The 118,730-nt window shown below is 34.0% G+C and overlaps 12 protein-coding genes and 5 pseudogenes across 19 annotated transcripts; 12 read left to right on the top strand and 5 right to left on the bottom strand.

Annotated features, from left to right (window-relative positions):
• Positions 1 to 3,071: 3,071 nt before the first annotated feature.
• Positions 3,072 to 5,556, top strand: LOC120205186 (pyridoxal phosphate homeostasis protein-like). Of its 3 annotated transcripts, none has more exons than XM_039205105.1 (7): positions 3,072 to 3,332; positions 3,426 to 3,492; positions 4,088 to 4,134; positions 4,313 to 4,400; positions 4,668 to 4,801; positions 4,988 to 5,086; positions 5,388 to 5,551. In XM_039205105.1, the coding sequence occupies exons 1-7, from the start codon at positions 3,111 to 3,113 to the stop codon at positions 5,457 to 5,459; spliced, it is 729 nt and encodes a 242-aa protein (XP_039061036.1). In that variant the 5' UTR covers positions 3,072 to 3,110; the 3' UTR covers positions 5,460 to 5,551. The 3 variants fall into 3 exon arrangements, with proteins under 3 accessions (XP_039061036.1, XP_039061037.1, XP_039061035.1); XM_039205106.1 differs by having other exon boundaries at positions 4,988 to 5,091; positions 5,380 to 5,510; XM_039205104.1 differs by having other exon boundaries at positions 3,072 to 3,492; positions 5,388 to 5,556.
• Positions 5,557 to 6,226: 670 nt separating this feature from the next.
• LOC120205187 (ribonuclease 3-like protein 2) lies at positions 6,227 to 8,493 on the top strand. The gene is made up of 4 exons (XM_039205107.1): positions 6,227 to 6,686; positions 6,799 to 6,951; positions 7,078 to 7,442; positions 8,219 to 8,493. The coding sequence occupies exons 1-4, from the start codon at positions 6,330 to 6,332 to the stop codon at positions 8,424 to 8,426; spliced, it is 1,083 nt and encodes a 360-aa protein (XP_039061038.1). The 5' UTR covers positions 6,227 to 6,329; the 3' UTR covers positions 8,427 to 8,493.
• A 4,542-nt stretch (positions 8,494 to 13,035) lies between these two features.
• LOC120205265 (GDP-L-galactose phosphorylase 2-like) lies at positions 13,036 to 16,279 on the top strand. Its single transcript, XM_039205176.1, has 7 exons — positions 13,036 to 13,823; positions 13,914 to 14,035; positions 14,147 to 14,206; positions 14,341 to 14,583; positions 15,018 to 15,203; positions 15,290 to 15,535; positions 15,614 to 16,279. Exons 1-7 carry the CDS (start codon positions 13,700 to 13,702, stop codon positions 15,965 to 15,967), a joined length of 1,335 nt encoding a protein of 444 aa, XP_039061107.1. The 5' UTR covers positions 13,036 to 13,699; the 3' UTR covers positions 15,968 to 16,279.
• A 9,112-nt stretch (positions 16,280 to 25,391) lies between these two features.
• On the top strand, positions 25,392 to 40,423 carry LOC120205267 (grpE protein homolog 2, mitochondrial-like). Its single transcript, XM_039205178.1, has 7 exons — positions 25,392 to 25,412; positions 38,043 to 38,184; positions 38,692 to 38,890; positions 38,969 to 39,168; positions 39,251 to 39,418; positions 39,940 to 40,068; positions 40,220 to 40,423. The coding sequence occupies exons 2-7, from the start codon at positions 38,050 to 38,052 to the stop codon at positions 40,331 to 40,333; spliced, it is 945 nt and encodes a 314-aa protein (XP_039061109.1). The 5' UTR covers positions 25,392 to 25,412; positions 38,043 to 38,049; the 3' UTR covers positions 40,334 to 40,423.
• Positions 32,621 to 34,194, top strand: LOC120205266 (glucan endo-1,3-beta-glucosidase 12-like). The gene is made up of 2 exons (XM_039205177.1): positions 32,621 to 32,742; positions 32,839 to 34,194. The coding sequence occupies exons 1-2, from the start codon at positions 32,676 to 32,678 to the stop codon at positions 34,185 to 34,187; spliced, it is 1,416 nt and encodes a 471-aa protein (XP_039061108.1). The 5' UTR covers positions 32,621 to 32,675; the 3' UTR covers positions 34,188 to 34,194.
• Positions 40,424 to 43,188: 2,765 nt separating the features above from the next.
• LOC120205269 lies at positions 43,189 to 46,994 on the top strand (annotated as a pseudogene).
• A 1,480-nt stretch (positions 46,995 to 48,474) lies between these two features.
• LOC120205270 lies at positions 48,475 to 51,519 on the top strand (annotated as a pseudogene).
• A 1,344-nt stretch (positions 51,520 to 52,863) lies between these two features.
• On the top strand, positions 52,864 to 54,261 carry LOC120205188 (V-type proton ATPase subunit e1-like). Its single transcript, XM_039205108.1, has 4 exons — positions 52,864 to 52,950; positions 53,049 to 53,173; positions 53,657 to 53,704; positions 54,101 to 54,261. Exons 2-4 carry the CDS (start codon positions 53,076 to 53,078, stop codon positions 54,165 to 54,167), a joined length of 213 nt encoding a protein of 70 aa, XP_039061039.1. The 5' UTR covers positions 52,864 to 52,950; positions 53,049 to 53,075; the 3' UTR covers positions 54,168 to 54,261.
• Positions 54,262 to 55,304: 1,043 nt separating this feature from the next.
• On the bottom strand, positions 55,305 to 58,161 carry LOC120205341 (annotated as a pseudogene).
• Positions 58,162 to 65,718: 7,557 nt separating this feature from the next.
• Positions 65,719 to 67,142, bottom strand: LOC120205342 (annotated as a pseudogene).
• A 1,108-nt stretch (positions 67,143 to 68,250) lies between these two features.
• On the bottom strand, positions 68,251 to 74,183 carry LOC120205271 (DNA topoisomerase 1 beta-like). Of its 5 annotated transcripts, none has more exons than XR_005524021.1 (16): positions 73,589 to 73,607; positions 72,006 to 73,234; positions 71,585 to 71,779; positions 71,347 to 71,427; positions 71,060 to 71,119; positions 70,850 to 70,944; positions 70,585 to 70,741; positions 70,381 to 70,506; positions 70,174 to 70,254; positions 69,850 to 69,940; positions 69,635 to 69,768; positions 69,323 to 69,391; positions 69,144 to 69,233; positions 68,884 to 68,956; positions 68,599 to 68,767; positions 68,251 to 68,510 (listed from the first exon to the last, which is right to left on the bottom strand). XR_005524021.1 is itself a non-coding variant. In XM_039205181.1 (16 exons), exons 2-16 carry the CDS (start codon positions 73,188 to 73,190, stop codon positions 68,442 to 68,444), a joined length of 2,706 nt encoding a protein of 901 aa, XP_039061112.1. In that variant the 5' UTR covers positions 73,191 to 73,204; positions 74,057 to 74,183; the 3' UTR covers positions 68,251 to 68,441. The 5 variants fall into 5 exon arrangements, 4 of the variants coding, with proteins under 4 accessions (XP_039061112.1, XP_039061111.1, XP_039061110.1 ...); XM_039205181.1 differs by lacking the exon at positions 73,589 to 73,607 and adding an exon at positions 74,057 to 74,183 and having other exon boundaries at positions 68,853 to 68,956; positions 72,006 to 73,204; XM_039205180.1 differs by lacking the exon at positions 73,589 to 73,607 and adding an exon at positions 74,057 to 74,182 and having other exon boundaries at positions 68,853 to 68,956.
• Positions 74,184 to 81,623: 7,440 nt separating this feature from the next.
• Positions 81,624 to 86,929, top strand: LOC120205273 (glycerophosphodiester phosphodiesterase GDPDL3-like). The gene is made up of 9 exons (XM_039205183.1): positions 81,624 to 81,848; positions 82,795 to 83,088; positions 83,520 to 83,635; positions 83,767 to 84,274; positions 84,676 to 84,714; positions 84,862 to 85,146; positions 85,391 to 85,533; positions 85,987 to 86,467; positions 86,604 to 86,929. Exons 1-9 carry the CDS (start codon positions 81,731 to 81,733, stop codon positions 86,900 to 86,902), a joined length of 2,283 nt encoding a protein of 760 aa, XP_039061114.1. The 5' UTR covers positions 81,624 to 81,730; the 3' UTR covers positions 86,903 to 86,929.
• A 2,659-nt stretch (positions 86,930 to 89,588) lies between these two features.
• Positions 89,589 to 91,661, top strand: LOC120205274 (beta-1,2-xylosyltransferase-like). The gene is given in 3 exon segments (XM_039205184.1): positions 89,589 to 90,269; positions 90,473 to 90,622; positions 90,723 to 91,661. Coding segments are annotated over 3 exon segments (1,554 nt in total). The 3' UTR covers positions 91,446 to 91,661.
• A 1,002-nt stretch (positions 91,662 to 92,663) lies between these two features.
• On the top strand, positions 92,664 to 94,423 carry LOC120205275 (annotated as a pseudogene).
• Positions 94,424 to 97,563: 3,140 nt separating this feature from the next.
• LOC120205279 (40S ribosomal protein S8) lies at positions 97,564 to 100,307 on the bottom strand. The gene is made up of 5 exons (XM_039205188.1): positions 100,203 to 100,307; positions 100,018 to 100,090; positions 99,270 to 99,606; positions 97,976 to 98,145; positions 97,564 to 97,763 (listed from the first exon to the last, which is right to left on the bottom strand). Exons 1-5 carry the CDS (start codon positions 100,204 to 100,206, stop codon positions 97,688 to 97,690), a joined length of 660 nt encoding a protein of 219 aa, XP_039061119.1. The 5' UTR covers positions 100,207 to 100,307; the 3' UTR covers positions 97,564 to 97,687.
• A 9,820-nt stretch (positions 100,308 to 110,127) lies between these two features.
• On the top strand, positions 110,128 to 111,578 carry LOC120205278. Its single transcript, XM_039205187.1, has one exon. The coding sequence runs from the start codon at positions 110,218 to 110,220 to the stop codon at positions 111,430 to 111,432; it is 1,215 nt and encodes a 404-aa protein (XP_039061118.1). The 5' UTR covers positions 110,128 to 110,217; the 3' UTR covers positions 111,433 to 111,578.
• A 1,633-nt stretch (positions 111,579 to 113,211) lies between these two features.
• On the bottom strand, positions 113,212 to 116,658 carry LOC120205276 (heterogeneous nuclear ribonucleoprotein 1-like). 2 transcript variants are annotated; one of them, XM_039205186.1, is made up of 5 exons: positions 116,449 to 116,658; positions 116,201 to 116,316; positions 115,680 to 115,906; positions 114,282 to 115,461; positions 113,212 to 114,142 (listed from the first exon to the last, which is right to left on the bottom strand). In XM_039205186.1, exons 3-5 carry the CDS (start codon positions 115,899 to 115,901, stop codon positions 114,114 to 114,116), a joined length of 1,431 nt encoding a protein of 476 aa, XP_039061117.1. In that variant the 5' UTR covers positions 115,902 to 115,906; positions 116,201 to 116,316; positions 116,449 to 116,658; the 3' UTR covers positions 113,212 to 114,113. The 2 variants fall into 2 exon arrangements, with proteins under 2 accessions (XP_039061117.1, XP_039061116.1); XM_039205185.1 differs by having other exon boundaries at positions 113,212 to 113,759; positions 115,680 to 115,988; positions 116,449 to 116,657.
• Positions 116,659 to 118,730: the final 2,072 nt, after the last annotated feature.

The raw sequence follows: 118,730 nt of genomic DNA on the forward strand, positions 1-118,730 counted from the left end.
TCCTTATAGTATTGATACTCTACCTACAGAAATCATAAAACATTTTTTAAAGTCTTATGTGTTTACAAGAAGCATAAGTAAGGTTTTATATCATGCTTATAACAAACAACACATAATCTATCATTAACATTGCTCAAAAGCTTTACTCTAACTTTTTATACAATTTAACTCATCAAGTAACACACTAAGAAGTATGAGAGAGTTGTCAATGTGGATACCTTGTTTTCTTGACTAAATGCAAAGCCTCAATCACTCAAGAGGAGTTTTCTCTTTTCTTTTTGTCTTTGAACCTTCACCCACTTCTTTCACTAGTCAATGATAAGTAAAAGAGTTTATAAATTAACTATAGAAGGAAAATAAAGACTAAAACACTTCATGAAATCTAAATCCTACAAGAACAACCTAAAGTCCATAAGTTTTATTTAACTTCCCAAAAACTCATTTTTGGAAACTATGATAAAATCTTACAAAATGGGTTTTAAATTAAAGCTTAGAGGACAAGGATTAATAATCTTACCTTAGCTTAACAAATCTAGGAAGGAAATGTTTGAACTTGGCTCTTAAAAAGAAGGAAATAGAAAATACTAAAAGGGAGAATGAGAAGAGTGGATGAGCATTTTATGGGTATTTGGATCACGTGAGATTATATAAAAAGGGGGGGGGGAGATTTTCAACTTCAACTGAATGGGTAAATTGCACTTAAGATCCCTACACTTTGAAGCCTAATAATATTCATCACCTTTCATAAGTCTTTTAGGCCAAACTCAGTCCAATTCTCATTAATCTAGTCCAAACCATTTTAATAAATCTTTTGCGCTCTAAAATGTGTCTCGGGTTAACTCAAACTATTGACCCGGGTTTTAGGGTATTACAAAATCTAACCAAGAAACTCGAACAAAAATATATACAAACAGATATGAGCGTATCGACAAATGAACCACAAAATGATCTATTATTGAGAGAAAAACGAAAAAGAAAATAGATGAACGACAGAAAACTAGGTTTTTAGGGTTTTTTATTGAAAGTATATATTATCTAGATCAATAAAAGAATATAATTATAATTATTTATTCATAATTATAAGATCATACTTTGATTTTTGTCTTCAGAATATAATATCTATAAAAAATATTTGTATTGTTCATTTTTGAAATTAAAAGAGACAAATAATTTATCCAATTTTAAAATTTAAAATAGAAGTGAGTAAAACTTAATTTAATTTGATTCTTCTGCAACTCTTTTTTATAATTTAATTTTATATTTTATTGTAATTTTTTTATCATTTAATTTTTTAGGTTAGTGTTTTATTCAATTTATTTTTTATTATAAATCTTTACAAATTCTTTTTATCATTTATTGATTCTTTTGCACTCTCATAAATTTTATCATCAAAATTCATTTCTCAAAAACTTACACTATCACTATATATAAACTTTGAGATGCTATTTTATTTAATAAATAATATTATAAGGGTTTGTTTGTTTCATATAAAACATTTTTTAGAAAAATTTTTTCTTATTTTTCAGTGTTTAGATGGAGGAAAACTAGCTTGTCAATGTAAAACATTTTCCTGATCAACAAAATTTCCTTTGCATTTTCTAGAAAAAAATGACTTACGATTTAATTTTTTGTAAGTCATTTTCTGAACTTTTTCACATTAAAGAATAAATACTCAAATAATTTTATTTTATGTATTTAATATTAATATAATATTTTATTATTTTAATCAAAATATTAATTATTATAATATTTAAAATATATTATATTTATAATAATATAATATTATTATATTTTTAATATTATAATATACTGAACCCTATGTCGATGATCAAAAGTGATCAAGTTATTGAAAGGCCACAGACAAATAAAAAATCATACTTGAGCGATGTGAGAAGCTATCTACGAACGCAAATCGGGTATCCAAATTCAATCCGAGGGTCCAATGCAGGAAAGATTACAAGACATTAAATAAACGTCATCTTGATCAGTCGTGACGATGTCAAATCAACCCTTAGAAAAAGATAAATGAAAAAACGACCAAAGAACCAAAAACATGTTAAAAACATAAGAAAACATGTCATAAAGGCATATGAAAACGTGCAACACATGCAGACTTATATAAAATCAAAAAGCAAAGTAAATAAAATACGATATAGAAATGAAAAATACAATAAAAATACAGACGATCAGTAACCAACATTAAAGTTGGTGCCGCCGCCAATTAACAAAGTCAAAAAAAAAAAAAGAGATGAGTGGTACACAAATAAAAGGAAACTAAGTTTTTAGGATTTTTTACTAAAAATATATATTATTGAGATCAATAAAAGAATATAGTTATAATTATTTATTCATAATTATGAGGTCAAACTTTGATTTTTGTATTGAGAATATAATATCTCTCTACTTGACCATTAAAAATATATATAAAAATGTATATAAATAATTATATATAGTGAGAAAAAGTAAAAAAAAAATTATTGGTACCATAGCATAATAAATAATTAAATTAAATTTAAATAAATATATTTAATTTAACTCTATTTATTTTCTATAAACTTAAATATTACATTTAAGTTCAGTCATGGATGTATTCATTGTATCACTAAAAAAGTAACACACAATTTCTATAATAATTGATCAGCCAATATTTCAAAAAAAAAATTAATATTTTATTAAATGTTTATTTTTTAAAATATTATAATCTTCAATATTTTATTTTAAGATAAAAAAGTTTTTATTTAAATAGAAACTAACAATTAACGTTCGAAAATATAAATCTTTTTATTCTAATAAAATATTGAGAGTTAAAATATTTTAAAAAATAATAAAATAATAATTTTATCAAAAAGTAAAGATTTTTTATTTTAAAATAAAAGATTAAACATAAAAATTAAAATACTTTAAAATATATAGAAATTAAAATGATTATTTTAAAAAACTTTGAAAAGTTAATTTTGATATTCTGCCAAAGCCATAGAAAAAGAAAAATTCACATCTCTAATTTTCCTTATCCAAATTAAAACCATAGAAAAGAGGAAAATATTCAGATTTATTTTCAGAATTTGCGCCACTTAAAAATAACAACAAAATTAGAAAGTAGAAAATAAAAAATGGTGGCTCCGGCAGCGGAGGGAGTAGCCGTCACGGCTCTCCGATCTGTTATACTCCGAGTACGGAAGGCAGCAGAACGGGCGGGGACTCAACCCGAACGTGTCCGTGTTGTGGCGGTTTCGAAGACTAAACCCGAGTCACTTATCCGGCAAGTGTACGACGCCGGTCACCGCTGTTTCGGCGAGAATTACGTCCAAGAATTTGTTCAAAAAGCCCCTCAGGTGTTCTATGGGAAAAATAAAATTCATCTGTTTTTCAACAAGAAAAAATTCCTTCCCGTTTTTCTTTTTAATCAATTTTGTTGTTTTTGGCAGCTGCCTGAGGATATTGAGTGGCATTTTATTGGACATTTACAGAGTAACAAGGTTAAGACGCTTCTCGGTATGGTAATTTTTCTCGTTTGGATTAAATATAGTATTTATTATTTCAATCTTTTTTTAAACAAATCGATGTATTGATTCAAAATCTGTTCTCAAAGTTATAAAATAACATTGTGAAACATTTTACTGATAATTCTTCGGTTGCTTTTGTTTTTCCTGCAAAAATAAGCTTCAGATTGCGAGTAAATTTAATATATTAACTTTAATAAATTCTAACAAAATGATTAAATAAATGTTAATTGATGCCAAAATGCAGCTTGATGAAGTTCTTATTTGCTATGCTGATGCCAATATGTATTGGATATGATATAATCAACTTTTTATTAGTTTTTCCTTGTAATTGAATGGTCATATCCTCAAATTCACATCCAGATATTGTAGCGTTGTATCTTGTTATAAAGATTATGGTCATTTCTGCATAGTAGAACAGACCGGAGTAGCCGTGACAGTCCACCGGTCTGTTCTAATCAGTATACTTCAATAAAAAAATGAAGAGTCGAAGCAACCTGTATTGTAGTATTATACCTTGTTATAAAGAGATTATGGTCGTTTCTGTATTTCTTTTCCCTTTAAGTTTGTTTTCCCCTTAAATGCAGGTGGAGTGCCAAATCTAGCCTTTTTTGAGGGTGTTGATAATGAGAAGGTGACGATTTGGTCCTCTCTGTTCTAATTTTTTTGTGTATAAAGGAAAGTTAGGTATTTGGTTATCGTCCAGGCTGCGTTTTGAAATACAGAACATCTCATGTTTGCCTACGATATGTAGCAAAATACCTTCATTTAGACAAAATAAACAATGCCTTGCTTGCATTTGTAATTTGTAGATCGCAAACCATCTTGATCGTGGAGTTTCAAGCCTCGGGAGAAACCCTTTGAAGGTTTTTGTACAAGTAAATACAAGCGGAGAAGCTTGTGAGTCCTTGCTTTAAGATTTAGATCTTCAGTTCATTTTGTCCGACCCTTACAAGCATGCCATTTAACATTGTGTATTTGACCATTTTCGTGAACTTTTCTAGATTATATCTAGATGAAATATTGGTTATTCGGCCGCTTATTATGAATAACAGATATGGAGCAAATTCATCATGTTTTTTGGTTGCCATGCTTATGTTTTCTGTATGTAAAGCCTTGTCTAAAATCCAGTAGACTGATCAATTGATTATCTTTGATGTTGTTTAGCAAAAGCCGGGATAGATCCGTCAGGTTGTGTTCGGCTTGCAGAACATGTTAAATTACGCTGTCCACATTTGGAGTTTTCTGGCTTAATGACTATAGGGATGCCGGACTACACCTCAACACCTGAGAATTTCAGGGTAATGGATTCACTAAGAAACGACTCTCTCCCTAGCATGCACTAGTCTATTTGTCTTTATTTTCTGTGGTAGGTTATTTTTGGTACTTCCAAACCCGAATTAGGCTTTCTTCTGTTCACTCTTTTCGTATATTTCATTTTCGGATAGCATTCTTCGGCATTATTTTACGTCTTGTGTGATGAACAGACACTATCAAACTGTAGAGCTAAGGTTTGCAAGGCACTTGGAATGGAAGAAGATCAATGTGAGCTATCAATGGGCATGTCCGGTGACTTCGAACAAGCGGTAAGAGGAATTTGCAAGGCACTGAACAAACTTTGGTTTGAAAAATTGAATGCATTCACTGCAAATCCTTCCATGGAAGTCGAAACTGGTTTGATTCGGGTTTCTGGGGGCACATACGAATCTTCTGAAACTTTCTTCGAGACTTAACATCGATGGAGAACTCTTTAGCAAATCTAGATATATACCCCTCGTCCGTTTTGTTGTTGTTGTTGTTGTCGTCGATTAGTACATTTCCGTATTTGATTAAAGATCAATCTGCAGATTGCACCACTGATGAATGTCACTTGCTGAACTTTTGCAGATTGAAATGGGCAGTACAAATGTGAGGATTGGCTCCACCATTTTTGGACCAAGGGACTACTCAAAGAAGTAACTAAATTTATGTCTTTAGATTGTGTTGGATGAGTATTATCCAATTCCGATCTATGATCTTTTGTGTCGCTTATTGACAAAAATTTACCAAATCTATGTATTTTTTTTTAACTTGTATCGAACTTCATCTTAAACTTCACTTAAAATACTCCGACCCAAAAATTGTTATATATCCAAATAGGGAATAAACGAGCATAACATTCAATAAAATGTTTGTGAATCGTTCTTATAACGTTCTTTTGTTAAGTTAAATAAAGGCAGAAGTGTAATTTTTATTCCTGTAATAGATGCAATCTATCACTTTCGTCATTATCACATTATAACATTAATTTAATTTTTAAAATTGTTCGATTGCATCATTCTATACACTAATTCTAACTTAAATCCCTAAATTATAAACACTAATCCTTAAAACATAACACACAACATCTAAATCATAAATCATAAACCTTAAACCTTGAATTTAACTTAAGACTTATAATTTAGGGGTAAGATATAAAATGGTGCAGTAGAGCAAATTCGAAAATTAAATTGATGCGAAAATATAATAGAATAAAAAGTGATAAATTATATCTTATAAGGACAAAAGTATACTAATATGATTTTCATAAAATAATTAGAATGATTTGTTTTCATCTTCATCGTTAAGTAATCTTCATCGTTAGTCAAATCAAATAATGTGACTAAAATTTCTTTTACTTTTTTATTTGTTTTTTTTTCTATAAAAAAGTTCTCTTTTATAAACCCAAGCCGCGTTTGCTACTCATCACCTCTCTCGACTCTCGTCTGTGTTCATTTCTCTCGCATCAGTACGGTATACTGTAGCCTTGGTGTTCGACTCCGCCCCCCTTGCTTATCCGATAAGGCAAAGATGGCCGTGCTCCTCTGGTCCCCTTCCGATTCGCCCCCTTCCGACATGGAAGCTTCTATAGCCGCCGTCGAGAGGATCCTCAACTACCGTTTTCGGGATAAACATCATTTAGAGGATGCTTTGACGCATTCTTCGTACTCAGATTCACCTTCATACGAGCGTCTCGAGTTCGTCGGTGATGCAGCTCTGGGCCTTGCTTTTACTAATTACGTTTACCTGACTTACCCCAAGCTTGATCAGGGGCTGCTTTCGCTGATCAGATCGGCTAACATAAGCACGGAAAAACTAGCCCGTGTCGCCGTTAAACACCGTCTTTTTCAGTTCGTTCGACACAATGCTGCTGACCTTGCGCTAATGGTAATTTCGTCGTCGTTTATGGTCTTTTTGAAGGTTTTGAAGTTGGATCAAACATGTAGTTAGAAACTATTTTAATGTGGTTTTGATTATTTGTTTTATAATATTATTATAGGTTAAGGAATTTACTGAAATTGTTAATGAGGAAGATGGTCCAGTGGCTTACGGTGGATCAATGAAAGCACCTAAGATTTTAGCTGATATTGTAGAATCTGTCGCAGCTGCCATTTATATCGATGCCGATTATAATCTGGAAACACTTTGGAAGGTATGTTCTAAAGTTGTTTACCATTTTTTGAATTATAATTCTTCGATGCTTGTATTTATTAAAAGCTATATTTTGTTACTGTCTTTGAGGTTGGTGCTAAATGAATAGTTGTGGTATATATTGCAGATATTTAGAGGTCTGTTGGAGCCTATTGTTACCTTGGAAGATTTGCAGCAACAGCCTCAACCCGTGACATTATTGTTTGATATATGTCAAAAGCAACGAAAGCAGGTTGACATAATACATTCGAAAAATGGAGAAAAAACCATTGCTGAAGTATATGTCGATGGAGAGTTCATTGCATCGGATTCCTCGTATCAAAAGGATATTGCGAAGCTTACTGCGGTAAAGAAAGCTTTGCTTAAGTTATCAAAGTCCATGGCTGTTGACGTTGATTCATTTGGAATTGATGAGTCTTTTAAGATTGAAGGAGCAAAACAAAAGTTGCACGAGCTCTCCACAAAGAAGAAATGGTCCAAGCCTATCTACGAGTAAGGCTTTTATACTTGTAAACCTATGAGATGTGGTTTTAAGCATAAAGATGCGCTATCTCTTGCATTATATGCTTTACTCTGCAGTTTGCACTTATCACTTATAATGATCTACATTTAGGAAGATAAGTGCATGTGACAAAGTTTTATGTTTGACTAATCATTTCTGATATTGCAACTTGATCTTTAGAACGGTCTTAAAAGCAATATAGAAATCAACGTTCCATGTTGGAATCGTCTTTTGTCCATTGATGACCACTATAGAACTTCATCTCATGAGCAATACTTATCACAATGGAGAAATTGGTTACATTCCCTTCACTTTAGTAGAATTATGCCATCATTGATTTGGCTCCTATAAGAATATCTGTTTCATATCCTAATCCCGAAATGAAAATATTTTACACTTTGTTAATTAGAGGACAATCTTGTATTGTTGTCTTTGATGCAAATTTGAAGGACGATGCCATTTCATGTTTTGTCTATGTTATCTTGAATTGTTATCGTCATGATGCAATTTCGATGGGGAAATCCGGGTTCCAAGTTCAGACGAGTTTGATGCATATGTTCACTTGATGTTTTGCTTATCTTGTACTGTGATTAATCATGCAACAATTTTAACAGACAATTCAGGGTTCCAAATTCACCTACTGTTCGATACATATATGTTCTTTCCTCTCTCTCTTTCGCATTGGTTAAAATATTCTCTGTTGTTGAATGTGTTTTCCGTTTCCTAAAGCTTCTGATCCTTTACCCTTCATTGCTTCAACTCTCAGGCTTGAGAAAGATGAAGGTCCTCCGCATGAGAAGAAATTCGTATCTGCAGTTAAAATTCCGACGAAAGGTGGTATTTTATGCATCAGTGGGGAGGAAAAAACCAGAGTAAAAGAAGCAGAAAACTCTGCAGCTTTTAATATGCTTCGATCCCTCCAAGAATATGGATACATGGAATTTGGCCAACAATTTGTGTCATGTTTATACTAACCGTTAAGATCTCTGAGATTGTGTGCCGGAATATAAGATTATCAGTGAGAATAAAAGATTAATAGGGAATAAGATTACTGAGAATGTTATATTTTGTGTTTGGTTGATTTAACAGTAATGTAAGATTATCGTGTTTAATTAAAAGAATAAAAGATTATTAGAATGTATATTTGATCAAATTGTCATTATTATATATTTGCTTTTTTAACAAGTTAAAAAATATTTATATATATTTTTAAAAAAAAATTAAATTCATAAAATTTATATGAATTTTTTTAAAAATTAAAAATATAAAAAGATTTAATGAAAGGGTAAAATTTTATTTTAACCCTGAATTTCATATAAAATTTTAATTATAAATAATTTTTTGTAAATCTAAAATAATTTAAGAATAAATTTGTAATTTAAGGATAAATTTATAATTTAATTTTTGTAGGATTTTTATTATTCAATAAAAGAAAATGATATTTTTTGGGGGAAAATAAGGGTGTTTTTTTTCAAAACGTCGGTAATCCAACAATACCTAAGGAAAGGGAGGTAATAACATTCCTGATAATATATTCTAAAAAATTTACTATTGATAATAAAACATTATCGAGAATGACATTCCCGGCCAATCAAACGGGGAATGTGAATTTCATTCTCATCTGAATTTCATATTCCGCGTACCAAACAACCCCTAAGAGGTAATCACCAAAATCTAAAATGCTTTTGTAATGGAGAGATAATTTAGTTATTAGTTTAAATTTGAGTAAAAGAAAAAATATAATTGAAAATTGATTTTAAACATATAGAGATTAAGGATTATAATCTGTTTGTGGAATGATTTACTTTTTTATAAAAAAATGGGTTACCGATAAATTTACATGCAATTCTGATTTTTTTCTGATTTTTTTTAAGAAAAAAAAATCATATCATCGATTTAATAGTAATAGCAATAATATTTAATATTATTAAAAATAAATTATATCAAAATTAAATCTGATTAAATTCAATTTCTTTTTCTTTTATGTATTTTTTATATAACCATCATAAATTAGGGCAAAGTACAAAAATGGTCCTCCAACTATAGGGTACTATTGTATTAAGTATCTCGACTATTAAAAGTTATAAAATAATCATCTGATTATTCATTAGGTTATAAATTCGTCTATTTTTGTTAAAAAAATTAACGATTATTTAAACTAAATATTAACATGATGTCTGCGATATGATAATCGTTTGAGATTCTGGAATCAAATTTTATCACATCATAGCCAGTAGGTTAACGTTCGGCTTAGAATGTTGTTAATTTTTAACATAAAATGACGAGTTTATAATATAATAAATAGTCGGGTGACCATTATGTAACTTTTAATAGTCGATGGACTTAATAAAATAATATCATGTAACTAGGGGACCATTTGTGTACTTTACCCTATAAATTAAAACTGGTTGATTTAGTCACTGATTCGATTTTCACACCCCATTAATAAAAAGGAATATGAATTTTCTTTTATGGAAAAAGGGAAAAAGAGATTCAATATTGATCCCAAAAAATAGGAATAATCGAAAGGATTTGATTAATATTCTAACACATGTGGGCCCCACTACTGAGGCCTCTGTTCGTCTTTTGTAGTATCGTTTCCCCCACTTAAACGTGGGGCTGCTCAGCTTTTGTAGTATTGTTTTGTGGTTCTTAATTGCATTTGTGAGAGCTTAGAAAATCTCCAAACTTGTGGTTTTAAAAAAAAAAATTCCTTTCACATCATGTTAATGTGAGGAAATAATTAGTGATGTTCAATAAGGGTGTTATATTTTTTAAGGGTAAATTATATCGTTATTCACTTAATTATACTCTCTTTCTTATTTTCTTCTTTCAACTTTTAATTTGCTAATTGGACTTTATAAATTGAATCATTTTACTCACTCTATCGTTAAATATTTAACGATGTTATGACATGGCATAAGCATCAAAATGACATCGTTTTGAAAAACTAAAATATACACCAAAACGACGTCTTTTAGAATCCTATAAGGAAAGTACAGTGACTAAAATATGAGAGAAAAGTTCAGGGAGGAATGGTGTAATTTACCCTTTTTCCTTCTCTATTTCATTTTCTTTCCGCCGACCACTAGGGTGTTTAAAAATACACGACACGGTTGACCCTGTCCGTTGACCATCCGATCCGAATAAAAACCGAGTAATTATCTAAAAAAAATATACGACCGGGATGGGTACCCAACCCGACATTTCCCTCCGGGGCCCAGGTCACAAAATTACATTTTTTTCGAGTACCACATTACCAGAATCCCCAGTTATTTTTATTTTTTATATATAATAATATTATATATTTAATTATTAATAATTTTATATATTAAATTAAACTAATAAAATTAAAAAAAACCTCACCCAGCTGGTAAATGTATATTTAATAATTACTATAATATTTTGTTTAATAGTATAAGTTGTATTATTTTTTTTCAAAAAATTAATAATTTAAAAACAATAAAAAATCAGGTACCCGAAAACATCCGGGTTTGGACATTGGTCGACCAATCAATTACCCGAAGATCTGAGTACCCGGATTTGAACACTCTTACCGACCACCACGTCATTTTTATTCCGTCCATCGTCCACCATCGTTAACGGTGGTGGTTTGGTCTCAAATTTAATGGGTCAATTCATCTCGACCCACTGAGTCCGATTCTAGTGGTTGTTTCACCAGAAAATGTTTCAAAATCCGTGGATCTCGACTGGAATGTTTCGGCTTTCTCATTTTTAATCTCAAATTCGTGGACTTCGAATCAACTTTCGACAGAATAGAGGTTGGATTCGGACTCACGATGTCGAGACAAAGCGACCCATGAAATAAGAAACCGAACGACCATCATCTACGGCGGTCGACGGTAGCCGACAGTGACATATGATCACCTTATGTTTTTATCTGATATTTTTAATTATTTTATATTAAAAATAATTTTAAAAAATACAACATCATCCAAACGTTAGAGAGAAAATGAGGAAGCGAGCAAAATGATTCAATATGTAAGTTCAATTAGCAAATTGAGCAAATTGAAAGTTTGGTGATGAAAATAGGAAAGAGGGTATAGTTTAGTGAGGAACAGTGTAATTTACTTTATTTTTTATAATATATGATGATTATAAGTGGTAGTATTTGTTCTAAATATTCGTAATGATTTGATAACAAATGTTCGAATATCATATAATAGTTGGTGTCCGAACCCAAAATCTCTAGGAATAAAAATCATCCATTGAACCACTGAAGTCGTTTGGTTCGTGCAGGGGTGTTAACATGTTTTATTCGTTTCCACTCTCTCTTTTTTGTTTGCCCTCCAATTACAAGGTTTAGTCATGATTAATATGAACTAATCCGGGTCACACACACGTTAACTTTGGTGGTTGAATATCTTAACGGAAATTTTGTTGCATACACAATGACTCGAACCTGAGATATTGCTTAAGCGATATTAAGATGCTTACTACTTAAATCAATCTTGTTGGTGTTTCCACTCTTACATTGGTTGACAATTAAACAATATACAAATATAATATATAAAAATTATTTTCTTGCATTAGTGTGAAATTATTATTATTTTGTTAAATTTGACAGGTGACTATTTTTGCTCAATTACTAACATTTATAAGCATTTAATTTTTAATTTCATAAACAAAATTGAAGGATTGCCAGGCATCTTATTTTTACAAAATTATACTTCTAGCTTGGTTCCTTCATTTGACATAATTATTATATTTTTCTTTAATCTATTTTGTTGGAAATGGATTATGTTTTAAAGGTCAAATCTTGGGTTTCATTATTTAACCTTCTGCACTTTATTTAGGTTAATCATTATTTTTTATAAAGCCATTAATCAATTTAAATATATGGTTTATATTTAGGGTTTTAATATTAGTTGGTGGTGTTCTAAAAATCATCGAATGATTCAAACGTTTTTTCAAAAATCATTTTATGATTTAGATGATTTTCAAGGAATATTATAAAAAAAAACATCCTAATTCAAAAAAAAAAAATCTCATGTGTGCCCAATTTTTAACACATTATAATTTGGTGGTTGGGTTAGTTTTGTCTACTATTTGTCTATGTAGTAGGTTAATTTACCATTTTTATATTTATCGTATTTTTTTATTAATTTAATCTTTGAATCTGTTCAATTGTATCAATGTTTTAAATATTTAGTATTGTTTAGGATTTTAAGATAAGATTTAGTGGTTAGGGTTTAGGGTTTAGGGTTTAGGGATTATAGTTTAAGATTTAAAATTTAGTGTTTAAAGTTAATGATAAGATATAGAATGATGAAATTAAATAAATTTAACGGTTATATCGATATAAAAGTATCGAATGGACGAAAGCGATAAAATTTTAAAAATGACAATAAAGAGAAAAGAAAAGAAAAAATACCTCAACCTAAAAAAATTGTGTGGTTAAGCAAGAGGACACCATCACCGTCTCTTCGGCAAAGGGTATGCGCTTGAGATTTGTGGTTAATAGCTAGAGCGACTGTCGTTTTCCCAGAAAAATGGGGCTCTTTTATTCACCGAACAAGTAATTAGATTTCACACCGTAAATAGATTTTTCGTCTCTTTTTCAAGTTAATTGAACGATTCACCAGGGCCACTAGCTTTGTTTTCTCGCCTTGTCGCAGCTATAATAGCCACAATCCCCTCCCAAATTCAAACGCCACACCGTTTCCCTTCGCCTTCACTCCTCTCTTATCTATATATATATATCCCTTCTTCTTCAATTTTCCTATAACCCCACCTACCAGAAAAAGAGTTGAATTCTCCATTTTCTTACTTTTTTTTAATGCACTCCAGGTGTTCGATAAAAGTCCCGTATTGGTATTTTTTAAGCTGAGGGGGTTGGGTGTTTGGTTAAATTGGTTTTGAAGGGGTAATACCCAGGGTCAGACAAATTGTGGGCATCACGGCTATACACGGAGTTTCTCGGCCTGCTGGTCATGTCCTTGCTGTACGACGTAAGGGTTGTGTGATCGAGAGCAACCCTTCGCCGCACGGTGGGCGTGGAGCTTTGCCTTCCGAAGGCGGTAGTCCTTCTGATCTACTCTTCCTTGCTGGTGGTGGTCTTGTCGTTTAGGTTTTCGGTAATATATATAGATAACTTTTAGTCTATATAAAAGAAAATCCGTTGAAGCTTGTTGAGATCGCTCGTAAGAAGAAGAAGAAGAAAAGGCTGTTGTTTTCCTTTGTTTGATATTTATTGGATAAAGAAAGAAGATAAGTAGTAGCAAAGATGATGCTCAGGATTAAGAGGGTTCCCACTGTTGTTTCGAATTACCAAAAGGATGAGGCGGAGGATGCTGGTCGTCGTAGCGGTGGATGTGGAAAGAATTGCCTTAGAAGCTGTTGCGTTCCAGGTATTTTTTAATTTTCCTTTGAAAACCTTGCTTGGTTTGATACGTTTTAATTGAAATGAGGTTTAACTGGATCTGGGCTTTTGTATATAGGAGCAAAGCTTCCTTTATATGCTTTCAAGAAGGTGAACAATATGGAGCTTGAAGAAGACGTGCTTAAAATTGAGAACAAAGAACCCCCAGTTGCTTTTCTTGACTCACTCGTTCTTGGAGAGGTAAATTTTGATATTAAGATCTTGGTGAATGGAATCAGAGATGGTTGTTATGATTAGTAATTTTTATATTACAAATTGTGAGGTTAAAATATAATTTTTGTTTTATGTTAGTGGGAGGATCGGATGCAAAGAGGACTCTTTCGCTATGATGTCACTGCCTGTGAAACCAAGGTCTTATTTTAGACTCCATTTTTTATTTCTTTGCTTTATTTGTTTATCTGCCTATGTTTAAACTAGAAAATTTCTGGTTAATTGAGTTGTTGGTTGTGGTACCATGAAAATTTTCCATTGTTACCATTGTTTAGGTGATTCCCGGTGAATACGGCTTTATTGCCCAGCTGAATGAGGGCCGCCATCTTAAGAAGAGGCCAACCGAGTTCCGTGTTGATACGGTACTTCAGCCATTTGATGGCAACAAATTCAACTTCACCAAAGTTGGGCAAGAAGAGGTACTCTTCCAGTTTGAAGCAAGTGAAGATGGTGAAGTTCAGTTCTTTCCAAATGCTCCCATCGATGTTGAGAATTCTCCAAGTGTCGTTGCCATTAATGTAAGTTAGTTTTACTTGTTCAGTGTTAGAGAACAAGTCACTCCCTTTCACCATTGCTCATTAAAAGTACTTTTGGGGCCAAAAACACTTTTGGAACCATAAGCAATGTTAAACAGATCATTTTGGAGAAAAAAATGCATTTGAATAGTGGTTTTCTATCCAAATGTAAATGCTGAAAATTTTAGTTTTTATACGTGGAAAAGTGCTTACGGGGTCGAATTAAAGTTTTAACTTTCCTTTGCTATCCTTTAGTATATTTATTTCACAAGTTATAAATTGATATTTTTTTATCAATACATTATTAATAAATTATTTATGGGTTTTAAATTTTTAAATGTAATTATACCAATTTTTTAGATAAAAATATTTTATATTTTATATATTTTCATGGAACTGTTAATCATTACAGATTATTTTTGTATACATTTCAACAGGTTAGTCCCATTGAATATGGACATGTGCTGTTGATCCCTCGGATTTTTGAATGCTTTCCTCAGAGGATTGATCAGGAGAGCTTCATGCTTGCACTTTATATGGCAGCTGAAGCCGGGAATCCGTACTTCAGGTTTGGTTACAACAGTTTGGGCGCATTTGCTACAATCAATCATCTTCATTTCCAGGTATATGATTTCCTTATCTGGTGCTTTAAGATATAGTTTTATACCAGTTAGAAAGGAAAAGGTTTTAACTATTTGAATCGGTCCAGGCTTACTATTTGGCTATGCCCTTTCCCATCGAGAAAGCTCCAACAAAGAAGTTAACTTTGACCGGTGGAGTGGTGGTCTCGGAGCTCTTAAAGTATCCAGTGAGAGGTCTCGTGTTCGAGGGTGGTAAAACTCTCCGGGACTTGTCTGAGATTGCATCTGACGCCTGCATTTGCCTCCAAGAAAACAACATACCATACAATGTCCTCATCTCTGATTGTGGAAAGCGGATCTTTCTCCTCCCACAGGTAATAAACTAGAACTGTACCAATGCAATTTTACCATCCACGAGAAATTGCTAGTTCTTATAATTAACTTTGCAACAGTGTTATGCCGAGAAACAAGCGCTTGGGGAAGTGAGTCCGGAGCTTTTAGACACGCAGGTGAACCCAGCCGTGTGGGAAATTAGTGGTCATATGGTGTTAAAAAGGAGGAAGGATTATGATGAAGCATCTGAAGAAAATGCTTGGAGGCTACTTGCCGAGGTTTCTCTCTCTGAAGAGAGGTTTTGCGAAGTCAATGCACTTATTTTTGAAGCCATCGCAGGCAGTGAAAATGTTATTGGAAATGGCACTGAAACTTTACTCAAGGCTCCTCCTCTCGAAAAAGACGATGTCATTGCCGAAAGCTCCCACCGCGGTATGGTGTCTGGCGCTCAAGAGTGCCTTGTTTTGGAGTAACAAGCAGAATTTGTACTAGAGCACTGCCCCTTTGAGTCTGGGGTTCAGAATTTTGGTGTCTTCTGTCCAGGACGACAATTGTTTTTAGAACCTATGTTACTCGGATTCAAATGGGAGTGTTCGATTCCGAGTTGTATCCGACACAGGTATTGTTTAGAAATTTCCCAGTTTTTCCATGTTTGGAGGATTCTTGGAGTTCAAATCCTCGTGTCCGTTTGTGAACTTTATGCTTATTTGCTCCATTACCATGATGAAGTCTATAAGATCATGTGAAAATGCAATGTAATGTCTGCTCTTGTGCTGAGCTCTAAACACGTGATTGTGCTTATAATTTGAACAGGAACAACAGAACCATTGAACATAAGCAATATCATGAATCTATAACTTATAGGTATACCTGTCTATTCATGTTGATAAGCTCCACAACATCATGATCGACCATTCCCAATCGACCTATAATCAAACAAAACTAAAAGATTACAAACCCCTTTTCAATCACGATGTCAGAAGAACCAATGAAATATTGGGAATGCCTTGAAAATGCTGCATCGTATGCTTACCAACACCACAACCTGCAAGATATAAGAGAGCCGCTGTACCCAAACCTCCGGCTCCAACAACTAGTATTGAAGACTTCAAGAGATTCGATTGCGCTATAAACAATACCAAGGAACTAAATTACTAAAAGATAAAAAAATATGATTCCAATTGCACGTCACTAAAGTTAATTCTTTCAAACAAGCATTTTCTACTACCGCTAGCATTAAACCTTCAATTCAAGAAATTTATCATTTGAATTCTGGAAAAAAAGCTTTTAGTTCAATTTAATCACGTAAAATCCAAGAAACGAAAATATTTCCTTTTTTTTCGTTTTACCTTGGACTCCAAAAGAAGGGAGCAAGAGATGACGGCTGTAATAATGGGGATGCACTTGACCCCTATTGGAACTTAGTGCATCCGCCTCTCGGTAGGAAAAAAATGGGTTTGCCACAAAATTCTAGGGTTAATGATTTCTTTACGAGTATCCGGTCGAGAAGGTAGCAAAGAAATCACTCCACTAGAATTGCTATAACACTTAAAAACCCATGAAGACTGAATCCTCGGTGAAGGCGCCAGGTCGTACGATTTAGTATGCCACATCAGCATTATGTTATTCCCATTACCGACTGTTGACGATGAGTCGCCGGTTTATTATAAAGAGAAAATCGCCTCAGTGACCAAAAAAAAGTTATAATATACGATTTTAACCAACTTTTTTTGGATTTGCCAAAATGACCAACAAAATCGCAACGCGAAATAAAAATCGCAACGCGATCCCCAGAATCGCAAATCAGTTTCCAAAATCGCAACGCGATTCTTGAAAATCGCGATGCGATAGTACAAATTCGCATTGCGATTTTCAATAATCGCAACGCGAATATGAAAATCGCAACGCGAACACATAAATCGCAACGCGTATCCGTAAATCGCAACGTGTATCCGTAAATCGCAACGCGTATGGGTAAATCGCAATGCGTATCCGTATATCGCAACGCGTATCCGTAAATCGCAACGATAATACATAAAATCGCAACGCGTATCCGTAAATCGCAACGCGATATTTAAAGCGCCATTATAATCGCTACGCGTATTTTATTTTCAAATTACAAAAAGAATATTAAGACAAAATCCCGTAATCGCAACTCATAACCTAAAACCTAAAATCACAACTCAGTCCCATCTCCATCTCTCACTCTCTACGGCGAAGAAATCCGTCCCCATCTCCGAAGATTTCCGTCCCCATCTCCGGCGAAATCCCTCACAACCATTCACGGTCAGAAATCCCTCACAATATTCAGAAATGGAAAATCAACCTCCGAGGGTTAGTTTTTTTAATTATTTTTATTTGAAATGTTTGCATTATTGTAGGTTTTTCATATTGAAACTGATGATAAGTTTACTGGTCATTTCAATAATAGATTAACCATTTCACTTAGATTTCATTTCGCGTTACGATTCTGTCGTTGCGATTTTCATTTCGCGTTGCTATTCTCTCGTTGCGATTTTCAAGTTAGTATTTGTCTTTGTCTTTGTTCTGTCTTTTGGTTGAAGTAATGCAATCCATTCAAGTTTCAATTTGCAGAAGAGTCGCAACGAGATAAATGAAAATCGCAACGAGAGAATGACTGTCGCAACGAGAGAATCGCAACGCGAAATGAAAATCGCAACGAGAGAATCGCAACGCGAAACCAAAATCGCATTGCGATTTTCATTTCGCGTTGCGATTCTCTCGTTGCGATTTTCATTTCGCGTTGCGATTCTCTCGTTGCGGTTGTCATCTCGCGTTGCGATTCTCTCGTTGCGATTTTCATTTCAACCAAAAGACAAAACAGTGTTGCAAATTTTAGTTTCAAGAATAAACTACTACTTTTTATGTTTATTGTTTTTGGTATATCTTCACAGTGTAGTTTTTGGTATATCTAACTTGGTATGTTTATTGTTTTTGTAGAAATTTTTTTCGGCTCAATTGACCTTGAGAAATAAAGTCAGCCTGGCCACTACAATTGCAAAGAAGCTTTCACCTGCTCAAAGACAATTGTTTGAGGAAACCTGCTTCGGGCCATGGCTGAGAGTACAGCATCCGGGTGGAGATGCTAATTTGACCCATTTGTGGCTTCAGACCATGACATCAAATCTACCCGACAGTATACAACGTGGTGAGGAAGAGATATGGTTTCATTTTCCACCAGCGTATACTTGCTTTGGGCGGAAGGAGTTCTGCTTAATCACTGGTCTACGATTCGGACACGATGATGTAGGCCGGTACACTCGTCATATCGCCCGCCCATCATGGTTATCCCGGGTTTTTCCGGATGAGTCAATGGAGAAGCCGAACCTACATGTCGACGACCTGAAGAAATTATTTAATAAGAAAGCTGGTTTCACTCGGATGGAAGACGTCGATGTTGTCCGAGTATGCCTTCTACTACTTGTGTATGCCGGCTTTTTAGGCAGAGAGGCCAGACAACCTATTCATCGGGAGCTAATAATATTGGTAGAGGACCTGAATGCATGGAATCTGTTTCCGTGGGGTTCGTATATATGGAAAGCTACCTGGACTAAGTTGTCGTCTGCCTTTGATGACCGCAAAAGTTTGCGGGGCGATGGGTCCAAATACACTTTGTCAGGCTTTGTTTGGGCCTTTAAGGTAAGAATTTCTATATAATGTTTCTAAAATTATAATTAATTATTTAACAATTACTAATTTTGTTATTATATTGTTTGTAGATTTGGATATTCGAGGCTTTCCCCAGCATGCGTACATATGCAATAAAAACGTCAAATGATATTCCCAGGGCTATTTCCTGGAAGAGGAAAACTCTGTTGGATTGGGAAGACTTAATACCATATGCCACAATAAATAATGTAAGTTAACACAAATACTTTCATATAATATATAAACAAGTTATTAATAGTAGACGTTTAACTTTGTTTGAGTTTTTATATTTTAGGAGGCCAACATTCCATTACAAAGACTGTCACCCACGGAGGAAGAGCTTGCCACTGATTGGTGGCAAGCTAGTCAGAGTTTTTTTGATGGCACGGATGATGAGCAGCATCCACTTCCTCCAATTCGAGAGCCATCACCTCACCTAGAGCCATCACCCGATCGTGACGACTATACACCTCTAGAACGAGAGCCATCACCTATCCCGTCACATCATCGAGCCTCTTCTCCACCATCACCTCATGATAGGCGACCGGCAAAGATGCCACGACTCCTATCTCCCTGTTCTCCACCTCCACCTCAACGGGATGAGTCAAGGGAGTTACGTGATGAGGTCAATGCCTTGCGTGAGGAGATCGGTACTCTACGCGATAACGATGGTGCATGGCGTGTGGAGGTGTCAACTTTACGTGGTGAGGTTGCCGCTCTACGTGAGATGATAGTATCGTTGCAGAATGAGGTTATTACTCTACGCAACGAGGTAAGTTTAAGATTTTCCATGTTTAACTTAATGATAAATTTACTCGTAATTTCACTTAGATTAGCCATTTCACTTAGATTGCTTAGTAAATTTATTCGGTTGCTGCCAATTCTGCTAAACTGTGTATTCTTTAACACTGTGAAATAGTATTTGTCTTTGTTTTGTCTTTTGGTTGAAAGTAAATTTGTTCGGTTGCTGCCAATTCTGCTAAACTGTGTATTCTTTAACACTGTGAAATATATTTGTCTTTGTTTTGTCTTTTGGTTGAAAGTAAATTTGTTCGGTTGCTGCCAATTCTGCTAAACTGTGTATTCTTTAACACTGTGAAATATATTTGTCTTTGTTTTGTCTTTTGGTTGAAAGTAAATTTGTTCGGTTGCTGCCAATTCTGCTAAACTGTGTATTCTTTAACACTGTGAAATAGTATTTGTCTTTGTTTTGTCTTTTGGTTGAAAGTAAATTTATCCATTCAAGTTTCAATTTGCAGAAGAAGAAATAGTTTACTTTCGCAACACGAAACTTAAAATCGCAACGCGAAACCAAAATCGCAACGCGAAATGAAAATCGCAACGACAGAATCGCAACGCGAAACCAAAATCGCAACGACAAGATCGCAACGCGAAACCAAAATCGCATTGCGATTTTCATTTCGCGTTGCGATTCTTTCGTTGCGATTTTCATTTCGCATTGCGATTCTGTCGTTGCGATTTTCATTTCGCGTTGCGATTTTGGTTTCGCGTTGCGATTTTAAGTTTCGTGTTGCGAAAGTAAACTATTTCTTCTTCTGCAAATTGAAACTTGAATGGATAAATTTACTTCAACCAATAGACAAAACAAATACTAACTTCAGGGTATTAGTTTGAAACATATTTTTCTTTGTTATCTGATGCATTTTGTGAACTATGATAGAATAATGACTTGGGTGAATACAATGCAAGTTTGAAACATATTTGTCTTTGTTTTCACTGTTTAAATATCATGTCTGTTTATTTACTGATTTTTGTATTTAATTATTTAGCGGCCCGATAGAGTGGATGCTTTACGTCGGGTTATGCTTGCACGACGGAGTTCACGCATCAGACAGCGTGCACGTGCTATTAAGTCTCCGTACACCCCAATAGTGCGAAGACACCGCAAGAAGAAGCCCGACTCGCCTGTCATCCCTCAAGAGTCCACTCCTATCGTTGAAGAGGCCCCCCATATCATTCCTCGAGAGTCCCCTCCCACCGTTCAAGAGGCCACTGTCATCATTGAAGAGGTCCCTCCCACCATTCAAGAGCCCGATTCACATGGCGTCATATGTAGGCTTCTTGAGAAACCCTCTGTCGTGCCGGACATGATGGATTCAAGTTGGCTCTCGTATGAGTTACCGGCCAGTACCATACCGGTATCTGAAGAGGAGAGGGAACAACTACCGGACACAATTTTGGATAACACCCTTTGGGCTAAGACCGCAGTTGATTTTTATCTACATGAGCGGAGCAAGGGGTGTTTCACTGACATATGCAAGCTCACCGATGATATCTTTTTGTTGCTTGAACGGCCTTGGTGGGGCGTATTATTAGGGGTCGAAGACAATGGCTATTTCGATGGGGGGGTAAGTCTTATATTTTTCTTATATTTCAATTTGATTAATTTTTTTTTTAAATTTATGTAAGTCACTAATATATGTCTTTTTTTGTAAAACAGCATATCGATGCGTGGGTGACACGTCTTCTAATAATAAGAAAACTTAAGAAAAATAAAAATATACGATATACAATAATGCCGACGTCTTTTCACGCCGTTCACTTGAAGAATGCACGAGATGAATCATTTGATTTGGGCAATGGACAAGCTAAACTTTATCCTGCATGGTGGGAGGTCGATAAGGTTAGTATTTATTTTAGATTGAGTTTAAAGGTTTTATGAAATAAGTGCGCAAATGAATGAATTATTACTTATGATTGCAGGTGTTTATCCCTGTTTTGGAACGTAAACATTGGATTCTCGTCGAGCTTCAGCTCCCATCCCTTAAGACAATAGTGTATGACAGCATGATAAATTACATATCATTGGCTGATTTAAGAGATGTTATTAAGGGATGGAGCTCTCATTTGGCTAAATTCTTGGATGCGATCAATTATTGGACTCGTTCTGGAAACAAGAAGCCAAAGAAGCTCAATATTACAGTTATTAGAGACGAGACCGCGCCACAACAAACGAGCGGAGCCAGAGGAGATTGTGGTCCTCTCGTATGCTTGGCGTTGGAGCGTTTGACGACGGGAAGCATCAAGTATCTACCTCCCACCGATAGAGATAAAGCTGCAGTAGGCTTGTGGTTTCGGCATTATATGGCTAAATCGATATATACGAGACGCTGCCTACCTGCATCCGCGTTATAAAAATGTCCATAAACAATTGGTAAGTTTATATACTTTTGGTTTGAAAATGTTTGGTTAAGTAACTAGAATTCAATAATTGTAGAAAGTGTTGTCTGAACAAATGTTTGGTTTCTGCAGGTTAATCTCAGAAGTGAACTGCGTGAAAATGATGTCGAGCTGCAAAAGTTGATTCAATAGTTTAATTGATTGTTTTTTGATTGTTTAATTGATTTGTAAAAGTTGATTCAATAGTAGATGATCGGAAATAAGAATTATTGCTTATTTTTTGATTGTTTAATTGATTTGTAAAAGATGATTTGTAAAAGTTGATTTGTGTAATTGATGCGAACATAATTCTTATTTGTGCTTGTTTAATTGATTGAAATGTAATGGTTGATTTTGTTGATTTCAATCTGCATTATGTTGAAGGCAAAAATGACTATCGCAATGCGAAATGAAAATCGCAACGAGAGAATCGCAATGCGAAATGAAAATCGCAATGCGGAAATGAAAATCGCAATGCGTTTATAATTTCGCATTGCGATTATCTCGTTGCGATTTCATTTCGCATTGCGATTTTCATTTCGCATTGCGATTCTTTCGTTGCGATTTTCATTTCGCATTGCGATTTTCATTTCGCATTGCGATTTCCATTTCGCATTGCGATTTTCATTTCGCATTGCGATTTTCATTTCGCATTGCGATTCTCTCGTTGCGATTTTCATTTCGCATTGCGATTCTCTCGTTGCGATTTTCATTTCCGCATTGCGATTTTCATGTTGGGATTTTCATTTCGCGTTGCGATTGTATTTTCCGTGTTGCGATAGTCAAATGCATGCCTAATAGTGATAACAACTGAATAACAAGAGTTGGTTAAGTCAAAATGGTTGGCCTGAGTCATTAATTCAACTGAAAATGTTAAAAGTTCACACATAAAATCCACATAATACAACGTTTGCATTTAAAAATCACCTAAGTTAACAGTCTCAAAAGGTGAAGCCAATCGTGATTGGGATTTTAAAGATGATTGCCTTTTGCTTGACACCATATGAGCTTTGGATTTTGATGAGGATCCATATTTTGGTAGAGGAAAAGATGATTTTGATGGCACTGGTGATCCACATGTCAACCTTGTATGACCACTTTCCTTGCACCGACTACATGTCGATCTCTTCTTCTCTTCACCCTTAGACGGTATACGATCGTGACTTTTTGGTCGGCCAGGTAGCCTTCTGTCCATGGCTGGTGGCAAAACTGTTTGTAAGTCATCTGGTATGTCCCACTCAGAAGGATGTGGAATAGGGTAGACAATCTCGGCATAAGTCTGTCGATAAACTTCTGTAGTGTAGCAATCCATAGCGTATGCGCTTGAATCATCTTGGTTTAAATGAAGAGCAACTTTTATAACATGGCCACACGGATAACCAGATGTTTGCCATTTCATACAACTACACGTCTTTGCATTTAGATCGACTAGCCCATTTAAGTTATTATCCAGTACTTGAAACAAAGTGTTTGAACATGGTTCAACTCTCCATGACGTTGACTTCACAACACGTTTCGTTATCTTTTTTCAGTCCATGGTGTAACACGATGTTCCAATGTTCCTGTAAATTTAAATAAACAATACTTAGTAAAATATATAAATATGATAAGTTACGAATTCAAAGAAATAATACCTGCATGGTTTCTTTTCTTGTAGTACCACTGTTGAATAGAGGCTCGAAAAAACTCCATTAACATAGTAATGGGTAATTTCCGGGAATGACGACTTAGAGCGTTGATTGATTCTGCACTATTAGACGTCATGAAACCATATCTTGCTCCAAGTTGATGTACTCTTGACCATCTTTCAAACCCGACATCTTCTAGTGTTTGAGCACACTGAGGCAAAACACGTCTTAAACAATTTATATGCTTATTGAAATCCACTTCCCGATAAGCTTTTACAGCCTTCCAGTATGTCCATTTGTGCTTTTTTATACCAGCAGACCTTGATTTAGATTTCTATACAAATGAACACCACAAAGTCCATGAAAAGCATCTGGGAAACACCTTCTAACAGCGTTGTCAATTGAGTTTGCCCTATCGGATATGATTGTCAGATTGCTAATAGGACCTATGCAATCCCTAAGATGCCCCATAAACCATGTCCATGAATCAGAGGTTTCAGATTTGCCAACCCCGTAAGCTATTGGCAATATCCCATTGTTAGCATCCATGGCTACTGCTAATAAGTTTACTCCAAGGTATCGACCTTTCAAATGTGCTCCGTCAACTATAATAACTGGGCGCATGCAAGTAATAAACGAACGAATCTACAAAATAATATACACAAGAAATATAATCATTTAAATGTGAAATGCATGTAACTAACAAAAATGAGCTAACAAAATTATATTGATTTACTAACCGTAGCACCAATGGCGATAAACAGCAACTCAAAGCGTCCATCTCTATCTGTTTTGATATGAGTTACCGACCCAGGATTTTTCAGCTTTAAATTGTGACAATAAGCCGGCAGTTGGGCAAACGATGCTTCTGGCGACCCCCTCAACAATTCCAAGGCATAACATTTGGCTCTCCAAGCTTGAGAATATGATATACTAATCTTGAACCGAGCATTCATGTCAGTCATAATTTCATGTCCCCGATATACCCTGCCATTCAAAAACATTAACTCAGCCAGAAAACCACCCAACACCTTTTTGTTTGCCTGTCTATGGTGAGGAAAAACGAGGGTTCTTGAACATGTATGTTTATCAATAAAAGTCCTAACTTGAAACATTTTGCAATCTTTTATTCTCTTTGCAATCATACGCCACGTACAGTTTTTGTCAATCATACACCTTGTTTCGAAACGATCTTTGCTTGATTTGTTAACTTTTAGTTGATAGCCATCTTCCACACATTTTGTATACAAAGCTATCTTCAAGTCTTCCTTTGTATCAAAACAATCATCTTTCTTGACACGAATAACTTTTGTGTAACAATCAACTGCTTTCTTTGCCAACTCTTCTTCCGGTAACTGAAGTAATTCTGGCATATTCCAGTTATACTCCCGTGGCATTTTCTTTTCTTCGGGGACTTTTTCTTCTTCTTTTTCTTCTTCAGGATTATATGAATTACAGAATGGATGTTCAACATGTTCATTCACAGTCGTAACTTCCTCCTCATTATCATCAACAACATCTTCCTCGGCAACGGGTGTTTCATCATCAAAATTCGGGTATTGACCAATATTAAAATCATTACACACATGGTCTGTTTCTTCTTCTGAAACATCATCAAAATCCGTGTATTGACCAATATCAAAGTCCGGATATTGACCAAGACCAAATTTCGAATACTGACTAGTACTCACAATTTTTTCTGTTGGCTCATCATCGTCTAACTGGTCAATACGAAAACCGGAATTTGGTGCTGAAAGTTGATTGGGATTTGGATTAGAGAAAGGTTGTGGGTTTTGAGAAAAACTTAGTTGATTACTACCCGCTACTGACCCAACAATACTACTTCTAGGTTCAACAACATACAATGTAACATCATCTTGTGAAACACTAATGTAAGCAATGAATCGTTCAACATCTTCATTGTCGGTTAACAAATAAACTTTACCATTTCTCTGATAAGATAGCCTAAATCCACTTAGGGGCTCTAAATTCAATTTATTTGAAACACGTAGCATTAGAGTTTCATAAGTTAACTTTTGTAAAGACAATTTTAGTTGAAGATTCATGGGTAAAGGCATATATTGTAAAACACCATGAACATTATCCCATGACCCTCCAAAACACAAATCTATCCAAACATGATCAGATGATTTCATGGTTGTAAATTAATTTACTAAACAGACGAGCTGCGAAACTAAAACCTGTTGCCGGATTGGGAAGGATGTCGTTGGATATAGGAACGGATGTCGCCGGAGAGAGTGATAGATGGAGATGGAATGAGTTGCGATTTAGGGATTTAGTTTATGATTTCAGTGTTATATACCCAAAATTTCAGTGTTGTGATTTACAGATTCTCGTTGCGATTTACGGATTATCGTTGCGATTTACAGATTCTCGTTGCGATTTACGGATTATCGTTGCGATTTACGGATACGCGTTGCGATTTACGGATTATCGTTGCGATTTACGGATACGCGTTGCGATTTACGGATACGCATTGCGATTTACGGATACGCGTTGCGATTTACGGATACACGTTGCGATTTACGGATACGCGTTGCGATTTTATGTATTATCGTTGCGATTTACGGATACGCGTTGCGATATACGGATACGCATTGCGATTTACCCATACGCGTTGCGATTTACGGATACACGTTGCGATTTACGGATACGCGTTGCGATTTATGTGTTCGCGTTGCGATTTTCATATTCGCGTTGCGATTATTGAAAATCGCAATGCGAATTTGTACTATCGCATCGCGATTTTCAAGAATCGCGTTGCGATTTTGGAAACTGATTTGCGATTCTGGGGATCGCGTTGCGATTTTTATTTCGCGTTGCGATTTTGTTGGTCATTTTGGCAAATCCAAAAAAAGTTGGTTAAAATCGTATATTATAACTTTTTTTTGGTCACTGAGGCGATTTTCTCTATTATAAATTAATAATGCTAGTGAGTAATTCATTAGTTTTAAAAATCAATGAGAAAAACCAAAAACTATTTAAATATTAATGATTATTTATGTAGTTTACCCATCTAAATATGAAGATTTAATACGAAGAGGTCCAAATGTTAAATATGAATATTAAAAGAAACAAGTGGGGAACCCTCTAAACGCAGTCTTGGTGAACAAGAATTGTGCATTTGGACATTGAAGTTATCATAATTGAAGGACCCCAGGGCTCACCTGCCCTAATTCCTACGCCAATGTCTTCCAACTAACAGTAATATAAAATTACTTCTTTATTTTGTTAATCCAAAAGAAATTGACACCAATTTCAAAGGGGTTAGTAAGACATAGGGATGGCAACTCAACCCGAATCCGACGGGTTCCGATCCGATCCGACCCGATCGGGTCGGATTTTTTTTTAAAAAAAATTAGGTTCGGGTCGGGTCGGGTTTTTTTTTAAATGTACTGTTTGGGTCGGGTCGGGTCGGGTCGGGTTTAGGGTGAAAAAAATCCGACCCGACCCTACCCGAAAAATATATATAATTTTATCCTATATATTTAGGGATAATTACAATAATGTCCCTCCATATATAATTTTTTTCAATTAAGTCACTGTTTTCATTGAATAAATTTTTTTTTTTATTTCGGGTCGGGTCGAGTCGGGTCGGATGAAACCTTAATTTCGTCGGGTCGGGTCACGGGTGAAGACCCCTTTCTTCTCGGGTCGGGTCGGGTGGCCCAAAAACCCGACCCGACCCGACCCGACCCATTGCCATCCCTAGTAAGACATGGGTCTCATGGACCAAATGTAAACGACAAGTGTGAAACAACATGTGAAATAGCACCAATGTCTATCCTTCTCATTCCTACCAAACCAAAATCTCAATCTTTGTCCACATTCATCATCCATGCTAAGTCTTTTTAACGTGTTTGGTATTATTTCAACATTCTTTTTTATTTTCTTTTTGGAAATTGAAAAATATATTTACTAAATAAAAACATATATTCAATATTTAAAATTTTAAAACATACTTGGTTATACGTTTTCTTATAATTGAAATATAATAAATAAAATAAAATAATGTATTTAAATAAATTCGAACCAAGTCATAGGTTTAATACATAAAATTATTAATAAAAGGATTTTTTTTACATTTACATGAATTAAAGCTCTTTTTAATTTCACCAAACAACTTAACCATTGCTCCCAACTCCTAAGCAACTTCTAATTAAGTCTATCAAAATTTCAAAAATTTCAGTTAGACCTTAATTCTTTTAGAAAAAAAGTGTGAACTAAAATCTTCAAAAAAAAATTAATTTAAACCTCTAAAATTTTCAAAATTTTACGTTCGCGCCCGAAACTTTATCACTAAGTTTCACCACTGATTATCCTGCCTACGTAACTAATGCATTGATGGTGGAATTATTTTCTTCATAAAGGATTGTAGTCCTAAAGTCATATAAAAAAGCTTAATATAAAAGAAAGTGTTCGAATTATATTTAAAATTAATTTTTGATGTTTAAATAATTTTTTCGTTAAAAATAGATGTTTATTTTTTTTATGTTACAATTTTAGATGTTTACCGTTAAAAAAATTTGTTAAGTCACACATATCATGTTTATTTATATTTTTAAGAAATAAAATATTTATAAAAAAAATCTAAACATAGCATGTGTCATCTAATATATTTTAACGATAAAAACATAAAAATATAATGAATAAAACATTAAACACTTATTTTTAACGATTTTTTTAAATACCAAAATCAATTTTGAGTATAATTTGAACACTTAATTTTATATTAAACCTAAAAAAAACAACCCAACGGCATTAAATAATAATCCTTATTATTATAACATCCACGCTTGTCTAATCTTTGTATTCTTTCTACGTTTCTTATCCAACCCAAGTCTTTATCAACACTTTCACATTCGGAATTCTAATCGGTATTGCAACCACATCATATGTTTTTTTAATAAATAATATTTTTTTAATATTTAAAATGGTAAATTATACCGTTCCTCACTGAACTGTACACCCTCCCCTGTTTTCCTCACCTAACTTTCAATTTACTTAATTTGCTCATTGAACTTTACAAATTGAATCATTTTGCTCGCACTATTGTTAACTATTTAACAGCGATATGATGTGGCACAAGCATCAAAACGACGTCATTTTGAAAAACTAATATATTCAACAAAACGACATTGTTTTGAATCTTATATTGAAAGTGTTGTGAGTAAAATAGAAGAGAGAGTAAAATTTAGGGAGGAATGGTGTAATTTACCCTTTTTCATTCTCTTTTTCATTTTCTCTCTGTCGGTCATCATGTCATTTTCATTTCGGCCACCGTCCACCGTCGTTGACGATGGCTGTTTGGTCCCAAATTTCATAGGTTGGACCCCCTGAGTCTGAATCTGGTGGTTGTTTCACCAGAAAATGTCCCAAAACATATGAATCTCGACTGAAATGTTTTGACTTCCTCACTTTCAACCTTAAATTTGGGGACTTCAGAGCAACTTCCGATAAAATGGAGGTCGAATTTGGACTCATGATGTCAAGGTGAAGCGACCCATGAAATTTGGAACCAAACGATCACCATATACGATGGTCGATGATGTCTAACGATGGCATCCAACCACCTTCTGTTCTTATTTAATATTTGTAATCATTTTATATTAAAAAATGCCACGTCATCCAGACGTTAGAGGGAAAACGAGAGAATGAGCAAAATGATTATAGAGAGCAAATTGAAATCTAGGTGAGTAAAATAGGAGAGATAATATAGTTCAGTGAATAACGGTGTAATTTACCCTATTTAAAGCCTAGAGAAAAACATACAAATGATCGTTTGGCAATAGGACATTGTTTTTTTTAATCCACTTACAATTAAAAGTTATAAAATGGTCCATCAACTATAGGGTCTTTCTTTGTTAAGTCCCTCGCCTATTAAAAGTTATAAAACGGTCACTCGACTGTTATATGTTTCATACTCTTTCTTTTTTCGTTAAAAAATTGGGGTTGCCTGAGCTGAACCGCCTGAACGTCAATCTATTGACTATGATATGATAAAATATGATCTCAAAACAGTTTTAAGTTGTATTTTGTGGATCAACTCTCCATTTACATTAAATCATTGAGTTAATACTTGAAACATTATGTCGTCGAACTAATACTTGAAAACAACGACGATACTAATAGACATCATTAAAATATAATTTCATTTCTATTTGTTTTCATTTTATTTCAATTGGGGTTTAAAAAGTATAAGATAGGGATACTTATGGAACATGAAATAGTTATTCTATTAATAATAGATGAACATGAAAATTTATGGGAGTGGTTTGAACACATGAATACATGATGTTAAAAAGAGTTTTATGAAGAAAAATATCTAGATTCTTTTAAGGTGTTAAATTATTTGAATATATAATAATAATAATAATAATAATAATAATAATAATATTATTATTATTATTATTATTATTATTATTATTATTATTATGGGAGCGGTTTCACTAAAAAATAAATAAAAAGTTAACATGAATCAAACTATTTCATAGGTCTCAAATTTGATCACTAACATATATAAAAAGTACTTGAATGTTCATTATTAAATAGTTTAAATTTTTTTAAATAAATAAAAATCATTAGACTCACAATAAACAATATAAATTATTAAGTTAATATAGAAACAGAATTTCTCAAAAAAGGTTATATTTCAATTTTTATTTCTAAAATATTTCTCACCAAAAATTAATTCATTTAAGAATGAAACAGACTGTACCTTTTGTTATACATAAAATTGTCAATTGTGAACAAATAAAATATTTAATTTCCCAAAAGAATAATAATCTAAATTAAGCATTTAAGAATGTTTCGGAATCATTTATCAAAAATTGATCCAATAATAAAACAAAAACAACGATCAACTGTGAATGCAACGTTCGAATTGGGGGGCGGGGGGAATGTCACTTTCAACGACAACATTATAATAGGTTGCTGCAAAATGTTAATGTATTATCGATCCACATAAAGACAAAAAGTACATCTACCAATAACCGTTGGATTGGCCGAATCAATGTTAAAAACCACGTGTGTGGACAGATGTACTATCCAGATCTAAATCTATAGGATAAACCATGCGGATAGTTCTTTATGTTTTCGGTTCGACCGATTTTGATCAATAATTTAAAAATTCAGGAAAAAAAAATTCTTAAGATTATTGATTTGTTCGATTTTAATCTCTCTCCCGTTAATTTTTTAACCCTTTCTATTAACCAAATTAAAAAAGAAAGTTAATTACACCATTTGTCCTTAAACTATGACCCTCATTTCAAGCTGGCCCTTAAACATTTAACCATTCCAATTCCATCCTAAAAGTATGACTCTCATTCTAAATTAATCCTTAAACTTATGAATATTCTAATTTTATTCCAAAACTACGAATCTCATTCTAAATTGGTCCCTAATCATTTAGATCTTCCAATTTCATCCCCAAATTCATCCAAATATATAATCCATTTCAACCATAGTTTAACCTAATTTTTTCCAAACATATAACAGTATAAATTGACCTAATGATATTATTAACTTGAGATGTTATTAATAGGTGTATTTTCCGAAAAATCACCAGTGACAGGTATATTTACCGATCTAACACTGGTCAGATTATATTTCCCGATCTAACACCCGTAGCAGTAAAGCGCGTGCTCTGCCCCGTGCTATATGCTGATTTGGCGCCACATGGGGTATAGCGCGCCCCCTGTATCGCGCTATATGCTGACATGACTTACACGTGGGTATAGTACGCCCCCCTGATCCGCGCTATACGCACGTAAGGGTATAGCGCCGCCCCTGCTCAGCGCTATACCTGGGTATCTGACATAATTATATTTAGCGCGGACTACCTTTTATCTGAATAATTACATATAGCGCGGTGCAGGTACCGCGCCTTATATGGTTATAAATACCCTTCACTCCCGGTTAAGTTTCTCACATCTCTCCTCTCAACTTATAAATTAATACAACAATTCCGTCAACGAGTAATAATTCTGGTAATTTTCTCATATTTGATTTAGAAGTTCGTGCGATTTTCGTTATAAATTTTGTTATAAATTTGAGAGAATTAGAGAGAGAATTTAAGAGAATATAGTGTGATGAAAGTAATAGAATATGAGGGTATTTATAGGGAGGATTGGAGGGTAATTAAAGGTATAGCGCGTCCCTTATACCGCGCTATACCCCACGTGTCAGATAAACAGTTATAGCGCGGATCAGGGGGCGCGCTATACCCACGTGTAAGCCATGTCAGCGTATAGCTCGGTACATAGGGCGCGTTATACCCCACGTGGCGCCAAATCAGCATATAGCGCGGGGCAGGGAGCGTGCTTTACAACTACGAGTGTTAGATCGAGAAATATAATCTGACCGATGTTAGATCGATAAATATATCGGTCACTAATAATTTTTCGAAAAAAAATACCTTATTAATATATACATATAATTTAAAATAAAATTAAAATATTTAAAAAGTTTAAGGATTAATTTACGTATGACTCTTAAAAAACATTGCCTGTCAGAAAAAACGGTCGAGTTGGTGGCTGCCATTGTGATTTTCAATCCCATTAGTTGGATTTCCCCACTAACCCCACTCTTCCCTTTAAATCAACGTTAAAATCACTTCATTTCTTCAATAATCATTAACCATTTCATTTCTTTTACTCTTCTTCTTTTCTTCAAAGCTCCGGCCATGGCATACCGAGCTTTCTATCTTCTAGTTTCATCCATTGTTGTCTTGTCCGCTATTGTTGCCTCGGGTATGAGCTTCAAAATGAAACCATTTTTTTTGTTTTTGATGTATCGACTTCAAGCATGGAAAGCTGAAGTGTGTGTGTGTGTGTTTGTTATTGCAGATGCTGCTGGTTCGGTCGGGATTAACTATGGTCGTGTCGCCGACAACCTGCCATCGCCGGAAAAAGTCGTTGGACTGTTGAAGTCACAGGGAATAAACAAGGTGAAGCTTTACGACATCAGCGCCGCCGTTCTGACGGCGTTGGCGGACTCCGGAATCAGCGTCGTCGTCGCTCTCCCCAACGAACTCCTCGCCGCGACCGCCGCGGACCAGTCCGCCGCCGACAGGTGGGTTCAATCCAACATAGCCAAGTTCTACCCTCGGACAAAGATCGAAGCCATAGCCGTCGGGAATGAAGTCTTCGTAGACCCGAAAAACACGACGGAGTACCTCGTACCCGCCATGAAAAACATCCACGCCTCGCTCGTGAAATCCAAGCTGGATTCCGCCATTAAAATATCTTCCCCGATAGCTTTCAGCGCGCTGCAAAACTCTTACCCTTCATCGGCCGGTTCGTTCAAGCAGGAACTGGTCGAGCCGGTGATTAAGCCCATGTTGGATTTCTTGAAAGAAACCGGGTCTTACCTCATGGTGAATGCGTACCCGTTTTTCGCTTACTCCGCGAACTCGTATCAAATCTCACTCGATTACGCCTTGTTTAAGGACAACCCGGGTGTGGTGGATTCGGGTAACGGGTTGAAATACCACAGCCTCTTCGAAGCTCAAATCGACGCTGTTTTCGCTGCCATGTCGGCTATCAAATACGACGACGTAAAGGTGGTAGTGACCGAAACTGGGTGGCCTTCGATGGGGGACGAGAATGAGATCGGTGCAAGTGAAATCAATGCGGCGTCGTATAATGGGAACTTGGTAAAGAAAGTTTTGAGTGGAAGTGGGACCCCTTTGAGACCTCGGGACCCACTCAACGTTTACTTATTTGCCTTGTTCAACGAGAACCAAAAACCCGGTCCAACCTCGGAAAGGAATTACGGCTTATTTTACCCTAACGAACAAAAGGTATACAGCATACCTTTAACACAAGAGGAGCTAAAAGGAGGGCAGTCAACGCCGGTCAACACGAACGCGAATAAGGTTCCAGTGACCGGAGAAGTGTCGAAGACACAAGCAGGGCAGACGTGGTGCGTTGCGAATGGGAAAGCCGATGAGAAGAAGCTGCAAGACGCGTTGGATTACGCGTGCGGCGAGGGAGGGGCCGATTGTAACGCGATTCAACCTGGCGCGGCGTGTTATAATCCGAACTCGCTCGAAGCGCACGCCTCGTATGCGTTCAACAATTATTATCAGAAGAAGACGCGCGCCGCTGGTACGTGCGAGTTCGGCGGTGCGGCTTATGTTGTCTCGCAACGCCCCGCGTATGGGAACTGTGAGTTTCCAACCGGAGGGCACTGATATGGGGGAATTGCTGAATTTTAGCATCTTTTTCTTCTTCTTTAGGTGGAGTTGTTGCCTGTTGATTTTACTATATTGTTTATAGTTTGTATTTATTATTATTATTATTATTATTTTCATATTTATATGGTTATAAATTGATTATTATTTTATACCGGTACTGGTATCTTCAATTAATAATTTAAAAAATAAAAATTTAGGACGAGGTATTAGATTATATAAAGTGAGATTAAGGATTTGGAATATGACGTTTACAAATATAGTAAATTAAGTTGAATTGGTCGTCCTTTTTTTTTTGTAATACTCGATCTGGATTAGTTGGTCAATAAATCAATACATTAATGATTAATTTAAAAATATAAAAATGTAACAAATAAGATTTGAACTATGGATTAAATAACCCTCTATTTATTTATGGACCATGCTCACATGGACCTTAATTTGGGCTACAATTCTATTAAAACTGGCTAAAAGAAAAATCTACAAATATCTGGGGTGATGAAAGGACTAATTATATTAGGATTTGAACGTATTTATACCATTAAAGTTTAGAGTAAACTATATATTTAGTACGTAAGCTATTAGTTTGATATATTTTAAGTACTTAAGCTTTTAATTTTTTCAAAATCATATCTAATGTTTATTTTTTATCTTATTTTAATATTCGTCTGTTAAAAATTAATGTGGTTAGTACCTAAACTATCAATATTGATCCATTTTAGTACTTGAATTTTTTAAGTTTTTTTTCAATTAAATTTGAATGGGTACTAAAATGAAACAAAAATTTAAACACTAGGTATGGTTTTGAAAAAATTAAAAAATTATGTGCTAAAATGAATAAAAACTGATAACTTAGATACTAAAGGTACAATTTATCCTAAAGTTTAATTATGCCTTCCGTCTCGGTTTTCTTTAGACTTTTAAAGTTTTTTTTTTTTGGATAAATCAATTCAATTTTATATCCAAAAGAGCAGTAAAACTGCTTCAAAACACTGAAAGTTCTTACATAAAAATCAACACTTACAACACTATACAACAGAACTGAAAACATCAATGTTCAATACCCCATTGATTACAAAGAGTATTATTGACATAGTCATTTCTATTTATTTCTCTACCCTTAAGTTGAATAGCAACAGTGTCTTTTATAGCAAGGAGTAAGGCATTAACATTTCTTGAGCGTCATTGGTAAATTCTCTTGTTTCTCTCCTCCCAAATAATGTAAGTAAAAGTAGTCCAAGCTAGCTTCATAATAGTAGTGAGTAGTGATTTTCCTTTCCATGAAGCACAAGCCCATGAAATGTGAGCATTCCATGAACAAGTTCCTCTGCAAATGCCATTAAGATGCAGAACAGAGTTCCAAACAGATTTTGCCACAGAACAATGAAGAAACAAGTGGTCCCTAGTTTCCATCTCTTCACTACAAAGCACACAAATACCGTCAATGTTTAACCCCATTCGAATCAGCCTATTTTTGGTTGGTAATCTGTCAAGGAAAGCCATCCAAGTAATAATACTATACTTAGGGACATGAAGAGGAAACCAGAATAGTTTATGCCAAGTAACCTTGTCATCTTTGTTACGGATGTGATGCCATATGTCTTTGATTGAATGAGTTTCAGAAGCAAAAATGGGGCAGCTTTATTCCTCATACTGAGCAGTTTACGAAAGCTCCAGCTTGTATTGATCCTAGCCTCCATAGTCCAAAAATCAGAGTTCTTGAAAGAAAATGAAAAGAAGGTTGAAAGGAAGAAAGAAAATGATAATAAAGGAAAGAAAATGAAAAGAAGGTTGAAAGGAAGAAAGAAAATGATAATATTTTGCTTGATGAATAATTGAAATTAATAAATACAAGTTAAGAGTTTATTAAAATATAGGAAAAACTATTTAAGATATCACTTAACTTTGAGTGTAGACCTGTTTTTATCATTAAATTTTTAATTTTATCAAATTTAACACTAATGTTATTTTTTGAGTACAAAAGAAAAGTTCAGTGGTTAGAGGCACAAGCACCCCTTCTATCATCATCCACCAACGCAACAACTTCACCGGACGGTTGCTCGAAGCAATGAGACCTTAGCCATCGCATCAGTCACGCTATTCCTCTCCCGAGAGACATGATTAACAGCCACCTCCCACAGGGCCGTCTCGGTCATTATCGAGCCCGGAACGAAAATTAAAAAAGGGACCGCTAAGCAATGGATACGTAAGTAATTAATTTAAAAATTAAATGATAAAAAAACAATGTGCTGAGATTTTATATAATAATAAGTTCACCAAAATTAAAAATTACATATTAGTCACTTGAATAATCTTGTACTCAAAGCATTACTTGAAACAAATTCATCGATCAAATTTTCACAAGCGATTTTATCTAGCACCTCATTCTCGATTGCCATCATAGCTAGTCCATTAAGCCTATCTTGAGACATAGAATGAGTTTCTCAAACTTATGTTTTTAAATGTTTTTCAAACTTATTCAAACCTTTTCAAAACATAATCAAATTTTTTGTGTTTTAAAGTAATGTTTCCAAACTTTTCTGGCTCAAAAGATCGATCCCTTAGCAAAAGGATTGATCCCTTTGACCAAAAGATCGATCCCTTGGACAACAATGAGTTTGAGATCGATTTTTTGACAAAAGGATCGATCCCTCGAGGAAATAGATCGATCCCTTCCCAAAAAGGATTTATCCCTTTGGTATAACAGTCGAAATTTTTTAAAAAGGATGGATCCCTTTGATAAAAGGATCGATCCCTTTTGCCTTAAAAGTTGCAGATGACGACTATTTTGATCCCAATGGCTATAAACGATTAGTAACTCATTCCAACATATAAAAAAAGTTCAAAACACTTGAATAAGGTTTCCAACACCTATCAAGCACTCAAACACAAGAGAAAAAAAATTCAATCCTAATTTTCTTTCTCTTGTAAATATTTATGTTTTGAGCTCAATTATATAACTTATGTTTTGTTTTTGGGGGCTAAATCTTTGTAAACATCAATCTTGAGAGAGATTCTTGTTTACACATTTTTTATTTTTGTAAAGGGATTTCGGTTCTAGTTTAGCCAAGTAAAAAAACTATGGAGATATAAATGTTACTCTTGATCATTGAAAAAGAAAGAATAAATTAGTGATTTGTTGGAAAATCCTAAGTGAGTAGCTTAGATAATGGATGTAGACTTCATTGAGAAAGTTGAACCACTATAAATCGTTCTGTAAATTAGTGATTGAGATACTATCTTGTATTCATTATAAATTTATCAAAAGAAAAACAATAATAACGTCAAATTACGACCAAAATAATAATACCCTCAAGAAATGTTCAAATTCACCGGTCCATCTAATAAAACGATGTCGTCTCGAGAGGATAGATTTGTCAACCAATAAATAAAAGGGTAAACTATGCAGTTAATCCAATATATTTTCAGTCGAACCGAATTTGGTCACTAATTTAAAAATTAAGGGGGAATGATCCCTAATATTATCGACATGTTCGATTTTAGTCCCTCAGCCGTTAACTCTCGTTCGATTTTATTCCGTCATCCATGTTAGAGACTTAAACAAAAGGGTTAACGAAACAGATCGATAATATTAAAGATTATTTATATTTAATTTTTAAATTGATGATTAAAATCAATAAAACCCTAAACATAACACTATCCGCATAGTTTACCCTAAATAAAAAATTTTGTTTTGTTTTCTCCCTGAACGCACATCCTTTCGCTCTAAAAATTTCCCCCGTCCTTAATATTTTTTTCTTCTAGAAAAAAACCCCAATAATATATATCTTCAATTTCTCCTTTTTGACCATCTAAAACCCTAAACCTTCTTCCTCCCTCCCTCCCTTCCACTTCTTCAGAGATGTTGATATCCAGGGCTTTGTCACGCGTCTCAAGGAGCGTCGGTGCACGCTCCTTGCTTCTGTCTGCTCCCAAGAGCGTTCAAACGCCAAGCTTTTCCCCTCAGTTTCACTCCCTCGTCTGTGAATCACCGAAGGTACAAAAATATTTTCAATATATTAAGCAAATCAATAGAACCTTTGGTTTTTTGGTTAATTTTGAGAGGGTTTTGATAGGGTTTAACGATTATGTTTAAATTGGCTCAATTTTGATGGTTTCTTTCATTTGCTCATTCTTTTCTCCTTATATTTCTTCACCATGTTGGAGTTATTTAAGTTTTTTTGGTTCGAAGTTAAATTGACTTAAATTTAAATGGAAGTGGGTTCATTTTTTGTAGTCTTTAGATTTGATCTACTTGTTTCATATTCATTTGATCCTTTTTTTAACTTTTTATTTATTGCCTTAATGTGGTCATTACATTAATGATTTAAAAGCTGCGATTTCAGTTTACATATTCATTTGATCTGGGTCTTGTTTGGTTTTAAGGTTCATTTTTTAGTTAGTAATTGAATGGTTATGCTGAAATTTCGATCTTAAACTCATATTTTGATTCCTAGAAAACATAACCAAGTTCATAAAAATCGCATGCACTTCCTCTGTGCAGGTGATTACAAATGATGTATTTAAGCTGCAGTATTCAAACCTCAATTTGTCCGCATTTCGACGATTTGGGATCTCTTCATCGGCCTCCTCTGAGCCATCCGGAAAGGAACATGGGAGTACTGTAGAGAATAATGCTGAAGATCCTGCGAAGCCAAGTGGGGATGCGAATCCTGGAGAGGCTCAAGTTACTAAAGAATCAGGTTTTAACTGAGAAACCCTAAATACAATGCCTCAATCTCATAAAAGGATGAGAGCCTCTAAACAAACTGCATTTTCAGATTCAGATTCCGAGGGCGATGGTGACCTACAAATGGCTGATATGGTGAAACTTGTGGAGGAAAAAGAAGAACTCCTGAATGCCAAGCAAAAGGAAATTGAAGAAATGAAGGATAAAGTTGTTCGGACTCTTGCAGAAATGGAAAATGTTATGGCCAGGACAAGACGGGAAGCGGAGAACTCGAAAAAATTTGCCATACAGGTAGTGTTGGTGAATCAATAACCTCTCGATTTCTATTTGGGATCTCGAGAAGGCAGTGTAATTATTTGTTGATGTGCTGCAGAATTTTGCGAAAGGCCTACTCGATGTTGCAGATAATTTAGGAAGGGCTTCTACACATGTTAAAAGCAGTTTCTCTAAGATCGATGAGTCCAAAGACTCTTCTGGAGCTGTATCCCTCCTTAAGACACTCCTAGAAGGGGTTGAAATGACTGAGAAACAGCTTGGAGAGGTAAGCTTTCTGTTATTTCGCCAGTCAAGTCATTAGTTTCAAAGCTTTCCTATGATATTGGGGGGGGGGGGTTCTCATGGAGCTGACTTGTTATAGTTCCATGATTGAACTTAGAATTCGATTTCCTTCCTCATTCCCTTGTAATAGCCAAATTTTGGAACTAAAATCACTTAACTCATTGGACTTTCTTCTGAAAACTTGTTTGTACTCCGTCATGTGCTTAGTTAATTATCCAAGTTGTTGTGTCTTCCTACATTGTTTTGAATCTTCATTTTTATTGAAATATCCGTGTTTGGCACATTTCTGAACATGGGTTTAGGGAGACCATTCAAGAACCCTCCAAATATAAGAAAAACATTAAAAGATTGAAGATACCCATGTTGGATATATGCCCATATCTGACATCTACACCAGAGTCCGTCCTAGTAGTATAGTTTTCTTCCAATCACTCGGACAATGTTTGGCCTGTAAATGTGTTCTATATCGCATTACTAACCAGATAGAGATGATATTGCTTTCAGGTATTTAGAAAGTTTGGAGTGGAAAAATTTGATCCTACAAACGAACCATTTGATCCACACAGGCACAATGCAGTATTCCAAGTACCAGATAATTCTAAGCCTCCTGGAACAGTCGCTCATGTTTTGAAGGTATTATCTTGTAACCGAACTTTATCGAAACAGTTCCATTTGCTTGTAGTTTGTTATAATTGATTCAAATTAAAGTTTGATTCAAGAAATAGTTTAGTTTCCAGTTGCTGTTCAATCACCAGTAAATTCATGTTGCTGTTCTCTATTACAGGCAGGATACATGCTCTATGATCGAGTTATTCGACCAGCTGAGGTTGGTGTTACTCAAGCAACAGATAATGATGCAGCTGAGAATAGCACAAGTGACAAAGGCTCTGATGCTTGATTGGTAAGGTTTTTAATGGCAAATTTTCAAAAACTGTTGCCTTTGTGATAAAGAATTATACACATTTGAGGGTTCAGTCTCTTATTTGACTACTCATACAAGACATTGCTCGGCGAATTTGGTTTGATCAATATCTAGCTGAGGTTGAGTAGTGAATAAGTTGAGTTCGACTATTCAATACTTTATTCTAGTAACTGATAAAATTTATTGAGTTCAATTTTAATAAATATTTTATCATCTTCACACCAACGACCGATGCAAGAAAAAGGTTTGCTAGACATGGCTACGGCCGCCCTCTATGATGATTAAATATAGGCATAATAACAAAATTATCCCTAACGTGTGCACATATGGTCACTGTACTCCTATATTTTTTCTGGAGCATTTTAGTCCCTAGTGTTCATTTTGTAACAAAATTTTCCTTGGTTGGATGAAAATTATTTGTTGACTAACTGTCAATGTTTCATACGGACATGGTAAGTCCATGTGTGATGTTATTTCAGTTTAAAAATATTTTTTGATGATGTGACATTTATTTTACTTCAAAATAAAACGTTGCATATTAAAGTACTCCAGAAAAAGATAAGATACAAAATGATCAGTTGCGCAGGATAACTTTATTATTATTCTTAAATTTAATATATTTTTGGTTATAATCATTAAGTTTATTTTTGGTTTTTTATGTTAAATCTATTTAACAGTTAAATTTAAAATAATATTACAAATCAATAAACTTAAAAAAAATATTCATTTTCTGTCATATGATAATTAGCTGGTTTGGTGCAACTATGGGTGTTTTATGAATATGATTTATACAATTTATAAATAAGTCTTAGATATATATAATAATTATAATTAATATATTAAATAAAAATAAACAAAATAACAATAGTCTACATCTTAATCCTTTAAAATCAATGATACATGGGACCCTATGATTGGGGCATGTCTCACACTTCTTTTTAGACGAAGTTAAGATAGAGGTACCAAATTTTTACATTTCAAAACGTATGCGTACTAAATTTGAACAAGTTAAAATAGAGGTACTAAATCTACAAATTTTATATTATACTGGATTGAAACACAGAATTTGACCTCAAATTATTATTCTAACTTATAAATTTTTATAAGTTTAAAAATGCTTTTGAAAGAGACTTCTTTTACTAGGGTTTTCTATTTTCATACAACTGAGATAATATTAAAAAAGGTAAATTACAAATTTCATCATTGAACTTTACTCTCTCTCATATTTTGCTCACTGAACTTTAAAAAATTTTAATTTTCTCACTGAACTTAATACATTGAGTTTTTTTGGTCACTGAACTTTATTCTTTTTTCTATTTTGGTTACTCCATCGTTAAATAGTTAATGATATTAAAAACGACATTATTTAAAAAACTAAATTTTCACCAAAATGACGTTGTTTTGCATTTATATAACCGTCTATTTTAACGTCGTTAACTATTTAACGGTCGAGTGACTAAAAAAGCCCAATGTATTAAGTTCAATGAGAAACTTGAAAAACTTTTAAAATACAATTAGTGAAATAGGAGAGACAGAGTAAAGTTCAATTACTAAATTTACAATTTACCCCAAAAATACGTTTCCCCCTAATCTTACTCGTTTATATTTCATTTTTAAACTGTTTTTTTATTAAAACAATTATATAAATTCTACATTGAGATGAAAAAGTGATTTTTAAAACATTATATATTTTCCGTAAAAACCAAATTATATTAAAGTTCAAAAGTTACACTCTGAAAATAAAAATTTATGAATATTTTGTGGTTAAAATTTCGTAAGTTTATAATTTTATTTAAAATACCTGTTCAAATTGAGGGTTTTTATATATATAAAAGTTGATAAGAAAATACTTGGACTAAATAGGTTGGAATTGTTAGTTATAATTTTATTAAAAATCCTGAATAAATAATGCGTTTAGTATCTAAATTATCAGTTTTGATCCATTTTAGTACATAAACTTTCAATTTTTTCAAAAACATACATAAAATTTAGTTCTTGTTTCATTTTAGTACTCACGTTAAAAAATTAACGTTAATTTTGAAAATTTTGAAAGTTTATGTACTAAAACGGATTAAAACTGATAGTTTAGGTGTTAAACGCGTTAAGTTTTTAATGGAGAGGCACTAAAATGAAAGAAAAACTAATGCTAAGTTGATTTGGAAAAAAATGAAAGTTTAGGTACTAAAACATATCAAAAATAATAATTTAGGTGCTAAATGTGTAGTTTACTCTTAATCTTTTAAAAAAATTAAAATCTTGATAAAAAATAGAAAAGGGTAAACCATGCATGTAGTCCTCTATATATAGGATCTTGCCGACTATGGTCACCAATTTAAAAATTAAGGGAAAATGGTCCCTAACGTTATCGATTTGTTCGATTTTAATCCCTCAACCATTAATTTTCATTAACCCCTTTTGTTTAAGTCCCTAACAAGGCTGAGGGACTAAAATCGAAAGGAAGTTAATGGTCGATGGACTAAAATTGAACGAATCGATAATATTAGGAACTATAATCAAACGAATCGATAACGTTAAGGACCATTCTCCCTTAATTTTTAAATTGGTGACCAAAGTCATACAAAAAACATAAGGGACTATCTGCATAGTTTACCCTAGAAAAATAATATCAATATTTTGGTTATAACTCTTTTTCAATAAGCTAAGCAGTCAAATTGATGTATTTATTTTGTAATTCTTATGTTGACATATTTAAAAAGAAGAAAAAAAAAAGAAATTGGGAAAATTCAAATAGTTTATGAAACGCACCGTTTGCTTCATTCAAAATATCACACTGTTTTTTTTATCTTCAACAGCTAAAGCTTCAAAGGTTCCACAAAGCAGCAACAATGGCCTTATCTGTTATCTCCATAAAGCCCCACAATTTAAACCAAAAACCCCATCTTTTCCTACCAAAAAGCACCATTTCTCATTCCTTCAAAAACCCAATTCTCCATTTCAATACTAAACTCCAGAGGGAACCCTTAACTTCTTTTTCCCGCCAAATTCAGTCGCATCAACGGCCGGTTTCATCTCTTATTAAGGCTTCATCAGCTCCTTCCAAGACTTCCCAAGCCGAAACAGATAAGCTTCCGGATGATTTAAAGGTCACTGAATCTCAAGAGCCTAATTCAAGAGTAAGGTTTTGGTGCTTAATTCATAATTTTAGAGTTCTTGGTGTTTTCACTGTTTCATCATGCCATTTATTTATATATTTTTCACTCAGACATTTAAAACTTGCTTTCTTTATCTTATCGAACACTTTTATAGGTAAGATTGAATGTAGAAGTTCCGGCCGCCGTAGGCGAGGATTGTTACAGAAGGGTTGTTAAGGAATTTATGAAGCAAGTAAAGGTAATTTGGTTCATGAAGAAGTCTTCTATGTTATTCGATTTTATGTTGAAAACAAAAATATTATATCAAATAATATAAATTGCATAACTATTCTCTTTGCAACTTAAAAAACTAAAGTCAAAACATTCTCGAACTGAAATGATTATCGATTGTGTAACTTTTTAAAATAGAGACAACACTTTGGTCAAAATCCGCCGAAATTCTCGGTTGTAATTGAAATTATTATTAATTGTATAAATTTTTAGTTTAAACAAGATAACATTTTAGTTTAAATCTCGTTGTAAACTAGCCTTAGATTAGCTCGCCGCACAGCGAACTAATTCTATAGTTGGTTGAATAGCTAAATGTGGGGCTTCAATAGCTAGAGATGCTGTTGTGCTAGTTCCTTCCTTTGTTAGATTCACTTTGAATGCTGAAAGTTATTGTTTTTAAACATGTATCAGATACCTGGATTTCGACCGGGAAAGATCCCAGAGAGTATTCTTCTGAATTATGTTGGGGAGGAAAGTGTACAGAAGGCCACGGTTGAATCGATTTTGAAAAGGACACTCCCTCATGCTATGTCTACTGTATGTTCAATTATGTTTGTCGAAAATTTTATAATCCTTTTCATCCTGTTCATATGAAGAATCAACTCCATGATCTTATTCTACAGGTAGAAGGAAGGGCTTTGAGAGATTCGGTTCGCATAATAACCAAGTTTTCCGATATGGAGAAACACTATTCTTCTCATACCTCTCTTAGGTTGGCAAATATGACATCCTTAAGTATCACTGGCATATTGATTTGAAGGTTTATGGTACAATAATACATGCAATCATAATTAGTTTCGTAAACGTGCTTAAGCCCCTATCGACATTGATCCAGAGGAAAGGTTAACATTATAAGTGCACTTAAGCTTCATCGGCAATGATACAAATGCTTATTGATTTTATTTGTTTTCTAGTTACGATGTCATTGTAGATGTGGTACCCGAAGTCAAATGGATAACCGAGAATGCATACAAAAATCTGAAGATTGTTGTCGAAATCGACAATGAGATCGAAGCTGAACGAGCGTGCGAGCTGGAAATAAGGCGCCGCCACAAGTCCATAGGTTCGCTGAAAGTTGTAACTGACAGAGGACTACAGGTTATTCAAGCTTAAGAAACTCTTCTTCATTTCTAAATGGTTTTCCCCTTTTTCGATTAAACTTTCCTTCACTATTCTTTAGCTCTAACTGCTTTCGCACATTTTTTGAATTTTAAATATGAAACTGAGATGGTTGGTTTTTGTCATCTATTATCATCATAAAGGAATTCATAGCTTATGGTAAGTTCAAATATTTCCAGGTTGGTGATCTTGTGGTCCTTGATATATCTGCAACGACTATTGACCAAGATGAGTCTAATGTTCAAAAGATTCCAGCTGCAGAAAGTAAAGGTCAGTTGAATTAATCCAAGCTGCCTATATTTTGTTTTTACTGCATCCGTTCCTGTATCCATTCTGTTCTGAACTTCAAGTATATGAGTATGACTACCGGGAAGTGATGGGATATTAGAATGGATATATCACAGTGTTGGTTCTGGTTCAAAAAGGAAGATTTCTTATCAATGTTTCAGTTCGAACTAAATAATGAGTAGCTCTCGATAAATAATAGAGTCATGCAGTTGGTTGGATTCTTGATGTTTCCAGCTTGAAGCTCTTCCCCCTTTTTTAGGATTTCATTTCGATACCGAAGATGGTGAGAGTGTACTTCCGGGTTTCCTTGATGCCATAATTGGTATTCAACGAGGTGAAACGAAGTCCTTTCCGCTTGCATTTCCTGAATCATGGCAACAAGAAAATCTCCGTGGTGTTCTCGCGCAATTTACTGTGAGCTCCATTTTTTTGTAGTTTCAACATTATTGTGAACTTATAAGAAAGTCTCCATAAAACTTCTGATTTCGGTTTACATGAAGGGTGACACACACTGACAATTTCCTTGTAGGTAGAGTGCAAAGAAATTCTACCGGGATTTACCGGAGCTAAATGACTCTATTGCTGATAAGCTTCTTCCTGGATGCACCAACTTGAAGCAGGTTACGATTATGGACTGTTAATTTTCTGTTTTTTGCTTGATCTGATTTTAATCCCGAGTTCCCGACATCTGCATTTAGATGAAACTTTCTGCTGCATGAATCTGCAGGTCAAGGAATCGTTACTGCAAAGGTGCCGAGAAGTGGAGCAAACTGCGAGAGACCAAGCAACGGATAATGCAATTCTAGACCAGCTTTGGAAGGTTATCTATCGTAACATTAAGATCGGGTTATTTTAATTGAGAATACTTTTTTGATGGTTGTAACGATGACGCTCGATCAGATGGTGGAAGTCGATATTCCCCAATCCTTGTTCGAGGAACAAGGTAGGGAGCTTTATGGAGCCAAACTTCTAGAGATTCAGGTAACCGGTACCCGTTTCCGATGACGATATACCTATAAATAAAGCATCTTTTTATGTATGCATGGTCATGCCAGCTATATAATAAGTTGTTTAACCATTGTAGGCAAAGATGAAGCTGAGTGAAGAGCAATTGGATTCGCTGTCAAGTCCAAAGGCGGTGAACGAGTTTTTGGAGAACCAGAGAGAGAACATAACGAAGCTGATAAAGCAGAATCTGGCTGTAGGTGATATTTTCAAACGAGAAAATTTGCAGGTAATACATGTTCAAACTTCAGACATAACGGATATTATTAGAAATTCTTTCCGAAACGTGTTCTGATCTGTGTTTACGCCGCAGTTTTCATCCGATGAGCTTGTGAAAGAGGTACAGAAATCAATTGCCGAATTTGAACGTCAAAAGCAAAAGTACGACGAGGAACGTGTGAAGGAACAGGTTAGGGCTCTGTTCTTCTTTTAACATCTCAACATTCCCTTAACTGTTTAATAGCAAGAGAGATTTCGGATACTTCGGGTGCATTCAAATGTAGTTTACTGGCACATACATGCTCCATCGTTCGCTTTTCTCGACTTTTCGAATCACACGCCAAATCGATGAATTGATGTTCTGAAACTGTTTAGGTACAAGAAGTGCTCGAGGGAGCGAAAGTGCTCGAGTGGCTCAAAGAACATGCAGAAGTCCAGTACATAACTCGATAAGACGAAGAACACTCGAACCTGGCCGGATGGAATCGGATTTGAATCGGGTTATTGTTCATACAAATGATTATCGGCATCCGGATATAATAGAATTTGCAGGTTGTTTCAGGAGTACAAGAGAACATTCTTTGCAACCTCAAAGTTCTACGCAAATACTACTAAGAAACTTTGAAATTATTTGGGTAAAATACAATCAAGGTCCCTATCCGTTAAATGTTAGACAAAATAATGACATGATATAATACCAGCTTTAGACTTCAGAACTTATATCTTCTACAAATTTGGTCCTAACCGAAAATAATTTAACAAATTTAATATTTCGTATTTGAAATTTTATCGATTTAATGTTTATTTTTTCTTTTATATCATTTGTTCTTCTTCCAAATGTTATTATTTTCATGTTATTTTTTATATAAAAACAGTTAATACTAGGATAAACTACATGTTTAGTAAACTAAGTATCGTTTCTATTTCGTTTTGGTCACTTAATTATTATTTTTAAATTATATCTAATATTATATTTTTGTCACTCCGTTCAATTATTAATAGAACAGTTGATGTAAATAATACTTGGTGCGCAAACCAAGTGGCTTCCGTGGTGTTGATATTCCTTGAGGATTCAGGTTCGACCAAGTTGGTTAATTTTGTTTTAATTTTTACAAACGTATGATCACTCGATTAAAAAAACATAAGTTTTGATCGCTTACTTTTTTGTTTTATTAAGATTTGGTCACTGAGACGTTATCTTCTGTGGGTTTAGGGTTTTGAAAGCTAGAAACAGGACATTAAATCTATATTTCTGTTTACAATTCTAAACCATATAGATCAAATCTAGAACGTCTTTGTTCTGCTCATTCTGCATTCGCAAGGACAAACGAATCTTTATTAAAAAAAAGTGAAGGTTGTCTTAATTTCAGTAATTTGAATGGCTTCACAACATGGAACATCAAGTGTTTCCCTGCATTTTGAAAACATCAAAACTATATATTCCCCCAACAATATACAATGAGATTAAACAAAACCAGATGAAGCAGGGGAGAAGATAGGGCTGGGGAAGAGAGCATATGAAGAAATGGGTAAATTGATATTTATCCCTAAACTATTTTAGATTTACAAAAAGACTTATGATTAGTAATCTATCTAAAGTTCAAGGGTTAAAATAAAAATTGAACCTTTTTTACTAACGTATCACGTCATCAAACTTACGTAAGCTAAGTCTCAGTGACCAAATCTTAATAAAACGATAACGTAAGTGACCGAAACTTATGATCTTTGAATCGGGTGACCATATATTTATTAAACTGAAACAAACGTGACCAAATTTGTAGTTTACCTTTTCGTGTCAACTTAGCAAATCATCCGTGGTTTAACTGAAGTAAACTCGTGGTGACCAAATCTTATTTAAATAAAGACGATGGCAATCATATCTTATGTATTTTGAAATCAGTGGTCAAAAGTGAAAAAAATACAAACACAAGTGATCATCCATGTAGTTAACCCTTTCATCAAATAGCTTAATGACCAAAGTAAAATGGCGATAATGGCTTGATGACTAATTGTAAAATTTACCCTTTCAAAACTTAACTTCGAAGAGTCTAATGTTGTAAAACGACGAAGTCTCTGTTTCTTTCACATATTGAAAACCTCCTCCCGACGCAACTCTCTCTAAAAAGAAAAAACAGAAGGAAATAGGGCATGGCAAGCGATAACGAGCCGGCGAAGCTTCTCTTGCCGTACCTTCAACGAGCCGATGAACTGCAAAAGCACGAGCCTCTTGTTGCATATTATTGTAAATTCAAAATCTTTAACCTCTTTTTTTGAATCGTTTTTTTGAAGTTGATTAGATCCTTTTCTTATGCTTTGATTGTTGTTTTTTTTTTAAAAAAAGGTCGGTTATATGCAATGGAAAAAGGATGAAGATACCCAATAACGAGAGAACCAAAACCACCAATGCTCTCTCGTTTCTCTCATGAATCAGCTTGAAAAGGTCTGTCTTTTTTTCTTATTTTTTAATGATTTGCTGAATTTGAAATTTGATTTATGGGTATTTTGATTTGAACTGTTTAATAATCTGGGTCTAGTATAGTTTTTTTAGAAAACTTAATTCGTAATGTTGATGATCGGTTCATGTGGTTTTGCATGAAGATATTCGATTTTAAAACGTTGGTGTTTCTTGTAGAATATTTTTCATCGATTAGGTCTAATTTTGGGCTTTTGAGAGTTGATGTGATACGATATGAGTAGTGGATCGAATGCTTGATATAACTGAGCTGGAAGATGTTGCTGGGCTTTGTGCTTATGATTTAGACCTGAGCGAGTCGAGTTTAGGATGTTTTAACAAATAATGCAAGGCTTGCTGTTGAGGATCCTTGGAGAGGGTGTCAGCTTGGATGAGCTGAGGAACCTTGATGGTCAACCTCTTGCAAGATGGTAATGATGCGAGCCTAATTCAGATCTTCCCGAATCGGCTGGTGTGAAAATCTGAATTTGTCTCGCAACATGGTACTTGTATTCTCATCAGTATCAATTTTCAAGAGGTTGACCACCTTGGTTCCACGGTCTTAACTTGTGGACTTGACACTTGTCCAAGAATCTTTAACTGCAAGGCCTGCTTTTCTTATTAAATCATCCTAGCTTGTGGTTTTGTACATGAATCCATTAGGATATGCAAGTTTTTATCATAATCATTCAGCTCGATTACATCCTCAAGCTTAATTGTGTCAGACATTTGATCCGGTAGCAGGATTGTATCATGTTGTTTGCACTGGTACTGAAGCTCCAGGTGCTATTTTAGATTTGCCTGGTGGCGTAATCTTAATGTGCAAAATCAATTGTTGGGATCCGCTTTGCAGCATTGACTTTATACCATGTTTATGCTGCCTGTAATCCCCTTACATTGTTTAAAGGTTCTTTCTTCATTTGTAACTAATACATCTTTCAGAAGAAATAACATATATGTATTTTTTTTGTACATTTGAATTGAATGCTGTTTAATTAGAATCATAGTCGTAGAGCTTTGTATTTATCATTTAGTTGTATGATATATAAATTTTGTATAGGAACTAAAAATCTCTCCTCACTACTGATGTATTGCAGGATAAGAAAACAGTGAAGTTGGGACCTGAAGATAATTTGCATCTAGAGGGATTTGCCTTGAATGTTTTTCAAAGGCAGACAACAAGATCGTGCTGGACGAGCAGACTTGTATGTAGATATTCTTTTATTATATATGGCTGTTGTTAGTGGTTTGGTATGGCTACAAGTGATTCGAGAGTAACTTTTTTTCTGCTGGTGCAGGAATACGGCAAAGACATTTTACGCTGCCAGCATTTTCTTTGATATTATAAACCAATTTGGCCCTCTTCAGCCTGATGTGAGTTTCTAATTGTAGTTGTTATACTTGGATTAAGAGTTTGTGCTTCTAATTTTGATGCAATTCTGGTTATGACTTGTATCGTAACTTATTATTCGTGTTGTTTTTTGTTTCAAACTTTCCTGTTTTCCTCTACAGCTTGAGCAGAAACAGAAGTATGCAGTTTGGAAAGCAGCAGATATTAGAAAAGCTATAAAAGAAGGTAGGAAGCCTGTTCCTGGCCCTCCGAATGGTGACGAAGATTTGTCGATTCCACCGAGTACACCTCATGGTGCACATGTATGTTTCTCAGACCAATGCTTTAGTATTTCGGGCCACATGGCTATAAGCGTATAAACAGATTCACCGACAGATAACAAATTCTCGATTATCTTCATCTATGCTTGTTCTTGTAGGATTTTGGGCCACATGATCCTGCTGCTACCATTCCTCATCAAAGTTCCGATCCATCACCCCGGTTCCATGAAGCAAATAACCTGCATTCTGGTGATATTCGACCATCACCTCATTTCCATGAAGCAAATAACCAGCATTCTGGTAATATTCCACCATCACCTCAGTTCCATGATAAGATCGACAGCCAGCATTCAAATATTTCATCAGTACCTCCTTCATTTCCTTCTACCGATTACCCTTCTCACGATCAATCTTTCCCTCAAGAACCCCAACAAGACTTCCATCCATCATTTCCTGGAAACAGATCTGAAAATCCCACATACCCTCAACCAAACAACTATCAAACCTATCAGCAAGATCAACCACCACATTTTCCAGTTGGTTACCAATCCCACGAAGCTCCCTCGTTTTCATACCTAATTTTCAGTCATATCCAAGTTCATCTGAAAGTAGCTTACCTGCAGTCCCGTCTCACTATCCTTCTTTCTATCAAGGCTCCGAGACTCCATACAGTACCCCGGCCGCTCCTCCGACAACAAGCTATCCGTCAACGGCCCAAAACTCTTCAAGTGGCAGAAATGGGAAAAATCAGAATCTTCACCAACTACTACTCAAAAATACCAATATGACAGCAATTACCAACCCCACCGGAGAAAATTACTGAGGCACACAAGGCGGCTCGGTTCGCTGTTGGCGCCTTGGCATTTGACGACGTGCCGACTGCGGTGGAGCACTTAAAGAAATCGCTTGAATTGCTGACTAATCCATCAGCCAGTCAGTAAGCTTGTTATAATGGCTTCCTTTGAATCATATGATGGCTTTGACTTGTGAAGTTATTTTTATTCAGAGTTTGGAAATTATGAACAACTGTTACTTGACTTGTAATTTTCATTTGAGAATCAGATCAAATTTCATGTTTTTTATAAGATTTTGGGTAAAATATACGTTTAGTGTCCAGCTATTACTTTTGTTCTGGATTAGTCACTTGGTTATTATATTTTTTTAAATTATCGTAACGTTATATTTGTTTTATTTTAGTCTATCTGCAATTAAAAATTGACAAAACTGTTGAGTGATTTTTTTAAAAAAAGATTCAATGATATGACTGCATGGGGTGATATATTAGTGTTATTGTTAATTTTTTTAACGGTGGAGGATGATGAAAATGAAATCAAAACGTAATTATTTTTTTAACGGTGGATAATCGAAATGAAAATCAAAATGTAATGTTAGATTAGTCCTCAATTTTTTAACAATTTAATTCATCCCCAAACTATGATTGTCTTTCTAATTGATCCCTAAACTTTTTGAATATTTGAATTTCTCTCAAAGTCATCCAAATATGTAATTATTTTCAACTATAGTTTAACCTAATTTTTTTTCAAACATATAATATAACTTATCCTAGTGATTTTATTAACAATGGATGTGATTAGTATACATATATAATTTGGGATAAAACTGGAATGTTCAAAAAGTTTGGGGACTAATTTAGAAAGATGATAATTTGGAACATTTAAAAGGTTAAAGATTAATTTAAAATGAAGGTCATACTTTAAGGACATGTGATACAATTAACTCTAATTAATATAATTAAATTCGACTTATTCAATATTCTCATACTCGAACCAGATTCAAGTAACTTATAAATAAGGGTAAATTACACTAATCATCACTAAACTTTACTCTCTCTCCTATTTCACTCACTATACTTTAAATCTATTTAATTTTTTCACTGAATTTAACACAATTAGTATTTTTGGTCACTCAATTATTTTCTCACTAAACGATGTTATAAATGAGATATATAGAATTAAAACGACATCGTTTTGCTGAAAATTTTATTTTTCTAAAACGACGTCATTTAACGAGTTAGATATTTAACGGCTAAGTGACCAAAATATTAATTGTATTAAATTCAGTGATAAAATTGAATGGCTGAAATTTTATTTTTCTAAAATGACGTTATTTAAAACCGTTAGATATTTAATAGCTAAGTGACAAAAAATACTAATTGTATTAATTTCAGTGAGAAAATTGAATGGCTGAAAATTTATTTTTCTAAAATGACGTCATTTAAAACGTTAGATATTTAATAGCTAAGTGATAAAAAATACTAATTGTATTAATTTCAGTGAGAAAATTGAACGGATTTAAAGTATAGTGAGTTAAATAGAGAGAGAGTATAGTTTAGTGATGAGTAGTGTAATTTACCCTATAAATAAACAGCTTTTGTTAAGGATACCACGATTTATCCGGAGAATGTTAAATTTCTTTTTTACTTTCAATTACTAAAGTTAAGTTCTAAGATCGCAACTCATATTTTCTTGCATTTTCTCGGGAAAACAGAGCAGAAGGTAAGTGTAATTATATCTGATCCGAATTTCCTTTTTGCTTTGCTGAGATCCAAATCGTTTATATTAAAAAAAAGAACTTTAATTTTCTTTCTATGCAGGAAATTGAGTAAAATCGAGATCGGAATATGGGTTTCTTGGTAACAACCCTAATTTTTTCTGTGGTCGGTATAATCGCATCAATTTGTACCAGAATCTGCTGTAATAGAGGTCCATCTGCTAATCTGTAAGTACCCTTTTAACATTTCTCTCCATTTTTTTATTTTTACATTTAAATTTACTCTTTTTTCATTAATTTTTCTTGGATTTAAGTTTCATATACTAAAATTTGTTGCCTTTTCACAGTCTGGGTTGATATTACTCCAATTGAAGTTTAAAGTGTGTATTTCGATTGATACAAATTAATGAGATATGCTTTAAGATGGTACACTGTAAGTGGGTCTTTTGGATCGAATAGCAAGTTAGCAGTGTGAACTAAGTGTTGATTTCATTGTGCTATGGTTGCTTACTATGAATGTTGATTCGATAAGAGATTATTGGTGCTCTCGTAAACCCGATAGTATCGGAATTTTGTATTGATTAAGTATAGCCTGGTTTGTCATTTACAGACTAGGAAGTTTTTTTCTTCGATTTTCATCTCCTGCTGTGTTTCCCTCTATTTTTCTTTGCTCTTACTGGAAAACTGCATTTTGCTTGTTTTATTATGCAGGTTGCACCTAACATTGGTCATTACAGCAACTGTTTGTTGTTGGATGATGTAAGTTTATGTTCTTCTTCATTTGTCTTTCTTCTCTAGTTGCTTGACTATATATGTATATATTGGCATGCGTTTAGAGTTTTGAATTGATCCGATATCTCTTTCATATCGATCGAGAATATTGTCTTTATCGGTATATATTCATATAATCCACTGCTTAAACATATGCCTGTCAGCCTGTGTACCATTCATATGAATAACCCATTTCCTGCATTCACCACATAAGCTTGCATCTTCTATGTTTTTCCGCTTCTTTTCTTTTGAAGTACTCGAGCCCGTCGTATATGCAGACATCTTCATCGAGTTCGACGAGGAAGCTAAACCCTTTCTCGAAACACGTCTCGTTTCATTTTCTTTTGTAGTTTGTGATGATAAATTTCATTTGCTTTTCATTAGGTGGGCAATTGTATATCTAGCACAAATGAAGCCGCTCATTGTGCCCATTTTAAGTGAAGGAGAGTGAATTATTTCTTCCGAATTCATTGTTCATTACATGGATGATTCGATGTCTTCTCATGTTGGCTTTGTATGCTCTTTGAATTGGCATTGTGTTGGCAATTTGATGTTTGTCAGCTTCTCATTTGTTATATATGTTGCTCTCATGTATCCAATTTTCATAGAAGTCAAATGTTGCTCTTTCAAACATTATATGTAATAATAATAATTTTAAGGTAATTTTGTTGAACGTTAATTTGATGACTAATTTAACATATTGATTGATATTCATGAATTCGATGTCCCTAAACTTTTGATTATTCTAATTTCATCCTCAAACTATAATACTCACTCTAAATTAGTTCTTAAACTTTTGAATATTTCAATTTTATCTTCAAACTATGGACTCATTCTAAATTGGTCCTCAAACTTTTAAATCTTCCAATTTCATCTCAAGTTCATTCAAATATAAATACTTTTAACCATAGTTTAACCTGGACTTTATTTTTTCAAACATATAATAATAGTATGACCTAATGATTTTATTAACATGGAATTTGATTAGTGTACACATAACTTGGGATGAAACTGAAATATTGAAAAAGTTTGAGGACAAATTTAGAATAAGTCATAATTTAGGGATGAAATTGAAATATTTAAAAGTTTAGGGACCAATTTATAAAGAGGATCATAGTTTGAGGACAAATGGTGCAATTAATTCTCCAAAAAAATATTTGTTAAAAATATCAAGTAATATGAGCATTTTCTTTATTTTACAATAATTAATCTAAATCCATAGTAAACAGACAAATTTCTCAATATAAATAAAATCCAAGTAGAATATTTCTGTGATAACTACATATAATACATACATGAAAAGAAAAGAAAAGGTTTATAAAAGTAAACATATGACTGTGGAAAACATTACCTATGGAGGTAAAATTTAATCAAGGAAGAATGAAAGCTCAGGTTTGGGGTAAATGATAACATACTCTCACCAAAAAGTTCAAATAGTGAAGCCAACAAGTTCCCTGCATCTGTATCTTCCTTCCAAGCCTGAGCTAGAACGGTCGATGTCTTTGAAACTCGCCCGCCAGCCTCCCTTCCCAGCATGTATCATTTGATAGCGGCCGAGACATTGATGATACGCCAATATTCGAACCTCCTACGGAGTTAGAAAAGCTGCTAGCTGCCCCTTGTAAATCACTTGCATGGAATTTATTGGCATCATTCCCATTGCACTCTCGGTTGCTATTTTCTTTACAGGTGGTTGCTGCATCAAGTTGTCCGTGCTTGCTTTTCGTTTATCTAGATTGATCAGAATAAGACAGAACATAAGGACAACAAGAGACTTGTGTATTAAATGTAAAAACGATGGTTTCAAGAAACCATACTTGTCGTTGCAACTTTGCCACTGGTTTTTCCAGACGGGACGAGTTGGAGGGGCTAGCAGACTGGGGAACATTTTAAGCCGATCATACATGCACAGCCCAGCTGCACGCTGGTAGCAGAAAATTTAAACATCGTTGTTAGTTTTGCTGCATAATAACATCACCTGCAAATACATGCGGGGATATCGTAATCTGGTGTATCAATTGGACAATAAACTTGCCAGTAGAGCCCCATAAAACAACAGGCTTCGTGTCTTTTTATTTCATTCTTCTGTTTCTCCAGTGCCATTTCAGGTTCAAGAAGATGCAAATATGCTTCAAGATTTGGTAGTATAAGTAGACGAACCTACACAAGGAAGAAAGGTCATTAGCGAAACATAACAAAGACATTTATCGGAAAAATACAAAAGTACTAGGTATAAGTGATGCCATGATTAAGATACCACACTGGGTCCAAGGGCTGCTAACCCCTGAATTGCACCGTAATGCTGGGGAAATGTTTTGGTTGGGTCCAAAAAGCATGGAGCAGAGTCCTAGTCACACGTGGCTGAAGATTGTGATAAACATGCCCAAATCTGCAAAACATTATGTATGTATAAGTATGCAATTATGCATATAGAGGACAACCATTATGCCAGAGATTAAAGTTAACCCTTGCCGTATTTAACCTAAAACAAGTGTCTTAGTTAGATCATAGTAAAAAAGAGTCATATCCACGTCATCAAAATAGGCATGACAAGCATGCTTGTACCATTTTCGTTGCACATACAAAATAGTACAAAAATGAATAAACAAATTATTGCACCAGAGATCCAAGTTCAAAACTAAAGAAACTCCTGAAATTCATAAAAATGAATATGCTATGTCTAAGTCCAAAAGAAATGAATTCTTCACCTTTTGCATATTGATGCCACTAGCTTTGCTGCGAAGTTTCTAAGTTCCCAGTGGTTGTCAGTGAATTTATTCCCTAATCTTTTCGCAATGAGGCAGGTTATAATAGATGGCATCAATTGGTGTAACTGAAGAACATTTAAAAAAAATCAGATAGGCAGAAATTAAACCACTAGCATACATGTTTTAGTTCGAAATTGAAACAATAAACTCACTACTATGTGTATGTGTTCGTTCTGGAAAGGCTCCGAGTGACACGCATCAAAGCAAACAAAAGAAGGAAATTATTTAAATTCCGTGCAACCTGAGATAACCATGGGAAAACAAAAGCTTAAGATAACCAACCAGAGGTTCTTTTGCCACACACATATTAACAAGGCATGAAAGACCTTTAACACAACCTCATCAGCAATGAAATGTGAAATAAGGAACTAAGGGATGTAGTCCTGAGTCAGTTGCCAAGCTTAGTAATGCATGCTTAAAGAGAATTGAGAGAGATCTATTCATGGTAATCTCCACGATCTTGTCAAAGTAAGCTGCATAGCAACCAAATCAGTCTCTTAATGTCATTCCCAGCAAAAAAGTGTTTTAACATAAAAATGTTGCTGAAGATGTAAAACATACTTGAAGTTCTCTCGATAATACATGCTTAACAGGTAATTAACATCAACAGAAGTTCCATCCTCTTTGTATTCAGCCTTTTTGCCATCAAAGGTGCTGCAGGGAAAGAAAATGACAATTCCAGATAGAAATTAAGATAAGTTCGTAATAGATTAAAGCGACAAAACCGAAAAGAACACATACTATGAGTGTCTTCAACATGAATACCTCTGCAGAGATCATTTCAAACTCCAAATCTAAATTTCTAATCTGAAGGTTTTGTGGAAATACATACAAAGGCTATGGAAGTTCATAGTCAGGATCTTTTATCCCGACCATGTTAACTAAGAGTACCTTCTACTGAAGCATTCTCCGGAATTGCCGGTTGAATGCCTTCAATTGCAAGCCAGTGAGATGTGACTGATGTATCAATTGGTGCTTTTGACAAAGGCGATTCAAGAACCTACACAACATACACGAATATAAGTTAAAAAGTCTTCGATAGAAAGCAGTATCGACGGAACTTCTAAGATCAATGATTATTCTACTTCTTTAAATTCCACATCCTTGTCATCAATATAGAACAAATCCTTAGCCCAGCCGCTCTTTTGAATCGTAGTGAATCACGAGAAGTAAAGCCATATATCGGCTGATGCAAGAGAGAAGCAATAACACAAGCCAATTAGCCCCAAAAAAAATTAAAGCGCGACTTGAACTAAAGATTCAAACTTTCAAAATTTAGTTTTATAAAATTCCACTTTAGGTCATTATAGGATTTAGCACACATGACCAGAAATTATCACATCACTCCAAAAATTCATAAATTCCTACAAAAGTATACTAAAATAACATTAATTAGTACTATTCTCAACTAACAAAAGAAAATATATGTAAGAAATTTACAATAAGCAGAACAAAATTATTAAAACTCAAAATGTACCTCCACGTTTCGCAGATTAAGCACTGTCAACGTCATCAGCTGTCAAACCGTCCGCCGTGAGTGGCGCATGGATTTAATTGCCTCCTGCATTATGACTTGAATTAGAAAAAAATCCAAAAAAGGTTATATAACAAATATTAATTTCTTAAAGTAAACACTCGGATTTGAATCTATAAAAGGTGGAATCAAATTACCTGCATGATTTCTCGAACACGATATTCAACATCAGGAGCCAAAGCATGGCGACATCTGGGGACAAATTCGTAATGCCGATACTCTGCGCTATCACTTCAATGGCTTCCTTTGGAACGTTACTCATTCTTCCTTTTTCCTAACTTCAAAATTAGTTGTGTTTCTAACTTCAAATTTTGGGGAAATTTTGGGGGTTTGAATTGGGATTTTTAGGGCTAATCGTTGAAGGAAACTGACGAACTGAATTTACAATAATGGTGCTTCATTGTTGGGCTTTACTTCAGCCCAATGAAGGATTCTCTGTTTTTAGGCCAATAGCCTATACGACTCCAAAAGTGTATGGATTATGATGGCTTGGGTCAGGTCGGATTTTTTACCGTTCAAATTAATTTGAAATCTTTTAATCGGTAATCAATTGAGAAAATTAAATCTTCATTTTTGTATCTAATCTGATTCAAAATTTAGGAGAATCTCATCTGACCTTTAATCTAATTTAATTTTTTAGGTCAAAATTCGTATTTGGTCACACTCGATTCAACCTATATATATGTTTATAGGTTAAATATGATCATAGTTGAAAAAGTAAAATAAAAAAATTTACAAATATCTCTAATACAAAAGATCATTATAATATTATATTGGTCGAATTGAATTTTTCACCCTAAACCCGACCATACTACATCCTTAAAAACATTATCCGACCTACCCTAAAACTCAAAATTTAAGATAAAAAACTAACCCAACCGAATCAAATTATATAGAACATGTTGAATCTAGGTGAGATACTCATCCTTAATTGATATACCTGTTAGGATTTTTGAGACTTTATGAACAATCAAAAAAGTGTAAAAGACGGGATGAATTGGTCTTTTGAAAAATTTGGGTGCGAAAAAAAAAAGGATAGGAAAATTTACACAAAGATTTATAGTGGTTCAATTTTCTCAATGAAATCTACATCCACTACTTTAATTTCACGTTAAGGATTTCTAACAAATTTACTAATTAATTTTGTATTCATCATCCTCCTCTACTCGGTACACATGATAAACAAATTTAAAAGATAATTATATCAAACAATTAATTTTGATAATAATAGAAATTATTATAAGAGAAAATCGCCTCAGTGACCAAAAATGCCTTATAATATACGATTTTAACCAACTTTTTTTGGATTTGCCAAAATGACTAACAAAATCGCAACGCGAAATAAAAATCGCAACGCGATCCCCAGAATCGCAATCAGTTTCCAAAATCGCAACGCGATTCTTGACATCGCAATGCGATAGTACAAATTCGCATTGTGATTTTCAAGAATCGCAACGCGAATATGAAAATCGCAACGCGAACACATAATCGCAACGCTATCCGTAATCGCAACGTGTATCCGTAAATCGCAACGCGTATCCGTAAATCGCAATGCGTATCCGTATATCGCAACGCGTATCCGTAAATCGCAACGATAATCAGTAAATCGCAACGCGTATCCGTAAATCGCAACGCGATTTTTAAAGCGCCATTATAATCGCTACGCGTATTTTATTTTCAAATTACAAAAATGAATATTAAGACAAAATCCCGTAATCGCAACTCATAACCTAAAACCTAAAATCACAACTCAGTCCCATCTCCATCTCTCACTCTCTACGGCGAAATCCGTCCCCATCTCCGAAGATTTCCGTCCCCATCTCCGGCGAAATCCCTCACAACCATTCACGGTCAGAAATCCCTCACAATATTCAGAGATGGAAAATCAACCTCCGAGGGTTAGTTTTTTTAATTATTTTTATTTTGAAATTTTTGCATTATTGTAGGTTTTTTATATTGAAACTGATGATATGTTTACTGGTCATTTCAATAATAGATTAACCATTTCACTTAGATTTCATTTCGCGTTACGATTCTCTCGTTGCGGTTTTCATTTCGCGTTGCTATTCTCTCGTTGCGATTTTCAAGTTAGTATTTGTCTTTGTCTTTGTTCTGTCTTTTGGTTGAAGTAATGCAATCCATTCAAGTTTCAATTTGCAGAAGAGTCGCAACGAGATAAATGAAAATCGCAACGTGAAAATGACTATCTGTAACGAGAAAAATGAAAATCGCAACGAGAGAATCGCAACGCGAAACCAAATCGCATTGCGATTTTCATTTCGCGTTGCGATTCTCTCGTTGCGATTTTCATTTCGCGTTGCGATTCTCTCGTTGCGATTTTCATTTCTCTCGTTGCGACAGTCATTCTCTCGTTGCGATTTTCATTTCAACCAAAAGACAAAACAGTGTTGCAAATTTTAGTTTCAAGAATAAACTACTACTTTTTATGTTTATTGTTTTTGGTATATCTTCACAGTGTAGTTTTTGGTATATCTAACTTGGTATGTTTATTGTTTTTGTAGAAATTTTTTTCGGCTTCATTGACATTAAGGATAAAGTTAGCCTAGCCACTACAATTGCTTCGAAGCTTTCACCTGCACAAAGACAATTGTTTGAGGAAACCTGCTTCGGGCCATGGCTGAGAGTACAGCATCCGGGTGGAGATGCTAATTTGACCCATTTGTGGCTTCAGACCATGACATCAAATCTACCCGACAGTATACAACGTGGTGAGGAAGAGATATGGTTTCATTTTCCACCAGCGTATACTTGTTTTGGGCGGAAGGAGTTCTGCTTAATCACTGGTCTACGATTCGGACACGATGATGTAGGCCGATACACTCGTCATATCGCCCGCCCATCATGGTTATCCCGGGTGTTTCCGGATGAGTCAATGGAGAAGCCGAACCTACACGTCGACAACCTGAAGAAATTGTTTAATAAGAAAGCTGGTTTCACTCGGATGGATGACGTCGATGTTGTCCGAGTATGCCTTCTACTACTTGTTATGCCGGCTTTTTAGGCAGAGAGGCCAGACAACCTATTCCTCGGGAGCTAATAATATTGGTAGAGGACCTGAATGCATGGAATCTGTTTCCGTGGGGTTCGTATATATGGAAAGCTACCTGGACTAAGTTGTCTACTGCCTTTGATGACCGCAAAAGTTTGCGTGGCGATGGGTCGAAATACACTTTGTCAGGCTTTGTTTGGGCCTTTAAGGTAAGAATTTCTATATAATGTTTCTAAAATTATAATTAATTATTTAACAATTACTAATTTTGTTATTATATTGTTTGTAGATTTGGATATTCGAGGCTTTCCCCAGCATGCGTACATATGCAATAAAAACGTCAAATGATATTCCCAGGGCTATTTCCTGTAAGAGGAAAAATCTGTTGGATTGGGAAGACTTAATACCATATGCGACAATAAATAATGTAAGTTAACACAAATACTTCATATAATATATAAACAAGTTATTAATAGTAGACGTTTAACTTGTTTGAGTTTTTATATTGTTAGGAGGCCAACATTCCATTACAAAGACTGACACCCACGGAGGAAGAGCTTGCCACTGATTGGTGGCAAGCTAGTCAGAGTTTTTCTGATGGCACGGATGATGCATCATCCACTTCCTCCAATTCGAGAGCCATCACCTCACCCAGAGCCATCACCCGATCGACCCGACTATACACCTCTAGAACGAGAGCCATCACCTATCCCGTCACATCATCGAGCCTCTTCTCCACCATCACCTCATGATAGGCGACCGGTAAAGAGGCCACGACATTTATCTCCTTGTTCTCCACCTCCACGGGATGATTACGTGATGAGGTCAATGCCTTGCGTGAGGAGATCGTACTCTACGCGATAACGATGGTGCATGGCGTGTGGAGGTGTCAACTTTACGTGGTGAGTTGCCGCTCTACGTGAGATGATAGTATCGTTGCAGAATGAGGTTCATACTCTACGCAACGAGGTAAGTTTAAGATTTTCCATATTTAACTTAATGATAAATTTACTCGTAATTTCACTTAGATTAGCCATTTCACTTAGATTGCTTAGTAAATTTATTCGGTTGCTGCCAATTCTGCTAAACTGTGTATTCTTTAACACTGTGAAATAGTCTTTGTCTTTGTTTTGTCTTTGGTTGAAAGTAAATTTGTTCGGTTGCTGCCAATTCTGCTAAACTGTGTATTCTTTAACACTGTGAAATAGTATTTGTCTTTGTTTTGTCTTTTGGTTGAAAGTAAATTTGTTCGGTTGCTGCCAATTCTGCTAAACTGTGTATTCTTTAACACTGTGAAATAGTATTTGTCTTTGTTTTGTCTTTGGTTGAAAGTAAATTTGTTCGGTTGCTGCCAATTCTGCTAAACTAATACCCTGAAGTCAGTATTTGTCTTTGTTTTGTCTATTGTTGAAGTAATGCAATCCATTCAAGTTTCAATTTGCAGAAGAAGAAATAGTTTACTTTCGCAACACGAAACTTAAAATCGCAACGAGAGAATCGCAACGCGAAATAAAAATCGCAACGACAGAATCGTAACGCGAAACCAAAATCGCAACGACAAAATCGCAACGCGAAACCAAATCGCATTGCGATTTCATTTCGCGTTGCGATTCTCTCGTTGCGATTTTCATTTCGCATTGCGATTCTGTCGTTGCGATTTTCATTTCGCGTTGCGATTTTGGTTTCTCGTTGCGATTCTCATTTCGCGTTGCGATTTTAAGTTTCGTGTTGCGAAAGTAAACTATTTCTTTTCTTGTAAATTTAAATAAACAATACTTAGTAAAATATATAAATATGATAAGTTACGAATTCAAAGAAATAATACCTGCATGGTTTCTTTTCTTGTAGTACCACTGTTGAATAGAGGCTCGAAAAAACTCCATTAACATAGTAATGGGTAATTTCCGGGAATGACGACTTAGAGCGTTGATTGATTCTGCACTATTAGACGTCATGAAACCATATCTTGCTCCAAGTTGATGTACTCTTGACCATCTTTCAAACCCGACATCATCTAGTGTTTGAGCACACTGAGGCAAAACACGTCTTAAACAATTTATATGCTTATTGAAATCCACTTCCCGATAAGCTTTTACAGCCTTCCAGTATGTCCATTTGTGCTTTTTTATACCAGCAGACCTTGATTTTAGATTTCTATACAATGAACACCACAAGTCCATGAAAAGCATCTGGGAAACACCTTCTAACAGCGTTGTCAATTGAGTTTGCCCTATCGGATATGATTGTCAGATTGCTAATAGGACCTATGCAATCCCTAAGATGCCCCATAAACCATGTCCATGAATCAGAGGTTTCAGATTTGCCAACCCCGTAAGCTATTGGCAATATCCCATTGTTAGCATCCATGGCTACTGCTAATAAGTTTACTCCAAGGTATCGACCTTTCAAATGTGCTCCGTCAACTATAATAACTGGGCGCATGGAAGTAATAAACGAACGAATCTACAAATAATATACACAAGAAATATAATCATTTAAATGTGAAATGCATGTAACTAACAAAATGAGTCAACAAAATTATATTGATTTACTAACCGTAGCACCAATGGCGATAAACAACAACTCAAAGTGTCCATCTCTATCTGTTTTGATATGAGTTACCGACCCAGGATTTTTCAGCTTTAAATTGTGACAATAAGCCGGCAGTTGGGCAAACGATGCTTCTGGCGACCCCCTCAACAATTCCAAGGCATAACATTTGGCTCTCCAAGCTTGAGAATATGATATACTAATATTGAATCGAGCATTCATGTCAGTCATAATTTCATGTCCCCGATATACCCTACCATTCAAAAACATTAACTCAGCCAGAAAACCACCCAACACCTTTTTGTTTGCCTGTCTATGGTGAGGAAAAACTTGGGTTCTTGAACATGTATGTTATCAATAAAAGTCCTAACTTGAAACACTTCGCAATCTTTTATTCTCTTTGCAATCATACGCCACGTACAGTTTTTGTCAATCATACACCTTGTTTCGAAACGATCTTTGCTGATTTGTTAACTTTTAGTTGATAGCCATCTTCCACACATTTCGTATACAAAGCTATCTTCAATCTTCCTTTGTATCAAAACATCATCTTCTTGATACGAATAACTTTTGTGTAACAATCAACTGCTTTCTTTACCAACTCTTCTTCCGGTATCTGAAGTAATTCTGGCATATTCCAGTTATACGCCCGTGGCATTTTCTTTTCTTCGGGACTTTTTCTTCTTCTTTTTCTTCTTCAGGATTATATGAATTACAGAATGGATGTTCAACATGTTCATTCACAGTCGTAACTTCCTCCTCATTATCATCAACAATACATTCTTCGACAACGGCTGTTTCATCATCAAAATTCGGTATTGACCAATATCAAAATCATTACACGCAAGGTCTGTTTCTTCTTCTGAAACATCATCAAAATCCGTGTATTGACCAATATCAAAGTCCGGATATTGACCAAGACCAAATTTCGAATACTGACTAGTACTCACAATTTTTTCTGTTGGCTCATCATCGTCTAACTGGTCAATACGAAAACCGGAATTTGGTGCTGAAAGTTGATTGGGATTTGATTAGAGAAAGGTTGTGGGTTTTGAGAAAAACTTAGTTGATTACTACCCGCTACTGACCCAACAATACTACTTCTAGGTTCAACAACATACAATGTAACATCATCTTGTGAAACACTAATGTAAGCAATGAATCGTTCAACTCTTCATTGTCGGTTAACAAATAAACTTTACCATTTCTCTGATAAGATAGCCTAAATCCACTTAGGGGCTCTAAATTCATTTATTTGAAACACGTAGCATTAGAGTTTCATAAGTTAACTTTTGTAAAGACATTTTAGTTGAAGATTCATGGGTAAAGGCATATATTGTAAACACCATGAACATTATCCCATGACCCTCCAAAACACAAATCTATCCAAACATGATCAACATTAGATGATTTCATGGTTGTAAATTAATTTACTAAACAGACGAGCTGCGAAACTAAAACCTGTTGCCGGATTGGGAAGGATGTCGTTGGATATAGGAACGATGTCGCCGGAGAGAGTGATAGATGGAGATGGAATGAGTTGTGATTTAGGGATTTAGTTTATGATTTGCTGCTGTTGCGTAGTTATATACCCAAAATTTCAGTGTTGTGATTTACAGATTCTCGTTGCGATTTACGGATTATCGTTGCGATTTACAGATTCTCGTTGCGATTTACTGATTATCGTTGCGATTTACGGATACGCGTTGCGATATACGGATACGCATTGCGATTTACGGATACGCGTTGCGATTTACGGATACACGTTGCGATTTACGGATACGCGTTGCGATTTATGTGTTCGCGTTGCGATTTATGTGTTCGCGTTGCGATTTTCATATTCGCGTTGCGATTCTGTAAAATCGCAATGCGAATTTGTACTATCGCATTGCGATTGTCAAGAATCGCGTTGCGATTTTGGAAACTGGTTTGCGATTCTGGGGATCGCGTTGCGATTTTTATTTCGCGTTGCGATTTTGTTGGTCATTTTGGCAAATCCAAAAAAAGTTGGTTAAAATCGTATATTATAAGGCATTTTTGGTCACTGAGGCGATTTTCTCTTATTATAATCATTGCGGTTATTGCAGTCATAAAATAACTGTTTCAAATTATATTTTTATCGTTATATAACATTCGCTATTTAAATCAAGTATTTGATGAGCAAGTATATAACAAACACCACAATCACGATTCCGATCACCGCGAAAGGCATGCACATGCACCAGCATCCGCCGTTGACGCGCCTTTTCAATATCCCCAGCTTTTTCTACACTCTCTGTTACAACAATAAAACGGAACACAATTTTCTTCATAGATGAACCCTACAACAATAAAACGGAACACAATTTTCTTCATAGATGAACCCTACCTAGAATGATCCAAGCATAATCATGTATTCAAATACTGCAATGCTGTTCCCATGACATGGCATGACATGTTCTCTGCATTAAACTCATTACCATCATATGAAAAAGTATGATGCATGCCGCTTAACCGGAACGATATTCACCGATAGACCGGATCGAATGAATGATTAAATGTATTAGGAAAGCATTCATTTATCTTAATACAGCAAGTGTTTTTACCTGCAGGTGAGAATCGATGACATCCACATGTTGGTCGAGGTTGTCCTGCAGGAAAGAGCGCAAGATCATGTAAAGTTTCCGAATTGCGGACGATGAATCGATTCTTTGATACGAAGAGAATGTGAAACATACAATGAGTGTAGCATGCAGATCAAGTTCTTCACTGACTGCAATTGCGATGTGCTTTGTGCTCACGATTGTTTCCTCCAGCTTCTCGAGATCCTACTCTTGCTCTGCTTGAAAACACACCGTCGAAAGTCGATAAAACTCGAGCGGTTTTACATAGTAGTAGGAAGTGAAATAACTTGCCTTTCATTATTTGGCGTTGAAGACCGACCAGGCCGGAGTTATCCAAATCAAGTGTTCTACTCATAGCATCTGGCTTAGTTTCCGTCCCCAGCTAGGTATCTCTGTTAGTAATGTTTGACATGTTGAATGCAGAAGCCATCTGATTCGCTTTCGATCTCAAGTTCGAAGCCATGTCCTTGTGACAATTCATCTCCTTCTCTGTTCTGAAACCCGGATTATTGATCACGATAAAACGTATTCGAATTAGCAATCGAACACACGGATATATCGTTTTATAAATGCCCTAAAAGACATTATTAGAACACTAATCCAACACCAATTCCCTCCTATGAAGATGACTTACAATGGCTTCCCGGGAGGGCTAGACAAAAGGGACTGCAATCCGTCAAGTCGAGTCCCTAAGATTGTAATCTTCCTTAGGATAGCTGATGCGTGACGCTGCCTTTCCGGTCCCAGCGCAGGCTGTGAACTCTTACCGGATATCATGCCATTGATATCATCTGCAATTTTCACAGCTTCATTGTATTCTTTCATCCATGTGTGAAGAAGATGCCATTAGCCTTACACAAAGCAATAAAATGGACTTAATATATAACAAAAAAGCATAAATTTATACACTTGAACATCATCAAGAACAATTACAGAAAGAACAGATAAGAGCTAACTTAGCTACTTTAAGCTTGCAAAGTCTATCAATTTTAGTTTAAATGAAGCTCAATTCTCTGGGGACAAAAACCCTATATTTAGTGGCTTCCTTAATTGATCTTCATAAAACAAGAGCCTTTTTAATTTACTAAAAAGGGGCTAAAAGGGGGAAACTTGATTAAAAACCCATTAACGAAATGCAAACTTTCCAGTACTCAATGAAATTAAACAAAAACCCATACCATAGAAAGGCAAATTTTAATCTAAAAAAGATGAAATCCAGGAGGATCTTACAATGATGAGAAGTAAAATTGGATCAGCTTATTTATTAAACCCAGAAAGTTGGAAGTTTTAAAGATAGAATTGATTAATATAATTGGCATCAGCTAATATTTTTTATAGAGATGGAATTTAGGAGGGGAATGGAACGAATGCTAATCGACAGAGGCCATAGTCGACATTAACAAACGGCCAAGTCCAGGAATTATTTGCTTCCTTGTTTCTTCTTATCTTTTAATCCAATGAATTTATATAATCTCAAATCAAACCATATATATATATATATATATATATATAATCAGTCGAATAGAAAAGCCACATAATTCATTTTCTTTGCAGAGGCATTTGGCACAGCAACAATCCAGAGAAGATTGTTCGTGCATGTCAAATTTAAGGAATCCAAAAGGGTAGCCATTGTGTTTGAATTAAAGCCTGAAAGGGGTTTTCCTAAGGTTGATAATAAGCAAGCCGGTTTATTTGACAGCAAAACCAATCGGTCGGAAATGTGAAACGAGAGATGAATTTGGACCTAGAATGTTGGTGAAAGTACAGTATGGCTTAAGAAGACACATTTTTAGACGATGTATAAGACAACTGGAATCATGTTTCAAACAGCAGCAGCTTCATCTTCGTTTTCAGAAAATGCATATTGGCAAAAACTGGAAACCTGCATTCGGACAATAAGGTCTCTTATGTACCAAAAAGTTACACAAAGGGATATCAGTGAGGGAATGTACAAAATTAACTCTCTTTATCAACCATTCTTCAATGTATCTCGAGTCCAACATTTAACAGTTAGTAAGGAATGTTCAAATGTTGAAAGAAAACAATTTCTCGTAGCAGCTCTGATTAGATTAGATCGACATATAACACGAATTTTCCACTAAAACCAAGAAAAAAAATATTTGAACAACTTTAATGGAAAAATGGATGATAATTCAAGAAGAGGAGACTTTTGGTTGTTCCTTTGTCCCCATCTTTTCCTCATGGGCCCGTAGGTCGGAGTACGAATTTAATGGCACCAACCTGGTAATCCTACAGATGATCAAAATCTGAAATCGGGATCCACATCCATTGCCCAAGCAAACTTTGCCAGAAGAGACTTGTTGAAAATCTGTGAAGCAACATATGATAGGCAAATGAACCTCGGTTGAATAATGTGTCATTCCAATAGTGAGATTTGGATAGTAGATATGGTTTACCTTCTCGATGGGAACTTCATGTCGCTTGCACCATGCAACCGTGATCCTAGGGTCAAGGTAATTGATTTTGGATGTGCCCAATGCCACAGTTTTCAGATCCTCTTTAGTTTGCATGTCCCGTTCCATCTTCTCGATCTTTGCATTTGTTTGTGCAATCTTTTTCTGTATCCTGCATCAAACATGAATCAACAAAGGAGTTGGTAAGCAAAAATTTGTATGGAAGGCTTAACAAAAATGGGAATGAGCTATTATACGCATCAGGAGTCAAGTTTCTCTTCTGCTTCCCATCAGCATCCTTCAATGGCGGCTTCCCTTTCTTAGCTCTATCCAAATCAGTTTTTAGCTCTTTTAGAACATCCTACAAGCAATACAAAAATTGTCAGCCCAATGGTTAAAATGGAAACGCACCAATTCCCAAAATAAAATGTTTAAATTTGAAACCACTCATGTCAGTCACATTTCCCGACAGAGGTATGGGAATATAACCCTCAAAATACATGTAAAAACTTGGAAGTTTTCCAGGAAATTTCTAGAAGAGTAATTACCTTGAGTTCTGTTATCTTCTCTGTCAACCTTGACATCTGTGCACTATGAGATTTCGAGATACTACGTTGATGATTACAAATGATGGCAACCTGAAGCAAGAACAATCAAAATTCTAGTTACTGAAAAGTTAAAATAGATAACTTCCTCGGCTTAGCATCTAGCCAGAAACAGTCCTTACCTCTTTGTTTGCTCGCTGATAAATTACTACTTTTTCTGCCACATCCCCATCTTTGGTTTCTTTATTTAACTGTAATTTTAACCAAACACGGAAAATAGGAAAAGTGTTAAAAAATTACACTACAAAACCACAATTGCATGCATCAATCAAAGTGTTTGCCCACTACATTGAAAGCCCTCATAAGTTGTTTATATATCACTAGAACCATTATGATCCAATAAATTTGTCTCACATACTGATGTCTCACAACCAGCTAAGCACACATGCATAATAGAGTCAAATGCATGTATGTCATGCTATATGCTGGCATACCATATCATCCAATGTGATGGAAGCATTATAGGTACGGAAGACTTTTGCTGTAAGACCAGGCATGAGTTCCTTCAGATGAGCATTTAGTTTGCTTGTATCAAGCTCATCAAAAAGATCATCAGTTTTGCTTTTCCCTGCATAAAGGAGAGATCACACTCTTCAGCTCAAGTCATATCGTACATGAGAATTTTAACCACATGTGGTCAACAACTAACCAGTTTGAAACTGCCCAATTGCTTTGTACACAGGAAGCTCTACCTCTACCGTGTTCACATACTGAATTGAGTCTTTACCGAGGAAGTCAAACTAAAGATCAAAACAAAAACAAAAATGTCAAACATTAATATTGACTAGCAGGTAAATGACTAGCTGCCATAGAATTCAACAAACACAAATTTCCAAGCCTAATAACAAATGCATAATTGCATATTAACCAAAACTAACCAGTTTTAAAAAGCAGTCTTACAAAAATTACACTCATTCCAACAAGTTACCAAAGAATACTGAATACCTCTTCTTGGAGCATAATCCGGCCTTACCTTCAACTTATTTGGAGGAATACATTCCACATTTCCTACTTTAAGCGTGCAGCAACCTACAGTATCAGCTTCATCGTCATCCTGCATATGGACAAATCAGCTCAGACCTTTTATTTCCTCATTGAATTCAACCCTACCCACAGTTAATGTATTTGCGTACAAATCAAAGAAGCAGAAGATGGATTACACATGGTAGAAATGATATACCTTCTCATTACCAGCCCTAAGAGCTAATTTATCAATAAGATATGTAGCAACAGCTATTTGTCTCTTTGTAACATCTTTTGCCGTAAAATCCTTGGTATAGGCTGCTCTGATGTTCTTGATATAATCCTGCATTTAAAGCACATATATCCATTCATAGATGGTTCACTACATAAAAACTAAAAGTGCCATCATATTGGTTATTACCTTCAGCAGCCTTGCTTTCTCATATTTCTCCTTGTCACTTTGCCCCTTCAAAGAACTACTGGCTGCCAAAAATACATATTTGAATTCTCTCGGATTAATGGGATCATTCCAGAAAGCTAACCATGTAACAGTATTGTCGTGTTTTATATCTTTCCATCTGCCAATCGAACAAAAAAGTCCCAGAATTAAGATAACTACATAATAAAAAAATTCCAATCTTTTCATATATTCTAAAAAATAAACACACTGACTCTTAAGTCTTAACCTTTCACCAGGGATTGGGCATTCTGGGATTGGGGCATCCTTTCCAATATTAATGGTAATGTCACATGGACGAATACGCCTTTTCAACTTCCCCATCTGATAAACAACAATAAATTGAAATAGCTTAATATAAGAATCCCATAAACTGAACATTCAAACTAAAGCGTAAAGTTTTCTACTGCTTTAAAGTAATGAAACATGTCACCAATACCTTTGGATGCTCTCCTCGACCTCGGAAAAGCCCAGGTGGTTCAACTCTGAAATTTCCTACCTGCAATCAAAACAATCTGAATTAGAAAAAGGAATGTGAAACAATTGAAAGAAAGCTATTACATTTTTTGTAGACTTTGGTACCGGCGGAAGAGGAGAAAGAAAAATTGCATTACTCTCCAAAACCAGGTTAGAATGAGGATAGGCAAAAACAAATTAAATGAAATCAAGAAGTAAATAAGTTTTAAAAGGGATAAATTGAATTCTACATTGAAACAAAATCTTCACCTTCTCTTTGACACCATCAACAACAGCCCACATATACTTCTCCTCCTGCTTCAACTTTTCTTCTTTCAGAGCCTTCTTCTCCTACAAAAAGCAAACATGCTCAATAGATATAAAACTTCATGATATTATTATGAGTTTACTTTGAAGGAACATGAAGCAATTAAATATTCAGGTTGTTAGACAGATGTACAAAAAGCTTTAGCATATCAAAGCCAAAAAATATTTTGAACCAACTTACTTCAGAACTCATTTGCTTCTTCTTCTCTTTCTCCTGCAGATGCCACTCGTATATTGGAGTGAAATCACATTTTTCCAAACCCTTAATGACATGGTTTTTCCCCAGTATCTTGCTCCAGTCGTCCCAGAAATTCTTCTTGAACTGTGGCTTACTCATGTAATCTGTATCTTGCATTACAGCAAACATTGTTGCCACCTGCAGAATGAACAGATCAGGTTAAAATAACCAGCAACAAGTCAAATGGGAACTTTGGCCTTTCATCAAATCGCAATAACAATAATGTAATTGGTTCTCACAAAAACACATGATAAGAACATATAACACTATAGATAGACAGAAAGATATATATATATATATATATATATATATATATATATATATATATATATATATATATGCATATAGAGAGATAGAGAGAGACCTCCTCTTGCTCAGAAGTGAGATCAATTGGCCGTTCATCATACAGCATCTTAACCCCATGAGGCTTGTATGGAGGTGGGAAAATGACACCATTGTGAACCAAGTTACTCCACTTTTTCTGACCATCACCAGAACTAGGTGACAGCTTCGTTGACTTACTATATTTAGAATTTTTCATTTCTTTCTTCGAGTTTTTATTTATCTTTTTAAATGATGAAGAGACAACTTTGGTCGCTTTTTGCTTCATGGAGGATGTTTTACTGTTTGATGGAGCTGGCTTCTTTATCCGCTGGGAAATTGGAATATGGTCATCATCTTCTTCATTTTTTTCTGCTTTCACTGTAACTTGCTTGGATTTTATTGTTGTAGGTGTATCTGAAATTTTTGGCTTTTTAGCATAAGACTGATCTGATGAATTGCCCTTATCAAGAGGTCTCTTATCCGACAACACAGAAGACTTCTGCTGCTTGTCCTTCATGGTAGAACCATTCTGCTGAATTTTAGAAGCCATAGGTTTCTTCTCATGAGATTCACAAGGCTTACTAATCAATGTACCCGAATTCGACTTCATTTTGAACCTTGCAGACAAAGGAGCTTCATCATCGGGATCTTCAGCAGAACCTTTTATCTCGGTCTTTGGTACCAATCGCTGTGATTGGGCAGGTGTTGAAGTGTTTGCCCCTTTGTTTCCCTGGCTTGAGATACCTTTAAGCCTTGCACTCAAAGGTTGTGAATCATCATCGTCGTCACTGTCACTGTTTGTTTCAGTGGTTTTAATTGGGGTTTTCTCTTCCTTGACAGCAGTAGACTTATTCTGCTGTGTTGCTTGTTTTGACCGATCATTTAGTGAAGTTGATGCCTTAGAATTCATTACTGGAGATCTCAATGGTGATGCCTTCACAGAAGAATTTGATGATTTTGGGCTCAAAACAGGTGATCGCACGGGAGGTGACTTGGAGGGTGGGATGGACTTGTTCAGGGAACTGGAACTTTGACCATTGAGACCTCTTGCATCAGAGGCCTGCCTCCCAGATTGTCCATCAGACCTTTGAGACAATGTCTTCTTTACTTCTGAGTTAAACTGATTTTGCTTAAAGGACGAGGTATTATTCCTCTTGAACACTACCGGCCCATCATCGTCGTCGTCAAAATCGTAAACATGCTTGGCAGGAGCCTCAACAGCCATTATCCAACCACGAACTGTGTTGGCATGTATATCAAATCGAATATCTGATTAAACAGAATTGCAATTACTTTGGAAACAAAACAGAATTTACATCTACAACACTCATAAATCGAGGACATATTAATTCAACATCTAAATAACTACACCAATTATGACAAATGCCTAAAATTCAAAAAACAACCCGATAACTGGCAGAGTATCCAGAATCCCAAAAAATAAATAAAGATTATTTCCTTTGAACCCTAATGCTTACCATACACATCGAGGTGCAAACAACCATAAAACCCTGTAAAACATCCCAGTACAAAACTAAATAGGTAACAATAACAGCATAAGATCGAACAAGAACCGACAAAACAAACCCGAGCTCCAAACAAATTCCATAAGGTAAGAAATACCCATTACTCCAAACACCCCAAATTCAAAAACCAAACTAATAGTTAGCCCAATCATCGAAAATCTGCAAAAGGAAAACGCGTTTTCCTTCAAACCATGATTATAATGATGCAAAGTTCTACCTAACTTAAAATGGCAGAAAATTTGGGCAAAAGCTTCCGATAAAGGTAAACCTAATAACCAAAAATAGACCAATTGAAGCTCCCCTTTTTTTCTCTCAGGAGAAGCAGTTCAGCTTAATTAATCAGAGCTTTTTTCTCAGAAAATTAACCGAATTGTCTAAAACAGTTAGCTTAAGATAACCTAATTCATGAAAAAATTACAAAGTTTAATGCATTTAAGCAATTGGGAAGACAGAAGATTAACCAACAAAAGATAAGTTCCCAATTTTGAGTGAAGGGAAACCCTAAACATGAAAGAAATAGGGGATAGAGAAAAGGGGTGCTGAAATTAATGGTCAAAGGAATTACCTTTGAAACAAAAGATCAAAGGTCAGATAGATCGAGCCACCCCTTCTCTATTTCTTTGTTCTTCACTTTATCTAGGGGCTTTTCCCCCCCTTTTATTGAAAAAAATAATTTTTTCCTTTGTGTTTTTTCTTCTTTTCTCTCAGATCCTGAGCTGTGTGCTAATTGCTGAAGGCTAAACTTAAAACGATGAAGTTTAACATATAGACAAAGTGTTGCAGTTTTGGTAGGGGTAGGAGAACAATGCAATCTCAATGGGCCTTTGGCTTTTAACATTTTGGTCCTCTTTAGGATATTATAGGCCTCCAGCCCATTTTGTGGCCTTTAAACTTTCGGTTAAACTACAAGTTTAGTATCTAAACTATTTCTTTTGTTCCATTTTAGTACCTAAGTTTTTTTTTCAAAACCATACCTAACTTTTTTATTAGGTTTCATTTTGGTACCCATCTTTAAAAACTTAATTATGACGTTGATCTGTCACCATAAGGTTATGTCATGTCATCATTAAAAAAAATACAATGTCATCAATTCTATTAAGTTTTTAACGGTAGGGTACACCCTACCCTTATAAAATTTTTATATATTCGATAGATTCTAGTCTAATAGTATTTTGGTTCATGTTAAAACAAGCATTTAAATTTAAAAAATATAAGAATTTATTAAATATTTAATCAAGTAGGTGCCGAACTAAAGAAGGATAATCTCATGTTCTCAAATTTTTTGGTCTAATGACAATTAAGGTCATTATAAGTTTAAATAGTTGACAAATTAGGCGTTGTCTTCTGAATTTCAAATTTAAATACTTAATAAGTCATTGTATTTTTTAAAAAAAATTAATATTTCGACCCCTGTAAATATTTAATATTGGCACTATCTTTGGTACAACAATGAAACCTAAATTAAACGTTAGATACGGTTTTAAAAAAATAAAGTTTGGACATCAAAACAAAATAAAAGTAATAATTTAGGTACTAAACATGCAGTTTACTCTACTTTTTTTAATTGGTATATATGTGTTTTAGTCCTTGAATTTTATTTTAAGGTTCAATTTGGTATCTAAACTTTTTTGTCCAATTAGATAACTAAATTATGCCTTGGTGTCCAATTTAGCTTCTATACTTTTTATTTCAATTGAGATAATCTAAACTTAACTTTTTGGTTCAAATGGATACATGAACATGATTGAATAATTCGAATTGGTTCAAATAAGTCATTTATTATAAGTACCAATTTAGATAAAAACATAAGTTCAAATATCAATTTGAACTAAAAAGTCAAGTTCATATACGACTAAAAAAACTTTAGGTACCAAATTGAACCTTAACATTAAAGTTTAGGTACCTAATTGGAAAAAAACTTTGGTACTGAATTGAATCTTGAATTTGAGTTTAAGTACCAAGATAAATATTTACCATCTAATTAATTTTTAATAAAATATTAAACTACATGTTTGGTATCTAAATTATTAGTTTTATTCCATTTTGGTACCTAAACATTTTTTTCAAAACCATGCCTAATATTTAGTGTATATTTCATTTTGGTATCCCGTCGTAAAAAAATAACGGTGGTGTTGAGTGACATAAGGTAATATCACGTCATCACTAAAAAAATAATACACATCAATCAACAATTCTGTTAAATTTTTAATATTAGGGTATCAAATCAAAATATAAACTAAATATTAAGTATGATTTTGAAAAAAAAATAATAGTTTAAGTACTGAAGGTGTTAATTGGAACCAATTTCTTCGTTTTTCTCGGCATCAAGTGGACTTAAAAAAAGGGTAAAGTACACAATTGGTCTCCGACTATATGGTACTAATCTATTAAGTCTATTGACTATTGAATATTACAAAATGGTCCTCTAACTATAGAACGTTGCTTTGTTGAGTCTTTAGATTATTAAAAGTTATAAATGGTCACCCGACAATTCATTATATTCCAAACTCGTCCTTTTTTTGTTAAAAATTGAAGGTCGTATGAGTTGAATGTTAACATGATTACTGGAATATAATAGTTGTTTGAGGTTTTTATGATCATATTTTATCTCAATTGAAATAAGAGACCAATTCGGATGTCGATTAAATAATATTAATAATAAAGAAAGTGTAACAAGTTATTGGGAAGAACAACTTTACTTGATATGGTTGTTCGATGGGTTGTTGTTCGGTGACGACGGAGATAGCCGATAATGGTAATAAGAAGTTTGGAAGTAGGAGTTTTAAGAATTTTATAATTTTTTATAGAATTTAGAGAATTTGAGTTTTTAAAAAATATAATAATTTAAGTTTTTAAAATATAATTTTAAAAAATTTAAACCCACCAAGGGGCCATGTTTTGAGTGATTGATAACGGTCGTGATAACTCACACTCTTAAAATGGTAATAGATAAAACATTTGACACCCACCGTCACTAAAAGAATTAAACGCCAAAGTTAATATGAAATATAGTTCAGATATTTATTTTGTAATTAAGTGAAATTTAAAATATAAAAATAAACATTTTGATTAATAATTATAAAATATTTAAATCTTAAATGAAATATTTTAAAAATATTTTAATTATATTTAAAATACAATATTTAACTAAGGGTAAAATACACAAATAGTCCCCGACTATAGGATACTACTTTATGGAGTCTATTAATTATTAAAAGTTATAAAATGGTCCCTTGATTATAGGGAGTTATTTTGTTGAGTTCATCAACTTTTAAAAATTACAAAATGATCACTTAACTATTTATTATGTTCAAAACTCATCGTTTTCCGTTAAACAAATAATGGATATTTGAGTTGCACGTTAACATGTTGATTGATATATGATAGTTGTTTGAGATAATGAGATCGAATTTGATCATATCTCAATCACCAGATTAACTTACAACTCAAACATATTATATTATTTTGTTAGGTTAGTAAAAAATAATGAGAAAAGTAGAATGCAAATTAATTTTTATTGATTATTATGGTAGTCTATACCTGCCAATAAAATATGAAGTTATTGGTAATTAAGTAAAGTGGTCACGTATAATAATTTAAGGATTTATTTTAATTAAAAAATAATTTAATTATTTAAAGTAAACAATATATAAGTTAAATATTTTTTTGCTAGTTTAAGAAAGATAACAAAAGAAATTAAATTAAATTTACCATATTTGTGTTTTTGTATTTATTTATATATAATTTACATACTAAATATAAATTTTTTAAAGATAAATTACATCATTTATCATTCAATTATCTCATCATTTATATTTTGATCACTAAAATTTAAAATGTTCAATTAAGTTTTCGAATTTCTCCTATCACTTTAAATTATTTCATTATTTTTTTTAATATGACATGAAGAATTTTATTAATATTTAACACTAAGATTTTTAACAAAATTAATTGAAATATATAATTTCAATCTCCCAACCTCAACCTCACGACTCTACCTTCACTTACCTCACCTTAATGTTTGAAAAAGAATAATATAAAAAAGACGTATATGAACGAGTTAGAATATGATTTTTTTAATTAAGATTTAATTTTTGTTACAATAACTTTAGTGTCGAAACTCAATTGCTTCAATCTTTGACTTTCAAAGTGTTTCGGTAACTCATTTCATTCTCTTGTTGGAAAATAAATTAGAGTACTTATCGCTTCTTCCACGTACTTAGGAGGAATAAGTAAAATCCAATCGTGCTGAAGATTTTATTTATCTTTATATGTATTCCAAAAATCTAACATTTAGTTTATATTTATCATACTTGTACTCAATAATTTTAAAAATTAACTCGTCCCGTACTTATCCGATGTTTATTTATGTATTTGTATCGGTGCAACATAAAAAATAACAACATGAAAAATCTATTTTCTTTTTTGGTTGCCATTCCGGTTTCCAAAGCTTCGCTTGGATTAATCCGGATCGATTCAAGTCGCACACCTAGCTTCGATGGGTGAGCCTCATAGCGAAAATTTTCTACATTTACAAGAATTAGAACTCGAAACAAGCTTAAACAAAATCAAATTGCTTACTATTTGATCTGATCCCATTGATAAAAAAATATTTTTTTATAGTTTTACTCCTTTGTAATAAAAGATTAATAAAAAGACTACAAGGCTCGAAATGAATAAATTACCCCCAAGTATAATGAACCTAAGACACGAAAGCTTTAGATAAATAATAAGTGCGTGAGTAACTTATGATGATGACTAGTTCCTGATGCATGACTATTCTATTGTGTTTATATGATGATTTAATGGCAAATAGCCCATATGGTTCTTTGATTACGCGTGAGCTTTGAGTAGGGACGGAGTCATAATTTTAATTCAACGGAGTAAAATATAATTAATAATAAAAAATGAAAAGAGTAAAATTAAAATAAATCAAACTTTAAAGATTTAAATAAGTAATTATCCCAATATTCTTTAAATAAGTAATTTTCGACTTTGAATATTCACACTAATGACATTTATAGTGCTTAAATTCGGTTTCTCAAAAAAATAATAACAATTCATTTACTACATAGACCACTTAATTCGTGCACATTTAACCTTTGTTACGTCTACCTCTGAACTCATAAAATTTTAGTACGTCTTATTCATAGTGCATTACTTGAATTTTTTAGTGTGCATGCGCATTCATATGATCTTTCAAGTTGGTTTGTTTCATTCATAAATATTAAGATTTCATCCTCCAATTTTGCTTAAAAGATTTAGTATTTATCTTATTAGATTAATTTGTTGTTAGTACACAAAAATCAAATTAAATAATTAAGTAATTTAAATATTTTCTTTAGATTAAATAATTAGGATGGGTTGTTTAAATAATTTCTTTGTTAATAGACTTTTAATACATTAATATTATATAATTTTATACGCTATCAATAAATCAGATCATAATATATTATTACGAATAAATTTTTTTAAAAAAAATTTAAAATTTAAAATTATCTAATTCATATTTATCGAATATTAATCTTAATTTTAGTGGGTGAGTAATTTCCTTTCGGGTAAAATGGCTATTCTCTCGGCCTTTTGTAATGCAACTTGCGATTAATGAAAAGCTACTAGTCGCAGGTCAGGTTTTGGTCGATTTAGTACTGTATTTTTCCCGGTTATTAGGGTTTTGTATTGATTAATTCGAATTAATTTGGTCGCACACCTGATTTTCATGGATGAGTCTTACGATAGAAATTTTCTACATTTAGAAGAACTCAAACTCAAGACATGTTTAAGTAATATCAAGTTGTTTACCAGTTGAATCACACGTAACCTTTCTCTCCTTTTTTTAATTAATATTTTGATTAAATTATGAAAACATGCATGGAATACTAATTATCCTTACAAAAGTCTGCGTGTGACTGCGACTTATATGACTTAGTAAAGATAGAATATTTTCTTTTATTCCATTATCAAAGTTTGAAGGGTAAATTACATTAGGGGTCACCCAACTATGGATATGTTTCTTTTTTTATCACCTAACTATAAAAATCGTTTCTTCATAGTTTGAATCAAAATGATATAATGCGTAAATGTTAAAGACTAAAATTGTTAATATATTAATTTTATAATCAACCAACAACCCAGTCTTTTTTATTGAGTGATCAAAAAGAATCTTTTATAGTTGAGTGACCAGAAATGAAACTTACCTATAGTTTAATGACTCTTTGTGTAATCAATCAAATTTATGATGGAATTATTTTTTTTCCTTTATTAATTGAGGTAAGTACAAAGTAATATAGGTACAAAGATAACTCTTAACTATTTAATATTAAACACTTACACTCCTGATATCTCTAATGCTCGAACTCGATACATTAAAGAATAATAACAATTCTTTTATCTCTGAGATCGCTTAATTCGTGTTTTTTTTCATAAAATATAATTATAGCCTTATTGGTACTCGAATTTCAATATAGTCTATTTTCTGTTAATCATATACAGCTAATAAAGCCAGGCGTGCAATTTTGAACATTGAATTAATAAAACCGTGGCTGTATATATATTTATCAATAATTATTATGGTCAACATCAAAATTCAAAATTCATTTACATTGACTAAACATAAAATCAATTTCACCACCAACAAATCTGTTTACTAATTTGCTATTATATTTTTTTCCTTTTTTTTTAATTCCTTGGGGTGGGATTTCTACGAAAAATTATTAGATGATTCCAACTTATCACATAATCTATAGTCTCAATCAATAGAATTCTTTCATCTCATTTTTTAAGTTAAATCCTTACATCTTTTCTACATATAAATAAAAATTAATATTTATTTTAAAATTATTTTAAGATAAATAAATTTTATTAATTGAGATTACAAATGATATGACAATCCGAATCCATACAATAATTTCTCGATTTCTACACATTTTGCGCGTTATGGTAAATCCCACGTGTACTTGCCAATTGGTTCTCAAACCCAGCAGCTAGCTGTCGTCCAATCAGAACAAGAAACTTTCAATTGCAGGCCTAATGATTTTTTTAGTAATTTCTAAATTATTTAATTAAGATGTAGCATTAATTGAGTATGAGATTTTTTTAAGCAAATATAAACCCCTAAATTTATTTAAAAATAGATAAAAGGGTCACATTTATTCCTATAATATATATAATTTATAATTATAGTTCATATCGTATTTTTACATTAATTTAATCCTTAAAATTACTCAATTACATAATTCTACCCTATTTCTTACATAAACCTAAAATTATAAGCCCTAAACATTAAACCATAACTCCTAAACCATAAATCATATATCATAAACTCTAACTTAGGATTTTAAGTTAAGAGTAGGATATAAAATTATGCAATTAAACAACTTTAAGTGCTAAATTGATGCAAAAATACGATAGGGAAGAAAATGATAATTTGAATCTATTACATGGGCAAAGATGACCCTTAAACCTAAAATATAATATTCAAACGTTACAATAGATATATAATTAGGATATATATCTATAATAATTCACACCATAAATTGATCATTTGAGATAATATAAAGACCATACAAAGAAAATGTTAAAGATTCATCTAAAATACTTGTGAAAGACAAACGATAATCGAAAATCAGAATCAGATGTCATGAGAAAACTATTTTCGAATGCAAATCGTGTATCTAAATCTAATATAGGAATCTAAACCAAGAAATATCAACATGATAAAAAATAATTGTTATCTGAATCAGGATAACAAATAAACATTAATTACGTAAGGAGAATATTAAGATTAACGGTGCTTGAATTTTGGATTTAAGAAAATAGTAATTAATCTTTATTATCGAGATCATTTGTTTAGTATATATATTATTATTATATTTTTATTTGATATTTTAACATTCTATTAATATTCTTATCATATTTTATAATGCCAGTAGTTATTGAGATATTACACCATCACATATGTAACGTATAAAATAAAATTCATATGCTAAACAGAAAATCAACAAATTTAAGTGAAACCGGCTCAGGCCGAGCTTACGACAACGCGTAATTTGGTGTAGGATTTATTTAATTTACATAAAAAAATTAATTATTTAAAATTGAATAGTATATAATATTGAAACCAACCATCTTTTTCTGTTATCATTCTGTTCTCTCTAATCTTGCACGGTTTACGAACGGAGGAAGAAACCGTCGCCGGCGATCAGTGGCGGAGCTGTGACCGGAAAATATATTTCCGACAATGGCGAGCTCAAGGGGCATTTCGGTTTCCATTTTTGTAGTTCAAGCTTTGTTAGCTTCGGTAGCTTTGGTTTCTGCTCAAGGATCCACTAATGGTTCTCGTTGGCAGACACTAAACGGTGCGTTTATCTCTTTAGATTCTTTCTTTCTTTATTTTTTGAATAGATTGAATGACGAGAATTTTTTGTTGTTGGATTAGTTTCTTAGTTTTGATCTTTTAGCTAGTTTTGTGTTTGACTGAAGAGAAAGAGGAGAAATTATTGAGAAATAGTTTGTGGATCTGGATGCATGTTCAATATTCCTGAGTTTTGCTTAATCGTTGGCTTTCCGTTTCCTCGAAAGGGAAGGAAATGATAAGAAAATTGCTCAAAACAAGCTTACTTTGAGCTGCTTGAGCTTTTAGCAGATTCGTTGAAGTTAATTTTCTTGTGCTATGCTTGAGTTTTAGCTAGTTTGGCTTTGGCTCTTTTGTTCTCCAGTATTTTTGTTTGTGTGCAAAGAAAACGGAGGAAAAATAAAGAGAAAATTTTGCGATCCTTCAAGTAAAGGGAAAAAATGAAATAAAGTTTTGTCTAATTTCTCTTTAGTTCGTACAAAAGTGGAAGAAACGATGACAAAATGTATGTTTTTAATAATTTCCAACTCCAAGCCTATCAAAGTGGAAATATTTTCCTTAATTATGAATAAAATTTGACCTGTTCTTTATAGATTTATGATCCTTAGTTTGAGGTTTACTTATTTTCCATTTGGTTTCTGAGAATATTAATGAATTACCAGAAGCAGTAACATAAACTTAGGTTTTCTTGTCTGTCAATCAAAGTCAACTGCAAGTAAATTTTCCTTTTTTGGTAGGTCATTTGAACATTTATTATTTCAGGTGTCCTTGAAATATAAAGCTGTTTTTGAGCCTTATATCTGTTTCATTTATTCACTGGTAGATATTTTCCCAATACCAAAGAGCTTGAGCTTTCTCCTAGTTCATCTCCTACCTAATAGATTAGACATCAAAGACTATTAAAATTTTCTGTTGTTCAATAAGATTAAACCATTTAATTGCTTCTACAGGGAGGCCGCCCTTTGTCATAGCACGTGGTGGATTTTCAGGAATATTTGCGGACTCCAGTTTTGGAGCTTATAGTTTGGCTTTGTTAACCAGTGTACCTGATGTGATATTGTGGTGTGATGTGCAATTAACAAGGGATGCAGCTGGGATATGCTTTCCTGATCTTAAGCTAAATAATAATTCTGACGTGGCAAATGTATACAGTGATAGGCAAAGGACTTACCTTGTCAATGGGGTCTCAACAAAGGGATGGTTTTCTATTGATTTCACTCTCAGGGAAATTGGAAGCGTCATATGTAAGTTTAACTCATGATTTACTCCCCCGTCATAATCAATGTTCTACTAACATCATTCATTATAGGTGTCCTTGCTTCATTCTGATTATTACCATTACCTTGTCAAACTTCATGGAATGGATTGTTAATGAACTTACGAGTGCCAAGTTCATAATACTGGTGTCAAATTAGTTTTTAGTTTTAAATCTTAAAACACTAACTCATTCCCTAATCACTACCTAGTTCAAGCAATTCTGAAAGCAACTGGGTATCAGTTCTGAAATGGTCACGCCAGTTGCTATGTCAACATTATTTATTACCTATAGAGTTTCAGCATTTTATGTAAGGTTGTTTTGGTTTGACTTGCTTCAATATGTACTAATAACAAATTCTTCTCTGCTTTCTTTTGTTTGGTGTGTCACAACCTAATGTGTTATTTGTCATATGGACAGTGACTCAAGGTGTCTTTTCTCGAACCAATAAGTTTGATGGCCAAAATTACCCGATTATGACTGTTCAGGATACCTATACGCAGTTGAGTCCACCTGGTTTTTGGTTGAACATTCAGGTAAAGGATTTGTCAATGCTTAACAATGCCTTCTTACCCTTTCCATCGTGTATCATCTTATCCCCTTGTTAAATTATTACAATTCCGTCTTCCTATTTATGGATTTAATTGACAGTTTTTGTATTTTGCAGCATGATGCATTCTATGGGCAACACAACTTGAGTATGAGAAGCTTTGTACTTTCTGTAACTAGAAATGCAAATGTAACTATTGACTATATCTCATCACCGGAAGTGGCTTTCTTGCAAAGCATTGCACCAAATTTCCGAAGATCAACAACAAATCTTGTCTTCCGATTTCTAGGACAGAACGATGTGGAGCCTTCAACCAATCAGACTTATGGTTCTCTCTTACAAAATATCACATTTATCAAGACATTTTCTTCTGGAATCATCGTTCCCAAGTCCTATATTTGGCCTGTAGATAGACAACTTTACTTACTGCCTTCTACTTCTCTTGTCTTGGATGCTCATAGAGAAGGGCTACGAGTTTTTGCATCAGAATTTTATAATGATGTTCCATTTAGCTTCAATTACTCCTATGATCCAGTGGCTGAGTATCTTCAGTTTGTTAACAACGGCCAATTCTCCGTTGATGGGGTGATATCCGACTTCCCGATAACGCCATCAGCAGCTATAGGTGAGTTATATACCTATGGATGCAATGTAAATCCTCAAAGCATTCTTCAATTTGTTTTTGCATCTCATACACTGATATCTACATTTAAACTTATATAACGATCAAATTCAAAGTATTCGTAAGGATCATTACTTGTCTTAGCGACTTGTGTTGTCATCTTGCAAATTTCTTCTGAATTTTTCTAGTTTTAACAAATTAGAGAGTATATCCTGCTTTATGACTAGAAGAGTGCTACAACCTATTGTGAGATCCGGCCCATAACAAAGAGTGCACCCAAGAATCTTGCACTTTTGGTTTTTACTCTATAAATAAGAGGGTTCTTACTAATTGCCATTACTTTTTGCGGCTGATGGATAAGAACATTTTTCTGTTGAGATGCTAACTTTCATTTAACGTTGCAGATTGCTTTGCTCACCTAGACAGAAATGCCTCAAAACAAGGTATGCCATTATACAATGCTTCTGATTGAAAGACCTATTTTCTTGCTAAGAATTGGTGGTAATGGCCATGAGATTGTGCGTTTTAAGGCACCAACAATTGTTCTAAGGTTATCATTGAACTATTTTCTTTTTGCTGACATGCTACAGTGGACCTTTTGGTCATCTCAAGTAATGGAGCAAGTGGAGACTTTCCTGGTTGTACAGATTCGGCATATTCAAAAGCGATCCAAGATGGTGTAGATGTTCTCGACTGTCCTGTTCAAATGACAATGGATGGAACACCTATTTGCTTGAGCTCTATAAATCTCATAGATAGCACAACAGTGGTTCAAACAAGTTTTAGCAATCTTTCAACAACAATTCCAGAGATTAAGCAGGGCAGTGGAATATTTACCTTTAATATGTCTTGGAATGATATTCAAAGCTTGACACGTAAGTTAAATCCAGTTCTTATTTGTTTATACTTTTTTATACTGAACTTCTGCTTTCTAACATGTTGAAAAAAATGTTTTCCAACTCATTATATAGTTTGCAGTTTCTGCATTACTTTGCCTTATCATCAAAATCTGTGTTTCAGTTGCTGAAATTTAGCTGGCTTCTTATTTCTTTGATAGATATGGTTTGCATTAGCTTTTTATGAACTTCCTTGTTTTAATCTACCATTACTTCACTACAGCTGTAATATCAAGCCCCCAGTCAGAGTTTGAATTGTTTCGAAACCCGAAGTTCAGAAATGCTGGGAAGTTCTTATCATTATCCGAGTTCTTAACCATGGCAAGGAATGCTAGCTCTATTCAAGGTGTCTTGATCAGCATCGAGGTCGGTTCCTTCCCTTCTATATTTTTGCTCTTCAATTTTCCTGCATTGGAGTTCTGTAATTTTATTCTCTATTTCTTCTTACATTATTGAACCTAATAATGGATACTAAGAGTTTAAGCAACAGTGACTGTGAGTGGTCGCTATTGTTCTGAGAAACAGTTTAATTAAGGAACTCAACATCTTTTTAAACGTTCACATTGCCTAAATCACTCTTGAACTACAATAATTCTATATGAATATCTCATGATCTTTCCTCTATATGGGTAGCAAATGTCGAAATATTTTGTTGACATTGAGTAACAAAATTTCCAATCCTCCTCTCTTTTTGGTGATACGTAATCGACCACTCCGGAAACTCTAATCTGCTTAAAAACTTCATTCATGATGATTAAAGCTAGCTAAAATTTTTCTTATGAAGAGTTTATACATTTTTGACTTGTTTATTCCTTTCAGAATGCGGCTTTCCTTGCAGAGCAAGGATTAGGTGTAACTGATGCAGTGATCGATGCCTTGAGCAAAGCAGGCTACAATAACCAGACAGCTCTGAAAGTTATGATACAGTCTAGCAATAGCTCTGTCCTAATGAAGTTCAAGAGTCAAACCAACTATGATCTCGTTTACAAGATTGATGAAGATATCGGTGGCACTCAAAATTCAACGATTGATGACATTAAGAGATTTGCTACTGCTGTGGTAATTAGCAAGGACTCTGTATTCCCCATAAATTCATTATTTACCACTAGTACCACGAATGTTGTACCAAGGCTACAAGCTGCGAATCTCTCTGTCTATGTCCAAACCTTCAGTAACGAGTTCACATCTCAAGCATGGGACTTTTTCTCGGATGCAACTGTTGAGATCAATTCATTCTTTGTGGGGGGTGGTATTAATGGTGTCGTTACAGACTTCCCGAAGACATCTAATAGATACCGCAGTAAGTGTTAACTGGTTGAATTTTAGCACTGCTATATGCTGAAGCTATAAAATTTCCTTGGCTTCAGGATACTGGCCTTGCATTTTTATGAAGAGAATATGAATATCTCACAAACCAGTACTGATGAGTTTTGTAGGGAACCGATGCTTGAACAGAGGCAATCGTACACCTCGCTATATGAATCCTGTGCAGCCTGGCAGCCTTTATCAACTAATCACAGCTCCTTACTTGCCACCAGCTGCAGCTCCAAACCCCTACCTGACTGATGCGGATGTTGTCGAGCCTCCTTTGCCCCCCGTCACCGCGAAAGCCCCAACTACTTCTCCAAATAGTACTGCAGCTGCCCCAAGATCACCAAATGGACAGCCTAAAGTTGCAGCATCAGTCATCATGCCGCTGTTGACCGTGCTTCTAGCCATTTCTTTACTGTTTTGAAACCGTCAGAAACCCGGCCCTCCCTTAAACCACTTTCCTCCATATTGTGGTATCTTATTGCTTTGATATCGAGTAGGTCGAAGGTTCGGTTGCAGGCGTTCCGAGAGCCCAAACAGATGTTAATTCTTTTAGCATTTGTTTTTGCGGGTTTGTTCATTCTTCTCAGTTGTAATTTTCAAAGAAACACAAAACTCTTGAGAGGTACATGTCTTTGATGCCTATTTGATTTTGTATAAAGATATGGTGTGATTATTCTTTTGGGCAAAAGTTTTGGATTTGGACTAATATATGTTGTGTTGAACATGAAATTGAAGTTGAATTCATGAAAATAGAAGCAGATAAATCTGCAGAGACACAAAAACCAAAACCACAGCTGCATATTATATAACCCAAAAATAATAAACAAGGAAAACAATAGCATTTATGAATTTATAATTCATTACGAGTTTGTCAAGATTAAACTTGGCAAGACTCGCATGATTCAACTCACCTCATTTGTTAAAAGAATCGTTGTTGTTTTTAGAGATCACGGGTTCGAACATCAATGATTATAAGGGTGATTGAGAGCTAATTGTTTGGTGTTGCATATACTTTGAGGATTACTTTTATTAAGGGTGCTACATATGATAAAAGATGAGAAAGAAACAGTCCACTTTCATCATCTATGTTAATCGCCGTTAACGGCGAGCGATCAATTTTTTATAAATCGATGATGTTAGTGATTAATTTATTACTTTTAAAATGTTAATAGAAGAAATTAACACTGACTCAAACATTAATACCACGTATATAATTTACACATTATATAATTATGCTGGAAGTTTATCACCAATAAAAGTAATTAATACTAAATCTTTATATAACTATAAAGGAAAAACTAATTTAAACAATTCTAGAGATATTAAATTATAACTTACAATATTCATTATACCAAATATTATCTTATAATCACTCTAAATTATTTAGACAATTATTTTTTTTGTAAAAGTGTTGCTGCATTAATTTTTGAAATATACAAAGAAAAAAAACATACAAAAAAAACCGTAAAACAAAATTAAAGAAAAAAATCGAGAAATATACACTATTGAAGGGCAAAATTGATCAAATATAGCGAAAAAATAATTGACCGGTTAAAGTGCATAAAAATTATTTTTTTCAAGAGCGGTGAAATAAACAGTGAAGAAAAGAATATGCATATATCACATTACGTCTTCACGAAGACACATAAAAGATCTGACGTCTTTCCCATATTGCTATGACCGATGCTATCTTTTCAACTTATGTAAAAGACGTATATTATTTTGTACATCTTCCTCGAATCATATAAAACATGTTGTTTGCTCCATACTTTTCCTTAAATTACTGTTTAAAATACATTATTTAAGAAAATAATCTCAAAGATGGTGTATATCATTATATAATATTAATTATTATATATTTTGTTGCATGATATTTACTATAGACTCAATCATTTAAAATAAAATATTTATAATTTGTAAAACTTGAATGTTAGTGTCTAAATTGACGATTATAATTATATATATCATGGGGTTTTGGTCGTTGGGGGAGGTGAGGCCAGGTGAAGCTTCGTCGACTGTTAAGGTCAGGGGTTGAAATGAAGGTTTTTAAAGTTTTAGGGTTATTTCAAAATGTTTATGTTTTTCTTTAAAAAATATATAATTTTAATTTTTTTAATTTTAAATAATTTTTAAAAAAATACCAGATTGTGACACATGTCACTTAACGGGAAAATTAACGTTGTTAACGGTCTGAACACCTAAAATGATAACGTTTATAACGTTAGATACCTGAATGGGTCAAAAATAGTTTAGGCACCTATTCGAGAATTTAGGTATAGTTTGAGCTTATTTTTGTATTAAGCCATATAAATATTATATTTGCATCTATATATTAATATTAGTGGTACATTTTATTTGATTTTGCGTTAGGGGTCAGTTACACATGAAGACTTTGAGGGGCATAAGGGGACCATTGGAGCAGGTGATGTTTCAATGGATGACTGCTGGAAGAGGCATTGTCCACTCAGAGATGCCTGCACCACAAGGAACCCAAAAGGGTCTTCGACTTTGGGTCAATCTCTCCTCCAAATATATAATGTAAGTTCAATCTCGAAAAAATGGGATTTTTAAAATCGAGGACGTAAATCAATAAGACCGAATTCGGATTCAATCGAAAAAAATTAAGAAAAAGTTTTGACGTATCAAAATAATGTAGTTCGAATTATTGTATATGTATGTACCAAGAGTTTAATCTTTATTTTCATGTTATTATTTGTAGGATTGAACCAATGTATCAAGAGATGCCAAGCAAGGATATTGTTGAGATCACAGAAGATGGAATCAAAATTAGGGTTATAGCCGGCGAAGCCATGGGAATAAAGTCACCGATCTATACAAGAACCCCAACAGTGTATTTAGATTTGTAATTTTAAATAGTCGGTAGACTTAATAAAATAATATTTTATAATTAAAGGATCGTTTTGTAATTTTTAATAAGTAATAGACTTAATAAAACATTACCATAGGTAAACTTAACCCAAAAATTCAAGCAAACTAAACTCCTTGGATTTTTAGTTTTCACTTTTCAAACTAAAACCAATCATTACAAGCTTGAAACCCTACTTTTTTTTATAATAAAAAAACATAATAAGAAGAAAAATTCATCCATGAACAGGGAAGTATTAATTTACGTCAAAATCATCATAGCTCTATTTGCTCTCAACTCCATCATTCTTTATCATTACTTCTCGTCCACCCATCCCAGCCACCACCAACATCTGGCGGTGAACCACCACCGCACGGCGGACAGCTCTCCAATAAACATTCCATACCGAAGACCCCATTCATCAAAGTCATCACCAATCATCCCATCGAAGCCCTGGCATATCATCCCATCATACTTGCCTTGGTCTTTGAACCCAAACGTAGTTTTAAATTCATGTGAAGCTTATTTCGGAAATGGGTTCACGAAGGTAGCTGATATTTTGCCCGCAAAGGTCGCCTTGAGAACCGGGTCCAGTTGGTTTCGGTGCCATCACTCCGAGACGTTGAGGACCTCAATTTGTGAAGGTGGGAAGATAAGGATGGATCCTGGGAAGATTGAGATGTCGAGTGGAGGTGAGAAGCTTGAGGATGTTATTGGTAGAAGTGAAGAAGAAGAACTGCCTCGGTTTCAAGATGGAGCTTTTGTGGTTGAAGGTAATGGGGGTTCAAAGAGAAGGAAGCTAGTTGGGGAAGGGTTCTTGGATGAATTTATACCTGTTGACGATGATGATTCAGGCCATCCTATCAGGGAATCAATTGGGTCTATTGTTATTGTTGGTGCAAATGATTTTGATTGCCAAGAGGTTAAATTATATTTCCTTTTATTTTGATTACTATTTAATGCAATGCTCAATGTCAGAACATATGTTTAATAAGGCTGATAGTTTAGTTCGGTTAAAGTTAAACGAATTGATATGAATATATATCGGTTTATATTACGGTTCGTTTACATGCTCATATTTAGTTCTAGTTTTATGGACTCTGACGTGAGAAGTTCTAATTACAGTGGGTGGATGAGCCTACACTTTTGGCAACAAGATTCGAGTATGCTAACCTTTTCCACACGGTCACCGATTGGTACAGCGCGTACATGTCTTCTAGGGTGACCGGCTTGCCTAATCGGCCGCATTTGGTCTTTGTCGATGGTCATTGTCAGGTACACATTGATCGGTATTCCATGTTCGGTTTCTATTGAGTTTAACTCGTTTGCCTGGTAATAGTTTATGATCTTTTAGTTGTTGGCTGAACATTTGCAGACACAATTAGATGAAACATGAAAATAATTTTTTTCAAGCCTTAGATTCACGAAAATCTTCACTGGTCCGGTCTGTTTCCGCCATGCTATTTTCTCACCTCTGGGAAACGAGACCCCATTATCCAGAGGACTCGGTGAAAAAATAGACTGTCATGGAGTTTCAGCTCTTGACCTAGTACAAAGTCCTGATATCCACAAAACTGCTCGATTATCCGAGTTCGGAGAAATGATAAGATCCGCTTTCGATCTTCCGGTAAACAGACATCGTGCCAGTAAGGCAGCCTTGGGTCATAATGTTCTGTTTATCCGTCGAGAAGATTATTTTGCACATCCACGCCATGAAGGTACAGTTGAACAAAGACTTAGAAACGAGCAAGAAGTGTTTGATTCACTATCGAGGTGGGCATCTGATCATGTCGAATGCAAAGTGAACCTTATCAATGGGTCGATTGCACATATGGCGATGAAAGAACAGGCTCGAGCCATTCAAGATGCTTCGGTTATCATCGGCGCTCACGGTGCCGGTCTAACACACCTGGTATCTGCATCACCAAAAACGGTGCTTCTCGAGATTGTTAGTAAAAAATTCAAACGTCCACACTTTCAATTGATCGCACAGTGGAAAGGGTTGGAATCTCATGGCATTTACCTTTATGGACCATATGCCAATCCTCAAATCGTCATTACTCGTCTTGACAGGATAATAAGCCATCTTGGTTGCTAAATGAAGGGCAATCTGTTCATTATGCCTTCAGACTTGGCCTCACACGATTTTGCTTCTTCTTCTTTTCTTCCTGGAATTGTCTAACTGAAGAAACATAGAAGAGGGACTACAAGGATAAAGGAGACGTTGAAATCTTTCTAGTTGATTATGGATTTAGGCAATGTTCATAAATCCATACATGGATAAAAAATTAGGGTTTTATTTGTTTCTTAAAAAATGCAGACTTACAGATTAGATTTGATTTTCCTCCCTTACATAGTTGTAACTTTGACAAATCCATGCAATAATCTCCCATTCAATTCAGGTTTCAGGGGAAAGGGTCTCAAACACTCAACATACTTCGAGAACTTTAGGAGACACAAGGAGAAATATGTTTTCGAAAGAATGATCTCGAAATCTAACCTTGAGAAGTCATAACCCGTTGATATGACCTCTAATAGGTCCACGTAACCTATTTGAGTCAAATCTATCGTCAATCGATCATATCCATCTAGTCTCTTAACCTTGTAGTAATTATAATAACCTTACACCTAACAGCTAATTCAAAAGTCATTATAAAACTATTTGACCAAGATCGAAAGAAAGAATGACACCATCGATTATGATTTTCCGTCCAAACAACTAAAAAGAGTAAACCATCCGCGTAACTCATTTGATCCAATGGACAAACCCTTATACTCGGCCTTTTCTTACCAGAGAGGAATATGATCGCCTTGTACACCAAGCCATTATGACTAATGCTTTCAATATTTAAATGAATTATGCATTACTGCAATTTAGACCTTTTGTGATGAGAATTCAAGAAAAGATACATGATTCCGAAAATTACACCAACGAATTTGAGAAAGTAAGGTACTGGAGAATGGAGATTCGTGATTTCGATGGTAAAAGAATTGTTGGTATCGTTTGAAGTATCGGATTCGAACACTAATTAGGGTGTGAACGTTTAATATTAAATGGTTGATAGTTAATAAAAAATTTAATTAGTTCGAAATTTTATCAATAAAATCTACGAAAAGATATGATAGATATGTACGATATCAAAACAAAATTATATATTCATCGTTATGATACTAACTGCATTTCTCTTAAATCATAAAGTATTCAAGTTTGATCACATCAACCTATTTGAGATTTTCCATCTTCAGTTTCAACTTTTCTAAAATTACGAGAGAAAAAAAACGACATTTCTATCATAATAATAAGAAAAATTCACCCATGAACAGGGAAGTATTAATTTTTATCATAATCATCATATCTCTGTTTGCTCTCAACTCCATTACTATTAATCATTACTTCTCGTCCATCCACCCCACCCACCACCATCATCCGGCGGCGAGCCACCACCGTACGGTGGAAACTTCTCCATCAAACATCCCATACCGTAGACCCCATCCATCGAAGCCCTGGCCTATCATCCCATCATATTTGCCTTGGTCTATGAACCCAAACGTAGCTGTAAATTCATGTGAAGCTTATTTCGGAAACGGGTTTACAAAGGTAGCTGATATTTTACCCGCAAAGGTGGCCTCCAGTTGGTTTCGGTGTCATTACTCGGAGACATTGAGGACTTCAATCTGTGAAGGTGGGAAGATAAGGATGGATCCTTTGAAGATTGAGATGTCGAGAGGAGGTGAAAAGCTTGAGGATGTTATTGGTAGAAGGGAAGGAGATGAACTGCCGAGGTTTAGAGATGGAGCTTTTGTGGTTGAAGGTAATAATGGAGGATTAAAGAGAAGGAATCTTGTTGGTGAAGAGTTCTTGCGTAAGTTTATACCTGTTGAAGGTGATTCAAGGCATCCTATCAGGGAATCGGTTAGGTCGATTGTTGTTGTTGGTGCAAATGATTTCGATTGTGAAGAGGTTTGATTGTATTTCGTTTCCAAGTTTTGGCATGTTAATGTTTAGTTAGGGCTCTAAATCAATTGAACCAACAAACATGAATACACCCCTTGTTCGTATTTGTTCGGTTCGTTTAAGTTCCTATGTTTAGTTCTGGTTTTATGGATTCTGACGTGGGAAGTTCTGATTACAGTGGGTGGATGAGCCTACACTTCTGGTAACAAGAGTCGAGTATGCTAACCTTTTCCACACGGTCACCGATTGGTACAGCGCGTACGTGTCTTCGAGGGTGACTGGCTTGCCTAATCGGCCGCATCTGGTCTTTGTCGATGGTCATTCTCAGGTATACATAATCACTATTCCATGTCCGGTTTGTCATCTTTCTTCTGTTAAAGTTGATCTTTTTTTCCAGACACAGTTAGACGAAACATGGAATGCATTGTTTTCGAGCCTCAGATACGCTAAAAGCTTCACTGGTCCAGTGTGTTTCAGCCATGTTATTTTCTCGCCTTTGGGGTACGAGACCCCATTATTTAGAGGACTCGACGAAGAAATAGATTGCCACGGAGTTTCCGCTCATGACCTTCAGCAAAGTCCCAATCACCACAAAACCGCTCGATTATACGAGTTCGGAGAAATGATAAGAGCCGCCTTCGATCTTCCGGTGAACATTCATCGTGCTGGTAAGGCGGCCTCGGGTCATAATGTTCTCTTCATCCGTCGAGAAGATTATTTAGCACATCCACGCCATGATGGTACAGTTGAACAAAGACTCAGCAATGAACAAGAAGTGTTCGATTCACTATCGAGATGGGCATCTGATCATGTTGAATGCAAAGTGAACCTCATCAATGGGTTGTTTGCACATATGCCGATGAAAGAGCAGGTCCGAGCCGTCCCAAGATGCTTCGGTTGTCATCGGCGCTCACGGTGCCGGTCTAACGCACCTGGTATCCGCAACACCGAACACGGTGCTTCTTGAGATTATTAGCCCGAAATTCAAACGGCCGCACTTCCAATTGATTGCGCGGTGGAAAGGGTTGAAAGCTCACGGCATTGATCTTCACGGAATATACGCTGATCCTCAACTTGTCGTTAATCGGCTTGACAGGATAATGAGGACTCTTGGTTGCTAAATGATTGAAGAGTGATCCTTTCATAAATTCATACATGGATACAAAAATTAGGGTTTGATCTTTGAATTTTTTTTGTTCATGCTGATTCTTAGTTCGATTACATTATGCAAAAAAAAAAAAAAAGTAAAGGTGAACATCCGATTGAGTCGAATCAAGTCAAAAAATTTTGACTTAATCAAGTTAGATAAACCCTATTTTATAATTCAAACTTTATTCAATTTTTTTGAGTTTAAGTAAATATTTATAATGTTATGATTAGGGATGGACACAACGGGACGAGTTAGGTTTTTGGCCACCCCAACCCCAACCTGAAAGTATATATATAATCCGATCTCTTCTCGTTCTGATGAATTTTAGGTTTTTTACTACTCAAATCTATCCTGATTTTTATACTAAAAACCCAACCTCGACCCGATCCAAATATATTAACAATTTAAAATAGTTGAAATAATATATTTTATAATAATATATTTATTATATTTTAAACAATTACATTAATATATTTTATAATATTTTTAATAATTAAATAATATTATTAATAAAATAAAAACAAAAATTCTTAAAATATTAAATATAGTAAAAAAAATAATTAAATAATATTATTAATAAAATAAAAATAAATATTCTTAAAATATTAAATATAATAAATATAAGTAAAAATTAACCATGTCGAGTCGGGTCGGGTCTTTTTTACCTTAAACTCAACCCTGCTCTGCCCCAAAGTTATATGCTATATAACACACCCCATCCCGATTCCCTAAATTTCAAAAAAAAAATTGCTCCCATAGGATTGGGTCGGAACCTATCAGGTTCAGGAATTTTGACTATCCCTAGTCATGATACAATTGATTTCAATTTAAATGTCTTTCTATAATCATATATAACATGCATACACATATATCATGTTCTATTTTATAACTCAAATTTGATTTTCAGTCGAATTTGTTTACATTTACTCACCCTTAATCAAACACATCGTTTTTAAAGACTAATGTGGATAAAAAAATGTAGTGTCAAATTGATAACAATTATAGAATTCCAGGGTCAAGAACTGATTTATCCCAAAAAACAAATATCCATTGCATGAGTTTCGGGTCTTCCCTTCTTACTCTGAGTTAGAATTAATGGATTACAATTCTTTCTTATTTTAAATAAAAACGAGGGTAAATTATGTATTTAGTACCTAAATTATCAGTTTTGATTAGTTTTAATATCTAAACTTTTAATTTTTTCAAAAGCATACAGAATGTTTAATTTTTATTTCATATTAGTACCCATGTTCAAATTTTAACATTATTATTTGGGGGGGGGGGAATTGAAATTCTAGATATTAAAACAGATCAAAACTGATAGTTTAGATACTAAACGCTTTAAGTTTTTAATGGTGAGTATTAAAATGAAACAAAAACTAAACGTTAGGCATAAAATTAAATTGAAAGTTTAAGTACTAAAACGCATGAAAATTGATAGTTAGGTGCTAAATGCATAGTTTTCCCTAAAATCTAAATCTCTAAACATTCCAGCTTTTCGCATAAAATTAAATTGAGCTCCATCATCTGGAAGTTTGAGGTATGAGTTCCTTCTATTTTCCTTTTCATTTGGAATGTCAAAACATACATACATGGGGTAATTATTTCACATCAAGAAAAAAAGAAGCATGAAAACATGGCGGTTAAATATTTCTATGTCCCTACTTGTGTTTTTTACTGCAGAAATTGAGTCGAAGAAGTAGTGAAATACGATATAGATCAAGATAGCCTACCAAGTGTCTGACAAATTGCCTCTGAGAAAAAAGTTTGTCTTTTTTTTATGTTTCCAGGTAAAGTGTTGGATCCAGCAATTGCTTTGGTCATCAGAAAAGATGGTTTCTTGTTTCCCATCGACGCCCAAGAAGCTGGCGATGACAGTGGGGTGCTTCCTTGCTGGTGCTGGCCTTCTTGCACTCGGCACGCATTTATCTTACGTGAACGTCGCCCCGCAGCAAGCTCGAACTAAAGCTCGAAACGACTTCGTTAAGGAGAGGTTAAGGAAGAAATATGGGAAACCATAGAATTGCATTGCACTGCGGTTCGTCCTCGGTTGTAATCACATCTCTGCTCTCGTTTAATGATTATAATAAGAAATGGCATTAAAACGAGAATGTCACTTTGGTTGACACCATAAATAACCTGGTGAGTCGAGTTCGTTAATAATTTTTTGTTTCGAAGTGCAATCCTATTTATCGAATATTCGAAATCCTTACATAAGTTAAGTACTTTTTATATTTCTTATTAATGATCTAGTTTCACACCCATTATAATTATGTAATTTTAAATATCTAATATAACTATTTATATTTGATAAAATTAAATAAATAATGCGAGCGAAATAATTATTTAGCAAAATATGACATTATTAAATTTATTTTTTGGGATCTAAATCTTTTGCGACCGTGCACGTGAAACTTGTCATGTGAAGGTAACGAGATTCATAAAATATATTTGAAAAATAGAACTTGTTATATGAAATGGATCAAAATTGTATAGAAAATGTATTATAACAAATTAACTAGATCCCAAAATAATTCTCAATCAACCATATTATTCAAAATATTTTTCTTGCTTGTATTGTTTCTCTAATTTTGCCTCTAAGTTTACACCCTTAAAAAATAAAGGGTAAATTACATAAATAGTCCATAACCACTTTAACTATTGTTAATGTCAAGTGATCGATTTATTACAAATCGATAATATTAATAACCAATTTACTACTTTTAAAACTTTAATAGAAAAAATGAAAATTTATTCAAACATTAACATTTATTTGTATAGTCACCCTAAAATAAATTTCAACCAACATTTTTATAATTTTAAATCACAATGCTATATGTTGTAAATAATTTGAATTGATATAACAGATTTTCAAAACATCATTTACAATCGTTCAAAATCCGCTCCATTTTATAATTTTAACATCCAAAACCACAATTTGAACATCAACTGCATGTCATAACAAGCCCTGATTCCATTTTTAACCATTTTATCAAGTTGATGATTGTTGGAACATACATAACCTGAAAATCATCATCAATTTAACCAGCCTCGTATCCATACCAACCAAGATAGGCTAAATTTATAAGGTTCAAGGTACTAACTTCAAAGTACAAAAAATAGCATGCAACTTAAGTACATGAGCACTAGCACAATCTCAAGCGTTCTGAAAAGATGAAAGTAAAGCATAAAACAACATTTTGATCTGAAAGATAAAATCTCAAGCAACAGAAGTTTAGGCAGCTCCCTTTCCCTTCTTTCTCTGGATCTTCTTCATGTAGAATTCCAGCTCTTTGCCCTCCAAGATATACCTGCAAAACCCATTTGACACAGTTATGGTTACCTAAGAACTACTTGTCCTGCATATAAAAGAGATTAGAGGATTGAAAAGCTATTACGAAGGCTATCGAGTAAACAATTAACAAGTCTGACAAAGCAATTGTAGATGCCGACAGTAAAAGGTAAGCGGTAAAGGGAACATGATAAAAGGCTTCTGTAGGAAGACATTTAGGAGATGTCATACCCGTCAGCACGGCCACACTGACCAGGCCGTGAAGAGATGCAAGCCAGTAATCGACCACCACCGAATTGATCCTCAATGTGGGAGTCAAGCTTGCGAGTCTGCTGACGCTTCTCCAGCTTCCTCGAGACATGGTTGCTCTTCTTCACCTCCTCAGTGACAGTTTCACCTTCCTGTAGGAAAAACGGGGCAAAGCAATGTGAAATGGTAGACAGGATATCACCAGCTGAGGATTAAAAGAACCACATCATTAGGCTTGTCTATGGTATAACTTGGATCGCTATATAACTTTTATTTTTAGGGAACCAAGTTCAAGAAGGTGCAGAAACCAACTGATATGATAGCAAGATAGGAATAACCGTATGCACTGATAGCTCTATTAGCGAGGGCAAATCAGTTGCAGCAAGAACGGCTGTGCAAAGAAAAATAACAACTTGCATGAGAAGGTAAAGAAAAACTAAAATCGGCACCTGACAAACAAAATAAAGACATACTAAAGTCGACAACAAGGTTCAGTATCAGGATGACATGAAAATATTAAAAGAAAAACAGAGCAAAATGACCACCACTTTACTAAAATCATTAATGCACCAACATAGCAACTAATCAGGTGCCGATGCACCAAGATAGGAATAACCGTATGCACTGATAGCTCTAATAGCGAGGGCATATCAGTTGCAGCAAGAACAGCTGTGCAAAGAAAATTACAACTTTCACGAGAAGGTAAAGAAAAACTAAAATCGGCACCTGACAAACAAAATAAAGACATAATAAAGTCGACAACAAGGCTCAGTATCAGGATGACATGAAAATATTAAAAGAAATAATGCACCGACATAGCAACGGTAGACAGGATATCACCAGCTGAGGATTAAAAGAACCACATCATTAGGCTTGTCTATGGTATAACTTGGATCGCTATATAACTTTTATTTTTAGGGAACCAAGATCAAGAAGGTGCAGAAACCAACTGATATGATAGCAAGATAGGAATAACCGTATGCACTGATAGCTCTATTAGCGAGGGCAAATCAGTTGCAGCAAGAACAGCTGTGCAAAGAAAAATAACAACTTGCATGAGAAGGTAAAGAAAAACTAAAATCGGCACCTGACAAACAAAATAAAGACATACTAAAGTCGACAACAAGGTTCAGTATCAGGATGACATGAAAATATTAAAAGAAAAACAGAGCAAAATGACCACCACTTTACTAAAATCATTAATGCACCAACATAGCAACTAATCAGTTATTGACGCAATATCCACGAGAAGCAAACATAAGAATTGAACTCTCACCTCTCCTTCCTTTTTGGCTGCTCCAGCTGCAGCTTTCTTCTTGCGACCAATGTCAACGCCATAGTGCTGGAGATACCATTGCTTGAACGGAGCAGCATCAACCTGAACAATAGCACTCTTCACCAAAGTTTGAGTACGAACAAGCTCATTGTTAGACGCATTGTACACCACATCCAAAATTCTGGTCTTCCGAGTCACAGCCTCACTGCCCCATGAGTAGTTTCCTGTGTCAAGACGTAGAGCACGCCACTTCACATTCCCACCACGAACACGAATCCTCCTTACGGTCTTGTTACTCGACAGCTTTGTGTTTGCAGGTTGCCTTCCGAGCTCATACCTTTTAAAAACCAACAAAATTTGGAAAAACGGATAAAATCAAACAGAAGAACATCAAGTGAAACAACCTAATAATAATGAGAGAGAAAAAGGGATAAGGTCCCTGGAGCTAAACAAACTAGAAAGGTCGAACTTTTACAGTCAAAATAAATAGCATAGTCAATGATAATGGTAATGAATTTGAATCCATCACCCAAAAACGATCCCCCATAAGGCTTAATAAAATTGCTCCCAAATCTCCAATCACAATAAAATGAAGCTATATACAGATCAATTAAATCACAAGAACAAAACCCCGCATTTATTAATCATTTTAAATCAACTTTCGGAGCAACTAACCACAGGAAAAAATCATCATAAAATAGTCGAAGCACAATAAAAAGAGACAGAGAAAAAAGATTCAGTAGATTACTTTCTCTTCTTCCTCCAAGCCTTCTTTTTGCCACCAGTGGCGCGCCTCTTGTGCATGGAATCACGAGAAATACCTATCAGAACAAAAGAAAAACAATTAAAAACGTTAAACAAGAAGATCAATCAGAACGTTGCATGATGTAGAAGAGACTGATAAAATAAAAATTAGAAAAACGTGAGGAATACCCATTTTAGCTGAGGAAGAAGCTCAAGCCTTTTGGGGGTAGATTTTGAGAGTTGAATGTAATGATAAACTGAGATGTGTAATGTTGGTTATCCAAAAACCCTAGTTTGTCTGAAATTACTTTTGTGTCCAGTTTGAGCTTGGGTTTATGTTGGTCAACGGATAGATTATAGCCGTAGGCCCAATACAAAGTTTGGATCTATGGTTTAGTCCTTTTAAGGTTTAAAAGTTATAGATGTTTTGGTATACTAGAAATGGACAAAACAACTATTAGTCCTAAATAGGATCGGCATGGGTCAGGTCAGGTTTTCGGTTCATCTGACTCGACCCGAAAATTATACATCATTCACCTAATTCGATCCATAAAATATACACCTTCAATCCAACTTGCCTATTTGAGATAAAATTCGAAACCGACCGACCTGACCTGAAATAATATATTTATTAAAAATATCACTTTTATTCAATAAAAATCTAAATTTAATTGGGAAAAAATAATATATAGAGGTGTATTGTAATTATTCTTAAATATACAAGGTAAAACTACATTTTTTCGGGTCGAGTATTTTTCACCCTAAATTGAAACCCGACCTGACTCAAACATAACCTCTAAAAAACCCTTACCTGGCCCGAATTCAATTTTTTAAAAGATCATATCCAATTAAATCGGATCGAATCAGAACTCGTAAGGTTCGGTCCCACGCCCATCCCTTGTCCTAAACTTTGTAAACTTTGTCTTAATAGGGATTTAGTTATTATTCTTTATTTTAATAAAGTTGAATCTTTTATTTTTATGAATCATTAGCTTATCTAAAATCGTATTCGAATCTACATGATCTACAATTATTTGAATATAAGACAGTTTGAGTTAATAATAATCCAAGTTTGGAAAATCAAACGAAATATAGCAGAGATATCGAATAAGTTACAAGTCACGAAATATAAGATATAAAATTATATTTATTAAATTAAATTTTATATTCATATTCAAATATTCAAACACATGATCTGAAAATTCAGATATATGTTTTTTCAAATCGGATATAGATAACTATTTTACATATTCAAAATTTTCGGATCAGATCAAATCTGATATTCGAATTTCACACCCCAAGAGAGAGTGTTTTAGTAAATAAAATTTATCGGTGGTATCCGCTAATGATCCAAGATTGTAATTTTTATAGAATTGATATAATTATTTTTTAAAAAGTATTTTTTGTTGGTGCGAGATAATACAATGTCATTATTTCTTAAAGCGTTGACATGTAATGTTAGCATTTTTTTTTGGTATTTTGGACCCAATGTTTCATTTTAAAATAAAAAGACATATAACATTGATTAAATAGTCACTTTAGTATTTATTTTTTTAGTATTTTAACTCTTAACATTTTATTTTAGGACAAAAAGGTCCGATTTTAAAGCGTTGATCTTTTTTTACTAATAATTTTTATTCACATATGAGCTTTTATCCTAAAATGAAATAATGAGATCAAAATATTCATAAAATAATAGACTAAATTAGCTATTTACTTAAAGGGGCATTTAAATTTACTTTTAATGAATAGATTGTGGAAATAGGCTCAATAAAATGTTTGGATCTACTGTTTAGTCATTTAAGGCCCAACATTAATAGTCAAATTATAATTTTAGTCAGGTTTTTATGTTCAAATTTAAAATATAATTATTATAATTTAATTTGATATGATTTAATTTTCTTATTTTTTAATATCATTAATTAATTTAAATATTTCATTTTATGCGGTATAAAATTTATGCCGGTGAGGAACTTATCCTCTCCCTATAAATACCACACTCAACACAACCCTCAAACCACATTCAAATCTCAAATTCTCTCATTCTTCCTATTATCAATCTTTCTATTAAAATGTAAAATATTTTTATTATATTATAATTATATAATAATTTATTATTTTATTAAATTTTATTGTACTAATTTTTGTTACTTTTTGCATTTATAAAATAAATGTGGTTTGCTACATTTAGATGAAATCATATCTCTAGGCATTTTGCTGATACAGTAACAAGTTTAAATTGTGTTGTTATTTTAATTATTGTGAATATTTTATTTATTTAATTTTTTAGTATTAGTTTATATTTTAATTTGTATATTATTTATTAAATTATGAGAGAGACCGTATATTATATTCATTTATTCATAACGTTAAGTTAAAGATATCTACTCGTGTTTGGTCGTATTTAGCCGAGGCTGGATTTGCTTACGTAGCAAAATATGAAGGATATTGTAACCTTAAACCCAATCTTATTTTTGCACTGGTTGAGAGGTGGAGACCAGATAGACACACATTTCATCTTACTTGTGGAGAGTGCACTATTACGTTGAATGATGTTTCTATATATTTGAGGCCTTCGGTAGATGGGGATGTGAATTATGGGGTGGCGGATGGTGACTGGCATTCCTTGTGCAAGGAGTATCTTGGAGGTGTCCCGCCTAATTTTAACGGTGGTTGAATACCGTTAAATTGGTTGGATACAACTTTTAAACATTTGAGTCGTGACGCCTTCGATGAACATATTAAAATGTATGCACGTGATTGCATATTACAGCTCAGATGAGGGACCATAATGCCCGAAAAACGTGCAACCAAGTTCATTGTATGTGATTGCATCAGCTCGTAAATTTTCACGTTGCCGACACACTCAGTTGTAGCTTCGCAATTTTGACATTTTTGTATAGGAAAATGTGTCGCAACTGATTATCGAAAAAAATGCTATCGACGATGTCTTATTCTCTCCAGTCATGGGCGTGGTATAGTATGCCTTTTTATGTTCAATCGTGAAAAATCTGTTGATTTTCCCGCTATTGTTGAGGTAATTTCGATACTGAATTCATATAAATAATCTTGTTGAGTATATAATGAATTTTTCATTGAATAGGTGGTCAAGTGCAAGAATTTTTAGTACATAAATTAACCACCTAGAATATAAACATGTCATATAAGAAAATAATAAAAAACATGATCAAACAACTTGAACACACTATAGATATAAATAAACATTATTATTGAGATGAAGGACAAACACTATTAATACTAACATAAAGTTTATATTGGTGTAATTTATCCTAAATTTAATTGACTAAAAAATAATGTTTTAATTTTTGTAGTAATCTTAACTTTCATGGCATCCCAAATTGAGCCACAAAAATTGACAAAATTCTATTAGAAAGAGATCTTCCACTTTTTATTTTTTGACACCTTAAAAGGGTCCAGACAAAACCAAAGTTATTGCCTTTTGGGTATGGATATAGTTAATTTTTCTTCATCATTTTTAATTTCAAAAGGGCTCACCCACCAAAAAGAACTTCTTAGGCAACTAAAGATGTGCTTCAATGATGCTTCACAAAAAAAAAAATTAGCTGACCTATTCCATATGTAATGGGTGAGGGGGAGGTAAGGTAGTAGGTTACCCCAACGCCAAGTTGAGAGCAACTTTCATGGAAGACTTCCAGCAGTCAGAATTATGAATTGTCCACCGTAGACTCGATCCCACGACCACAAGTTAAGAACCTTGCGCTCTACCAACTGAGCTGGACGGGCAATTCAATAGTAAAATTAAATGGCACGAACCAAACCGCTTCAATAGTAAAATAATTGTTATCATAGAAGTGAAATGTACATATTTTTAACACATTTTTAGATTCAACGATTTATTAAAACACCAAGGGCTAAAAGGGATATTATATATATATAAATCTTATCTATGCTAATGAAAATACATGTTTTCTAATAGTGAATTAAAGAGAAAAGAAAGGGGTTTTAATTCATGAAATCATACTCAAATTGGTCTAATCTATCTTTATCACCATTAAAGAAAAACAAAGAGGAGAAAAGAAAGAAAGCTGCCTTTCTCTATGAATATCATGTGAGACCCTGGATTAAAAGCAAAAAGAAATGTTTAATTTGAGGGTCTAGTAGGCCATATTTCTCAAAAGTCCACCTTGGGTATTTTGATTGGTTTATCCCTTAAATCAATTTAAAATTCTTACAAATTCTTTTTTACTTTTTGTTTAGTCATGATTGATCTAGAATCTAAATATTTTCCACACCTATAAAAAGAAAATAGTTTTTTAATTCTTTGTAAAAGAATAAAGGGTAAATTACGCGTTTAACATCTAAATTATCAGTTTTGATCCGTTTTAGTACTTACACTTTCAATTTTTTAAAAGCATACCTAAAATTTAGTTTTTGTTTCATTTTAATACCATGTTCAAAATTTAACATTAAGTTTTGGAAAAAATTGAAAGTGTTGGTACTAAAACGGATCAAAATTGATAGATTAGGTACTAATCGCGTTAAGTTTTTAACATTGAGGTATTAAAATGAACAAAAACTAAATATTAGGTATGGTTTTGAAAAAATTGAAAGTTTAGGTATTAAAACGGATCAAAATGATAGTTTAGATACTAAACACGTAATTTACCCAAGGATTAAATATTTAAACAGTTTGCTCCTTCGTATTACAAATATTCATCCATTCAACAAACAAAGATTTCCAAGTCTTAATTTGGTCCTTCACTTCTATCTATTTTATGAGGAGTCCCACAAAAAGAACATTCATTTATTTGCTCCCTTTGCTATTCTTTCCCGTCAAATAAAGCATTGAGTTAGTTGGACGTTTAGGGTTGGATTTGATCCCTTTTTTTTCTATTTTAAAGCAAGTCTCGAATAGTCTAAATCCACCTAAATTTTGACCTTTTCAGAGATACATCTCACTTAATCATAATATAAAATTAGGTTTAATAATTTTCATATAATTAAAACTTGAAAATTCAACCATTTAATTACATTCTTCACGTTGGTACATGTGGTAGTTGGGATTCAAAATGTGAACTTATAAATCAAGTTCGAATCCTACCTTTGTCACTTTTGATGGACAATCTGTAAATTTTTATTAAATTCAATTGAATCTTAGGTATGCTCTAGTCCTATACTGGGGGAGCCACCACTAACCGAAATTTTTCTATACAAAAAATATATATAATCACTGATATTCAATCTATTGACCAACTAATATATAATCACTGATATTCAATGTATTGATCAACTAATATTATTAATTTATACTAGTATAATATAAAATAAAATTATAAGATTGTTTAAATATTTAATTATATAAAAAAATACAAGACTACTTTTATTTTACATTATTGTAAGTGATTCACACTCAATGTCATGTGCGTAAATTTTTTAATTTGAAGTGTGTTATGCGGATATTGATCTTATCGATAAAAAAAATATTATTTTTATAATATTTTAATTTAAATAATTAATAATTGCATTTTATAGTGTGTTATCAGTTGTAAAGCCACAACTTGATTAAAGCGAGCACGTGTCACTTTAAAATTTAAATTTTAATTACTTATTTTACCGATGATATTTATTCTTAAATTTTTCGTACTCACCTTAAAATCTAAATTTTTTTCGATTACTTGTTTTACGGACGATATCGATCTTAAAATTTTATTTGTATTTGTATCATTTGAAAGTTTTATATTATTAATATATATATATATATATATACCCTGAAAAATATTTCTAGATCTCATTATGTTATCAACTATTAACATTAGTATTTAAATTTCAATTAGTTTTTTTTAATTTATTAATAAATATTATTTTATAATTACTTTAACCTATTAAAAAATTATGCAGATATTGCTTGTCTGTTATTGAGAGGCTGAAATGAATTGTCTGCGATGCAAGAGTTTGACCGAAAATACAAAAGCTTTGAATTTTTGACATTGCCATTGAGGACGGGCATTCAATATTTGCAGCCTTTCGAGTCTATGGCTATGTATTGTATTTTTTTATTTTTTAAATATTTAAAATACAATGAAATAATATTTTATTTTATTTTCATTAAAATGTTAACATTAATTATTTTTTGTCACGTATCTCTTTTATCACATTAAAAAAATAATTAAAATCTTTACTTACGAGATTAATTTAAGTAGTAAATACTTTAATATCGCTTAAGAAACATCACATCATCTCTTTTATCACATTATTAAAAAATAACATAGACGCCAAAACAATTGAAAACGTGTCTCGAGAAACAAAATATACGTTTCTAGAGAAACCTAATAGTCTAACAGAAATAGCATCAATCAATTATTTCGATAGTAAACTAATATGTTTTTTATGTTTCGAGTTTAAGTATCAAAATATTAAGGATGTAAATGTTAAATGTCAAATAATTAAGATTTATCTTTAAATAAATATTATCTTATATTTATCTTAAATTAATTAAAAATAAAAAAGAATCAGAAATAAAAAATGGAAGACAATTACTTTTTTCTCCTTCAAGTATATAACTTTCCTCTATCGTTATATCACTTCAAATTTTTCGAGTTAATTTTATAAAATTAAATAAAATTTTCTAACGTTGAATTAAATTAAAAAAAATTAACCAAATGCGGTTAACACTAAATTTATCCTGGAACTGTGTGACATGCAGGCTAAGATTGTAAATGATTTGAATTGAAAAAAGTTGAAGTTCGATTCAAATTCGAAAATATGTAAACTCAAAAATCTTCAAACCTAGCTTAATTGTAGTTTAAATTGGAATTCGAGTATTAACCTTAAATATATAAAAAAATCTTATAATATATTTTAAAACTAACATATAAATATTAAATATTATTAATAATTTAACTTAAAATTTAATATATTATTTTTTTAGTTGTTTATGAGCTTTTCAAATAGTGTATCAAATAATTCATTTTAACTTGCTAAGAACTTAAGTAAAATTCAAACTCAAATCGAATTTATTAAATTTAAATATTAATTAAATTTTAACCAAATTAAATTTAAATAATTCACAATATGTCTCGTCTCATTTGTAGTAATTTAACCAAATTAAATTAAATTTAGGCTAGTTTGGTAGGAATTTTGAAAATAGACTTTTAAAAGTACGGTAAAAATAACTTTTAAAAATGTTGTTTAGAAGTGCAGTTTAAAAATTAATTATCTGAGATTATTGTTAAAAAGTGAGTTTAAAAAAATAAAATGTCCATTGTTATGTTGTAAATTTAAAATATAAAATATAAAATTTAAATTATATTTATATTTATTAATATTATAATAATATAAATATATCACTTAAACTATAATAAAAAATATAAAATAATTTAAGATAATTTATTAATAATATTTTTAAATTATAAAATTTGTTAAAGATTTTAATAGTAAATTATTAAAAAAAAGTAAATACATAATTGAGTGGAGCCCAAATATTAATAAGAGTAAAATTATAATTTCTTCTCGAACGCAAAGTTTAAAATGAAAAAGTTATAAATCATGATTTTTACGATTGGTTTGAAACTACCGTTTTCACTGTATTTTTTTTTTCATTTTTAATCGTTTGGTATTATTTTTACATTCAAAACGAGTTTTTTAAACTAAAAGTGTGTTTGAAAAGCCTAGCAAAACAGAGCTTTAATTTAAATAATACTTTTGTAGAAGTTTATTATAAAATACAGATAAAAAGGCATTAGATGATTTTTGTATTTAATAAAAATTAATGTGACATTCGTATTATTTTTTTGTCTTAGTATAACACTCCAACTTAAAAAATAAATTCAATGTAGTCTTTTGATAAACATTTTTCGTCGTTGGCAGTTGTTGTGCAGACGTGGCAATTCATCTGCGGTGCTTGAGTTACCAATTTAACAAATATGTCATGTCATCTGTCATATTATCATCCATCGTGGACCATCATATTGACACCGTGGACTATCATATCGACACCGTAACAGTTAACAATAAAAAACATCGATTTATAGGCTACATTAAATTTATTTTTTGAGTTAGAATGTTACATTAACAAAAAAATAATGTCAAATATACGTTAAATTTTTAAAAATACAAGGATTTTTTGTGTCTTTTTTATTTAAATATATTAATATAATTTTAAAATAACACGTGGTTGAGAAAAAACGAAATAAATTATTTAATAATGTATACATAAACATTATAATATAATCTTAGAAATATAAAAAATTAAAGCCTTTGGAAAGCGTTCCTCGATAAACACAGAGCAGGACTTGGCATAAACTTAATTCTATAATTATTATATAGTCAATACATACAATGATTATGGGGCCCGCAGTTGCAGATGATTTGTCTCCGACAGTAACCAGTTTATGTAATAAAATATATATGAAGAAGAAAAATAGTGAATATAACATATATAAATAAACACATAAAATAAAAAAAATTCATCTAATTATTTAAAATACTTTTTTTTATCAAAATATGTGCTTAAGTTTATTTTGTAAATAAGAATCTGAAGTATTTTTAATCAGATAGGTACATAAAATATTCAGTTTTTTAATCTAAGTTCTAAAAAAAAGTTAACATGTAATATTAATTAAATAATTTTTAGGTACTTAAATGAAACAAATTGAAAATTTTGGGTATCTAGTTTGACCAAAAAATATTTTAGGTACCTATTTTGATCAAAAAGATATGTTTAGACGCTTATTTTGACAAAAAAATACTTTAGGTATTTGAATGAAAAATGTGATATACTTTGGGGGCTTATATAACAAATAAACATCTAAAGTATAATATCTTTTTCATTTAATTATCTAGATTATTTTTTATCAAAATAATTACCTAAAGTTATAATTTTAATCAAAATAGGCACTTAAAGAATTTTTTTGTCAAAACAAGTACTTAAAGTATTCAATTTTTTCATTTAAATACCTAAAGTAGTCTTTAATTAATATCATATCTCAACTTTTTTAGAACTTAAATGAATTTTTTAATATTTTAGGTATCTATTTTGACATAAAATATTTTAAATTTATATTTTAAACCAAAAAGATAACTTTTAAGTATTTATTTTAACCCAAAAAATACTCTAAGAATTTTGTTATTATTCAATATAACTCTTAACTATTTACCAATAAACGTTCACACCCCTAATATTCTTATTGTTTTGAACTTGAAATATCAAAAAGTAATTATAATTTATTTACTTATGAAGTAGCTTGATTAGTTCACTTAAGTATTTAAATGAAGAAAAAAATAAAACTTTAAATATTTATAATATAAACCTAACTTAAGTACTTATTTATGATAAGCCATCTATAAATAATAAAGCTTTCCATGGCCTTGTAATCATTGAAGTTTAGATAAGGAAAATAAATTATCCATAACTTTGCCACTGACCTAACACACTCTCTAACCGACAAGCTTCCATACACGCCTCTGCTAGCGAGTATTACCCACTGTTTTTTTTTTAATCTGTAAGAGATTTTATTCTGTCTTGTTTGTCGTTTTTTCTTTTTGGTATTATATAGCACAATCCATCTTAGTGCTGTATACAAGCAGTTCACTTGTAAGGAACTCCCAAAAAGAGTAAAAAAAAGGTCAGTTCTTTTCAAAGAAGACCCAAAAAAGCTCCTGGATTTTGGATTTCCAGCAAAAAGATTCAGTTTTTCCCCAATTTTGTAGTTGGTTTTAAATTCTGGGTTTTCTTGGATTTTTGCTTTTGAAGCTGTTGAGAGCTTAAGTGTTTTGCTTTTGGGTTCCTTTTTTGGTTTCTTATACTGAAGAATTTGTGTTGGAAGTAAGTCTACTAAGGTTTTCTGTTTCTGCTCTTGTCGTTGCTTCATGGTTTGGCGTTGATTCGATGTTGTCAACTTTGAAGAAAAATCAAATCTTTGAGTTCTTGGCTATGATTTGGGGATTTTGGTTTCTTAATTGTTGTCTGTCTTGCGTTTTTGCTCTACCACTGATCTGTTTAACAGTTTTATTGCTTTGAAATTTGGAAAAGCATGTCTCTTATAGCTCAGGGAAGGGTATGGATTTAATAACATGGCATCGATTTTAGATTTTCATGTATGTGCTAGGGTTTTGCTTGAAGAAATTGGGATTTTGGATTCTGATTAGGTTTTTGATCTGGGAATTTTGATTCCAATTATGTACTTTTGTCTTGTTTTGGCAGGTTCATTTTATTGGTGTTAGCATGGATTCCCCACAATCAGTTGTGTCACCATTGAAGAGCTCTGTTGTAGCTGAGTGTGAGAAGCAGAAATCCAATTTTTTCAATGGATCTGAAGTCGACAAAGCCGAAGCCGTTTCGTCGAAAAAAGACGACGTCGTTGGTGTTCTTGAGGTTTATGTCCACCAGGCAAGGGACATCCATAACATCTGCATTTACCACAAGCAAGATGTCTATGCTAAGCTTTGTCTCACCAGTGACCCCGAGAGCACGGTTTCCACCAAGATCATCAATGGTGGAGGGAGGAATCCAGTGTTCAACGATAACCTTTGCATCGACGTTCGTAACGTCGATTCGTCTCTGAAGATCGAGATATTCATGATGAGTAGGGTGAGGAATTATCTCGAAGACCAGTTGCTTGGGTTTGCATTGGTGCCGTTGTCTGACGTTATAGTCAAGAATGGGAAATTGGAGAAAGAGTTCTCTCTGTCTTCAACTGATCTGTTCCATTCACCTGCAGGTTTTGTTCAATTGTCCCTTGCGTATGTCGGATCGTCTCCCGATGTAATGGCTATTCCGGATGTTGTTGCTGATGAAACCGTGAAGGATTCGGAAACAAGCGAGTTCGAAAAGATCGAGTTTCCGGATCCAAAAATCGTGAATGAGAACCAGATGATGGTGTCCGAGTACTTCGGGATCCCGTGTTCCAATTTGGACCCTGAAAGTTTGGCCACCTCCGATGCCGAGAATTCCGAAATGGGTGTTAATGTACTTGAAAGCTTCTCAACTGCTACGTTGGATTCAATCCAACTCCCCGAGCTCGATTCTCCCCCAAGCAGTGTGTCAACCAATGGGGTTTCGCTTTCATCTCCATCCGCTGCAGCAACCTCCGAGTCCTCCGACGGTGCTTCGAAAACTCCCACTCGGGAACACACTTCAGCCCTGAAAGAGAAAACAGTCCACGTCGGAGACCGCGACAACAGGGATTCCTCGGGGGCGAAACCCGTCGTTTCTGTCAACATTGAGCCTGAAATGCAGGTGGTGCAGCAAGATATAGTGGACATGTACATGAAAAGCATGCAGCAATTCACCGAGTCATTGGCTAAGATGAAATTGCCCCTCGACATGGATAGTGGACCGACCAAATCGGAAAATTCAAGTACTACAACCGATCAGAAAACGCAGGCATCGAAGAACAACGGGTCACGGGTGTTCTACGGAAGTAGGGCTTTCTTCTAAAGGCATCCCTTTCAAAAGGAAGACACATAGGTGACTTGAGATTTTAGGGTGGGTGACTTGTAATGTGTTGTTTTTCTTTGGACATTCAACATGCTTATAAATGAAGGGGAAAACCATAACTGGGTAGCTTTGTTCCACTGCATCTGCTGTTAGTATATATATATATATGTGAACATTTCCTTTTATAACTGATTTTACCTTTGAATAATGGCAAATCATATTGTCTAATTACGAGTAATCATATATATTAGGTAAAGTATACCGTATTTCACTGAATTTTACTCTTATTTTTCTTATCTAATTTTTAATTTGCTCAAATTTTATAAATTAAATCATTTTACTTATTCTACCGTTAATTTTTTAACGGTCTTATGATATCACACAAATATTAAAACGATGTCGAGTAAAATAAGAGAGAAAATAAAGTTAAAAGAAGAATGATGTAATTTATTTTTTTCTCTTCATTTTTTCTTTGTCGGTCACCATGTCATTTTCATTCCGATTATCGTCCACCGTCGTTGACAATGATCGTTCGGTCCCAAATTTTATAAGTCGATTTATCTCGACCCTTGAGTTTAAATATGATGGTTGTTTCACCGAAAAATGTCTCAAAACCCGTGAACCTCGACTAAAACGTTTCAGCTTCCTAACTTTCAATCTCAAATTTGCGGACTTCGAAGTAACTTTCGACAAAATAGAGGTCGGATTCAGATTCACGATGTCAATGCAAAGCGACATGAAATTTAGAACCGAACGACCACCATCTATGACGATCAACGGTTATATCCATCACTTTTTGTTTTTATTTAATAATTTTAATTATTTTATATTAAAAAGTAATAAAATACAACATTATCTAGACGTTAAATAGAAAACGGGAAAGTGAACAAAATGATTGAATCTATAATCTATAAGTTCAGTGAGCAAATTAAAAGTTGAGTAAATAAAATAAGAGAGAATATAATTCACAGTGTAATTTATCCTATATATTATTGTAATAATTAAATATACTTAAATAACAATATTGACAGTTGATGAAATTTTCTTTTTGGCAGTCATTATTTAAGTTCCATCACCCCCTTGTTTGTTCATTGATCAACACCTGAACTTTTTCTTTTCTTTGACAGACATACATGAATAAAAGTAAATGGACCAACAATTCAACACGATGACCCAAAAACCATAATCGAATCGGCTTGATTGCCGACTCGATTGTTGGTTGTTTCCCTCGCTAAACCTAAGTAGCGATCGGAATATCGACGAATTCGGAATTCAAACTCGGGACTAGTTGTGTACCAACAAGAGACTGGAAACTTAAGAGAGGTGATTTGGATAGTGGAAGGCTCCTAAAATACACATAACAAAAAGCTTACCAACAAGCTCATCTCATTATCAAGAGGACAAAGAATGCCATAAAATAATTCACATAAAGTTAAAGAGGGAGGACCACAGTCATGTTGGTAAAGATAAGAATTCTCGGTATGGCCAGAGTGGTTACTCGGAACAGATGGATACCTCTGAAAAACACAAGAAGAAAGGCAATCAATGCAGCATTCGTATCATTCCAGAAAAATGAAACATCCTGATTTTTCTGTCGTATCGGTTTATCGTAACCATATGGACATCCTCGTGTCATGTTCTTTATATGACAATACGAAGAAAACCGGCATGTCGATGATGACCGACTGACGGTTGTCATATATGTTCTAATGAAAAATCAAATTAGAAACTTTTGTAATTTATTTTATTGGCATTTTTATATGGATAGTTCTCTAACGATTCACACTAGCAAATCGAACCGAAACTCCTTAAAATCGGAGAGAAAACAATCCCAGACAGTACCAAGTAAACACAAGGACATGACCCAGCAGCTCAGGCAGGCATTACAGCAGCTGAAAATTAGAAGGAAAAAAAAAAGGAAAAATAATCGATACCCTATTGTTTGATGTACCATTACTGGCACACGTTGCTGCAGATGCATGGCACATTAAATCGAACCAATCTTCAGGAGTGTATATCCCGCATTCTGATTGTAAACCTCACTCAAAATACCAAGGGAACCTAAATTCTTTTCACTATAAAAATAAAGTAAACAAATTCAAACCCCAAACCTTGTAGAAAATCGCTTGAAACCGCTCACTCCGAATGTGTATTCAGTATTTTCAAATCATTAACCGTCATTAGTCCCATAAGATCAATCTGTGTATGCCAACATAGTAACGAGTCAGTTGTATCGAATTCACAAATACTTCACATGTTTGTGCACATTCCTTCAGCCTACATATAGTATCTGATATCCAAATAACAGATCTCCTAGGAAGCAACTCCTGAAGAAGAAACAATGAAAGAGATGAATTAACAAATGTAGAAAGCCTGCATTCACCTCTCAAGCCTCAGCACATTGGAAAACATTAAATTTTCCAAAGTAATCTCGAAGTATATATTAAAGAATGGTCTTTTGGCGACTCGTTCCTATGACATTAAGAATATTCACATAATGATTTTCCTGTTTCATGACAATATCAAGTTCATACAGGGCCAATCCAATAACAATTTTTAAGTAGGCAAAACATAAAATAAATTAGTTCCATCCAGTACTAATGACCTGATCGTTGTACTTTTTGACAGTCTAGGCTAATCAGATGCCGGAAAATGAGTTTATGTTATCACTGTCCACGACATCATAGATACCAAACCATGGTGTTCCAGCCTGAATGGAGTACAAGTGTACAATTGAAATTACATTCCAGCAAAAGGAAATTTTCATCTGGAGTAAAGAAATCGAGGGAGAACCTAATTGAATTCAGAAGCTTTTCCTAAAGATCACTTAATGAACTAAAGAGTATTACCTCTACTGGACTGTCTACTTGCAGCACTGTAACTTCCAACATAATCCTCAGAGGTTCTAGCAGTATCATCTGCAGATGTATTGCCGAGCTCATAACCAAATGAGCTAGAACCATTCAAGTCAGGCGCTGCAAACTTCCAAGTTGAGTCACCGTATGCTGGACCACTGAGGCAAAGATCCCCATAGGAACCTTCAATATTACAAGTTGGTCCAGTAAATGATGATGTTGGAGGTACAACAGTTCTGATGTTTCTTCCGTATCCTCCCCCTCCCAAACCATAGTTGTCATCTGCACTCCCACCTGTATAGCCAGAAGCATTTCCTCCACTTCGAGAAGTAAGAGAAGGGATCCAATTTTCCCCACTATTTCCTAAGGAACTGAAGCTATCATTTCCAGATCCCAAGTAACTAGCAGGGATGGAAGCATTTGTGGCATTACTAAGGCCTACATTTCCCCAGACATTCCTAGTAGTGGGGCTCAAAACAGGATCATTTCTTCCACTTCCGACACCATAGCCAATCGGAGTGTTATATCTGTTTGAATTCCCACCGAAATAGGGACTAATTATCCGCCCGTATCCAAGACTGTTGCCAAAGTTGGAATTCCCACCATAGTTTGGGCTTATTCCCGGTTCTATATTCATACCTACTCCATAGCCAGTGGAACTAAATGGAGGAAACCCACTTCGCCCACCAACGAGAGGACTAAACCTATCATCCATCCGAAACCCAATGCCTCCAACCGGACTTAGATTATATGCCTGCGCATAACTATTGAGGAAGTTGGAAGCCCTATTCAAACCATAATTATATCCGATTGTAAGGTTGTGGTTGGTGGCACCTGGAGGTTCTTTAGGCACTGCTCTCTTGACCTCAACCAATTTCCCGTTAATTTCATGAAATGTTTTATGCAGGACTTTGTCTACCGATTCTTCTGAATCATAGGTGATGAAGCCGAACCCTCTAGGCCTTTGTGTTTTGTGATCATACATCACCACAACATCAATAATTTTACCATACTGATCAAAGTAGTTCTTAAAGTCAACCTCGGTTACAGTAGATGCCAAACCTCCAACAAAAATCTTTTTTGTTCGTCCAAGACCAGTAGGTCCAGTGATGCCAACCATGTTCCTGTTTAGAACGAGCTGTACATCCCTAGGAACAGCCTTCTTTGCCTCAACCTGAAAATTGAACAGTCAACAACTTGAATCGACCAGTTGCAACTCGACTTCTGTCTCAAACAATTAAGTCAAAGCCACAAAAATAGTACAAAGGAGACAATATGGCGGATTTAACTCGCTGTGATTATCACAAATATCGAATTAATCCAGGAAAAATAACATCCCAATACCAATTAAATCTGTAATACATGAAGGATAAATATAATCAAGGCTCTCACCATGCGACCATCAATCATATGATTATCCAAAACTGCCCTCCCGGCAACAGATGGATCGGCAAAGACAACAAAACCAAAGCCGCGGGCAAGGCCCGTGACACGATCTCTCATGATCATTGCCTCCACCACTTCACCATACTTTCCGAAATACTCCTTCAGACGTTCCTCATCGGTGTCCCAGGATATCCCACCAATGAAGAGTTTACCAAGATCTGGTTCCATCTTATCTACAATCACCATAATCGACCACCAATTTCAATCCCAAAAGCACAGATTGTAAATTTTTCTCAGAATAATGTTACCCACAAACTGGATTCAAAGATTAAATTTTCAAATTCAATCATAATTCTGACACCAATTCTATAAAAGAAACTCTTTTACATCTTAAAAAGCCAACCCTGAATTATCCAACTATCAGCAGCAGCTAAAAGGATCCATCTTCATGCAGAAAAACAAACCACAACAGATAAAATACGAACAATAACTACAATCAAACACGAAAATTAAAATGAAATACATACCTTTTGTTATGAATACAGGTAGAATCTACCACCAAGGACAAAGTGGGTAGCTGTTAAATCCAATCTAGGAGCATCTCAAAAACTTTATGCACTAATCAGAAAACAACCCAGAATTCCTGCCAATCAAAACCATTTAAAATTGAGACTGGATTGTGCAGATCAAGAAAAAGGACCAAAGATCAGGAAACAGAGACAAACAGAGACAAACAGAGATGAAGCAAAAGAAGAAAATAGAGAGCGAACTTTACCATTCTGAAATGACCCAGATTAGAAAATGGGAAGCAAATTAAGATCTGAGATGATAAATGATGACAATGGAAACGGAAGAGGAGATTTTTCTGTTTTTTTTTTAATCCTTTTCCTCTCTTCTGCTCCCCCCTCTCTGTTTCTTTTGTATCTTTCTTTGGTTATTCCACTCCTCTTAATTCAATCAAAAGAGATCGAATTCGGGGGGCGGGGCGGGGGCGGGGGGGGGGGAGGCGCGAAGAGAGAGAATATATGGCGAGAGAGGCAGAGAGATTGGGATTGGCAATCCTCTGGGCTAAGAATATTTTGGAGGGGATGGTGAGTTTTTTTAATGGAAATTTTAAAATTTTATTTTTGAATTTTGCAATGTTTTTTTTATTATCTAATTTTAATTTTAGGGGCGGTTTGTTTACTTCAGAATGATTAAGTGTTGAATGATTCAAAGGCTCTGAATGTGACATGTTGTTTGATAACTGGCTCTGAATGATTCAGAATGTACTTTTGTACTGAATCAGTCAGCACTGAATCATTCAGAGGTGCGAAACTAACGCGTTGAATGCTGAACGGTTCAACATTCAGCTCTGAATGATTCTATTAAGAGGCAAACAAGCAACCCCTTAGTCTCACTAGTTGGCTGAGATTTAAGATTTAGGGACTGTTTGTTTGCCTCTTAATTGAATCATTCAACGTGTTTGTTTCGCACTTCTGAATGTTTCAGTGCTGACTGATTCAGTAAAACAATGCTGAATGATTCAGCACAGAAGTACATTCTGAATGATTCAGAGTCATTATCAAACATCATGTCACATTCAGAGCTTATTCATACAGAGCCTCTGAATCATTCAGCGTTTAATCATTCTGAAGTAAACAAACAACCCCTTAGTCCTCTAACATTAAATAGTTTGAGAGAAGATTGTTATCTTTAAAATTTTTAAATTCGAGCACGATGTCTACAGAGTGTTTGAGTATTCATTGTTAAATGATTAAGAGTTTTTCAATCAGATACTACCTTATAATCACTCCAAACTAATTAAAAAAAACTCTCTATCTCAATTTGATATAATTTATTTTACTTGATAATTATTATTAATTGATATAATTAAAGTAATTATATATTAACAAGTGTCGGTTCAAGTGATAAGTAATTTAATATCACTTAAGCAATGTCTCGAGTTTGAGTCATTGTGTATTTAGACAATCCTTGTTGGGAGACTCACCCATCAAAACCAGATGTGCAACGCGGGTCGATCCTAATTAATTAAGATAAAATCTGAAAACCGACAAAACAACTAAAAATAAGTTAATAAGGGACACATTTAATGAGACAAAGGGCGTAAAAAAAAGAGGCCAGATTTATTTTGGATGAAAAGAAAGATTAAATCTTCATATCAACATAATGAAGGGACTAAAACCAAAATAAGACATTTATCATATAACTATTCCGTACTTGGATTGCATGTTAGAACCAACTTTTGCATATTTAATCATGAAACAGACTTTTGGACCACTTTATTTACACCTTAAATTTGCATTATAATATTTGAATTATTAGAAATATATATACATATATATATATATAGACAGGTTGGCTCAAGTTTTAGGCATGCTGTTGTTGTCTTAAGTTGATGTTACAAAGCTGGTTAGGGTAAAGATTAAGCCTGGCTGGCTTAACACCACACATTTTTTTAATTTATCACTGGTATTCGATCTATTAATTGATTAATTTAAATCGGATACTGTAAATAGGAATGACAATTTCACCCACATCCGACAGGTCCCGACTTGGTCGGGTCAATTTTTTTTTTAAATCAGGTTCGGGACGGGTTAGATTTTTTGAGGGGAGAGTCGGGTTGGGTTTCGGATGGAGGGTGAAAAAAACTCTGACCGATCCGACCCGAAGATAATAATATAATTTTCTTAAATTTTTTATTATTTTTAATTAAATCCTTAATTTATAAGGGGTCGGGTCGGGTTTATACTCTAAAAAATCAGGTTGGGTGGAGTTGGGTAGATAATATATATTTTTCGGGACATGTTGGATCAGATGTGGGATATAAAATTTTCAGGTCGGGACAGGGTAGAGAGTGTATATTTTCGGGTGGGTCGGGTTGACCAAAAAACTGACCCTAAGCCGACCCGTTGTCATCACTAACTACAGAGGCGAGTGTGACCCTTTCAACTCAGTTTGCTTCCTTCGTAAACTTTAAGGTTGGAACCTGACATTGTTTAAAAAATCTAATGTCTCGTCTTACTAGATGAACGGTTAGTTAGTAACATCGCGCAT

The sequence above is a fragment of the Hibiscus syriacus genome, unplaced genomic scaffold (assembly GCF_006381635.1).
Source record: "Hibiscus syriacus cultivar Baekdansim isolate YM2019G1 unplaced genomic scaffold, ASM638163v2 tig00012370_pilon, whole genome shotgun sequence".
NCBI lineage: Eukaryota > Viridiplantae > Streptophyta > Magnoliopsida > Malvales > Malvaceae > Hibiscus > Hibiscus syriacus.

What these genes read in the sequence shown, in the direction of transcription:
- LOC120205186 (XM_039205104.1), top strand. Translation starts at nt 3,111, where the DNA reads ATGGTGGCTCCGGCAGCGGAGGGAGTAGCCGTCACGGCTCTCCGATCT. An exon ending in CAAGGTTAAGACGCTTCTCG is followed by an intron (nt 3,493 to 4,087) that starts GTATGGTAATTT and finishes CCTTAAATGCAG; the next exon opens with GTGGAGTGCCAAATCTAGCC. An exon ending in CCGGTGACTTCGAACAAGCG is followed by an intron (nt 5,087 to 5,387) that starts GTAAGAGGAATT and finishes GAACTTTTGCAG; the next exon opens with ATTGAAATGGGCAGTACAAA.
- LOC120205187 (XM_039205107.1), top strand. Translation starts at nt 6,330, where the DNA reads ATGGCCGTGCTCCTCTGGTCCCCTTCCGATTCGCCCCCTTCCGACATG. An exon ending in CTGCTGACCTTGCGCTAATG is followed by an intron (nt 6,687 to 6,798) that starts GTAATTTCGTCG and finishes ATATTATTATAG; the next exon opens with GTTAAGGAATTTACTGAAAT. An exon ending in TGGTCCAAGCCTATCTACGA is followed by an intron (nt 7,443 to 8,218) that starts GTAAGGCTTTTA and finishes TTCAACTCTCAG; the next exon opens with GCTTGAGAAAGATGAAGGTC.
- LOC120205265 (XM_039205176.1), top strand. Translation starts at nt 13,700, where the DNA reads ATGATGCTCAGGATTAAGAGGGTTCCCACTGTTGTTTCGAATTACCAA. An exon ending in TAGAAGCTGTTGCGTTCCAG is followed by an intron (nt 13,824 to 13,913) that starts GTATTTTTTAAT and finishes TTTTGTATATAG; the next exon opens with GAGCAAAGCTTCCTTTATAT. An exon ending in CAAGTGTCGTTGCCATTAAT is followed by an intron (nt 14,584 to 15,017) that starts GTAAGTTAGTTT and finishes ACATTTCAACAG; the next exon opens with GTTAGTCCCATTGAATATGG.
- LOC120205266 (XM_039205177.1), top strand. Translation starts at nt 32,676, where the DNA reads ATGGCATACCGAGCTTTCTATCTTCTAGTTTCATCCATTGTTGTCTTG. An exon ending in GTCCGCTATTGTTGCCTCGG is followed by an intron (nt 32,743 to 32,838) that starts GTATGAGCTTCA and finishes TTGTTATTGCAG; the next exon opens with ATGCTGCTGGTTCGGTCGGG.
- LOC120205267 (XM_039205178.1), top strand. Translation starts at nt 38,050, where the DNA reads ATGTTGATATCCAGGGCTTTGTCACGCGTCTCAAGGAGCGTCGGTGCA. An exon ending in TCAAGTTACTAAAGAATCAG is followed by an intron (nt 38,891 to 38,968) that starts GTTTTAACTGAG and finishes CTGCATTTTCAG; the next exon opens with ATTCAGATTCCGAGGGCGAT. An exon ending in CAGTCGCTCATGTTTTGAAG is followed by an intron (nt 40,069 to 40,219) that starts GTATTATCTTGT and finishes TCTCTATTACAG; the next exon opens with GCAGGATACATGCTCTATGA.
- LOC120205188 (XM_039205108.1), top strand. Translation starts at nt 53,076, where the DNA reads ATGGGTTTCTTGGTAACAACCCTAATTTTTTCTGTGGTCGGTATAATC. An exon ending in AGAGGTCCATCTGCTAATCT is followed by an intron (nt 53,174 to 53,656) that starts GTAAGTACCCTT and finishes TTTATTATGCAG; the next exon opens with GTTGCACCTAACATTGGTCA. An exon ending in ACTGTTTGTTGTTGGATGAT is followed by an intron (nt 53,705 to 54,100) that starts GTAAGTTTATGT and finishes GCTTTTCATTAG; the next exon opens with GTGGGCAATTGTATATCTAG.
- LOC120205271 (XM_039205179.1), bottom strand. An exon ending in TTAGGGCTGGTAATGAGAAG is followed by an intron (nt 70,255 to 70,380) that starts GTATATCATTTC and finishes GTCCATATGCAG; the next exon opens with GATGACGATGAAGCTGATAC. An exon ending in AATTGGGCAGTTTCAAACTG is followed by an intron (nt 69,769 to 69,849) that starts GTTAGTTGTTGA and finishes TCCTTTATGCAG; the next exon opens with GGAAAAGCAAAACTGATGAT.
- LOC120205273 (XM_039205183.1), top strand. Translation starts at nt 81,731, where the DNA reads ATGGCGAGCTCAAGGGGCATTTCGGTTTCCATTTTTGTAGTTCAAGCT. An exon ending in AACGCCATCAGCAGCTATAG is followed by an intron (nt 84,275 to 84,675) that starts GTGAGTTATATA and finishes TTAACGTTGCAG; the next exon opens with ATTGCTTTGCTCACCTAGAC. An exon ending in CAGAAATGCCTCAAAACAAG is followed by an intron (nt 84,715 to 84,861) that starts GTATGCCATTAT and finishes GACATGCTACAG; the next exon opens with TGGACCTTTTGGTCATCTCA.
- LOC120205279 (XM_039205188.1), bottom strand. An exon ending in GCTTGGAGGAAGAAGAGAAA is followed by an intron (nt 99,607 to 100,017) that starts GTAATCTACTGA and finishes GGTTTTTAAAAG; the next exon opens with GTATGAGCTCGGAAGGCAAC. An exon ending in CAGTGTGGCCGTGCTGACGG is followed by an intron (nt 97,764 to 97,975) that starts GTATGACATCTC and finishes TGGGTTTTGCAG; the next exon opens with GTATATCTTGGAGGGCAAAG.
- LOC120205278 (XM_039205187.1), top strand. Translation starts at nt 110,218, where the DNA reads ATGGATTCCCCACAATCAGTTGTGTCACCATTGAAGAGCTCTGTTGTA.
- LOC120205276 (XM_039205185.1), bottom strand. Translation starts at nt 115,919, where the DNA reads ATGGTGATTGTAGATAAGATGGAACCAGATCTTGGTAAACTCTTCATT. An exon ending in ATATGATTGATGGTCGCATG is followed by an intron (nt 115,462 to 115,679) that starts GTGAGAGCCTTG and finishes TTCAATTTTCAG; the next exon opens with GTTGAGGCAAAGAAGGCTGT.